This window comes from Corvus hawaiiensis, chromosome 17 (assembly GCF_020740725.1).
Source record: "Corvus hawaiiensis isolate bCorHaw1 chromosome 17, bCorHaw1.pri.cur, whole genome shotgun sequence".
NCBI classification, from domain to species: domain Eukaryota; kingdom Metazoa; phylum Chordata; class Aves; order Passeriformes; family Corvidae; genus Corvus; species Corvus hawaiiensis.
Window position 1 is genome coordinate 11,755,560 of NC_063229.1, and position 113,446 is coordinate 11,869,005.

General features: G+C 43.7%; 5 protein-coding genes and 1 long non-coding RNA gene across 11 annotated transcripts; 3 read left to right on the forward strand and 3 right to left on the reverse strand.

The window, feature by feature from the left end:
• Positions 1-496: 496 nt before the first annotated feature.
• Positions 497-5,142, reverse strand: MTG2 (mitochondrial ribosome associated GTPase 2). Its single transcript, XM_048322246.1, has 6 exons — positions 4,913-5,142; positions 3,689-3,836; positions 2,986-3,101; positions 2,490-2,708; positions 1,690-1,828; positions 497-1,293 (listed from the first exon to the last, which is right to left on the reverse strand). Exons 1-6 carry the CDS (start codon positions 5,123-5,125, stop codon positions 911-913), a joined length of 1,218 nt encoding a protein of 405 aa, XP_048178203.1. The 5' UTR covers positions 5,126-5,142; the 3' UTR covers positions 497-910.
• A 745-nt stretch (positions 5,143-5,887) lies between these two features.
• SS18L1 (SS18L1 subunit of BAF chromatin remodeling complex) lies at positions 5,888-19,982 on the reverse strand. The gene is made up of 11 exons (XM_048322122.1): positions 19,775-19,982; positions 17,057-17,133; positions 16,325-16,409; positions 15,322-15,466; positions 12,606-12,803; positions 11,463-11,627; positions 10,464-10,565; positions 9,971-10,063; positions 9,229-9,348; positions 8,352-8,479; positions 5,888-8,138 (listed from the first exon to the last, which is right to left on the reverse strand). Exons 1-11 carry the CDS (start codon positions 19,841-19,843, stop codon positions 8,112-8,114), a joined length of 1,209 nt encoding a protein of 402 aa, XP_048178079.1. The 5' UTR covers positions 19,844-19,982; the 3' UTR covers positions 5,888-8,111.
• A 931-nt stretch (positions 19,983-20,913) lies between these two features.
• Positions 20,914-26,469, forward strand: PSMA7 (proteasome 20S subunit alpha 7). The gene is made up of 7 exons (XM_048322144.1): positions 20,914-21,063; positions 22,344-22,470; positions 23,296-23,420; positions 24,772-24,894; positions 25,240-25,359; positions 25,909-25,971; positions 26,244-26,469. The coding sequence occupies exons 1-7, from the start codon at positions 20,968-20,970 to the stop codon at positions 26,334-26,336; spliced, it is 747 nt and encodes a 248-aa protein (XP_048178101.1). The 5' UTR covers positions 20,914-20,967; the 3' UTR covers positions 26,337-26,469.
• A 2,006-nt stretch (positions 26,470-28,475) lies between these two features.
• Positions 28,476-40,122, reverse strand: LSM14B (LSM family member 14B). Of its 4 annotated transcripts, none has more exons than XM_048321811.1 (10): positions 39,894-40,122; positions 35,686-35,849; positions 35,200-35,335; positions 34,628-34,744; positions 32,676-32,846; positions 32,487-32,564; positions 31,319-31,480; positions 30,994-31,147; positions 30,138-30,317; positions 28,476-29,772 (listed from the first exon to the last, which is right to left on the reverse strand). In XM_048321811.1, exons 1-9 carry the CDS (start codon positions 40,012-40,014, stop codon positions 30,146-30,148), a joined length of 1,275 nt encoding a protein of 424 aa, XP_048177768.1. In that variant the 5' UTR covers positions 40,015-40,122; the 3' UTR covers positions 28,476-29,772; positions 30,138-30,145. The 4 variants fall into 4 exon arrangements, with proteins under 4 accessions (XP_048177768.1, XP_048177767.1, XP_048177770.1 ...); XM_048321810.1 differs by having other exon boundaries at positions 32,487-32,567; positions 39,894-40,121; XM_048321813.1 differs by lacking the exon at positions 34,628-34,744.
• A 289-nt stretch (positions 40,123-40,411) lies between these two features.
• On the forward strand, positions 40,412-53,368 carry LOC125335045. Of its 3 annotated transcripts, none has more exons than XR_007207310.1 (4): positions 40,412-40,869; positions 42,041-42,153; positions 47,083-50,938; positions 52,895-53,368. It is a non-coding gene; the product is annotated as an uncharacterized LOC125335045 (long non-coding RNA). The 3 variants fall into 3 exon arrangements; XR_007207311.1 differs by having other exon boundaries at positions 47,083-47,225; positions 49,943-53,368; XR_007207309.1 differs by having other exon boundaries at positions 47,083-53,368.
• A 1,044-nt stretch (positions 53,369-54,412) lies between these two features.
• TAF4 (TATA-box binding protein associated factor 4) lies at positions 54,413-90,781 on the forward strand. Its single transcript, XM_048322015.1, has 16 exons — positions 54,413-54,764; positions 56,714-57,802; positions 75,193-75,359; positions 76,119-76,238; positions 77,865-77,984; positions 78,739-78,861; positions 79,548-79,637; positions 80,674-80,928; positions 81,131-81,275; positions 81,785-81,899; positions 82,509-82,678; positions 83,288-83,418; positions 84,063-84,188; positions 85,593-85,649; positions 85,731-85,850; positions 89,247-90,781. The coding sequence occupies exons 1-16, from the start codon at positions 54,449-54,451 to the stop codon at positions 89,412-89,414; spliced, it is 3,312 nt and encodes a 1,103-aa protein (XP_048177972.1). The 5' UTR covers positions 54,413-54,448; the 3' UTR covers positions 89,415-90,781.
• Positions 90,782-113,446: the final 22,665 nt, after the last annotated feature.

Sequence of the window (113,446 nt, forward strand, 5' to 3'; positions counted from 1 at the left end):
GTAACCAGAGAATACAGAAGCAGCTCTTCTTTCAGTATGAGGAGAGGGCAAAGACCACTGTTCTAAATTAAGATTCCTGAATTCTTAAAGAATAAAGTTTAAGGACACAGTTCTTTAAATTATGTAGTTAAAAGCTGGGGTGGGGGGGGAGGGACGACAAAGAACTGTATTTTTCTTTTATTTGAAGTATCTAAGCCTAGGACTTCTCAGAACATTGCCTGAGATTCCTAAATGGGAGAGCTCAGATGTGACTCTCACATGGCTGGTTCCTGGCCAGTTTATTCAGCTACTTAACTGCTGCCAGCATTTAAAGAGAGTTAAATATTTATATTAACGAGGAAATCATTTCAGTCATGAATTGCAGTTCTTTCATGCTCCTCCTCCCTAAAATTACTGAGGAGCTGTGCCTCCTCCTCCTCCACACCAAACCATGACAGAGCAGGGGAAAAGTTTAAGACATGACTGAAATTGGTCATCATATAGAAACAGATAAACATGGGACCACCTTTTTTTTTTATTTTAGAATTTTTAATTTGTGAAAATTGAGAAAGTCACTTCACTACAATTCATAAAACAAGACAGCATCTCCTGCAGATCCTGAATTTCAGTCATTTCTACTAGACAGCATTCTCTTCATTCCATAGTATGCCAAACAAGAGCCAGGTTTCCAGTTCAACACCCACCATGACTACAATTTTCAAGCTTGGTTGTAAAACTTCAGAGACGCCTCAAAAGTGAACAGACAGAACAATCTTTCCAAGGCAGCAGTCCAGAACAAATCCCCATGCTCTGCCCTTCCATTTTAACAATGAAAACAACCCACAAGAAGCCCAAACCAGAGATGCAGTTGAATCAAACTGCTATTTTAATTTTGTTCTGCTTCCAGCACAGTTCACAGCAGTTGTGGCTCCTACCACTTGACTGGGCTTTGTCCAGTCTTCACATAAATGTCATATAGTTCTCTCAGATGCAACAGCAGCTCCTCCAAGTTGTCTCCTGTCAGCGCAGACAACGCGATGACCCTCTCAGCGACCTGCTCCCTAAGGAGTGGCAGATTGATCCTGGACTGAGCAAGGTCAATCTTATTCCCAATCACAACACAGGGCCTCTCAGACAAGCCTTTTTCATATGCTTCCAGTTCGTATTTCAAGTCTTGCAGCTGAATCCACGGCTGAGGCACAGAGAGATCCACCACGTACAAGAGGAAGCGGCAGCGCTCGATGTGCTTTAGGAAGGCCATCCCCAGCCCACGGTTCTGATGAGCACCTTTGATGAGGCCAGGAATGTCAGCAACTGAAAGAGAAATTTCACAGTGAATCCAACAAATCCAACTAAAAAAAACCCCAAACAAATGCCCCCAGTCTTTTACTGGCCAGTGTGCGTACTTTTGGAATTTTGTGTCAGTGCATCAATAGTAAAGCACAGCCCATGCTAAGTTTGCTGCAATTATCTTTTAAAACACCTGAATTTAGATTACTCCAGTGCAGACAGAATACAGATTACCAGTTTGGCTCTAAAGGTGCCTATAACTGAACATGAAATGGGCTTTCAGTAGAGTTTTGTTTGAAGGTCTTTAGAACTAGCAAGAAGTCTACAGGACTCCTGAACCTGTATCTGTAGCATTTTAGAACGTTACCCAGTTGACACAAACTGCTATCAAGGTAGACACAACAAACTCCAAATTCTTACCTGCCACTTGTTCAAAGTCTTGATAGTGGACAATGCCAACATGGGGGTTTAGGGTTGTGAATGGGTAGGCAGCCACAGCTGGCTTTGCACGGGAGATGGCTCTCAAAAGTGAGGATTTGCCAGCATTGGGAAAGCCCACCTGGAATACAAACACCCAAATGTCTCAATTTTTAAACCAATCTGCAAAATTCTGCTAGGCCAGACAGTTATTCTGCAGTTGTTGGACTGCATCACGAACATTTTGCAGCAAAGCATAACTTTCACAGCTTTACCAGCTGGTGTTAGAATATTTCCATACCCAAATACAAAAATAGCCTAAGATCAAAGTTGACTCAGCATTTTTCATTTCAGAGGATGATAAACCTGGCTCTAACAAAGTCAAATGTTTAACATCTGTAAAAAGAGAAATACAGCGATGAAATAGATGACTTGAACTTCATCATTTAGAAAAAAAACCCCAAAAAACAAGAAAACAAACCAGTTTAGAATAATCCTCTATGCTGTACTGTTCATCTGCAGAACCAGCAGACAAAGCTGCTGTACATCATCAGCAATCACTGATGAATCTTATTTTGTTATGCATAGTGTAGATTTTAGCAGAAGTAGGACAACACCAAGCAGCAAGAGAGTGACAGCTCTGTGAATCACTTTGGACACCCTTCTACCAAGTGACAGCAAGAAAGCATCAAGCTGCATCTCTTAACAAGCAAGCCGGAGGCTAAGAAAATGTTATCACACATTATTCCTTCAGTCAAGCATCATCCTCCAACGATATGGAAGCTGAACCAACAGAAACTCACCAATCCTGCATGAGCTGTTGTCTTGAGCTCCAGCTGAAGGACCCTCTCCTGACCTGGCTCTCCTGGAGTAAAAAACTTTGGAGCACGGTTTTCATTGGAAAGAAAGAAGCGATTCCCTTTCCCTCCAGCTCCTCCATAAGCTGCAATGTACTCTTCTCCATGCTGAGTGAGGTCAGCCACAACTTTGCCATCCTCCTTCACCAAAGTACCTACAGGGACCTCAAAGTGAAGAGATGCAAGCATTACACTGATGCTCAAAGCCTGCAGATCCTCCACCAACCAATTTCAGATTTGCTGAAAATCACTCCTACATATTTTTAAGATGAGGAACCCAAAAAGAGAATTGTATTTCATGAAGCTCAGTTTTTGAACTCAAACAGCACTGTCAGACATTCACCCTTCACTACACATGAGATTTGCTCACAATAAGGCTCTCCAGCTTGAAAATCAGTCATGTACCAAGCTACCACACAGCAGGCAACATCCACTGACTTACTTTAACATACATGTGTGCACCATTAGCTCCATAACAGTTTTTGCTTCCTCCTCTCTCTCCGTGAAAACCGTGATAGAAAGGGAACACTGAAGAAAGTGATTTCATTTGCTGGTCAGCTGTAGAGCAAAATACACACATTTTGAACACATTGCTTTAGTAAAACAGGCACAGAAGAGCAACATCCTGACTGTTCTTTCCCTTTTTGAATATTGCTTGAGTGCACATCCTATTTACTGTCTCAACAATAACATATCAGGGAAGACTAATATTAATCTATTTAACTGCCTTTACTTAACTGCTTGGGTTTATTAACCATGCAGTTTATAATAAAGTGGTCATTCAAATCAAAATTAATTTGCTAGATTAGATTTTGCAGCAGGGTGGTGGTAGAAGCAGCTTTAATCATTGTAAGAGGAAAATTTAATCAGATCCCAACCTTAACATAACACAGTCAGGCACCAGGCACTAAAATATCTGCAAAATACCTTGATTTTCAAAATTCTTTCTAGGCCTTTCAGTGTCATTTATGTCCCCCTTACCAGCTCAGGTAAAGCTTAAAAAGCAAAGACATCTCATACAGAAATAACCATTTTAACCTTTTTGACATTTACCATTTCTTACAATCCATGTGAGGCTGTTTTTACTGGGGCGGGGTGTTAAGCAATAACACAACACGAAACAAAACAGATTTAGTGAGGTTTACCTTTCAAAATTACATGACCCCCATCACCTCCATTTCCACCATCAGGACCTCCAAATACTTTTCTGGGCTCACTGTAGAAGGAATGGCCTCCTCCTCCTCCTTGTCCTCCAACTACGCGCACCTTCCGCTGATCCACAAAATAACGTGTCTGCAACAAGGGTGGGAGTTGTAGCCTTTAAGTACAATTTATCAGATTCATCTTCCAAGAAGTTTTAGTTAATAGGCAGACCTGCTATTTTTAGCCATGATAAATTCAACTGTAAAAAAAAGAAAAGAAGTCAGAACTCTACTGCTATTCACAGATCAACTAAATGCAGTGTACTGAGTGTAATAATAAAGAAAAACAGATCTCATCTTTCAATTATTTTTAAGAACTTCTTCAAAAGCATATGCCTAAGGCTATGGTGATATAACTTCATCTGTCTCCAGAAAAGGGGCTGAAATTCCCAAGGGAAAATATTACAGAAGTACATTCATTGACAGGTGGAACTGTTTACACAGACGGATGAAAATAGAAAGCATGACTGTGACCACGGTAACTTTCAGATTCGGTCAGTTACTAAGGGACCTCATAATGAGAATGGGCTTTAAGGGTCACTTTAAGTAAACTGCACAAATAGTACGTGAGGGAGAAAAAGTCTTATTAGAGTTACGATACCAAGGATAAGCACCTGAAAAAAAAACCCCCTTGCAACTGAACTTTTGATAACCAAATTTATACTACTTTTAAAAAGCCTCTTTTAGAAAGTATTTGGCACCACCACATGGCGAGACAGTAAACGATGGCTTTTAATGGGAAGTGGTTTATGGATCATTAGAAAATAAGATTTTTCGGAGATGTGTAAATATAAAAATAAGATGAAGAATAAATTCCCTGCAGTTTCTCGGACAAATAGTGATCTTTGTTTGGCAGTTGACTACACCGCAAGACTAAAAAACCAGTGAGAAACAAAACAGTATTTTAGATTTAAAGCTAAAATACCGTTTTACAGCTTTAGCTTTAAAAAGACTTTTTGCCTTCTCGACTTATGGATGCTTCCCGCCCAAAGAGGCCACAGGGAACGTGAGCGCTACTGCGATCACTGCGAACACCGAGAACATCGCGCGGCAGACTCATTTCCTCGCTATTCTGAAAGTTAACTATATCTTAATCAGTATTTCCTCACTCCAGAAGCGCCAGCCGTGTCTGAGGCCCCCCGACCTTGCACAGAGCCCAGCACTTACCAGCTGCCGCTCCGAAATGGCTCTTTTTTGCCTCAGCCGCCTGTCCTTGCCGCACCTGGCGCAGGTCGTGGAGAAAGCGGGCGGGCTGAGCAGGAGCAGGACCGGCTTCCAGGGGCTGCGGCCGCTCCCCGCGGCCCCGCAGCGCCTCAGCGCGGCCCCGGCAGCGCCCGGGAGCACCGAGCCGCCCAGCCCGGCCCCACACAGCCCCGCCATGCCGGGGACAGCCACAGACCCGCCCCGGCCTCCCGGGCGCAGCCGCCGCGGCGAAGCCGCGCCCCCGGCAGCCCTGGCCCGCCTCCCCTCAGCCCCGCCTCAGCACGGCACCAGCCCGTGCGTCCGAGAACGGCGCCCGTGAGCGCTGCGGCATGCTGCGAATCACAGAATCCAGAATGGTTTGGGTTGGAAGGGACCTTAAAGATCATCTCGTTCCACCCCTTGCCCGTTCCACTGTCCCAGGTTGCTCCAAGCCCCGTCCAGCCTGGCCTTGAGCACCTCCAGGCGTGGGGCAGCTACAGTTTCTCTGGGCATCCTGTGCCAGGGCCTCACCGCCCTCACAGTACGGAGCATCCTCCTAATACCCCATCTAACCCTGCCCTCCGCCAGTTTGAAGCCATTCCCCTTTTCCAGACACTCCAGGCCCGTGTAAATAGTCTCTAACTTGCTTGTAGCTCCCTTCAGGCACTGGAAGGCCACAGTTAATGCACCCCAAAGCCTTCTCCAGGCTGAACAATCCCAACTCTCTCAGCCTTTTCTCATAGCAGAGCTGCTCCATCCCTCTCATCGACTTGGTGGCCTCCTCTGGACTGTCTCCAACAGGTCCATGCCCTGAGGGGCAAAATTCCTCCTCCCCTGCTGCCCACGCCGGGGGATCAGCCCAGCACACGTGGGATTTCTGGGCTGGGGCATGTCCAGCTCTCATCCACCAGCACTCCCAAGTAAAAGGTAACCTGTGGTATCCGAATGCCACAAGAAAAGTACCATCAACTCCACTTTCAGATAATATTTAAACTAAACGATTTTCAAGCATTCTGTATTACAAAACAGAAAATGATACAATTCATGAAAGAAGTCAAAATGCTGGCATCACTTTGTTTCCACATTAATACATAAAAATGGACGACACATTAAATAAACATTTTGTTATTAACAATTAGAAATATTAACACCAAAAATCATGTATAAATTAGGAAATAAATGTACAAACTATTTCCAAAGTGCTCTTTCAAATACATTATATACACAACATTCACGAAGTTCTTAATGTAAGACATTTCAGATTGATGTAATGTAGTTGTTTCGGTTTAAGTGTTGTTCATATTCTCTCAAAAGCATTTCAGCACTTTCAAAAACCACATAAAAGGCATATTTCCAAACTGGCAAAGAGCAATATTGCATTCTTCTGGCTACCTGTAATATTAATTATTCTAAAGAAAACAATCTTACTTCCTTTCTGTTCCTTGATATTTGAGAGTACTTATTTGTATGAAAACACCAGCAGGAAAGATGAGAGAAATTAGGTCTGACTAAAAAAAAGTCTTGTATTTCACCAGTAGTTTAAATTATTAACATAGGAAGGGCAGTGCTTGGACAACATTTAATAGTAAACTCTCTAGTTGTCCAGTTAAAGATTTTCTTCTAAAGGAAAAAAAAGTCATGATTGAGAGATGTTGTGTTTTCCTTGTGGTCTTGGTTTTTCAAAATATAAAGTACTTGAAATCCCATAAATAACACCAGTTCAGAGAAAGAAAAGGAGAAAATCCTACAGAGTGTATTTTCTTTAGATTGTAAATTTGCAGTTAATCTCATATTAAAAAATGTTTATGGGCTACAGTCACCCCAGCTTTTTGCTTCAGAGAAACGTGGACACAGTATTTTGTTCAACACTTATATAAGCACTTTAAAAGTGCTCTTTTTTTTACCTCCCAAGACTTCATAAGAACATATAAAACTGAATAGAAGTGACTTACATTGTTCATACTGATTTTTACATACCACTAGTTTTTCTCTCTAAATTCTCCCTCTCTAGGTACTCTCTCACTGGTTGACCCCATTAATACCTCCCCTCTCTATATGCATAATAGTGTCTCACAATTAAAGCTGAATTTAGTTGCTTGTCTGCAATAAAGATGTATTTTTTTTTCTTTTACCTCTGAACTATTTCTGTCGAGCTACAAGAGGAAAATAAAAGTGATGATGAGCTGTAAGAACAACAGACCAACAGACTTGACAATATTTATGGTTATAATGCTTGCTGGGAAATCTAAGCAAGGGCAGCGCAAGAATCAGAATAAAGAAGGATGCCAGCCACTTGCTTGCAAAATTTGGCATGAAAATGTATATGCAAGTTATAAAATTTGGAGTAGGATATTCAAGACGGGACTTCTGCCAGATGTTTTTCTCAGCTAAGCACGATATGAAGCAATATTGACGTCGATCAGGCTGACACTGCAGATCTCAGAGCTCCCTTCTGTTTTATCTTCCACTACAGAAATACCTTTGTTTACATGGACATATAAAAGGTGCCTCTAGTTATTAACATTTCTATGATCATATGTTTGGATCCTCTTTCTGTACCTTTCACAACAGAAATGTGGACTTATGCAGATTATTGAATTACAAGATTTGGGTAGGTAGGTATTACAGAAGTTGCAGTTATTTCTTGTCATATAGCATAGAACTGTCTTTTTATAAGGAATGTATCCATCCCCTTGTTCTGTAGAAGTAAAGAGCCATGGATTTTGGAGGCTGGCAGGTAATCTTCAATGCATTCACTTAAAAAAAGATCAATAACTTACCACAGGGAACTTCCCTGGACTGGTGATGTGACTGGTGGGCTTTGCATTGAGCCAGACTCCAGAACACCCTGGCTGTTTTCCAGAACGGGGCACAACTGTGATCTAATGATCCTAAAGCTATTCAGAAACATCAAGAATGGGACAAAAGGGGGTAAATGGAAAACTTCTGCGTTGTATCAACATACAGTACTATACACAGCACCAAATATCAAACCATTAAAGCATTGTCTTGTTACCAGTAGTGCACTGCTTCATATCCAGCATGAAATGAACACTGTTCACATACAGACGCTGCTTTGTGCTAAGGGGTAACCAACATATTACAATTAATCAAAACTGCCTGTACATCCAGTTCAAAAGATGGAGATACTATTGAAAGGAATCTGACACAGCACTGTTTTCTTTTATTGCTGGTAATTTCCATATTGTCCCTGTAAAGAAAAAAAAAAAAAAAAAAAAGAAATAGCAATGTTGAAGGATAATATATTGGAGGCTTACAGTGAGTTGGGCAATTTCTTTTGGTCTGTGAATTTTACAAGATCCACTGAAGTATCACCCATGTACCTGCACCAAATTATCAGACAGATTTGTACAGAGCTAACAGCCAGATCTGCCCCTTCAGAGCAGAGATTTAGGCAATTTACCTGCTCATAGCCATAAGGCCTCTGTTGCTGAGCGGATGGGCCTGTCTGGGAAGCTCTGTAACTTCCATATTGCTGCCCCTGTCCCTGTTGGTAGCTGGAATACTGTGAAGAGGCTCCTTGTGCAGGACCTGAAAAGACAGTAAAATCCACTACAGGCAGTAAAATCCATTACAGGCTTGATTTGCTGGGGGAGTTCTTGAGGTTAACGCAATCTAAAACATGATGCTAACAAAGTAAACTCTCTGAGTAAGAACTGTGAGTAAATTCTGCTCAGACCTCCCCTCTAGGTTTACACTAGGAGGTGTTAATGCTAACAATGATGTAGTTGCAGCAGTGTAAACTTCAGTTAAGGTTTTAAACTTTGCTCAGAAAATGTCATAATGCTTCTAAGTGAAGGCTCTCTGAAATCTGTATTGGCACAGCTGTTATGACCTCTATGTAAACTACCTGGCCTTTATTTTAGTAACAACTGCACGTTTAAATTCCTATCTAACCTGGCTGTGCCACCATAAGCGACAGAGGAGGGATTCTCTGGACTGTTGTTGTTCTTTTTCACGTCCGTTCAGAAGGACTAGGTGTGTAGGAGGCCTGGGAACCCAAGCAGTGACCTCCTGATGACATTTAACACAAAGTCAACATGAAGCAAATGTGTATTTTCTAACTTCTATCAGAAGAGAGAGGGATTTAGGATGGAATGCAGTGCTATACTAATGTATGTTACTGCCCAGAATCCCTTTACTAGATCTTTGGCTAATTTGGGTACATTTGTTAATCCAAGGTTAATCAAGGAAATAATTACAGCCTATTTTAGTTTAGGAATGGAGGCAACAGGATGAAACACTGCAAACACTTGACCAGCCACTGGGAGTTTTCTTACCATATCCTTGCTGTTGTCCTGGGTAACTCTGTTGATTTGGGTATTGCTGCTGGGAATATGTTTGCTGTTGTGCAGCTCCCTGTTGGTATCCTGCCTGCTGCTGGCTGTACTGAGAATTTCCTGGAGGGGGAAACATTGGAATTGTTTGGTTATAGGTGAGGCAGGTATTTCACTGTACATGTGGATCATAAGGAAAACAAAGGTGTAAGGAGCCTTGGTATGAAACTCATACACAAATACTTTTCTTACAAAGAGACGATTGGATTTTGCCAAGCAAGATGTTCATTTCTCCAGTGATTTTTAGTTCCTTTGAATAGGAGAGTTACTTATTTATACAAATCGCTAAACAAACAAACAAAAAACCTGCTCCCCAAAGGATTTTTTTTTTACTCCAGAAGTGCTTCAGAACAAAAAGTCACAAAGATAAGGGTGCCTGGGTAAATAGTGCTTTCTCAAGAAGCCCTCTGATTGTATTTTCTTCTAGATAATTATGTTTATTCATATAACTCAGAAAGATCACTTATCTAGTTGTTACTGGGTTTTTTTTTCAAATACCTATGTGCAAATTCCATTTTCTGTATCCTGAAACAACAAAATGAACAGAGGCTCTGTAGGTGACATCGCTTCTCCTAAATGCCACCTTGCTGTATCATAATGAAGTTAATATTTCCAGTTAATTTAGAGTTCAGATATCTTAATAATATATTGAATTTACTGGTAATATTTTGCTGTATTTTCCTACCTCCTTCATAGTAGTGTTGTGTAGAGTCGTCAAACGACCGGTCATAGCTCTGTTCAGTGTAGGATGACTGCTGATAGGCATAATCACCATGTCCTGCAAGGAGTCACAAAGATTTGTCAGTTACATTCTTAATGGAACCACAGACATAGTGTTGAATATTATTATGAAGCTGTTTATGCACCAAGATGAGGCTAAGAGCAAATACAGACCCCTCAGGGAAAACATCAAACACATGGCAAGGAAAATCACACCAATGGATAAACCTCTTGCATTTACTAATCCAAACTGGGCTTTGGGCTCTTTTTGGAGCAGTTTGGATAGCAGGGTGCACTGATGTACATGTTTTGTACCAGGCACCCATCCCCTGGGATTAGAATTCTCCAGCATTTAAATTGGAAATGAAGCATAATAGGTTTGCCATGTCCTTGGATGTGGCAGTTGTGGTGCTCTGCACTTTATCAGTATCACAGTGAGCCCAGCTCAGGGGAATTACCATCTGGATAGTATTGCTGATTCATAGGTTCTGATGAGCCTTGGCCATGGCTGTACTGCTCACTGTAATATTCTTCCTGACCCATGTACTGCTGCGAGGAACCTGCAAGGCACAGACCAGAGAGAGCAAACTGAGCCCGTGGACTCTTAAGGGACGGGGTTTTCTTATCTAATTTATTTTTTAAAGAAAACAAAGTTTACGTCTGGATAAGCAAACAACTGAGAGCAGTTACATAGATGTTTTACTCACTAGAAAAAGGAAATAAATTTGTATTCTCAGAAAAAGAGGGATGAAATTGAAATCACACAACAGTCAGTAACACATCCTAGAATCACTCACTTCTGCGGCAACACCGGAAAAAGGGTTACATTTCATCTACTAATCTGAGTTATTAGAAAGCACAGTAATGGATTCCATGCTCAAGAGCACAGTCAGAATTAAATATACTTTAATTAATACATTAATTTGTTTCTTAGCAAAATTCAGTTTATGTGAGAATCAGTCTAGCAGCTTTATTACCTCTTAGAACTTTATCCAGAGAGGTCTTAGAGCATGGTAGTTATCCTCTGGTGTTTTCCTTTCCTTGGCCTAATTTTTCATTCTAATTGCTGGCAAACTGTATCTTCTTTCCAGAAATGTGTTCCTTGCTAACTGTGCCATGTTAGGGCTGATCCAACACCATGTGAAAGAATTGAAAAGATTCCCAGTGGCTTGAATGAGCTGTATATCAAATTGTTCATCTTTTCTTTAGAGATACATGCTCCCTTTTAGACAGAATTATTTTTCTAAACACCTGAAATAATTAAATAGATAAATCTTGAAAATAGATTCAGGTTCATCTCATTGTCACACTTCCACCATTCAGGATTTCCTGTGCTCCTGGGTGGGATTCTCTGTAAATGTGAGTTGGAAATTTTATTGACTTATGTACTCCACAGGACAGACTGAGTATCATCAATCTAATGAGAGTTCTATCAATAATCTGAGAGCAGATTTTACCTTGCTGTGAAGCTCTGTAAGGGCCCATGGGTCGCTGCCCCATCATGCTGTTGCCTTGGTTGCTCTGGCTCATCATGGCAATGGAGGATTGTCCCTGGTAGTGCTGGCTCCCTCCTTGTGCCGAGTTGTAATGTGACGTTGCTGCTTGCTGGTGCATCATGGAGACTACAATGGACATGGAAAAGACTGTTTTCTACAAGGATGGGACAGTTCTCTTCCAAGGCTCTTTGGAGGCAAGTTAAAACCTTAAAACATCCTGATAATTATGCGAGTTTTTCACAGGGGGAGATGTTTTCCTACTGGATTTATTTAACTCTTCTGCACTGGAATCCAGAAAGGATCTTACTACATGGTCAGTTCTTGTCATTTGCTTCAGCAGATATTTAAAAATACATCTAGCCTTGATTATTACTAGCTTACTTAAAAGAACATAAACCTCATTGCAGTAGGGTTAAAGAAAGAAACAAGAACTGATGCTTGTTCCTCTCTACCTTCTGACTATTTCATTGCTGCATTTCTTTTCTAATATACTCTTTCTTCTGTCCATCTTCTCATGTACCTAATGATTATAGAGTTTAAGTAAACTGATATTCTAGGATTTATTTGATCCCTAAATTTCATGCTGTTGTAAAGAATTCTAAAGCATCAGACATCCCATTCAATACTCACTAGCAAACTTTTTTTGAAATTAAGAGATTAATTGAGTTGTCTGCTAATCTCTTTATGCCCTGCAAACAACATGAAGTACCAATGAAATAACAAATTGGGGTAGTAATGTACAAACAGTAAATGTGTTATACCCTGGCAGGCTCTTTGTGCTTGGATAAAGGTGCTCAGATCCCTCCCATGGCTCTGGGATTTGCTTCCAGGGCTATCAGACAGTGCTGCTGCACCTCTACCTAACCCTCTCTTCCGCAGCTCAGCCCTAACCATGGCGAGTCAGCCTAAGTTAAAGCAAGTCTGAAACTGATCTGACACTGGTGCCTGACACCTGGAAATTCAGAGATGTCTTAAAGCTGTCTTTTCCTCTTGTACGTTTGTCACTGTCTAGAGAAAATATTTACAGAACAAAGTCATGTGTGGTAAAACCTCTGAGGTCACTGGAAAGTCAAGGTGGCCCAGGAGGAGGAAGAGGGAGTTTACCTGGGTTAGACTGCATGTTGATGTTTGTTCGAGAGACGTAATTGCCTATTGACCCCTGGCCTTGCATTGGCACATTCTGAGACGCCGGCACCGTGTGGCTGTAACCAGGGCCAGTCCCGTGGCTGCTGACAGTCATACTCAGAGAGGTCGTGGGCATGGTGTTCTGGCCTGACTGCTGCATAGACACGTGGTTAGGACCTACAAAAATTAGAAAGAACAAGAAAATCTGGGCTATTACTGGCAATGCACAGTGAGCATGAGGCCTCACGGCCTTTCTGAAATACCTTATGATAAGGCAAAACAAAACAAAACAATCCTCATTATTAAAACTCCCTGTTATCTACAGACACATTAAAACTGCCTACTGCACAGTCAGAGCGATCCTCCTCTTCCTGGCCACCAAATCCAGGCTGTACAGGATTGCAGATGGGAAGAACAAAACCAGGAGCAATGCCCTACAACCACTTCCTCGCAGGCAGCAGAATTTAACAAATGCCAGTAATTTTGGGTACTTCAGAAAATACACGGACTCTGGAAACATCCCAGCCTTCTGAAATTTGTCCTTTCCTTCTTCTTGTCCTGCAGTTGATTTCTTCTCTCTCTTCACACAGGTGGTGACAATGGGAAGACCCAGCAGTGGCTGAGAGACAGTTTACACACTGCTGCATCCACTGGGCTCCTCTATAACCAGCTCACCTTTAGCTGGGGCTGCTGAAGTACCAAGGGAGCCTCTACTCAGAGAACAAGCCTGTCTCTCCCTTTCCTGAAGTTTGACTAGAAGTACCTCAGAGGAAGGTAAGTTTTCCAAGTCCCCATAACAACCTCAGTTGTTACGCCCTTTCAGAATGTCATCATCAGACTGCTCCAGATACATCCTGGGTTTGTATCATCCTGCTTACCTGGCAGTGTGCTTATTTTTTAAAAATTCTGTTGCTGTTGGGTAGCTAATATTGGGGAGAATCCAGTTCTTATTTGTTGTTTATTGCTGTAAATAGTTTTATGAATGAGTTTTGGAAAGTTGTTTTCACTGTATGCTGTTAGTATCCAAATTGTGATGGTGCATATTGTTGTCTACCTAAAGTCAGCCATATTGTTGTCAATCTCAGTTAATTTAGTAGAATGCAGAATCCTTAGAAGAGACAGAATTATGTTGCAATGTTTAAATAACGATATTTTAATTCAGGGTTATTAAGTGTATCTGCAGCCTCTGAAAAACATGCCTAACTCATTTAGTACAAACCTCATTAATTACTCTTAATGGTTTTCATAGACAACAAAATGAGAACATTTGCTGTAAATTATGATATTTTCTCTGATGAAGAAACACAAGCAGCATTTTCAACAAGAGACAAAGAGAGCCAGCTCTCCTAAAATCAGTGGAGCTGGGTCAAAATGCTCCTACAGAGAATTTTCTCTGTGTTTTGCTCTAGTTTGTTTAAGTTGTAAAGCCGATCCTTGTGCAACACAAGGTCACACAGTGTGTGAATGGAGATAGCAGTTGCCTTGAGTGAGAGATGGAGTGAAGCAAGTGTTGGTAAACCTGGCCCTGTTTGCATGAGAAAAATTAGAGATTCTTGGCCTTCTTTAAGAAAAAAAAATTGGCTAATTTGTGATTGTAAGGGAAAATATGTGGATGAGTCCACTCCTCAGGACTTCCAGTCAGGTTCTTCCAGTCAGCACTAAATTACTACAAAGACCTTGAGGGTGGGGGACAAATCAGAAAAACCAGCAACAGTAGCACTGAAAATGTCTATTCTTAATAACACAAAACAATGTTTTGAGTGACTTAATATATTACTCATACTCAGTATTAAATCTTTCAGAAAGAAGGCCCTGAAAAATTTAGTAAGTTCACTTTACAAGTTGTAGCTGTTTAAAACAGGTCCCTCATCCATTCATTTAAAAGGTACTATAGGCTTGACCACAAAGGGATTTTTAAAAACTCAGAAGTAATTTCATGGCTTGTGTCTGCTCTTGAGTCCCCTTGCCAAGGTCTGTGATTTTACAATCAGATATTTCTATTTATAGAAACTGGTTTTGCTCTCTGTCACTCTGGGAGACACCCACAGAAACAAGAACTGACTGAATAACTGTGATCTACAAAATAAACAGATTATTCATAATATAAAATGCACATACTAAAAAAAATTATTTTTCAATTAGTTTAGTTGCATGAACAAAACCAAACAGACAGATTATATTATTTTATTAATATGAAATGTCTGTGCAAATTTTTTGACTGTGTAGTACAATCTCTGTCAGCTTTTGTAGAGGACAAAGGCTGGTGCAACACCAAATGATTTGTAAGGAGAAATGTATCCTGGAAGGTCTTTGCAATCTGAAGGCTTGGTTGTGTGTTTAGTCATGCAAGCAATTCCATTTTACCCTGGCCAACCCTGCCACTTTCATGAGAAAAATACTACAACATAAAATTTTTCTTACTAAAAACTTGGATGCATCTTTATTTGGTGATTTTCATCATGCATTTTTTAAAAAAATGTCTTTAATTTCCTCTGTAGAAACACAAAGCACTCTGCAGAAGCCAACATCATTCCTGCCTGTAGCCATTTTGTGGTGATTTCAGCATGTGCCTGAAATCCCCATATGCCTGAAAGGTGAGTTAGGAGAGGTCTTTTCCAGCTCTCTGAGTATATTCTGCATTAATGATTTTGTTGCCAGGCAACAGCAAAGCAGCACAAAGGGGACCAAAGCTCACCATTGCTAATCTGACTCTGCATGAGGGAGGAAGGAGGAAGGCCGGTCCCGATGGCATCGCTGAGATTGCTCTGGGAGTGGAGGGATTGGTTGGATGCACTCTGACTCATCCCTCCCGGGCCCAAGTTTATATTTTGCGTTGGTGGCTGTGAAACAACAAGGAGGAAAAGCAAATTTTTGGTTAGGTTGTTAATTAGAAAAGTAGCAGCCCCCAAATTAGCCTGACTATGACTAAAAACTGCTTCGGCTAAATACGTGTTTCCTTTGCTTTTTGGGTAAACCTGTCTTGGTTTGACTCCTCTGTGTTAATGACATTGAGCATGACAGAGCAGCTGACAGGCAGCAGCACAGTGAAGGGCTTAAAATTGTGTTTGTCACAGAGTGTGGCTTCTGTGCTCGTTCCTCTGCACTCACATGGATTTCCAAACACAACCACTGCGGGGAATGCATTAGCAAAGACAACACAGGAGTGTGGTGACAGATTGACCTTTGCCAAGCGATGCTGTAGCTTGTGTTATGTGTGGTACTTCCCAAATCAATCCACTGAGCAGGAATAACACCATGTGTAAAGACAAACCAATGCCCAAGTGCTGAATTTGATTTTTGATGTAGAACAGCAGCATTTCCCCCCCCCCCCCCCCCAGTAAAGAATACAGTGAGAATAGGTAAAGAATACTGAATCTGGAACAAATGGAGCTGTTCAGATCTGTACGACTGCATCCTTTATAGGATATAAACCTTGAGCTATGGGGACAGAGAGTAACACAACTGTCCCAAAGAACATGATTTAAACACAGTGAAACTTTTTATTTCTTTGGTAGTCTACTTGGCCACTTCAAAACTTTTAGCTGGAAAAATACTAAAAACTGATTCATTGATAGTGATTAGTGAGAGAATCAAAGAACATTTCCCACTGGCATAGCTAATGTATCTGAGGGAAATAACTATGGTATTAGTTATGCTAATAACTAATTATTAGTTACAGTAATTGTACTGGTACTTACAGCAGGAAGCAAGGACTGCATATTCTGGTTAGAGTCTGCTATTGTTGCCAAGTAAACCAGATTTCTGTGCAAGATTTGTTGGTATCTACAGAACAAAGAGTAAAGCTTATTTGGAAGGGGTTAACCATACACAAAATTCCAAACCTTTCTCTTTGTTTTTTCCCTATTTACAAATGGTTAGTTAAATTGCCTTAACCCATTTTTGATCTGTCCTAATAAATAGCAGTAGCAATGACCTGTGTATGTGCTGTCATATTTTCCATCAAGGATCAGTGTGCTCAACCCCTCTTTCACAAAAGAATAAATCTGGGGGAAGGGAGAGGTAAAATATACTCTCCTTTGAAAGCACTTTGAACTGTGCAGCTGGGACCTCAACCTTTGAGGACTGACAGCCAGTCAGCTACTCCAACAATCAGACACTTTTCCTTTTTCTCTCTAACAAGGACCCTGATAGGAATGAAATTCCAGCCTTCCAAAACCCAAACCCTGTTTTCCCCGCCAGCAAGCTGAGAAGAACACGATTTTTTTCAAGAGTGCTCTAACTGGAGTGTTTACTCAAGTAAGCACCACCAGAACCATTTATGCTTCTTCAGAGTTCTCCATGAACTGGAAAAGCTCCTAAAGGGAACAAGAGCGTTTCCAAGAGCAAACCAACAGCTGTGCCACTGAGCAAAGGGAAGAGTCACACTTCAGGAAACATTTCTAACAAACTCCCAAATTCACAATACTCACTGAGTACATTCTGCAGTTTTCCCCTTGCTCTGATAATCCATAATACATTGTATTAGGTGGTGATTTTCATCTAGCATCTGCATAAAAGAAATAGGACCAAAACACATTACTATGGGAATCATATAGAAGTCCTGTATTTTTGTGCTTCTCCACCCTCCTTGGCACTGGATGCTGTTTTGTGCAGTTTTGTTGCCCTGGCTATTACCTACACCTGACTTTATTGAGCCACAAGATTGATTCACTTATAAACAGTTATCTTTAATGTAGTTCCTTGAAATACCCATACAGAAGAATTAATGGACTTACCTTGTTCCTTAAATGGCAGATAAATTCTGATGTTGAAGAAGGAAAACACTTTCACTATGAAATATCTCTGCCTCATCCCAAAATATCACCCATCCCAAATATCACCCAACCCTTTCCAAAACATCAGGTATTACTTTTAAGTAAGGAACAAACTTTCAAACAATTAAACCTACTCATTTTCCTGCCCAGGACTAGAGCATGCTGACAGCTGAACTTCAGATGAAGTATAAAATTTGTATCACCGGAGCTACTGAAACCACGTTTAAGAGAATTACATCCCAACATGTCCTTACCTTTATTTAATGATCTCATAATACAATTAAAAGCTTAAAATATCCTTTGATTTGCTTTGAAATTTTAGATACAATAGTTTGTCTCTCCCTCCAGATTCCTTGTGAATGCAGCACACTTTCTGCAGGTGAATGAATAAAAATAAATAACACCAGCATTTAAAAATTTAGATTTGTCTCTGGCATAACAGAGCTTGTAGGTACCACTGCTATGAAGTGCTTGCAAGATTGGGCCCTTGAACCATGGTGTCATCAGGACAGGAGAGTTCTTGAGGAAAGAACCACTACACAGGAGATGCTGAACTGTACTGCCCTGAAAATGCTATTCGATGAACTGTTTTAGAGCAGCACCACCACTCCTCTATTGCCAAAAGCTCTAACTTCATCCATGCGAAATCTATTTTAGGAATATTTGATACTGGGATAAGAACAGCTTGGAAAGACTATTAAAATTGAGTTAATAAATAAAAACAAGCTGCTTACATAATATGAGTGCAAATAAGAACAACCTTTTTCATTGAAATTTGTATGTGTTCTCAAAAGCTCATTTTAATGAGGATTTTTGGAGGTTTGGTTTTTTTGCTCTGGCTCTCTCTGCTCCATTTCCCTCCTTGACTATAAATCCCAACCAGTTCCTGTGCCTGCAAGTCTCTTCCTCAGCATTGCTGTTTGTCAAAGAAAAAATCACTGCCAACAGCCCAACACTGATGAACCGTCCTGAAGTAACCTGCCAGCAAATGCACCTGAGATGGGAAGTGGTTTCACTCATTGCTTTTAAAGAAAGAATATTTTGAAGTTTCCATAAAGTTTATGAATATGCAAAAAGGAAAGGGCTTGAAAATCAAACTGAAGATACTTTATCTGCCCTTTGTCCATGGGCACAGTCACGGGTTTAATTACAAACTATCTGAATTATGAAATAATTCCAACTGATTTGAAGGTTAGAGGAAAACTTATTCAGTGAGTCCGAAATATTTCAGTATTTAAAATGAATTGGTTCACAATGCCACGTGCTGCAAGAGCTCCACAAAATGGGATGTTTCCAAACAGTCTCCTGAGATGCAAGTCATCTCTCTAGCCTCTCTCGTGGCAGTTTGTTCTGCCTTAATCTCTGCTCTGTCACAGGCTGCCACCGAGGATATTTTTTTTCCCTAGAAGTCATAAATTGGCACCAGCTCATGGCTTGGCTGCACAACCCCTGGTGACGGGTTAATTGCTGCATTGGCAGTGGCACTTCTGCGCTGGTCACTCTCAGCGAAGGGACCACACAGAACTCACACCTGGCTGCCACCACAGCACGGGAACAACACCTGAGCGGTGGGGAACGGCCAAAAGGACAGCAAAAGTACCAACAACAGCAGTGACAGCAAAAACATGCACGTTCTTTACTGACATTTCCAGCCTCGTTGTTCCTGACCGTCACCTTCTGCAGCAGGAAGGGTGTCAGGGTCTGCTCGAGTGTGCAGTCCCTGCTGCCAATCCTGGGAAATAGGAAACAATAACTTCCCAACTCGGCACCCTCTGCTTTGGCCTCCACATGAGCCCCATGTGGGCATCTCCTCTCCAGAGAAGATCTTTCAAAACCTTTGTTTGTCATTAAACATCAATAAACACATCACAAAAATAATAATAGTTTATGAAAAATACCAATGGCTGGTGCTCCCTCTATCTTCTGAGAAATTAAAATTCTGCATCCAAATACAAAAGAAAACCCTTGCAAATTCAGTATTTTATTTCAATTCATTTTTCTAGGTTGGATTCTTTAGGGGCCAGAGCTGACATACCATCACAAATTAATCGCATATTTGCAAATTTTATTGCCGTTTCCCAATGTATGCTTGGCAGCGTTTCCCCTTGGCGAGCAGCAGGGATAACGTGCCATCCCAATTTTATTCCCTACGTCCTTCTCTCGCTCTCTTTGCAGCGATCTGAACACCTTTGCTTTGTTCCACCTCCTCCTCCTCCTCCTCCTCCTTCCCCCACCTCTCTCTCCAGCTGTCCATCTCTGCAGCCCTCGCAAATTCACGAGTTTTCCTGATCGCCCTAGAAATCAGCCTCCAGCTGCAGGAGCATGGACGGAATAAATGTCTAAAATTGTCTGTATAAAAGCATGCTCTTTTACCTTCTGGATAGTTTGCTGGGTGACCTCCCCTTTGCCTCTTGGGCGAGCAGAAGCAAAGGCAACCGACATGGTGGGGGTTTTTTATGTGTCTATAATATATCGGTTCCAGGCTCTAATAATATTGTTATTATCTGGCTGCTATTGCCGTGCGAGGATTCTCCGCAGTGCACGGGGAGGGGGGCGGCCGCAGATGGTACGATCTGCGCCCCGCGAACACCCGCGGGCGCCGCGCCCCGCGCCGCCGGGCACCGCCCCCGCCGCGCCCCCCGAGCCCCCGGGGCGGCGGGGCGGGGGCGGCGGCGAAAATTCGGGGAGGGGGCGGGAGCGGCCCCGCCGCCGCCTCCCCGCCGCCCGCACATGGTGCGGTCCCGGCCGCCGGGCTCCCGCGGCCTCGGCCGCGCCGCCCGCTGCGCCAACTGCGTACGCCAGCTGCGTACGCCAAGTGCGCCAGCGCGGGGAGCGGCGCGGGGCCGCCTACGCCAAGTGCGTAGCGCGCGGGGCACGCGCGGGGCTGCCCGTCGCGGGTGGGAGCCGCCCGCGGGGCCGCGAACGGTGAGGGGACAGCGGCACCGCGGGGCCAGGGGACACTCCACGGCTGCTGGAGAGAGGCTAGGGGAGCCCTCCGGGATGGCCACAGGGAGGGAGCGCCTCTGCTGCGAGGAGGAAAGGCTGAGAGAATCGGGGTTGTTCAACCTGGCATCGGGGTGACCTAGTTGTGGCTTTGCAGTACCTCAAGGGGACTCACAGCAAGGACGGGGCAGGGCTATCTACAAGAGAGTGGAGGGAGAGGACAAGGAGGAATTTAAATTGAAAAAGAGTAGGTTTAGGTTAGGTATTAAGAAAATCTTCCCTGTGAGGGTGGCGAGGCCCTGGCACAGGGTGCCCAGAGAAGCTGTGGCTGCCCCATCCCTGACAGTGTCCAAGGCCGGGTTGAACGGGGCTGGGAGCAGCCTAGGCCAGTGGAAGGTGTCCCTGCCCATGGCACGGGATGATTTTCGAGGTCCCTTGCACCCCAAACCCTTCAGGACTCCCTGCGCCAGCGGGGCCGGGGCCGTGGCGGCCGCCTGCGCTGAGTGCGCACGGCGGGAGCGCTGCGCAAGGTGCGCCGAGTGCGTACGCCAAGTGCGCAGCGCAGGAGCGCAGCGGCCCCGCCCCCGGCCCGCCCGGATGACGGTGCGGGTTCTGCCGGAGCCATGAGCTACGACCGCGCCATCACCGTCTTCTCCCCGGACGGGCACCTCTTCCAGGTGGAGTACGCGCAGGAGGCGGTGAAGAAGGGCTCCACCGCGGTGAGTCAGCGGCCGCGGCGTTCGCGGGGCGGCGGCCGAGGGGGGCCCGCGGTGGGGCCTGCGCCGCGCTGCGCGCCCGGCCTGGCGGGCCCGGGAGGCCGCGGGAGCAGCGGGATCCACTCCCAGGGACGTTTCTTGGGGTCCGTCTACCGCCGGTGGAGCTGCCCAAAGCCCATCGCTTCCTGTGGGGCTCAGGCGTTGTGTTAGGCCTGGAGGGATCCTCTCCTCCCTCGGTCTGTATGTGCTGCAGATGGTGATATTTTATGTTTGTGCACGAGGCAGATTCCCAGTGGATTGGGAAACACGTCGGTAAAAGTACATTGCTGGCTCCCAGCTTCCAGTTGTCCCAAGGTTTTGCTCAATTAAAGTTTTATTTCATTTAGGGGAGGAGAAAAAAAATATTAATTTCCAAATAACATTGTATCAGTGATTGTAATAAGTTACAGTAATAATAAGAAGTTGTAATTGTAATAAGTCATAATTGTGTTAATAGTTGCAGTAAGTTTTAATTACTAATAGCAGAAAGAAAACATATCACCTCTGGGATGGGAATGAATGTTAACAAGATTTAGTGCCAAATAGGTTCTTTTTTTTCAGAAATTAAAAATACTGTAAAAGTGGAGACAGCATCCAATACAACCACCCCTGTCTTGTCTCTTGTTGAGTTTAATGTTTTTGGAAACATTTGGAATATGCTGACAGCAGGGCCACCCCATTAGAAAAAAGCATTCCCATCCCCCTATGAGAAACAGTGGGAATGAAGGGGAAGGGTCAAGGGCTTTTCCCTCTATGACGTGTGAAAAGGGGGATTTAAGGTAGGAATTAGGATATTAAGGCAGCTACTGACAGAACATTTTGGCAGCTGTAGGTCTTACTTGGCCTGATCTTCAATGCTTTGGGCTCTTGAGTTGAGCAGTACCACTGGACTAGTGGGATTTTCCTTGTTCATCCTGATTCTGTGGCTGTGGAAACACTGATGGTGCTGTTGGAAAAAAGACAGTTTGTAAGAGGAGCTGGAATATGTCTCCTGGGAGCCACAGGGATTTAGGTTGGTATGAACTGATGATGAAACTGCACCCTGAAATGCAGTGCAGTTTTTGTTACATCAGTCCTGCCTCCGGGTTGAGTGGGAAATAAAATCCTGACTTCAAGCTGAGGTAGTGGTTACAGTGTGGGGGTTTGTGCTTGGTTTGTTACTGCTCATTTGACTAAAGTCTGCAACTACAAGGATTTTTGGACCTAGGTTAACTTTTTTTATTTCTTCTTTTCATGCATGGAAGGTTGGAGTAAGAGGGAAGGATATTGTTGTCCTTGGTGTGGAGAAGAAGTCAGTGGCAAAACTCCAGGATGAGAGAACCGTCCGGAAGATCTGTGCTCTGGATGACAATGTCTGCATGGCTTTTGCAGGTACATGGTCCCTTCAGGGGTATTGGCAGTTACTGGGGCACCTTTGGGCATGTTTGTGGATTCAGAGAATACAAAATACAGGGTGTAACTGGCTGAGAACTGTGGGAAGCAGGGTATTTCCACAGTAGCTTATTGGTTTTTTTTAAATATGGGAAAATAGTGTGTCAGTGTCAATAATATTTTTAAGGGGAGATCTGATTTAACTGACTAAAACAACAGGGTTTAGGTTCAGTGTGCAGGAATGAGGGGCTCAGCTCCTTCCCCTGCCTTGCTCTCTTAGCCATGGTGTGGGATATGTGCAGGGGTGCTCACAAACTTGAGGAAAAATTCTCTAATAAAAAGGCTGTAAATGAAAAATGTCAGCATTAGCTAAAAAGTAAAGTAAGAACTAAATTTCTTTAAAATCTTTTTTTATAAAGGGTGACAATTATTTTTGTCAGCTAACATCATGCTGCTGTAGCCTCATTAACTAGATGAGACTTGCTGGGCAAATGAAACTGGACTGCATGAGGAATAATGTGTGTGAGAATAAGCATTGCTAATTTGCTGGAATATGGAATGCTGTCAGTAATATTCTCATTACCTGCTTCAGAATTAAGTGTGTCATCCAACTCACAAAGATGGAAGCTATAAACTAAATCTTTTAGTTATTTTGGTGCATTAGCCACTTTCTGCTACCTTACAAATGCTCTTGCTCAGCAAACCTGAGAGTTTGAGCTCTGCTTTGCTTTTTCATTGCTGTTGACACTGACCCCGTGGGCTTTTTAGGGCCAGATTGGTGTTGTGAGGTTGTTTCATGGCTCTGAGGCCACTCTGTCATTTCAGGGCTGACAGCTGATGCCAGGATAGTTATAAACAGAGCTCGGGTGGAGTGTCAGAGCCACAGGCTCACCGTGGAGGATCCTGTCACCGTGGAGTACATCACACGCTACATTGCCAGCCTGAAACAGGTACTTGGGGCTGCACAGAGCTGCTGAAAATGTGTCCTGACCCGCTACAGATGTTACATGTGCTGTTATGTTAGTGTATGTTACACGTAATGTATGCCTTGGGTGTGTAACGCAGGTGGAACACGTGTGTAACACGTGTGTACCATGTGTGACTGGAGTGTAACACATGTAGCATTAAACACGTGTGTAATATCTGACACTTCTTCAAACTGTGTAAATGTCTGTGCTCTGGCCTCACTCTGCTTACCTGGTAAAAAACACATTGTGGGTGTTCATTGGGAATGGGGATGTGGCAATTGAAAAGAAGAGTGTTTGGTTTGGTTTTTTTTTTTCCCCCAAGATAATTAGAGCTTGTAAGGACTGCACAGCTCTGTGTGTTATGTCATCAAGAACACTTTGCTCACCTCACTGCCAGAACAGTGGGCCTGGGTTACTGTCAAACCTCTTCATGGCTCCTGGTAGTTTTTCCTCCTGCAAAGCCATTGCAGGGATGGGTAAGAGGGGAGCAAATTGGTGCAGTAGTTAATATATTTTATGTTTGATATTCATAAATTTAGAATGAATTGCAGCATCAAAATACGCCCAGCTGCGTTCTGTGAGAAAATTACTCATTTGCCAGTGTATTAAACTGATTTTCGGCCACTAGTGGGAATTAGAAAAGATCGAATTTACTTATGCACAGATGTGTTGGAACAGTGGTGATGGTAACAATGTGATTCTTGTAATAATCACCAGTCTGTCAGAGCAAGGCACCACTTCCCAAAGTTTCACTGTTTTCCTTTATCCTAATCTCACATTTGTGTCTGTCTTTCTGGGACACTCAGCATTTCTCTCAAACGGTTGCAAACACACCTGGCTCAGTTCCTGCTGCCGTGGTGCTGCGGTGTCAGCCCTCCTGCTCCTGGTGTGTGACATGGCAGTGACTTTGCTAACAGTGTCCCAGGAGTGCTGTGACGGCTCCAATGTAACCCGCTTACAGCCACAGAGCTGCCATGATTTCCTGTGGAAATCATTGGTGAAAACTGTGTTCAGGTGTCCTCATGGTATTTTTTGGCACATTTGTGCCACACTGGGGCTTGCAGACGTGGCTCTCACTGCCTCAGCACTACCCAGCAGCCAGGGAGGTGCTTCTGGAAGCTGTAACCAGATGTAGGAACAGGGGTTGGACAGGAACCACCTCTCACTTGCCTGCCTTAGGGGCTCTGTGAAATGTGGAGTCCTGGCTAACACAGAGAGAGCCAGCTAAAAGCATTTCTGGTGGCTCTTCTGGTTGTAACTTCTCCAGAGTCTGCTTTGCACCCTAGAAATGTTTTCAGAGGTGCATCTGAGTGTGTGTGTCCTTTGTGCTCAGAGGTACACGCAGAGCAATGGCCGCAGACCCTTTGGGATCTCCGCCCTCATTGTGGGCTTTGACTTCGATGGGACCCCGCGGCTGTACCAGACCGACCCCTCGGGCACGTACCATGCTTGGAAGGTGAGTGCATTCAGTCTCTGGTGGAGATGCAATATTTGTAAGTTAATGTCTCCTTTGAAGTGGGATTGGGGTAGAGGAGATCTCGCTGGCCAGATGGTGCTAGCTCATAGCTGCAAAAATCCTTAATGATCAAATGTACTGAGAGTGACTGTCTGCAGTTCAGCTTTCCTTGGGAAATCTTGTCCTGCTTTCAGAAAAAAGCCCAAAACCAACCCACCTGTGCCAGACAACTGTCTTTGTGTGTGACAGATTATGCAACTGTACAACTTGTATTTCTTTCTTATTCTGCAAATGAAATCTTTTCTAAACTCCCATTCATTTTCCGTTTCCCCTCAATGTTTCCAGGCTAATGCCATTGGCAGAGGAGCCAAGTCTGTGCGTGAGTTCCTGGAGAAAAACTACACTGATGAGGCCATTGAAACGGATGATCTGACTATTAAACTTGTCATCAAGGCTCTTCTCGAGGTGAGGCTGTTTGACATCTCTTCTGTGGCTTTTCAATGTGTCCAGATTCACTTCTTGGATGTGAATATGGGAAAATCTTCATGGATGTCCCAAGGAAGTACTGCAAAGGATCTGTGAGAGCTGTTTACCATAGACTGTGGGTATTGGATTAAATTCAAGGTTCAGAATATTTGGGGCATCAATTTCCATAGTTTACACAGAACTTACCAGCAGCTCTGGGGAGCAAAACAGACTTCAGTTCTGGGTGTTAACACAGTGCACCAAAGATGTGCTAAAGCACATGCTGAATATTGTATTTTTTAATTGAAGTTTGAGATACAGAAAATACCACCAGTCAGATGGTGGGGCTGAGGTGTTCTGCGTCTGCTCAGGGCACTGGCACCAGTGTGAAGACCCTTTTGAGAGTTAGTGCTGCTGGTATTGAGAGCTTAGAGCTAAGGAGTGAAATACTCCCCATCCACATCTCTTCTCCTTCTAAGGAGACCTGAGAGGGATTTGTTGAAATGAATTCCTGGCCAGGCTCATAATGCTTCCCTCTGCCTCACCCAGGTGGTGCAGTCCGGTGGGAAAAACATCGAGCTGGCAGTCATGAGACGGGAGCAGCCGCTGAAGGTGAGGCTGTTGTTTGCTTCTCTCCCCTTGAGCCCATCTCTGATACTGTCCTTGTTGATCTGCCTTAACTTCCAGCCCTTAATCTCACATTTTGTACTGACAAATACTTCAGTTTATTCTTAATGGCCAAGGAATGTTGTTGTGTCTGCAGCAGGTACCTGCTTCCAGATAAAGAGCAGTTAACGTTTTTCCCGTGGCAGAACTAGAATCACTTCCATAAATGTCTCTTAAGTTCATTGGTATCCTGAGGGTCACCCATGTTTCTGTTTCAGATCCTAAACCCTGAAGAAATTGAGAAGTATGTGGCTGAAATTGAAAAGGAAAAGGAAGAAAATGAAAAGAAAAAACAGAAGAAAACATCATGATGAATGAAATGTACCTGCTTAGCTGCTTCTTTTTAATTCGAGTGATGGGTTATTCTGTATAGATGTAGGCATTCCAGTTACTCATACTGTGCTCTCTTGAGACCTACAATAAACCTACTGATTTTTTTTTAAAGCTGTTATTTAAAAAAAAACCTGTCTGCTCCTTGGATTTTAATTACCCAGGATGATCTGGTTGGCTACAGAATAGCAGCAGTGACCCATTAAAGGACAGAGACCTTGCTTGCTTTTTTTCCCCTGGACACTTCACTTTGTTTAATGGTTCTTTTGTGTGCTGTCTGAGTTCTCAGCATATCCCTTTTTTTTACCTTAAGCAGCTGGCTTGAGGGTTGTGTTACAGCCTCAAGATAACTAGTATGGAGGTGGGAGTTTTTATTCCCTAACAGGCATCTTTCAAGGTGAAAGGGCTGGGTCTCACCACAGGCCTTGCAGCAGCCTGTGACAGCAGGTGTGTGTTTTACTGCTGAAGGACAGGACAGAGATGAGGGTTGGGTTTTGGGGGGCAGCATGTGAACTTGCTGCCACAGGCACATGGCTCAGAGCAGAGGTGCATGGCCTGGTGCTTCCAAGTTTGGTTCAGAGTAAGGTGTTGCTGTTGTGAGTGTGCAGGGGGGAGTTATTTATACACCAGGAGCTAAACAGTAACTATAGCACGTGTTACATACAAGAGTTGAAGCTCTTACCCAGTTTCTCCGTTTGTATTTGGCCTCACACACTTCCTTTCTACCCCTTACCCCAGGAGTTTTTAGCTGTTTCCTCATTTCAGAGTAGCCTCAGGGCTCTCTCATATTCCCAATTCCCAGTAGTTGGAGCAGTAGGAACAGGTACCCCTTTATTGTAAAATTTTCCCCATTTGTATCCACCAAGTGGGCGGAATGAAATCTGCCCTTGCAAGCAGCTCTTCAGTCTGCTCTTGCACAGTCAGAGAGGGTGTGACAGGGTCAGAGCAGGACCAGGGTGGCAGCAGGCACAGCAAGGACTGAATGTGGCCCAGGAGCCCCTGCCTAGGACACCTCAGCCCCGAGGGCCCCAGGGTGAGGATGCTCCAGGCATGCAGCAGAGACAAAGTTGCAGCAGAGCTCACACAGTCCGGGCTTTCACACAGCCCAGAGCTGTTTACATGGAAATGGTGCCCAGCAAGGTGTGGGCAGAGGATCCCATGGGTGTCAAGGACAGGGAAGCAGCAGCACTGCTGCTGCTCAGGGACACATTAGACCACATGAGTCAGAGGAAGCATGATCCTGGAATACTGGGTTGTTTAATTTATGAGCCCTTGGACTGGAATGTTGAAAGCAAAAAAGTTGCACTTGGTTCCCTGCTCAAGTCACTACAACTGTTCCCACACACTGGGAATTTTCCATGGGGAAGCTGACACAGCTGCAGCTGAGAGCCCCCCAGTGCTCCTGGGGAAGAAGAGCTCATAGGTAACAAGCCCTAGGGCTGAGCCACAGCCACCAGTCCCCCCCTCCTCTGCTCCCAGACAGCAGGAGCCAGGCTCAGCACTCAGCTCAGCACGTGGGACACAGCCCTGGGACACAAACGTCAGCAGTATTAAGGAACAGGGGTGTTCTTATTTACTTGGGATCTGAAGCTTTACTGTGGAAACAAGGGCATTGCTCCCACTCAACTAGAAAGGCACAGTTACACCTGAGTAATGGTGATTACACAGGAGCAGTGAGGATTTCTTACCCATGCTCTGCCAGGGCAGTTCAATTCCATCTCCACACTTAGAGCCACAGCACCAGGAGGGAAAGTAGAGGCACAGCAGCTCTGAGTGAGCCCTTTCAGCACACCCCAGCTCACAGGTGTGAGCCAGGTCCTGCAGCAGCAGCACTGGCCCCTGACAGGCTCCTGGGGAGCCCCACCAGCCCAGGGTGTCCCTCTGCGAGGCTGGGGTACATAACCCGCATTAGGCTGAGTCCCAGCACAGGAACCAGGGCAACAATGGATTTGGGTGTTTCAGCCGTTTTCCAATACTGTGTGTAACACTTCCAGGTTTGCCAGAGCTCTGCAGCCAGGTTTTCTCTGGCTTGGATGGGAGCCCTGCAAGGACAGGTGCCGGAGGAGTTGTAGGGAGTGATGTTATGGAGCTGTGTACAGAACAGAGGTGGAGGGAAACACTAAACATTTACATGTTTATTATAATTACAATTTACATTACTCCAAAGAGCAGCCCCACTGCTATGTTCTAATTCTCAGCAATAAAGTCCTACAAAAATAAATCCAAGCTTTTACAGTAACCTAGGTCAATGCATAACTAAAAAAAACTTGAGCTATGTAAGGGGTTCAGTCATCAAGGTGCTTTTTCAACAAAATTCCCTACCAACCAAAAACAGGACACATGCCTATAGCAATTTAACCCACTTATTTCATGCAAACAAAGGTAACCCCTCCCTCCCAGCCCTCTCCCCACATACAGATTTTTAAAAACAAAAGAAAAACAACTAAACTATTTACAGTATGGGGGTATAGAGGAAAGAAATTAAACATGCCCAGCTGTTAAGCTTCATTATATGGTCTCCCATCCCTAGTTGAATGAAAACATTCCAAAGTTCCACCACAGTCTACTAGAGTACAGAGAACTGTTTGCATTTGGTGCCGCCTCTGGCGAGGTACAAACCGAGGACAAACAAGTCAGAGCTTCAGGTCTCCTTCCCAGACAGTCACTACTGCCCAAAACTCTGCACCTGAGTGGGGACATTCACTGCTTCCATCCCACACGGTGTCCCCACACTCCAGCCAGGAGCCCCAAGCCTGAGGCACTCCCAGCACCCTGCAGCTCGAGGCAGAGCCACAGTCCTGTGGTACCTCCAGCCCAGCACCAGCCCACAAACAGCTGTACAGTCAGAAACACTACTACATGATCAACACTCCAGTATTCCCAAGTGACAATATACACAACTCCTCAGCACCAGGAATCCATTTCTCCAGATACCAAGTGCTACTTCACACCTGCTGCCAAGATCCATGAGACCAGCAGCACCAAAGGATCCATTTGGTTACTCAGAACAAACAAATTATAGCTGGTTTATTTCAAGTGAGCTTTGGTTCCATGTTAAAACAGCATGATTTCTCTTCTCCAGGGTTCAGAAAAGGAGTCTGACTTTGAGCTTAGACTATAGCAGCCTTGAGAGACCCAGAAAGAAGAACCATGTAAGTTAGTCTGCACTTGAAAAACACAAACAAAAAAGAAAAGACACCCTGAAGAAGGTACCCCTGAACACATTCCCTCTTCCAAAAAATATTCCAGCAGACAGTGGCTGGTCCAAAGTAAGTCCAAAATATAAGCAGTAGTACATGAAATTCTGTCACTTGAGCTGAGACAGTAAACAATATGAACCATTTTCCCACATTAGTGCAGCAGTTGGTTGTTTTCTTTCTATATACAGTTTCATCCTCTCAGGAGAGATGTTTGAACCTATGCAGAAAAAAGGTAGAATTAGATTTGATATTATGGGGTTCCTCTCCCAAGAAGAAGAAAAATAGCAAAGCTCACACCTCTGTATCAGCTAAAATACTTAGCTAGAAACCAAGAGCTGTTTGCTTGAGCTAAGCCTTTTCTCAGACAGGTGAGCCCAAGAAATCAACCGAACAATCAGCATGTTAAACACCATGTTAAACCACTCCTATCTCCTTCTACCTTAGAAATATCAGATCCAATAAGGAACAATTCTTGATAATCCATGAGACTGGAGAGCAAAACAGGCTGCACAGACAGTTCAGGCAAGGAGTAAGAGACAAGCCTGGCTCAGAGAGAGTATTTACTCTTGCTAGAGCACTTGCCTCTGAAGTTACACTCTGCCAGTACCAGCTCTGTGAGTGGTTTGGTTTCTCCTCGCTGCTCCACTCCCCCTTCCACCTCGAAATCCACCTCGAAAGCTGCGGCCACGAAGGAACCGTCCAGACACTCCAAATGTCTCTGTATTGAGCTTCCTTTCCTCAGCCCACGTGGTGCGCCTGGAACTGAACAAGGCTGAGGTCAGGTGGAACACAAACACTAAAGAGCCACTAGCTCACTTAGACAGAAATCCTCAACCCCCTGATTTTGTTGTGCTGCACTGCAACAGGAACCAGCTGCAGTGTTATGTGCTCTAACCCAACCCCTCTGCAGCCAGAGCCAAGGGAATCCCCATGCTGACACTAAAGGGATGTCTCATTTCTCCAGGCACTTGATAACATCAGTGCTGGCAGTGAAAGATGAAGCTTTCCCTTCATATTCCCAACATTTAACCTAATGCATTTCCACAGCCAGAGCTGACCTCTCTGCCCCAACTCCAGGCTTAGCTCACTCCTGTCTGCCAGCTGCACCTTCAGCACAGCATGACCCTGATGCCTCCTCTCCCACAAGCAGATAAGGAATTTGTTTAAAATCAATGGGTTCAAAGTCAATACTGGGAAACAGAAATGGAAACTCCTCTATCATAGTTTAGGCAAGTGTATCATATCAGCTGAAATGCTTTTTGTTTGATCCCACTGCATGAAGCTTGGTTCACATCACTTGTGAGCCATCAAATGCATGGCAATAGTCCCCATCTGAAGTCTATTCTAAAATTTTTAAATAATTAAACCGTGTAACATTATGTCTGAAATTTTATGCCTAAAACTCCATTTTAAAACCAAGCTTTTAGAAAACACTTACCTAGATTTCAGTTCTGAAGAAATGTTGTCAAAGAAAGACTTGGATTTATCATAATAGCAGTTGGGCCCCAGCAGGTCCTCCTCTGCATTACCATCATTGTTTTGGGTTGCCACTCCAGGGTCCCCTTTTTCTTCCCCCGTCTCTGCTTTGTCATCTGAAGATAATGAAATGTATTACACCTCCTTGAGGCACACACTGCAGAGCCATCTGTTTTCTTGCTTCCTCAAACAAGATTTGAGATGAAATCATGCAGTTTCTCAGAACAAGTTTGTCTATGCAGTGTTTACTACTAGCTCAGCAATTCATATTTAATGAAGGCACAAACCTTTAAAGTTTAGTTTCTTCTTGAATTCTTTATCAAGTTCCTCTCTGTTGAATTGTGCATTTGCACTTTCAAAGTCAAAGTCACCTTCAAACTTTATTGTATTTTCCTTCACAGTAGTTGGTCTGTTTTGTCCTCTAGAACGGTTTCTGGTTCTCCTGTTTCCTGAAAGCAGGAGAGTTTAAACACTTGGTAACGCACAGGGAGGTTACATGACTTGCTCAAGACCAGAGGAAACCAGGGATAGAACTCAGGAGTTTCTGGCTTCCAGTCCTGTGGTTAGGCCACACCTCTTTGAAAGCAACTTCTGATTTTGGCTGTAGAAGACACATTACAGCAACACTTTAACTTTCTGAGCAGCATTCCTGGATGTCAGTCTTACCACTAAGACAGAGGGCACCCAACTTTCCTTCCAGTGTGCAGAGGGGAAGTCAGAACAAGCACTACAGCAAGAAAAGCTGAGGGAGGTGGGGAATATTATCTTTCCTGTCTGCTCTTCACCTGCAAACACAGCACTGTAATTAGCCTAAAACCTGTCATGATGGCAAAGAGGAGTCTCAGAAAATCCAGCAAAAGACTCATCTACCCACAAAGGGAGACTTTTGAAACTAGACTACTTTGTCTAGTTTCTGGTTTCCAACTGAGATGCTATCCACTCCTTTTTGAAAAAGCTATAACCCCTTGCTACACACTAATTAATTTTAAGACCTGAGAGTCTGAAGTGTTGTTTTCTGTCTTTTCTCATTTTACTTGTGCAGAAACCTCTTTGAATTTCACTTTCTTCTGACCCATGCTTATACTGCCACTTTGAAATAAGAATTCTGCTCTACGGAGATGAGTGTTCCATAGTTCCCCTCTTATAAAATCCCTGGAAAGTCTTAAACAGGCTGCCTCTCCCAGTAAAAATACTTGAGGTTTCAGAGAAATCCAGTTGCTGCTGCCAAGTCACAGCATTGATTTTTATGACATACCTTCAAGTTTCTAGAAAAGGCGCTAGAACTCTGTCCCTGGAATGTTCTGAACTTCTGCGACTCCAGAAGCTGTTTTGTTTGGGAAGCATCTCTGGATGCCCAAAGCTTTCTCTCAATCTTCTGTCAGATAATCCTTCACTGAAGTTAACACCACTTGCCTTCACAGGCTGATGCGACTGTTTAGCGTCAGCTTAACCTACCCGATCTTCTCCTTTGAGGTCTTCTGTTTTCATCATTCACCTGTCCTTGGGTTTGCACAGGTGCTGCCTGAACTGTATCTACTGAACAAGAAGGATAAACTTTAAAGGAGCACAAGAACAACCCCCAGCCAGCTGTCTTGCTGGAAGGATGCTCAGGCCAGCACTAGGGCTGAAGTGGTGTGTACGTACCGCTCGCCTTGCTGTTGGCCTGCGGGACCTGCCGGGCACTGCGTGGAATCCCCGGTGTCATCTTCACTGGGGGCAGCTTTTGGGAATTCATGCTGTCAACTGGGCCAGTCTGAACAGCCTGCTCTACCATGGGGCTTTTGCGGACTGGGTGAACAGAAGGAAAGCCAGCACCTGGAAAAAATCCCAATGACTAAGTACCTCTCGGAAAATGAGCCAATGCCATTCAAACCCTGCCCACTTCTAGGGAGAAACCATTTGGTCAAGAATGATTCAAATCCTTGAGTGTGCATCATTACAGGCTAAGTTTAAGTGGCACCAGGTAAGGCACCACTGCCATACAAGTCACAGCTCTCACATCCAGAGCCTCAGTATCAGCAAATATACCCATTTGTTTCTTAAATCAAGTTAGACAAACATTAAACAACCAATCCAGGTCAGTCTCTCAGACAGTTTATACCAAAATCTAATTTCTATGTTATGCAGTATTTTACTTTACACAATAACTTTAAATCTGAAACAAAAATTCACCATTTTGAAACTGTTCAAGAAAGTTTCCCCACTTTGTCAAAAAGGTTTTGCAGTAAAAGCTTAAGCACCTCAGCTATATCCCCTTTTGTAAGCTGCTTTTAGAAGTCCTTCAACTTCATTGCTTATTGTTAGAGCTTTCAGACAAAGAAAACCTGAAACCAGACCAGGATCTCAAAGTTACCCTTTTAAATTCCTTCTTGGTCAAGGCCAAAGTGTTACCAAGACTTCTGTTGCTCTTCCATCCAGGCTTATTTATTCACACTACAAAACATGTAAATACTTTTCATGGTTTGGTATACCTTACACCAATTATATTAAAAAGTGACAGTCTTCAGTACTCAGAAGAAACACTGCATTCTAGATTTAATTAGAAGGTTTGGAGTACTACAGGTTTATGTAGTTATGCATAAGAACTGCTTGGAAGCGAACTTTAACCGAATATATTAAAAGAGCAAGAAAAGTGAAAAGCTGAAGAGTTCACACAAACCAAGCCACTGACACTTCTGGGTCACCCAAGTCCACATGAGATATACCCAGTAGGTTACATCATGCAGGTTCCCAGTTAATGTACACCTGGAAAACTTGCAAGGAAGACAGACATATCCTAAGGATTATTGAGTAGGACAAAGCTGATGTGCAAGTTTAACATGAGAAAGTTTCAAAGTTTAGCCAGAATATGGAGAAACTATGTACAGATAGATGGCCAAAAGCAGAAAGTAAGTAAAAAGCTTCATGCCAACACAAGCATACATGCTTAAGCTAAAACCAGATGAAACTAATTATCATGTTTAAATGCAGGCTGCAACCGGTCTCCCTGATCTGAGGATGGTCAGCCTGGTATCTCAACCTCCTTTAAAGGTTTTACACATAGAAGCAAGCACCCAGAACTGTGTTATTTCTGCTACCCAGGACTCAGGAATTGCTTACTGTTAGTCATGCTTTACTAACTGGGAGTCTGGACAAGGTACAATGCGCCATCATGCATGAAGAAATCTACCCTGATGTTTCCTTGATTACAGAAATTACTCCCAAATTTTTGATCAGCCTACAAGGCCACCCACAATTTAAGCAGTGTGTTTTTCTTTCCAAGAAAGGCTGACTAATTCCTCACCCATACCCTATGGTGACACATGTTCCTGGACACGATGCAGCACACTAGCATCTCTAAACTTTATCCTTCTCCTGATACTTACACAAGAGGATCCACTGTTCTGGACTTTTCTCCTGTCTCTCTAATTGATACTTCTAGGACAGGAGGAATCGTACTTCATGTAATGAAAGGCAAAAAACCAGCTGAGAACAACCTAGTTCTACTGGCATTACCCATATGAACACTATCATTCTAGGAGGGATTAACAAGAACAGAGTGTTTGCAAGTGCCATGCAGTTCTTCCAAATATTTGGAGTCCTCAAACTGCTGTTACCCTTGGAAGAGAGCTGATGGGGCTCTGAAGACATGTCAGGCTCTGAAACAGGTTGTGGAGACGGAGAAGAACTAGGGCTGGAAGCAGCTGCTGATGCTGGAGGGCTTACCAATTTCTCTAAAGAGATAGAGGGAAGAAGAGAGAGCAGAGATACATGGATAAGATACAAGGTAGTGAAACATCTGAAGGACTTGGAAAGAGGTACAAGATTCTCTAGAAAAGCATTAGAGCAGTTTATTTATACTCCTCTCTGGGAATACAAGTTTTTTTACATGTGATGTAAGGTGTGCTAGGTTAAAAATGAACTGGCCTCAACTGTCAGGTATTCCCATTAATTTCAGAAAGAAACTTCAGCTATTTAGTTTGTTTCTTTCATGTGCGTGTGTGCACGTGCAAACGAAACACAGGCCTCCTTGTAGTAAAATCATTGCACAGAGTTGTTAGCTACTTATTCACTGCTCCTTGCAGCCTCACACTTGGCAAGGAGTTTGGTATTAGTTACTGTTATTTGGTTTCACAGCAGCTGCATACAAGACCATACCTTTATTCTAGCAAGTAAAGTTCATACTTACCTAAACCTAAGGAAGCTGCATACTGCTGGCTAAGCAAAGAGCTGGCAGCAAGCTGGCTGTAAGGTGGCATACCTCTAAATGGGCTGTAAGGCACATGTGGCTGAAAGGATGATGTAGAGGCAGAGCCCAGTGAAGACTGTAACAAGACAAAGTACATTTCCATTTACAGTGTCCAGAAGTCAACTTGTTTTGGCAGTGATTCTTTACTTCACGTACAGCATTACTAAAGCTTAAGTAAATTCTGTGAGGGGTTAGTTTACCTCTTTATGTTTCCTGCATTCTCAGCTAGCTCTGGCTTTTGTTGACTGAATTCTTTAATGCTGCTGCTACTTTAAGCATTACAACAAAATTCAGGATGCTTCAAATAATCTGAAGATTCCCAGAGACACTGACTTGCCTTCATTTTTACAAGTTTTTTATCAAAATGCAGTCCGTCAACGCCAGTGTTTTATCTCAGCTTTTTATCAACACTTCAGGCTAACTTACTTGGACAATGGCAGGATCTTGTGGCAGAGTATGCTGAGCTTTTGGAGGTTCACAAACAGTGATGTCTTTGATGTCACTTCCTCGAAAAATAATGTACTCATAGATTTCTTCTCTGGGAGGAGCCGGTCTGTCTGTGGGCCGGTCCTCGGTCCCGAAGGATCGCACTGGAGCATGGAAACGGTGACATTAGTGCAGTATTGCCATTGCAGCATCGTGCAAGTGCAGATTTATGCAATTAAAAAGTATTCCTTCAACACTTGCCATTTGTAACAACAACAACGGCTACTTCCAGAACCCTCAATCTCCTTCTCACACACATCTGTTCCCTCAAATGCCAACTTTTTCAGCAGCCTGTATAAACAGTTTTGTTTACATCAAGCTGTGAAGGTAAAGACCATAGACCAGCTGGAGTGAAGAATCCTACTCCAAACCCAAGGACTTCCCCACAGTGCTGTACTCTCCTTCCCTCCCCAGCAGCTGTCCCATGCAGGCATTCAGCTCCAGACAACTGCACCAGACCACAGGAGAGGCCCCTGAAGCAGCAGGGGGAAATCTTAGAGGGCTTTAGAGCTCAAATCTGCACCTTTGGTTTCATATGTTTATTATGCAGATAGAGGTAGTTTTATCAATGATGAAAACTTCCTATTAAAATTCCCTCTCTACTCCAATGTCACTGGTTTTATGATTAATGTGAATACAAAGCAAGCCATTAGTGATAAATCTAAGATCTCAGTGCTTAGGAGGCTTTACTGAGTGCCAGCTCCCAGGACACTGGAACAGGCACTAACCAGCAATGTAACACATTAGAGTGGGAACAAAAGACTTCAGCTGACTGTGGCAGCTACCAGGTAGAAGCATAAATTAATTTGAGCCATTAAGGAAGAAGAGGTCAGACTGGATTGTTGGCACAGGAAAACAGCACAGTTACATCACACACTGACAGGTGAAAGCTTGAAATTTCAGCTACAAGTTACAGAAGCTCCAAGTTCACTACTCTGGCTGCTTTCTGTCTTTGAGAGACACTCCCAGTTCAGATGAGCACCAGCATATATTGGCTTGATGCACATTTTCTGCCAATGGAAAAATTCTGTACTGGAGTTCCCTCAATTGTTTCTAACAGGCTATCGTAGAAATACTGAAACACCTCCACCAGAACATGCCACTCTTCCTGTCACACAGATGAAGGGGGCACCACAGCTTCTCAGGAAAAAGAGCACCAAAAGTGGATGCACTGAACCCCCGTGCTGAGCATCCCTGGCACATCATGCTGCTTCTAACTTACAAGGAGTGTTGGTAGTTGTAGCCAGGGATACTCAAGGGTCCTGTTCCAGGATGAACAGCTGTATGCAGGTAGCACTTAGTGCTGCAAATGGTCTTCATCCCTGCTAATACACAGGTGAGCTCCCAAGGAGCAGGTGAATGCCAGAATGTCCCTATCACACTGCTCAGCACCTCAGCTTGCACCTAACGGGAAGGGGATCTTTACTGGTACAAGAACAAGCTGTCAGTCACTTCCTTTCAATGGCCATCTTCCATGAGTTCCTAGGGTAAATAACCTCTCCAAGTTATTTTAGATCTCCAGCTGCTGTTTGATCATATTACAGCTGTAACCCAGTCAACCAGAAGCAGATTATAAACTGAAAGCAATGCTTGTGGCCTTTTGGACATGAACTGTACCACTGATCTCTCTGCTCAAAATGAGATTATTACAGCTCACGGTAAGATGTACTAAAGGTATCCAGGGACTACTGCAGGATCCCACAGCTAACTTGGAAAGCACCATAATCAGCCCATCAACTTCCACATGGACAAACACATGACCTGCAAAGCCCAAAGCTGCCCAGGCAGCCTCTCAGTTGGCTGGTCCCAAGGCTTCTAACAAAAACAGGAAAGGCATGTCCTTGTGTAGACAAAACAGGGCTGTAGGAGTTGAGCTTGCCTGTCCCTGCACCTGAGGTGTTTAACTGTTTCTGGCACAGCACAAGGTACAGCTTTAAGTTCCTGTGGAGGTGGGAAGGGCTGACTCCCATGGAGTTAGTGACTATTGCTCACAGATGAACAGGAAATCAATCCCACACCACTGCAGCTCCTGGTTTACAACACAGTTCCTACTCATGTAAGGCTGTCGAGCTTAAGCTCTGCATGGGCAGGAAGCACAGCAAGAGTGACTGCGTGACTGGAAAGCAGAGCTTACATGGATATTTCTTGTTGAAAAACTCCAATTTCTTCAGACTTCAACAGAAGAGGAGTAAGTTTCTGGCCTTCACTGCTGACAGGACACTAGTGGGCTTAAACTTCCTTTGTTTGCAATTTAAGTTTAGCCTCTAACAAGAGAGACAACGTTCTTCTAGTGATTAATTAAGCCCATGGAATCTCCAGCATTTAAGATACTGTGCACATATTGAGGTTTAACAAATATAAATCAGTTGAAGTTAGCCTGGCTTCAAGTGAGAGGCTGAACCAGATTTCTTCCTGAGGTCTCTCTCAAATTTTTTCTTTATGAATGATAGAAGTAAAGAGAATGGCACCTGCATTGCACCTGGAAGTGTTTAAACAGTGGCATCCAGGCTTTAACAACAATTTACCTGAAGTCTGGACAACTTCAACAGCATGTCAGTAATTCATAGCCCTTCAAATGCCTCAGAGATAAAGTGTTTCAAACCACTGACACCACACACAGGGTTGATACTGCTGTGACTGACTTCAACATTGCTGCTACATTTGTAATTCTGACACTAATTTTGCTATAAAGTCTCTAAATTTAAAAACCCCTCTGAGCTACAATGAAAAGCAGGGTTTGTCCTGCAAAGTTAATAGAGGAGCTATTGGTAGGGAAAAATGTATTCTCCATCTACTGTAACAACTACTTCTTAGGCATTCCAGTTCATCAAAACTGAACACTGAGAGACCAATAAATACAAGAACTGCCAGAAATCTTATCCAGAGCATATACTTACATCATAAAGCACTTCAATCACACGTGCCTTTGAAACACACCACTTCAGCTTTTAAGTGGCAAGTGCTATGAGTAAGGCAGAGCTATGCAAGGAACCTTTCCTGCTTGCTGCTGGGTCAAGGTGAAGACCTTCCTGCACCTACAGGAAAGGAACTGCATCCTTCCAGCAACCTCTCAAGTACTTTGAGCCAAGTACTAACACAAACAGCTTCATTCGTACATTTAAATAAACGGCTACATTCCTAGAGAAAAAGTGAATTTGAGAAAACTCGCGTTTTTAACTTCAGAAAACACTCTAATATGTGTCAAATAATGTCCAGCATCATATAAACATCATTATACTGGGTAAACACCGTGGCACAAGCTGCCTTGAGGGTAGTTGTGCATCTGGCAAGTCAGTGCCTCCTGCCAGCAAACAGTCTTTCAAAACAAAAGGTGTTTGTTTTGTGGACAACCCCGATAGCTGGCTGCAGGCAATGAAGAACGTGTGAACTTCCCAGAACAAGGAAGGACAAAACTCAGGGAAAGAAAACACCGATGAGTATTAGCTGAAGTAGCCAAGCTAGACTTGAAAAGCAGAACAGACATAAGATCATGTTTGAGGGACTAAACGAGACAGGACAGGTTTTACTGAGGTGAAATACAGGAGTTCCCAGCACAGGTGACAACTAAACCCAAATGACACGGTTTCAAACATAACGATCAGTATTTCCACAAGGAAACAAAACGCAAAGCCTCGCTGAGGAGCCAGCAAGGTCGGCGAGCCAGACCTGCGTGCAGGTGCCCCACCAGCGCTCTGTGCAGCAGCTCCCACCCTCCTCACCTGAGGAGAGCCCAGTTATCGATCACGGAAGAAACAAAGACACAGCAACAGCACTGTTTTCCTCAGCGCCGGCCTGGGGCCCTACTCGAGCCGACACACAGCCGGGCAAAGGGAACCGAACCACGCACAGCGATGCCGAGGCGTCACCTCCCCGCTTCTGACAATGGCAAGAGGAGCCAGCGCTGCCGGCAGCACTTCTCCCCAGGAACTCTCCGGGAGAGCCGAGGGCTGCTCAGCATCCCGGGCCCTGCCCGCCCCTGTCAATGCTGACTCACGGAGAGCAGCAGCGCTCGGGACCCGGGGCTCCAGCCCCGCGGGTCGGGCGGGCCCCGGGCGCGCTCATTGTTCACGGCAAGGCGGCCCCCGCCGCGTCCCCTCAGCCGGCGCCGGCCTAGGCCCGCCCGCGCCCCCCACAGGGCCCCGCCTCACCCTTGGCCAGCGCCACGGTGGAGTTCTCGGTGTCGATGGTATAGAGAATGCCCTCATAGCGGATCTGCGCCTTGGAAATCAAGCTGATCTTGCTGCCGATGTAGGGGGTCCCCGAACTCATGGCGGTGGCGGAGCCGGGGGAGGGAGGCGGGGGAGGCGTCCCAGAGCCGCGCGGAGCCGCCGCACCGCCCACGCGCACTGCGGAGCCGGGACCCCGCCGCGCGCGCCTTATATAGGGCGGAGGGAGACGGGCCGCGGGGGGGGCGGAGGGGGCGTGATGCGATAACCGCGCATGCGCCGCGCGCTATTGACCAGACGGGAGAGACGGGGTCAGACTGGGAGGGGCGGAGGGGGAACACCCGGGGCCCGCGTCACGTGACCAACGCGAGCGAGGGTGCCACGTGCGCCGCGGGGCGGGGCGGAGCCGGGCGGGGCGGGGCGGGAGCGCGCGCGCTTCGCTTCCCGCGCTGCCGCGGCTGAGGGGAGCGCGCGGGGGGGGGGGGGGGGGGCGCGCTGAGGGCAGCTCTGCGATGCCGAGCCTGTGCCGCTGCCCCTTGTGTGGCACTGCTCCTCGCCCGGGTGGCACTGCCCGTGTGTCACTGCTCCTCACTCGTGTGTCATTGCCCCTGGCGCCTGTGGCAGAGCTGCTGTCACACAGCGCGGCGAGAAAGAGATCATCGCCTTCCCGTCACAGAACAGCCATGGCTGCCTCTGCCGGAGCCCCTTCACCCTGCGGTGCCGCGGTTGGTGCTGGCAGAACCGCGGGTGCCCGGTGGGCCGTGCCGTGTGCGGGTCCCCCCGCGCCTTTGTTCGGCTAGCCCGGCGCGGGTCAGCCCGGCGCGGTCACCCCGTGCTAGGCCGCAGCTGGAGGATGGGACCGCTCCGTGCGGCGTCTCCCGGGAGCTCCCCCGCTCCCCAGCCATCTGCGGGTCAATGAGAGACAACCGGCAGCATCTGGCAGATACGGTCACAGGAGGTGAAATCACTCACCAGCGAGAGGGTGGACGGGGATCAGGCAGGGCAGTTGCATTCGGGGCAGCGGGTCAGAGTGCACAGATCTCACTAATTTGTGTGACGCAAATGAATAAGATTCAAGCCCAGCAGCCGGGGACAATACAGCGGGAGCCATTGTCTGAGTGCAGGGAGGTTCGCTGGAGCTGCAGGCGCCCATGCCTTGGTTGCATGTCTTCCATCTGCGATACAACAGCGACACGGGAGAACGCAGTCCACAGGTTTATCCCCGTGTCAGGACGCCCTGCGTCCTTGCACACCATGGCTCGGAGAGCTGTTCTCCCAATGCCCCAAGCTGTCTGCCCTGTGACCTTATGTATTTTATGGTGTTACTCTTCATGCTGTTTATACAGCCTGAGGAGCAGCTCTCCCTGCCTGAACAGGGCAGATGCTTCCTTTCCACTCGTACAGGCACATGTACGTGGTCTTTTCCTTGTTAAATTGTTCTAGCATAGAGTTCCTAAAAAAATATAAAGAAAATAAAAATATTAATTGGAAAAGCAGTAATTTTGAATAAGAAAGTCAGCCCTTAAAGTCAACCCTTTTATATTTTTAGTTCAGCCTTAAGTATAACTTACAGAAGGAAAGCAGAGATTCCTTTTTTACTGCAGTAAACAGTGCCCTTTAGCGGGCAAATTGCTGGTTAGAAACTTCCCTGATGAAAAAAGTCCTCTAGTTCCTCTGTACGAGGAGTGTCTAGTTTAGCTATGTGAAAAAGTTCAAATGGAGAAAAAATAGGGAAAGAAATAATAGAAAAGATAGAAAAAATGTGGCTGCTCAGTTTGGGGCAGCTACAAAAAATTATTTATAATGAAAAAAATTATGTCAGTAGTGCAACCAAGGTAGAGAAACAGTACTCCCTCTTTTGGTTTAGATCCTCCAACTCCACCGTATGTTTAACTTGGTATTTCTTATTTCCACTCTTAAAATATTCTTTAGAAACAGTAAATGGGTCTTCAGGTTTTGCAGTTCAATTCATTTTTCTCTTTAGGCAAACCAAAATGTCACCAGTTCATAAGCACCTGTAGTTCCAGTACTTTGTTGTTTATTCAACACAAGGTAATACTACGATTTTTTTTTTTACTTTTTTTTTTTTTTTTTTTTTTTTTTTTTTTTTTTTTTTTTTTGAATACCAGGAAAGAAAGAGACAGTTACAGGTACCAATACACTGATGTGGAACCTGCAGGAAGGCTAATTAAAGCAGTGTGGAAAAAGAAAACTACACCAAGATGGCATGACCTATACACTGGTAAGGAGAGCTATGCAAACATAGAGAATTTTAGTTATAATCACCATGGCCATAAATCAGCCAGTTTCTGGAAGATACTCTTATTGTAATGAATTTCCTCAATGTCTTGTGTTTGACAACAGTCAGAGATAACAAGTGATCAGCAAGAAGAAATATGATACCTGACATTTTAAGTGGCCTGTTAGTATTATTTATTCTGCTAAAAAATACAGTACTTCATCCACTAAGTGTTGAAAGGGGGAAGGAAAGAGCACCTTTCACTGTGTAAATTCATGACAAGTGTGCTATCCCGGGCATCCCTCATATGAATTTGGCTTCATATGAAGAAGCTGACTGCAGTTCATCACAGCACTAGGAAGAAACTTGGCAGAGAGGGCCTCGTGAGCACAGCAGACACAGGATTCACGTAACAGTCATTTGGACTACAGGTGACTGTGCTCTATGGAGAGTGGAGGTAGGACACAGTCAGACCATGTAACTGCATAGCTAATTCATTTACAGGAAAACCTGTGTTGCCAGAACTCAGGAGACACCCGTGGCAGCTGGAAGGCAACTAGAGGCATTTGGGAGGGTCACCACCCATATATGTAAGCATGTTTCATAGCAGGTAAAAGAGAAATCAGTGACTTACAGCAGTGATGACAATTTATGGGGTGTGTGATGGTGAGAGAGAACTTGTGTAGTGGATGATGGCCACATCCACAGAAAGGTAAGCTGAACTGACTCAGGTGAGTTCTGGCAGAGTTAATGACAGACCAGCAGTTGGCAGAACACCTGTAACAAGCTCCAGCTGCTGGAAGAAGGGAGTCAGGCATTGGCTGCTGAAGCATCACCTCTTGCACGTGGGGACAGTGGGATGCGTTGGCAGTTGGTGGCAAAAAAAGAGGAAAGAAAAGAAACAATCATGGAAAAATGGAGGAAGTGAAAATGGAACAGAGGTTTGAATTTGGGTGTGGCAAACAAAATAAATGATACAAAGGAAGGCAGAAATGTTTGAGCCCTAGAGGAAGATATGTTAGAGCAGTAGTTTCAAAATAAGATTATGGTAGCTGCAGGGAAGGAGGGGAAAGTTACCAAGTACAGAACACAGTTCTGTAGAGGTGTGGGAAATGGGCAGTAGAAAAGAGACCAGGAATGAAGGAGGAACTAGAACAGGATGGGGAAACAGAAAAGATTCTGGAAAGATGAGAAGGAAAAAAAATGATCCATCCTTGTAAGGGCTTTTATTCTACACAAAGAAAAGCTGATGAAGTAGAATAAAGCATGTAAATTCAATGAATGAAACTAAAATATAGGGAAGAGAGAGGGATGGAGAATGGAATAAGGATAATGAAAAATGGAAATATTAATAAGTAGAAAAAATGGGAGACTTAGTAACCTGTATTTAGATAATGGGGGCTTTGTACAATTACTTTCTCAATTTCCCACAGTCTAAGAAAAGGAGATACAATGATGTATGGAGGAAATAGTGTTTCCTTACATTAGTTTGTCTTACATCTCAGGAAAAGGGGTTTCTCTTCCGAAAAAAAAATCCATCAAAACAATAAGTGTTTTCTTTTTTATTTCAGAAATAAGTACAGAGACTGTAATACCTGTAATGCTGTTCTGTCTGCTCTCCCCTTTCTCTCTTTCTCTTTTTCTCAGTTTTGAGTCTGTGCCTCAGGCATTTTAATTTTGACATCTTTCATTCCGCCCCCATATATCAAATTTAAAGTCAGTTTAACTCCTGGTTTTAAATGAAATATTTTATAAAATGTCATAGTTTTAGGCTTATGGGGGTTTGGCTCTCTTAATTAGTGCCTCAACTGTGTACTCAGTGGCACTGGCATAAATCTGCATTTTTCCATTGCACTTCTCAGCAATCCATTACACAGTCAAGACAAAAATGTATTTTACCAGTGAGGAGGAGATCACAGAGAGATTAAACTTCTTATCCAGACCCACAGAGTTTGTGAGCATGAAAGTAAACCACACTTTGGGCACTGTTTATTTGAATGCTCCAACTGTATGAAATACAAACATAAGAGGAAGAAATGCTCACGTGAGTTTGGCTGAAAACAAACTTATTTTGTACAGATACACAGTGTTTATAATGTATGGTGTCAGTATCTGAGATAAGGAATTACCTATAAAGATTAAAAAAGCAGCATTTTTTATTACTTACTAGAATTTACAGGCTCTTAATCTACACTTTAACCAGCTTTATTGTAAATACACTCATGTTAGAATGATGCATTTTTATTTTCTTGTTCCATGAATACATTCAATCCCACTTTTCATGCTGTAGTCTGTTATTCTTTTCCCTGAAAAATCGACCACTTTCTAAAGGGAAATGCAGTTCCTTGCTATAATGCAAAATGATAATTTCTTTTGTACTTGTGAAAATCCAGTGGTAAAATTACAAAAACATGCTGGAGAATTTTTCTGTTTGTGTAGCACTTCCATGTGGAAGATTCAAATTACCAGTCTGACTTCTAAATTCTTCAGTTTTTTAAGGTATATCAATATATCCGCTTTAATGGGGGGATAAACCAACAGTGCTGTTCTGACCTGTCCAGTCTTTGCTGTTTATACACCATGAATCTACTTAAAAGTTGTGTTTGATTGCCTGAATCCATCGAGGATAGAAGTCACTTTTGATGCAACAGAGTAAGGAGGGAACATACATTTCTTGTTTTTATAAAACTGAATCTTGGACATGGATAACATCTTTTTTTAGAAGGAACACAAACTTCTATTCCAGCCTTTCCACATGCACACCACCGGTGTCTACCTTATGGAAATGAGACTAAAACCCACACTCAGTACTAGACATAGGACTGAGAACACAACCCAGAATCCTGCCTGCTCTTGCAGTTCGCTTCATCACTGAAGTATTGGGGAATGGAGCAGTTAAGGAAGTGCAGGTTCCTTTTATACTGAGGCTTTCTGGATCATGAATGGCAAGATGAAGTTATCCTGGCTAAGTAGGTAGTGATTTATTCACAGATGTGGAAGCTGGATATAATTTTAAGAGATCCTTTCATGAAGACAGTTAAATGGATAGTGTTATGTGATACAAAAAAGGTCGACAAAGCTGAAGTTTGCAGTTTGGTGAAAAAAGTTGAAGGATGAAGACTTTAAGTCAGACACATTCTAAAAAAGGCATTTATGCATCTATCTCCCATTGAAAAGAGTAAGAGGATTCAGACTTAAGTTTAGAAGTAATTAGGGCATAAAGCGATATAGTTGTCTATCTAGGAGAGTGGGGAGCACTGAACAGTGCCTAAGATATCAAGTTCCATTAGGAGAAATTTCTGACTGGGTTTTTTGCTGCATAGGCTGTTTTTCCTTGGAAAATGTTGCACTGAAGTGTGGCAAACCTCAGTGTATCCTCACAGATGCACTGATGTGAAGGCATGGGATGAAGGTGGGATTTCATAAAGTTCTTCCAGGCATGAAGTGAGCAAAAAGTGGATTGAAGACACACTGCAATGAAAAAAAAAAAAGGAAGTAATAAATGGAGAAAGGAAGCAAAAAAATGTCTTATAGGGATGAAATGCTGCAGGGGATTAGTCTGCAGGGAAAGATTTTGTAGAGGTTTACATTTATGCTTTAACTGGGAGAATAAGAATCTGTGTATTGAGCCTCCTGCCCAGCTTTCTGAGAGGTTCAAGAGCTGCAGTGGTCACCAATGATCTAAATTCACTTCTGGGCTGAAGAGAGCCCAAGTTACAACCAGACTGCCACAACTGACCTACTTGGTACACTTGACAGTGTCTCAGTGGAGAGACCACGGAGTAGATGGGAGTACAGCCTGATATATCACTCTGTCACCAGTCTTTTCTGAACAAAATCAAATGTTTTGAACAGTACAAAACATACTGCAGACCCTTGGATGCTGCAGACCAGCAAATGTCACTATTCCCTGGACAGAAATCTACCTTCACCAGCTGGGTTTGGCTAAAATTCCAGAAAGCTTGACAGCAATGTTTCTTTAAGGGCTCCTTTCCTCTCTGAATTTTTCTTCCCCTCCAAATGATTGAACACATTCCAGCTATCAGTACTGAGTACTGTTTCCTTGGCACTGAGGCTTCAGTGGGGTTGAACCAAGACCCTGCTGCACAGCTCCTGCTGTGAAAATCAAACCATAGGGCAACAACGTACATCAGTGGGCTGAGGACATAGAGGAAAGAGTCCTTTATGAGATGTTTTAGTTCAGAGACCTCATTTGTATTAATTCTTTACAGTGGACTCTTCTTCAGCCAAACAGTCTCCCTCTCCTTACCTGTTTTACAAATGAGTTGTAGATTCAGCTTCTTTCTGTTCAGTGAGGTAAGGGATCATTTTACCAGCCTTGGCAGTGTGCTGTTCTTTCCCTGCACAACATCTGCTGCAGTTTTCATGGCTTGAATTGTTCCTGGACTTGTTTTAAAAGCCATGTTTCAGAAATGTCTTTGAGGATATGAATTATTAGTCATTGTTTTATCTTCTAGTGTGTTCTTCATTTATCTTCCTTATTTTCCTTTTAAAAATAAGACTAAAGAGGCTTTGGATTTTAAAGTTTATAGGTTTTAATTCAGGTTTAGGCTAAAGAGATCAAGAATGATAAAGTAATTCATAGCAATAGGATTTTAGTGCAGTTTCAGAAAGTAATTTATTTTTGTATGACAATAAACTGGGATTTAATCTCCTTCCAACTCATGCTTCTCCTTGCCATTGTAGTATTTGTGTACACACTTTTCATACACACATGAAAATTCTGACCTTTACTGTTCCAAAGCCTTTGCATTATTTGTGCTTCTTACCTCATTTTTCTATCACTGCATGTATGACAAGGTGTTTGATATTTAAACCACATTTTTTTCTGTAAAATAACTAAAAAATCTGAGACTTGCTTTTTCAATTTTCTCACTTGATTCTGATTAATATGTTTAATTTTTTTTCCAGAACACCTCACATCTTCATCTTGGACTCTGCATTTTACTCAGCAGCATCCTCAACATTTACTCTGCCTATGACATCACCTGTGCCAAACTTCCAAAGGCTGTTTGGGACACACAGTTGCTAGTAGGACATTTTGAAGACAAAAGGTTTGTGCAAGTTTAACTTGGAGCATGAACTGGTCCGAAGAATAGTGACAGCAATTCTGTTACACTTCTGTGGCATTGAAGGAGTACTGCAAGGTACCCCATACAAACAAAACTGACAGAAAGGAAAAACTTAACATAACTCCCTTGGCTCTCCATCTGGGTGTGTCATTTCCTTTGAGTTGGAAGTTTTGCCCATCTTGTCTTTTAAGAGATAAAATCTTTGTCTGACTTGCTTCAAAACATGCCCTAGTTTCTTCAGGCAACTTATGGGAACCTGTCCATATTTAACTGAGTTAGTTACTTCATTTGTTTGCAGTTTCCAAAATGGGCAAAAGCTTATTAAAGGAATAGGGGCAATTCCAGAACTCTGTCTCTGATAGTGAGAATATATTTTAGGTAGTATAAGAAAGTAATCTATAGTCTAGAATCATATCTCTAACTATTTAGACTGCTGGAGAATCCAGAAAAAAAACAAACCCAAACTTGTCTAATAACCTTTCTAGCTGTGTTTTCATTAAGTCTGAGGCAGCTCATAAGGAAGCTATGGCATGATTTATTTTAATCAGTTATTACGGAGGAGTCATTAAAAAAACAAAACAAAAACTCGGCAAAATCTTCCTTACATACTTTTTGCATTCCAAATCCACAAAAAGTTTAGATAAAATCTCATTTCATTACAACCAAAACAAACCTCCTGTACTAGACTGCTTTCATTTTTTTTCTGTAAGTGATGATGATTCCATACCTCTTCTGTCTACACTGGCTTTCCAGTTCAGTGTCTTTTGTGTCTGTTTCTTTATAATGTCACTAGGGTTAGTCAGGAATTTTATTGTCTCCTAAGGCTTGGTAAGAGCATTTGACAGACTGTGAACTAGAGATGGAGTAGGGAAAATGATTTAGCCATTTTTGTCATCTGAAGATGACTTTCAGGACTGCTTGCACATGTGATTATTCTTCCAGTTCAAACGTAAAAGAATCTGGATTTTGCCCTATGTATTGAACATATGCTGAAAGTTTTACCAACTTTATGGCCTGTTAGTTTCATTTGATATTATTGTTGAGGTAAAAAGTGTGTATTCAGGCACACACGGAATCTTCTTTAGAAATAACTCTTCTATCTTAAAAGAGAGGAACCATGGGGCTACTGAATGATTTAGATAAAGAGTGTGTCCAGCTCTGCTCCTGTAAGTTACTGTCTCTAGGCATTGTGATATCAAATAAACAAATGTTTTCATCTACGGCAACTGCTGTTTAACAACTGAAATGTGGCATTGGCTGTACCTGTTCTTGGCACTGACCAAGAACAAACAAGATGAAGGTTCATCTTCGGTTCTTTCACTTATTTTTATTTACATATTTTTGAAGGCAGTGAGTGGAGGGAAGCATATAAAGGAGGAGGATAACACCAATTGCCATAACTGGTCAATTGTTAAATGTGTCCAACTCTGAATCAAGGGAGGACAGGAATCCATTACTGGAATATCCATGGTATGATGTATCATTTAGGTTGTCTGAGGATATATTGTTGATAAAACATCCCTGGCAGGATCATACTTTGCTCACAAAGACTCACAGAAAAATTGAAGCAAAACCTGCCAAAGTCACCTCTCGCTAAAAAGAAATATTTCAAACATATTCTAACAAATCCTGACTGTAAAATGTGCAAATTGGATTTCCAGTAATGAGACCCATCAGTAGGCACATTTTCTTGACATATTCTGTCTTGGAAATAGTGATTCAATTTTCCAAAAGTCCTTTAATTTGCTTAGAGAGGAAAGCATTTTCATTTTGCCCAGTCAGTTCTAATAATTTGCTAAATTCAAAATATGTGAAATTACTGAAGCTGGTTGTAGTGACCAGAAGGACCTCTAATCTTCTAATAATATTTTTCTTTTCCCCATGAATCATGTAGGCTTGTACAAGAAATTTTTCAGAACAGATAAAACACAAATCTTTGTTGACGTGCCAGTTGATTGTTTCTTCCACAGACAGAATTCTGGACATTTGCTAGAAATCCCCTTCAGAAAATTTGCTTTAGGAATCTCTGTTAGCTGCTGGGATGTGTGGTTAGAAACTTGCATTTTCTCCTACAAGTAAAGTTCCTTAGGAATTCCCATACAGATGGGTATTGATCCTTCCTATCTTGGCAGTAACAAGCATGACGAGCTATATGAAGAGCAGTTGGGAAGGAAAACCAGTTTTCTACAGCTCTTGTATACTTTAAAGCCTTGAAGGGTTTCAAACAATAATCCTTTATCCCACAGTATATTCCCCGGGCGTTTTCTTTTGGGCACCAGATGTTGAGTTGCGTGGACTTTGGAATGCCTCAGGAGAGCCACACATAAATAACTCCTGTGTGCATTGCATGTAGCATGTTCTAGTGGCACAGTCTTCTGTCCCATAAACACTTAGGAGATTGTCAAGGCAGTTGTGTGCTCAGCTAACTTTTCGGTTTGAAAACCAAGCTCATAAGTAGTGTGCCTCTAACAGGTATTTTCTATGTCTTTCCTAATTAATAACCTAGGTATTGTTAAATACCTTGGTTTTAAAAGAGGCTATCCCTTAAGTTGTCACATAATGTATTTATTCAATCAAATTTATTTTATGAAAAGAAGAGCTGTTTGTTTTTCTGCTCTACTTCTGGAGTTCCAGTAACTGTTATGCAGATACAAACACGTCTTTAAGTGGGTGCTTTTGCCATTTCTCTTCCCTGGCAGCGTCACGCAAGGTTTCTGTCCAGAACACTGAATTGCAGCCACAGGGTGGCTGGCAGAAGCAGTCCAGTACCCATGAGGACAGATACTGTCCTTCAGTGGAAATATGGGTGTAGGTAGGTATGATTATCATAAAATAAAAAGGGACTGCACAGTTGCTCTCCAAATGTACTGTTTATCTCTTTATTTTACAGTGCAAGGGTTAAGACATTTTCTTGCAGCATACCACACTTAATTATGAATATTAATCCCTATTAGGAGCATTAGACTTCTTCAGGGATTCACCTAAGGACAACTGAAGTACATGGGATGAGTTGAAGACCAAGACTTTAAGAGTATTTTGAGATTCCAGGGAGAAGACAGTCAAGAGTGTAGTCAACAAAGGGCACTAAAGTTTCTTTATTTACTTATTTGTGTGTGTCTGTAGTAAAACTGCATTTGCCCCTAAACTCAAAGTAAAATACTTAAACAGGAAGTTTTTCCTATAGATTGTCGAACATTTGTATTCTGGATGCAGATGAAGTCTCACTGCTTTTGCTGAACTCTTGCTCGTGGAAACTGACACCCATTTGCAGAAGAATCAGCACACAGACTTTCAAGGTTACCAATGGGGAACTTCTGCACAGAACTGCATCATCTTCAACCAGGACTTCATTCCTTTGCTCCTAACACTCTTTACTTACCAAATTCTCCATTGAACTCCTGTGCTCCTCCAAAAAGAAAAAAAAAGGAAATGGGGTACAAGGCAGAAAGGTAGGGAGGGATACTGGCTACAAGGATAGGATAGTGCAGCTTTATGAATGATCTCAAAATTTTGGGTTTTGCTGAACACTTTCCAGTGGAGACTGACACAAGTGTGAATTTTGTCATCTTGTTTGACTGAACTTTTGAAATCAAGGTATTACTGGTTAAATTCCAACTTTCAGCATTTCAAATGATCCTGAGTAAGGAGCAGAGAGAGGGGCAGGAAAGAAGAGCCAGAAATCACCAGTCAAAATGGTACATGTTTCATCTGTTTATTGATGGGCCTCCAGTCTTCTGATGGGTCAGTTAAGACTAAAGCCATCTGTAGGCTTCTCTGTTCTGTCCCTTCTCACCCCAATCTCTACCTCTGTCAGATATTTCTGTAATGAGCTCTAGGCTAATTTCATTTTTAGAAAACAAACAGAAGGAGAATGGCACTACCTTGACCTGAGACAGTCTCTGTGTCATGATCTACACTGTAGATCTAGGGGGGAAAATAACTATTTTAAATAATAATATACTAAAGGAAGGAGGTTAAAGAAACTGACGCTTCTCCATTTTTCCTGGATATCTCCTGCTAGTTTCTGCTCTTTGACACACAGAGAACCCATATGTGCCTGTAATGTTCAAGATCTTTTGATGTAATTGATAGGTGCTGATGGGTGAAGTCCACAGCAAGCACTGTATATTGAGTCTGACTATTTCTACGCCAACATCAATAATTACCTGTGATCCATTACTAGCATTCTTATGCAAGTTGCTCTTGTTGTATCATTTAAAACAGAGCAGTACAGCACAGAGGAGCTGGACTCCCTGTCCTGAAGAATTCAGTCTAGAAACTTAATCCCAATGTCAAACAAGAGACAGAGTGTATGAAAAGATAAATTATTCAGTAATGAATCCTACACACTTATAATGCACAAGTTGTAATGAATCTCAGTTGCTCTTGTAATTTTGTAAAGTTGTTTACCTAATATGGTAGATGTGCCATATGGTACACTAAAGAGAGTGTTAGAATGAGGACGTGAAGATTTCGAGGTTTTTATTTCTAGTTTTGTAGGCATCTGTAAACTACATTCAAGCTGTCCTAGAATGTGAGCAGAGGAAGAATGCAGGCTGCTTTGCCCCTTTATGCTGACTGCTGCTGCCACTTGATAACATCCTCCATCTCTTCCTCCCTTGTTCCTCAGGCACTGTGGCCCAGCACAGAAGTGTATGCTGGCTAAATGCCATCAAAGAAAGTCTTTCAGCCACTCTGCACCTTTAGGCTGGTTTAGCTTAAGTCAAGCTTTTTCACCCTTAATAAATCATTTGAGCAGCTGATTAACTCTTCCGCTGGGTAGGGAATGTGACCAGGCTTCTATTCCAGAGAGTTCTTTGGTATGTTGCTTATAGAATTTCACCATAGCTAAAACTAGCAATGTGCTCAATGTGGCAGCAGCAAAGAGGTTGGGACTGCCCAGCTCGAAGCAGCATTCCTGTCTTGTAAGAAACTGGCAACACGACCTACAGTGATGTCTGTAAAATCACAGCTACTTTGCAGCACTGTAATTTGTCAAAAATTGATAAAATGGGAGTTAAAATTCATACAGATGAAAAAGGCAGCTTCTTACTCACTCTTGAGTTTCAAGTGATGGCTGAGAAAAGCATTTGAGTACAACAATAAAATATTAATATAAAACTTCTCAGAGGATGGAGGCAGTCCCTCAGAGTGATGCCATGGGGGTAAGCGAGCAGAGCCCTGGGAAAGGCTTAACACTGTAATTTTTAGTTATTGGCCAAAGTCTACTGCAGGTGAGAGGAGGACATAGAAACTAAACCAGTAATATCCCTCACCATGAACTGAATTTCTAGGATTTTTGATTTAAAGGTACACACACTATTATTTGGTGCCTGTGTGTTAAGAGCAAATACCTATCAGTTTTTATGTTTTCCCTGTGAATTTTAGGCAAACAGCTTCTCCCTTGTAGGTATGTTTGCATATTTGGGGGCAGGGTAAGATATGGACAGTACATCAGCACTGTTCCCATTGCTCCTGGGGTTGACTGTCAAGCAGATCAATTTAATTTATGTTAGAGTACTACAAGTTAAATGATCACCACAAATATGTGATGGGGGAAATGTTGACACCCACATCTGGGCAACCCCAAGTGGAAAAAAACTTGGACGCATTTGAAGTGATCCCCTAACTCATGGCTCTTGTTCTTCCAGGTCTCCACCAGCCTCTAGACAGCAGCTTTCAGGCCAGTCAAGTTCCCAGAATCATAAACCAGCAGGTGCTGAGCCCATCCCACTACAACAGAGTTCCAGCCTCTAATGCCGCCCATTCCCAAAACATAAGAGCAAAGCTTATTTTAAAATACTGATATAAGAGGTGCTATTTTAAGCTTCCTACCCGTTAAAACTTGAAAGTTAAGTTAAATCAGGCATTGGAATAGGCTGCCCAGAGAGGTGGTGGAGTCACCAGCCCGGAGGTGTCTGAGAGGCGTCTGGATCTGGGTGATGTAATTTAGTGGTTTAGGGGTTACAGTGGTAGTGCAATTGGACTTGATCTTAAAGGTCTCTTCCAGCCTTGATGATTCTATGATTCTATTCTGTGAAAGATAAATCGTACCATCTGATAATATTGTTCCTATTACATTTGGTAATATTGTTTCAATAATTCAGTTTTCTGGGGAAACAGCGCCTGGCAGAAGAGCGCATTTATTAAAAGGCAGGTTGTATTTTTACGTTATTTACTTCCTTTATGATGGTTGCACAACAAGGTCAAAGTGCAGCTGCCTCCTGTAAATGATCATGTCCACCTGCAACCAGCGCCCGGCCAAGCCCCGCGGGCCGGGCCCGGGCCCCGGGGGCTCCGGTCCCCGCCGAGCGCCGCTGCGGAGCGCGGCTCTCCCCCAAGGGTTAAGCGGCGGCGGGGGTGTAACGCGGGCTGACACACGGGCGGGGATCGCCCCGCCGTTCCGGCTCGCAGCTGCGACTGGACCGTTCAAAATTGCCGTCTCCCTCTCTTTTCCCCCCGCCTCTCCTCTCTCTCCTCTTCCTTTTCCCTTCCCGGCGCTGGGCTCGTGGCCGGGCGCGCTTTCCCGGGACCGGCCCCGGCCGTGCTGAGTCAGACCGCGCCCGCCCCCCGCCCCCGCGGCCCGGCCGCACCGAGGGGCTACAGCCCCCGGCTCGCCCCGCCAGCGGCGGAGGGAGGGAGGCAGGCAGGCGCGGGGGCTCCTCCTCGCCCGCTGCCCCCGCCCGGGGCTGGGCGTGTGCCCCGCCCGCCCCGCCGGTGGATCAGTTACACGCAGCTGGCACAGGTGCGGGGCGCCCTTCAGACTCGCGCCGGCGGGGGAGACCCGGACGCAGGGAGCAGCAGGGAAAACATGCAGCCATTTTGGGCCGAGGCAGACAAAGAGCCGCCGGCGGCCGCGGCCGCACCCGCCGCCCCGCGCGGCCCCCGAGCCCCCCGCACCCGCGGCGCGGCCACACCGGAGGGCCGCAGCCCCCGCCCGCCCGCCCGTCCGCCCGCAGCCGCCGCCGCCGCCGCCCGACTCCCAACTAAACGTTTACAGCCATTTGCACGGCCTTTTATAGCGCGGGCGCCGGCCAATCAGCGGCGGGCGGAATCCCTGCCCGGCCGGTGATGTGCGGGCCGGGCGCTCGCGCGTGCGCGGTTGGGCGGGGGGGCCGAGTGTGAGCGGGGCGGGGGGAGGAGGGAGCTGTGAGAGGGGAGGGGGGGGAGGAGGGAGCCGCTCACAGGAACCCTCCGAAAAAAAGATGGCGGCGGGCTCGGATCTGCTGGATGAGGTTTTCCTGAACACGGAGGTGGATGAGAAGGTGGTGAGCGACCTGGTGGGCTCCCTGGAGTCCCAGCTGGCGGCCTCCGGCCACCACCACCAGCACCACAAGGCGCAGGAGCCCCTGAGGGCCGCTGGGGGGCTGCTGGGGAACCATGTTGTGAGCAGCAGCAGTAGCAGCAGCAGCCCTAGCCCCAGCCCTGGAGGAGTAGTAGTAGGAGGCAATGCTAATGCCCAAACAGAGAGCAGCAGCGGCAGCAAGATGGGACTGAGTGCCCCAGAGATCACAAAAGCAGGTAACGTGGGCAGGGGTGGGGGGCTCTGAGGGAGAGGGGCCCTCCCCTCCCCCCACTCCCCAGCTCCCGCTGCCTCCTTCCCTCACTGCTTTCCCCCCTTTTCCCTCTCTCCTCCTTCTCGTTGTGGCAGGAGCGGGAGTGCAAAGGGTGGTATCGATCATACGGGGGAGAGCCTCCCCTCATCATGCCCCCTCGGTGTGTATCCGCGCCTCTGCTCCCTCCCCTTTATTTTCCCTCCTCGCCTGTGCTTACTCGAGGGTGTTGGATCATGTGTGGGGGCAGCCGCCCCGCAGAAGGAGCCGGCAGTGCCCGTCCGTGACTCTGCCGGTCCCCTCTGCTTTTCCTGCCCTTGTTGCTGGAGTGTAAAAGGGCTCTGTTAATCTCGGGGACTGAAGGAGGCAGAGCCCACCCCCTTGGTCATGGCTGTGCCTCCCATGCCGCCTGTGACTGCTCCCTTTCCCTTTCCAGGGGTGGAGGTTATGGGGGGGATTCCCTCTTGATAATGCCGCCTTAGCTGTCTGTGTAAATGCTCCTTCCCCTCCCCCTTCGCTGTTGCTGAAGTGGAAGGGGGTGTTATTAATCATGACACCTATTTCCTGTAGAGGAGGAAGCGAGGGGGGATTTCAAGGGGAGGAAGTCCCTCAAAATGCTTCCCCCCCATATCTGCCTGCCTTGATATCCCCCCGCACCCCCTCCCTTGTTCCAGGGGCTTGGAGGGGGCATCCAACACCTCCCATTCCTCCTCTGCCCTCAAGGGGGGGTTGTCACAACGCCGGGTCCCGGGAAGGGGGGGAATTCAGGCCACAGTACCCCACCTTGCACAGCGCTTTCTCCCACCCGCCCACCCCCGGAGCTGCCTGGGAATATTGCCCCCTTCGTGTTGTGAGGGTTGTAGGGGGGCATTGTGAAGGCTGGGACTGAGGGCTCACTACGTGGGAACGGAGGGAAGCTGTTTTTCAGGGGGATTGAAAGAAATGTCTCCCCAGAATCTCTCTGCAATTCCTCCCCTCCCCCCTTTTTTATTTTTTATTTCGTCTTGCTGAATTGTAAGAAGATACTACAGACCCTCTGTTATGATTGATGAAACTCTTCTAGGAGGATCTCCTTGACCCTTATAATGTGCATCTCAGTGTCTGCCTGTCACTATTCTTTTCCCATTTCTGTCTCCTTAGGGCCAGAACCTGGACTGTGTGTGATTGTACTTGTGCTAACATCAGGCCTTATCAAGGGGCATGAGGATTATTCAGGACAAGAAGCTACATCATCTTGTCCCTTCTGAAAACCAGCTTTGCTTTTTATTTATTTATTTTTAACTCTCTCTGGCAGTGGGAACTTCAGATCCATCGGAACAAATTCTGTAATAAAGAAGAGGGGTCTTCTCAAAACAGACTCCAGGCTTTGCAGTACTTCTTATCTTGCCAGGCCAATGTTTTTCTTTCCTTTCCTTTCACTTTTCATATTTTGCTGTTGTTGAGCCTCCTGATCTGACTGACTTACTGTGTAGGAGATGACAGGATTAGAGAGTAATGTGTGCTGGGTATAGGGAACATGTCTTAATAATGTGTCTTCCATGGCCATTTTCCCCCCCTGCCATTGCAGTCCTGTTGCTGAATGGGACGTCAGGCTCTAGAATAGGGAAGAGGTCTTAGATGATCTTCCTCCCTTCCCTTGGTTCATATTAAATCTGTTTTCCCTGTTCTGTCTTACTGTAATGTCAAAAGCAGGGGTGTTACAATTAATACTGAATCTGCCACTCTTTGGTGGGAAATTGGAGGCTTTAAGATAACATCTTCAAAGCCATGTTCAGTTTGTATTCTGTCCTGTTTTCTTGGCTCCAGGCAGGCAGCTTGGGAGATGGAGAAGACCTGGTGATGAGGGAGAACATTCTATCTTTTCTGGACTTCTCTTCTTGCTCATTTGCTCTTTTTAACCTTGCTGTTGTTTTGCAGGGGCAGGAGGAGTGCAGGGGGGTGTTATTAATCATAACACCAGGTCCCAGACTTCAGCTCTGGATGGAGCCACCACAACAAGCACCAGCACCACCACTGCAGCAGCAGGAGCATCTGAAGTCACTGCTGCTCCAGGGACCCTCAGTCAGGGCAAATCGGTGGTTATCAGCACCATGGCAACTGCCTTGTCCACCAGGAATGGCAAGATTGGGACCACGACAGTGCAGACTTTGAATGGGAGTAACGTGGTGATGAACTCTCACCACACAGGAAGTGCTGCTTTCTCTGGGACTCCTGTGACTGCCAACCCTGCTCCTGCACCTGCTGTTGCCCCTCTCGTTAACAATGGACCTGGATCTGTGGGGAAAGGAAACGCTGTTAATGCTGTTTTGCCCTCAGCTTCTAACACTGTCATCCAGACTTCTTTCCTTAATACTGCTGTGTCCTCTGCATCCTCCTCCTCGCCCACAGTGATCTCCTCGCAGCCACCACCAAGTGTTGGCACCGGGGCGCCCACGGTAACGCTCGTGAGGCCCCCAATCCACACAGCAGGACCCACGGTGGCTGCAGCTGGTGCAGCCACTCAGAATGGGAGCAATACTGTGATCAATTCAACCATCAGTGTGGGGAGTTTTCCTGCTGTTGCCACAGCCACTGTGGGATCTGGAGTTTCTCTCCAGACGTCACTTGTGAACAGCCAGTCTGGTTCCTCTGTGCCAGCAGCTCCTGCCACACAGGTCATCAAATCTGAGTCTCCTAAAACTATAGTCCAGGCAGTATCCCAACAGCAGACACTGGCTACTGGTGGCCAGCCCAGTACTACAGGGGGTAACATGATTATTGGGCAAACTATGCAAGCTGGGCTCTCTAATGTTGCTCCCAATCCTGGTGGGATACCTCCTGCAGCTCCTGGCACCCCCACAGGAATGGCTAAAGGCACTGCCAATACAGTGGCACAAAGTCTGCCAAGGACTCCAACACCAACCACGAGTGGAATCAGAGCAACTTTGACTCCTACAGTTTTAGCACCTCGTTTGCCTCAGCCACCTCAGAATCCAACTAACATTCAGAATTTTCAGTTACCACCAGGTAAGTCAGAGGATTGAGGGGTTTTATTTTGGAAGTGTATTTCTTGCAGGGAGGAAGGAATCCAAGTAAGATTCTGTGCCATTTAATTCTGAATTGTGGAAAAGGCATTACATGTAACAATGAGAGTGGTCTGGTGTTGAGTAGTAGTAGCATAGTAGCATCCCACTACTTAGTGTCTGATTTTGGGTGACCAGAAAGTCTTTTCAGCAGTAATTGAAAATAATTCTGCCTGGTATCTTTGTTCCAATGTGAGTGTAGATGAAGCTGCAAACTGCCAAAGTGTGACAATGGAATATTATCCAATAAAATGTTGTTATTTCATTAGCACAAAAGACATTTTGACTTTTCAGGCGGTTTTGTCAGGAGTTTGTAACCTTTATGTGCTGCTCGGTTCCCTCCTGTCCCTGCGTGCCCCCAGTACCACAGAGCTCTCGTGAACAGAGAAGCAGCAGATACAACACAAGAAAACTACCTACTTTTGCTTTAAATACCTTCAAAGTGTGACTTAAAAACTCACAGATTTGAAGCTTATGATCATCTTTTTAGTCACTGGCATTCTGATACAAAAGGCAGACTTCCTATGTCCTTACTTCACCCTGTTGTGTCTAGGGCTGCAGCTTTTGTAGTAGCTTGTCTCATGCTTAGTGCTGAGCATCTCTGGACAAGGAATCTAGTCCTGAACTCAGTAGGTGAGTGAAAAGCAGGATGAGAAGTGTTTCTTTGCTCAAAATTGTTCTGCCCTCCTTAAATATCCTAGATTTAGGGATTTAATGTTATATATTTGCTATTATTTTGAATCAGGCTTGTTGCTTGTATCCACTTTGACTTTTAGCTGCAAATACTTGTGTGAACCTACACATTACTTCCTGTCCTCCTAATAGTACATACAATAGCTGGATTCTTACTGGTTACTGTTTTCAGGGCAGTATGCAAAGAACAGCTAATTAAATTTTGCTAGTAACGCTGAAATCGGTGGTGGTTTTAGTGGGTGGTCTTAGTAAAATACAAGCGGTCTTAGTAATAACCCATCTCTTGGAACTCCTGCCCAACCTCAGAGCAATGCACCTGTCACATAAAGTAGATCAGGAATTACGTATTGTGTTACTAAACACTGTGTTTTTGTGTAATGTGCTATCTGTGGTCTGTGATGCCATGTAGTTTGATGAAGTCTATCAAACATTCTGTGTATCCAAGTACTAACTGGTATAAATATTCCTCTTTCTTTCTTTTTTTTTTTTTTGCTGTTGAAGATTGTTCCATATATGAGTAATTTGAATGACATGTTGCTAATTTAAAAAATAGCAGTAAAACTCAGATCTTGAAATCCCAGTGCTTGATATTGAAGCCTGTAAATTGATAGGTTGGAAAAGCCTTCTTTTATTTATTGCCATAATGTATCAAAGGATTGATCCAGTTTAGTCTATTGCCATTTATACCTACATTTTTTGTTAATACTGCATTATAAACCTGATTATGGGGGAAAATACTACTGTGGAGTCCAGTGGGACCTTTTTTCAGGTAGCTGATGTTTTCAGACTGCCACAGCATACTGAAATGTGTTACTCTTAGAAGCAGCATTGCCAGTCCTTAAGCAAAATTGGACCATAAATTGTTCCTTTGGAGTTCTTGATAGATCAAAGTAAAACAATACAGGTTCTAAGCACTTGGATTTTTATTAAGCGCTTTTTTGTCTGTCCTACACTTAAAGAAATATTTATAACTTCAAAAGAATAAGCATGACTTAAGCAAGTATATGTGACTGGATATATAGAATTTGGAAACTGAGTTCTTGCATGATAAGACAGACTTAATATTGAAAAGGGGTTTTTTTTTAGTAGAACTGATTATTTTTATTTTACATTGCTTTAGTTTGGTTTTTTTATACTTTGTAAAAGTACCCAGCTTTGAAAATGCTTTGCATAAACCATTTCTTTCAAAACACTTAAGAACTGATGGATGCTGGGCTCTTACAAACATCTCTCAGGCGCAAGGTTCAAGCACCTCTGCAAGTTTGGCCACGTGCAACTGCTGTGATCTTCAGCAGAGTGCAGGCACATTCATAGTGAAAGGAGTGTATGTGGCTGTGCTTTTGAAATTGTATTTTAAATGACAGCATCAGAGGCCAGAGTTTTGGAGGCAGTTTGGTAGTGTGAAGCTGCAGTGCCTGTGTGCTGTGCACCTACTGCATGCATCGAATTTGCATTCACGGGTTTGTTTTTAAAAGTCAGTAGTGTGTGCTAGTAAGAGTTTCTAAGATAGCGCTTGAAATAGTTTGAAATCATACACTGCGCACACAGCTTTTTACAACAAGAATTATAAACACTTAGAAAGAAAATTCTGATGGAAGGTTTGACCATGACAGCACAGGTTTTACAGTTATTTTCTTATCCAGAATTACTGTTTCTAGCTCTCCAAAATACAGTTACAGTGTCACATGCATGGAAAGCAGAGTATAAAATGTCAGCAGGAGTTACTAAGCTGTGACTTGAAAATTAGGAACCTTTCAAGGTTTCAAATGTTTTCTTCAAAAGAGCGCATGGAAAATAAACTCCATCAATGGTCTTTAAAACAGATTACTTTTAGAATAATACTTTGTATCTTATTAAGGCAATTGTGCAACAAACCTTGACTGACCAAATTGGAATGTTTGAAGAGCCAGTGGGCCATAATTGTTGTGACCTTACTGGATTTTGGTATATTTCTTCTCCAAGGAACTGGACTATTGAGAATACCTGTGTATTAATGATGGTCTTTCACTTCTGACATCTTTGAGGAGAAGACTGTTGTGCTTAGTCTTTTCTTCAGGAGCCTGTGTTTGGATCTTTGTGCTCCAGTTGGACAGATTTGGGTAATGAAGGTCTCAAAATAACCCTATTTATATCTTCCTAGAAAAGACATGGAAATATTGTGAGATGATTCTGTAAGGGGGTGGGAACACAAGTTTATACAATACCTCCTTAAGGATGTGACACTAGTGAAACTGACTGGAAATAAATTGAATGAAGTTTGTTGTTTCTGAGCACTTCAGTAACGAGAAATGTATTACGTACAATTATATGGTAAGAGCTAGAAAATCAGTTGGTTTATTAAAGCAGTGAGTCAGTCTTCCACTGTTAGAGGTGCTCAGTAAAGTATAACTGGAGTTATGCCCTAAAATTTATCTTTTGCATTCTAAGAGTGTAAAGTGTTTAGAAGTCATTGCTGACACAGGGTAGAACTATCTTGTTAAATGGCAAAACTTGGGTACTTTGAAACAATTTTTGAAAATCCCGTCTTGTCCAGCAGTGCTGTAGTACAAACGCAGCATCTGTGAGTTTATGCATACTTAGCAGTACTGTCAACTTGGGGTTCAAAGATGTGGTTTCTCTTTTTGCAAGTTTGTGTTGCTACTCTCTTCTGCTTTAGCTTTATGCACAAACATCTCATAATAAGTTTTTAAGCTGAGTGCTTAGACGAAGAAGCAGATTGATGAGTGCTGAAGGTATCCGGTAAGAATAGTATAGAGCAGGTAGGTCTGGACAGTTTTCTCTACTAGCTTAGGTGAAATTGAAATCTAGAAACTTTCACTTCCCTCTGTCCCTTTCTTTTCTTTTACCTTCTGAGTGACTGTTAGTACTTATGAAAATTTGGTGGCTTGGCCATAAAGACTGGTATTTTCCTGATTAAATACACTTTGGTGACATGTTGTCCTGTTGAAGATAGCAGATAGGATGGCTTGTCTTCATGGGTTCTTTTTTAACTTCTACAGTCATGACCAGTTTTCCCACTAGCAGTAGAGCAGTTCTGCAGCTGTTGTAGAACAGAATTGTTTTGCCTTGTATCTAAAAATAAAACCTTTTTGATTACTTTCACAAAACTCAGTTGGATCTGCCAGTAGCTGATGATAGGGGATGAGACTATGAATTTCTTCATTGCTTGCTTTCTGGAGGGCATCTCATGTGCCTCTTCTGTGGTGAGGACAGGATGGGCCTTTTATAGACTGAGAAACTGCTGGGGCCCCTGTAACAGTGGAACATTCCAGCGTTCTGAAGTCTACCAGTGGTTAAAATTTACTGCTGGTGCTTTCCAGAAGCAAAGAATACCTGAAAGAGCATCAGTGCTGTACATCTGCACATCCTGGAAGATGTTCTACATGAATATGCATGCTCAAGGTTTTCTTCGTGGCCTTAGAGGCTCAAAACTTCATTTGGTGTTAAATGGGAGCTTTTTTGTAGAATCCGATTGTTCTTTAGCTTGTGTTCACTATCTAAGAAGGATTTGAACTTAGGCCATGGTTATGGTGGCTTTAGAATGGGAAAACTACCTGAACATATGGTTTGAAGCATGGTTTTCGGTCCTTTTGACTTGAGCAGTCATACTTTTTGAAGCTGGAGTAACTGAAAAATAACTTCTGCAATAGTTTTATTTCCTTCAGTTGGGAGTTGGGGTGGTAGGTGGTTGGGCAAAGGAGAGTGTATAAAAATGGAGAAGGGTGGCAACTGAGAAGAATCAAATCAAACAATTTGTGTTACTTTTTTGTACTGATTGCCTCATTCTTTGGGTTGCCTTGTACTTGAAACATGTACCCCAGAAGTCCCCAAAGTAACTAGGATGTAGATAGATGAGGAAGTCATCAGAATTCCATTATATAAGGAATACAGAAAGGAACAGAAGAAATACTATGAAGTAGTGGAATGTGGTTGTTTCTATTTCTCACTGACTAGTAAGCGAGTTCAAACATATCCTCATTATAGTTTCCCTGTATGTTCCATGTGCTGCCAATATTATGCCTGTTAACTGTGTTGGCATGGCTCGATTTTGTTAAAAATAATGTCTGCAATGCACCGTGACAATGGGGGCTTCTTAGAGTACTTACAGTATGTTTTACTTTCAAAGCATTTTACAGACTTAATCCTTGAAACATGCCTGTGTGGTTGGTAAATAAAGTAGTATGAACTCTGCTTTAGAGCTGGGGAAAAGAGCAAGTTAGAGAAGTTCTGACATGCCCAAGGCCATGCAGGAATCAATATTTTGCCAGGATTAGAGCTTGGGAGTCCTATACTTGGCATGTAAAGCAGTATCTGTCTTTGTGGAAGATAACTGTGGATCTCTTCTGCAGAACTCTTCTGGGTGAGGGGTGGATTTTATGTTCAAATCATGCATCAGCAAAAGGAACATTCTGCTTTATTTGGAATCTGCTACATCAGATCTGCCATATGTCACCAGACTGAAAGTTGTGTTTGTTCGCATTGCAACTTCCATAACTGAGGACTCCTGCATGCTTGGCTTTGTACCCCAAAGAACCTGAGGCTCAGAGAGCTGTGCAATAGGGTTTTTTTGTTCTGTTAAAGAGTATCTTGATGTTGTGCACATCTGATAAGACTATGTCGTTAAGTGATGGGATCTAATGGGAATATAATTGTGATTCTGTTAAGCTATGAAAGCTATTAACTCTGATTACATATTGTTCAGTTCTGTTATGAAAAATACTGTTCCCAACAGCCTTTGGAAGTGCGTGTATGGATATGTCTGTGTGATCTTCAAATGGTGATCTTTCAAATGGGGGTTTTGGGTATCCCTAAGCTTGTGATAAAGATTTGGTCAATAACCAGAAGTGATTTATTTCTTTTGAGCTGTTTTGCACTCCGCAAGAAGTTACATGTTTTCCATTCCTGAAAATCTAGCAGGTTGCATGTGAAACCTTCTTGGTTTGAGGACCACAAATTTGAATGTTGTCCAGAACTTGAATCCCTTAACTAACACAGGATGCTGCAGCCAAGTTAGCAAACTGAGGTGAAAATGCATCAGTTTCGTGCACTGATAAGACACAAATTATATCACAAACTCTTCAAATGAAGTGTTTTGGTGTACGAGAACTCTTACTGTTGTTTGTCTTCCCTGTTTTGGAAAATGATATGTAAATATAATTCTAAAAAGAATTATGAAGTAGTTCTGGAACACAGTTGAAATACGGCTATTAAAACTATCTGGGTTCAAGGAAAGAGAACATACTGGTGTGTGGAAAGGTTGCTTTATGTAAAAACTCTGTGATCAAATACAGAGTCTGCTCAGAAGGAACTGGACATAGAAGTCACTTAACACATTAAACATCTTTTGTTAGTATATGCATTTTTTTGTCAGAAATATTAAAAATCAGCATTTTTACCTGAAAATAGCTACTCTTGCCAAGATTATTGTTTGTGTTGAAACTTTATCAATGTTTATAACTCTGTTTGTCTGCCTAAATCTTCCTGAATTTGTTGTCATTGCTTCATGTAAAATAACAGGGCTTTTGCTAGTTGGAAGACTCTTAGCAAGTTTAGCTTTATGTTAGGCACATAATCTCTTGTGAAAAAAAGATTTGAAGAGGTAGTGGCATGAAGAAAAGAATTTTGAAAGTACTGTTTCTTGCAACTGAAGGCAATGATAGAGAGGAGATTTTAGTCATGGTTAATAGACAGTTATTTCAGGTGTATTTTGAACCCTAAAGCTCTGTGTGAAGGAAGGCCAAACTCTAGGGAGAGTTGCTCATAGGTGACAAAGGGCTTTTTCTTTACACAGCTACAGGTCTGTTCCTGTGTGCATATAGTTGTATCAGCCCTCTTGCATCTGCTTCCTCCTAAGAGAAGCAAAATTGCTGATACAACCTGTACACAGACCAGGCTGTAATTAAACAAGTATAAAGATTATCTGATCATCCATATTTCAGATTAGATGAGGCCTTCTTTTTTTTTTTCATTCAGGCCATGGACATGTGAATAGAGCTTTTTGGTTGTTTTAAACCTTCTAGGACAGTTTTACCTCAGCTTACCCTGGAAATTTTTATCCCAGTTCTAATCTGTGGGAATTTCCTCCCAGAAATGCTGGTTGTCTTCTGGAGGTGCAGGTGTCTCAAGGAACTGAGAGCCAGTATTTTACCACAAAGCCTCCTGTCTTGGAGTAATTTTCTTCAGCTGTCTTTAGCATAATATTTAATGTAAAATACAATAGTTGTCCTTGAGGTCTTATTTATGCCTTTAAGGTTTTTTTTAAAGTACAGGATATTTTTTCGTGAGAACAAAACGTTGATTATTGTCGCTGTATAATGGTATAGATTATCAGTAATCAAGAAAGAGCTGATAATTATAAGGAATTGGTACACCTGCTGAGCACCTCAGTAGAGCGGTCTTTAAGGCGTTGTACAAATGTAGCTGATCTTTGGGTCTGTAGCTGTTGTCAGACTCAAAATAACTTTTTAAAAAGATGAGTTTCTCTACTTAGATTACCAGTAATCAGAAAGTTGCACTTTGAACATCAAAGGTTGATTCTCAGCAAAATGCGTGAATGTGTTATAAAATAGGTTAAATAGGGATGGTGCTTTTATTGTGTATTTGTACAGAATTTAGTGCAAGGTCCAACTCAGATACCAAACTCTTTTTGTGGGATTTGGAAAAGTATATTGATGAAAGTAAGTAACTTTTTGCCATGGTAGATCTCTGTTTATAAATTTGAATTGTAACTTATGAGTGCTGCATTTCTTAATTTTGATGCTTTTTCCCTTAAAATGCATTACTAAAATGTATTTTTTCGTAACACATAACCAGTACCAAGACAAGGAATAGCATAAAACTCACAGCAGTGTGTAATATTATTTTACATGACTGACATGACTGTCCTAAGATTTGTATTGAATTGAGGAACCCTCTCTTGTAAAAATGGTCTAACTTATGATTGTAACTTGATTAATACATGCTTCCAGAGTAGCTGAACTGTTAAAAGCTATCACAGTGCTTTTGTGCAGAATAAAGCACGTGCTGGATAGACTGTGCTGACAGCCAGTGCAGTTGAAAAATGGGTGCTCTAGATAGCAGAGTATAAACAAAACCCAAGCAATGAGGTGTGGTGCCATGCTCGAGTCTTTCTGAGATGGTTTGGGGGGCGGCAAGGCTGTATTAAGTTGTCTGCACACCTTCCTTCAGTTTATTAATCAAATATTTCTGTAAGGGAGGGTTAGATTTAGAGCCTCTCTCCGAACGTAATAACATCAGGTGCTTTCAGCCTAAGTGGTGGTGTGGCGAGTGGGACCAGTTGTGCTCACATGAGTCAGAAGTGCCAGCTCCAAGGAGTAGCACTGAGGAGTTGCAGCACCTGTGGCAAAAGAGTCGATGGAGGGGACTGGAAGAGTGTTTGTGGAGGGATCAGTGTGGGAGAAGAGATCTGGAGTAGGGAGGCTGACAGTGACTAAACTCTGTAGAAGTTAAAAGACAAGCATGAGGTGTTATTAGTTTTTAACAGACATATGTGCAGTCATGTTTGCAGTAGTATTAAGGGTGGATTGGAAGAAGATAGAAGTGTTCATGCACTGAGCTTCAACCTGTTAGTTCCTTTCTTTCTTCCTTTTTACCAGTGTATTTGATTTTCTTTCTTTCCTTGTCCTCCATGGGGGAGGGGGAGAAAAGGCACTAATTATTTATAAGTGTTAGTCATACCCAGTCATTAAGCTTAGTCATTACTCAGGACTGTGCATTTGATGGTTAGTAAAAATCAAAACGAAACCTGATTTTGTTGAAAAGCTTTCTAAATTCAAGCTTACAGGTGTGAAAATAATTCTGATTCTGTGTTCAGACTAACTGCAAAAGCAGAGCTATTTAGTAAATGTTGCTATCAGCCAAATGGCATGTAATATCATGTCCCCGTTGATGGTTTGTATTGAACTTGCAGGCGTAGTGTTTGGCATATTCTCAAAGCAGAGTAATTCTGTATGGGCAGTGAGAGAGGCATGAACTCACAGCGGAGGATGTGGAGGGAATGTTTCTGCTGAGGCTGCCTGGGGGAGCTGTCAGTCGGTGGAATTGTCCATTTCTGGTCTCCACAGCCCCGGGTGAAAAGGTGGCATCAGCAAAGGGTTTTCTCACTGCTAAAATTACAAAGAGTGTACACCTAGAGTAGGGTATTCACAGTGGGGAGAAAGTAAAGAAAAGTGTTCTTTATGGCTTCTCATGTGCTTAGTTGTTTTAGGCTGTTGTGTTCTGAAGGAAGAAAACATTGATTTAGAGCATTACTCCTCATTAAGTATTTCTGTACAGCCTGTGGTAATAAATGCAAAGTAACTCGGCCATTCCCATTTCTTCAAGTGCTTGAACAGCACTAATGTTGAACATGAACATGAACACCTTGGTACAGACAAACTGTCACAAATGAAGACAGGTTGAGTTTTAAAACTTCCTATTCAAAATAACTGATGTAAAGAATTAGTGACACTTTATTTTGTGTCTTCCTTTCTCAAACCCAAATCTGATTTTGGTATAACCACTTTGTTGTTTGATCTAAGTATATTGAAATTAATGGCAGAGCTAAATCTGAATTGCTTGGAGATCAATAATTAAAGCAATTGGTTTAGCTCTTGATAGTGTTTTTCTTAGCTGTTTTGACATCAGACAGATTTGTGTGATGATTGGGTTCCAATTTGACAGAGCACTCCGGTGTTTTGGCTTTGTATGCTTGACTAGAAAGGAATGTTAACACACTTTCAAGGAATATAGCTTTCCAGAGAAGTCAAAATAGTTTCAAATCACATTGTTGTTGAAGCATTTGTCAATCGTTGCTATATAAAATGATGTATTTCCCAGAACAATTCTTACACACCTTTTCAAATGAACAGGTAAGATTTTTTTCCATATGGGATCACTGTTAAATGCAGTGACGTTTTGGCTTTCCAACATTCCAACGTTATTCCTTTAACTATATTCTTAAGAGGTTTGTGAACTAATATTTTACAAATGATTACTTCTTCACCATTTAGACAGTACAGTTGAGTTGGGTTGTTTGAAACTGAACTCTTGCATAGTAAGAGTAAGGAAAAGCTTTTAAAATGAAACAGAGTTTTTTGTCTGCTGGCTCTTGTAAGAAAAACCAAGCAGTTTTTCATAATGTGAACTTTCATACTTGGTCTGTACAAAATGCACTTTCTGTGCACTGCAGTGAGGATTCTTGAGGATATTTGCAAACATATCTTTCACCTGTGTTGGCAACAATGATAAATCAGCTGTTGAAGAATTAATTTTCCTGAGACCATAATGGCTGGTTGGAGTCTGAATGTGCAGGTTGGGGAGAGTAGTGATAGCCAACACTGGAGTGCTGCAGTAAACTAATGCTGTACCAAAACTTGTAGGCACTGTGTCTGGGTAGAATTCTACTTTGCTTCAGAGTGACATGAGTTGAAAAGGAAATGGAATTTGCTTTTGTAGTTCTTGTCTAAAACTCTGTGCCATGCCAGTCTTCACTGTGTGTAGTATTTAGTGCTTGTCAGGAGAGACTCCAAGTACTTTGTGTTAGAGATGCTCTGAAACAACACCTGACAGTCGTGCCATGTTTTTTCATGGTAAATTGTAGCTCACCTTCAGTGCAGCAGGTGCTGAGCATTTAACAGGTCCCTTTCATTGGGCACAGTGTGTCCTATGTGCTCAGCACAGCTCTGTGCAGAACCTCAGCCTCATGGCTTTGGGGTGCCCATTACTCTGGAACAAGGCATGAGGGAGTTGGTGCAGACTCTCAGGTTGCTCCAGTGTGCTGGACAGCTCTGTCACTGCCTGGCAGGGAATGTATCTACTACTACCACCTTGCGTTTGTACAGCCTGACCTCATCGTGCCAGTGCAAGGCAGCCACTTGTGGAGCAGCTGAAGTCTCACATAATCATGGGGTTGTTCTGAGCTGGGGCATTTGCTGATACCTCCTGATTCCTGCACTATGGAGACTTCTCCTTAGGCACTGTGCTTTATCCTTGTGGGGCTAAGGTGTCTTCATACAAATAATGAAACAGCAACGTTTGTTGATGAAACTTGAGAGTTTGGATTGCTGATGAGGTCAAAGGCTTTGGCAAGAAAGTTCAAGTAAATTTTTTCTGGACTTGTGCAGCACAGGTCTCCGGAGATTCTAAGCACCTAAACTTAAGTATATCTGCAGTGGTGCATGTTTTTCCTCAGGTACAAAGTAGTGTGTCTTCAATAACATCTAATCCATGTTCTGTCCTACTCATCTTGATTTGTAATCCCTGTTTCTCATGAGTTGATGTGTAGATGGTCCTTCATGAGCTGCTACACATCTGGTTTGTTACAGATGCTAGTCTTTAATGTGTGTAAATAATTTAAATCTGCTAGAAATTGTCTGGTGTTAGGGAAGATTTCCTTAATTACCCAGATTTTCGTGGAGCTGCAGTGGTCTAGTAGACTTCAATAGGTTCTTTCTGCTTTTCTTGGGCTTTCATTCCTGTAGAGTAGGAGTTTGTCCTGGTGGATCAGTTACTGTAAGAGGAGGAATGGTGGATTGTTGGACAGAGTCGGTGTCGGTACCAGGTTATCTTTTCCTTTTCTGCAGTAAGGGACCCTGTCACACAAATCACTTATTCTGAAAGCTCTTCCTGTAGTTTGTATAGGCAGCTGTATTTTTCTCCAGCTCTCTCTCTGGTATTCTGGCATTTTTGTATTGGAAAAATATTAGAAACTTTGTCCTTTTATAAGGGTTTTGTCATTCTGAGGTCCCTGTGTAACATGATCCAATCACTTACAGAGAATGGACTCATCCCCTTTGCTTTAGATGGTTTTTGTGGTGTGTGTGATAACTTGCATAACCTTACACACACGTTTACTTTCTGTTTTGTTGCAAGAGAATCTCTTCTGACAATACCAAAAGGATACTTTCATAAAGCTTTCTCTTGCTAGTATGGCACAGCCCATTTAGGATTACTGTCAAATTTTTCTGCCATGTCAAATGTTTGCAGCATCTTGCCACAAATGAGTGTGTGCTCAAGAGCTTAAGGCCCAAAGGGCTTTGACGTGAAGATAACCTCTTAGTGAGCTTCCCTGGCAAATCTAGTTAGGATTTGAAGATTTGTCAGACGTCAGTGGACTGTATGATCAATAACCTTCTTTTCTAGAGGTGTTTGTAAGGACTTTGATTTTCTGCACCAGAAGCATCAGTTCTCTGGTTATTCTTTCAGGCTTGGACATTCTTTCTGAACACCAGCATGTGTGTCTATTGATTCCTTGCTGCCTAACAGTTCTCCCTGACCCCAGTTGTTTTTTCTTGGGAAGTTTTTCAGTTACTTTTTTATATTAAGAAGAGAACTTCTTCAGGAGACTAGAAGAGGATATTCTCCGTGCACTTTCAAGATATTATATCCATTAATTCTTCTGTCATGTCTCAGAAAAAAAACCAACTTACTAGAAGTCTAGGTTCTTAGTTCTGACTTGATCTGGATTAACCATGAGCTATATTGTGAGTAACAAGCAAAATCTGCAAGCTTGAACCTTCTGTTCTTCTGTTCAGTGTCTGCATCAGAAAGAGAGATGATGTCACTTGGGATTGGATAGGATCCTGTGCAGGGTTTGTGTTTCACAGGCAAGAGTTTTGTCCTTGCACACTGGTAAGCCAGTGACAAGCGTGGGCACACCTTGCTGTGTCCTCTCATTTAGGTGCTTGCTGACTGGAGATGGAGTCCTTCAGTGTGTCCCCTATGGTATGGATGGAGTCCCTGAGACATGGAGCAGCATCCTGAGAGGTGGCACCGGGATATGCTGCTGTTGGAGTGGCCTCCTGTTGGGTGTGGCTGTCAGAGGGGACACTGCTGGACTGTGCACTTCCTAAGAACACTGATCTGAAGGTGCCTGCTGTATCTGCAGATAGTTTTATCTCCCTCATTGGGAAGTCCAGCTCCTGTAAATGTTATTAATCAAGATTTACCAGTGAAAACTGATAATAAAACAGGAAACCGTTTTGGTTTGGTTTATTTTTTGGATGTAGGGGTACTCTAGCAACAAAGTTATATGTCTTTGGAATTACACAGATAATCAGAGTGGTCTGCAAAAGCTACAAAATATATTATTAATCTTCCTTATCGTTCTGTTAAATTTTTTCTCTAGTCTTTGTTAAGCCATGTTTCAAAGAAAAAGGGAAGAGGGAAGCATTAGGAAAAAAGTCTGGTTTGTGTTTTTCTGATATGTCCTATGGCCAGAGCTCTTCACTTTTTATTCCAGTGCATGATTTTACACATTTTATTAATTGAAAAAACACCAACAAAGAAAAAAAACCCCAAAGCACAACACTTTATAAATGGAAATGTCATTAGCAAATGGGAATACAAATAAGCAAGAGGCAAAGACAACACTGTAGAATCATGCAGCTACATCATATAATGATGGCATTTTCCATCCCAAACAGTCTTGTAAACAGGAGTGGTCTGGGAAGGTCTCCACAGCAAGCAAACACGAGGTGACCATTGTGTGCTGGTCAGGAACACAAGTCTTTTTGGCATCAGGAACAGCCAACTGAGTTTTGTTAATCCTTCATTTGGATTGAATTGTTTAATTCAAACTGAAATATGAGCGTCTTTCAGGATTCTCTTAAGCCTCTAACTTCTAACAAAAATGGTAATTAATTTTAATTTTAATTAGTTTTTTAATGAGAGACTTGGAAAGAATTCTTGAATGTTTGCATTTTTAATAGTGAATATGATTTTAGAGTACACGTGATCAGACTTTCTAGGGAAAAGAAGGCAGAGAGATACTTAAAATGGCCAAGTTTTATTGTCACCTTTTTCTAATTGAATGTTTCCAGTGATCTTTATTAGCTGTTTGGTCTCAAATAGTAATTAATCCATTAATCCAGGAACAAAAACCTGGTGGATAAAACAGAAAGATGTTTTTCATCTTTATATATGTTGCTGAATTTAATTGAAACAGTGAGATAAGTTACACAATTCTAGCTGTCTTCTAGTGCCTGTAGTCACTTCTGACCTGGTTCATTCAGCATTTGCAGCCTTATGCATTGGGGTTTGAGGTTATGATAATTACCTGTATTTCAATATTTAAAATATAAGTTCTGGAAAGAAATTTCTTTTTCTACACATGTGGCTGTCAGCCCTTCCTCTTCTCCATTGTCACAAATTGTTAACTGACGTTCATGTGTGGATGGAGAGAGGGGATGTTACAGTGCAACAGTGACTTTGTTTAGAAGTAGGAGATAAATGGGACTTTGTTTTTAATTCTTAATCGAGTTATCTCCAATGACCCTTCTGAACTTCACTGAAAATCCACTTAATGCTAACTTGGGTATAGTTTTGGGTTAGTGAGTTCGTTTTTTAGCTAATTGGGTTGGAAAAGAGTCTGTAATTGGGCTGGGGGGAGAGAAGCTCAGAGAGCAGCTCCATCTCCCTTTTTAAAGAATTCCCATCAAGGCGAGGCTGGAGGGGTGTTTTGTGTTCAGTCAAAACTTCCTTGCCTGTAGTACTGGAGAACTTCTGCACAGAATTTTCAAGTTCATCACATTCTGAATTTTTATGCCTTTTCCAAAATCACCCATACACCAACAAGCTAACGTTCCAAGCAGGTAAAATTTCTCGTATCATCATACTGCGATTAAAGTTTATGCAAGACTAGTCAGATGGTAGTAATTGTCTTTATGTTTGTATGTAGCCCGTGTGTACAGGAATTTATCAGTGGTAGAGCCTGATTTAATGACATGTTAGAAACTATATAATTGAAAATAACTATGTATCAAATTTGAGTGGGAATGAAAGAACTATTTAAATAGGGACAGATATAAATGTGGCTTTGTATGAGTTACTTTTTTATTATGCCTTCAATACTTGAAAGCAAGTACTTCAGACTTCCCATAGTTAGAAATCTAACAGGGTAGTGCTTAGAGTCAGGGTTTGAATTACAAATGACTGTTTTGTCTGTCTGCTGCCAAAAATTGAACTTTCTTGATATGTTTTCCAAAGCTCACATTAATATGCTTTTCAACTGTCTGTTTGAGCAGTTGTGCTATGTTAATGTGTAGGCATGTTCTAATTTTGCATGTAGCTCAGGGAGAATATTTCGTTGTTCAGATGTTGTGCTTGCACTTCAGGGGTATTGAACCTTCACATTGTGGTTATTTCCCCTCTTTTCTCTCTCCTCATTCATATTTTGGGGAGCAAAGCAGTAAGTTGACAGTACTGCTGTGCAAGGGGTGTTTTGGTGTGTGGTGCAGACACATTGCTGAACCTGATGTGTGTGTTGAGCTGGAGACAGGAACAGGTACCACAGAGCTCTGGGCTGTATCTATATTTACAGCATCTGCCTGATGCTGTAAAAGTTCTCATGTGCAGGTGAGGTGCCTTGGCTTGGTGCTTTCAAATAACTTCAGTCACTTTTGAGACTGAGAAAGATGTTTAAACTCACCCCCCATCCAAAACTAGGCTTAGTATTTCTAATGTTGCTTCTGTAAGGAAAAAATATGTAACTCTTTAAAGAATTTGGGTGGTACGTTAACTTTAGGATATCCTAGGAAACCCTCAAACTGGTGAATTTTAGGAAGAAGAGTTTGTTATGGGCTGTCAGTATAATTCTGTGGTATTTAAGGACTTCTGAGAGCGTGGGCATTGGTAATTGCATGGGGCCTTTTCAATTCCTAGAAACTAAATAGTACTCAACAAGCCTTAATATTTGATGTTGACTTGAAAATAGCTCCTCTAATCAGATTTCCACTGTACCAATGATTTCAGTTATACTAATATTGAAGATTTCCCCTGATTCAGCGTTTAGCTGCTTCAGCTGATGACAAAAATGGGCAATGTGAGTTAATTTCCCAAGATTTTATGTTTGCACTTTGAAGAGGATGCCAGGGTCTGTTTGTGCAGGAATGAGGTTGATGTAGTAGCAGGTCATTCTCTAGTCTTTAAAATGTTCAATTTCTCTGCCTTTTGTCAGTAGCCCCCTACCCACAGTGTGAGGCTGACGGTGAGAAAATAATGATGTTTCTAATGAGCAGCCCACAGGATCAAGCTCTGTGTTCACTCTTCAGGTCTTTAAGTTCTCATAAGATGTGGTGGTGGTGGTGTGTACCTTTAAAGGAAATACTTCTCTGTCCATAAGTTACAGAAGCAGACACCTTACTTTTTGGAATGGCTTGGAAAATAGTTTTTTGGACCTGACAGCTAAACAAAGAGTATTTATTTCTACAGTCTGAAAGATAATAAATAAGTTTCTCCCCCTCCTCCTTTCCTACAGAGGAACACTTTGAGGGTATTTGTTTCCAGATATAACACTTGTCCATAGCACTTTGTGGGTCTCACCTTAACACTTTTAAATAAGTTGTGATGGAAAGTCACCTTTTGGATGTAAACTAGTTTAACATCTCTGTGTGACTCTGCTTCATTAAAAGAGAGTTAATGTAGAGAACATAAGGAAAAAATTAGGGGCAAATCAACTAAGGCTTTTCTTTTGAACTCATTTTTATAGAAACCCGTATATGAATTTTTGCAGTTTACTTGTAAAACTGTCCAAGAAAACTGTTTAAGGCATTGTCTGTAAACATTTCAGCACTTCTCTAGGATAAAAAAGCAAATAAAAGCTTGATTCTTTTGAAGTAGTCATGCTCTGAGATGCAATAGACCACATCTCCAGATATTGTTGGGGAGTATGTATGGGCTTTTGATTCACTGAACAACACTTTAGAAATAACTTTCTGATTTCACTAGTGCCTCTTGATTTTCATGGTGAAGGTTCTTCCTGTAGTTGCTCAGAAAAGCCAACTAATTTTGAGTGCCCAGTCTCCTTAGGTGGCTTTTTCAGAACTGATGAGGTCCTGAGGCTCTCAGGGACTGAGTGAGGCGTGCTGAGTGAAGGAGCTCTTGGCAAACAGTTCACGTTGTCCAGATCCTGTTTGTGCCTTCAAGGAAGAGAGAGTCTCATCTGAAAATCTGCCTGTTAAAATCTGGTTCCCTATAGCTACCCAGTGGGGTTAAGTGTATTGATCTGAGTGACTGAGCAGGGAATGGCTTCCTCATTTCCCTCTCTGTTTTATTTTTCATTTGGGGTGTAACATGGCACAGTGCAGTCTGTTGCTGATGCACATGAGAGAGATTATGATTTTATAGCCACTTTCATTACTAAATTGGTTATGGGAAATTAATTTAGAACTTAGACAATTGTGTTGCTGTTGATGGTGAAGCCTAGGTTTAATTATTTTTCTTCCCTTCTTAAAGACAAACTATTAGGAATTTTGCCTAACGGCAGGATTTTCTTGTATTTGTAGTGTCTCACAAAACAAATTTCTTAGTAAAGAGCAGGTAGGATTTTCACAGGATTGCTCATTTTAACTTTTAGTCACATGGAATATTTGTGGTTGGGGCAGATAACTCATTGTGTTCTGATGCACACCATACTGAGCATTTAGATAGAGTATTTCTGAAATTAAGCTATTCTATACAAAATGCTGTAATGCAGCTGAGTATTTTGCTTTTATTCTAAACCCCTTTTGTTAGCTGCCTAGTCCTTCAGCGGTACATTAATTGCATATGTACCCAACTTGGATTAAAAAAAAACAAACAGAAAAATATGTTCTTTGATATTTGCAAAGGATGTGTGTTCCGTGACCACTCTCTGTTTTGCAGGCATGGTCCTCGTGCGCAGTGAGAACGGGCAGCTGCTGATGATCCCCCAGCAAGCCTTGGCGCAGATGCAGGCACAGGCACATGCCCAGTCTCAGCCTCAGAACACTCTGACTCCTCGTCCTGCTACACCTACCAGTGCACCCCCAGTGCAGATATCCACAGTGCAGGTCAGTCCAGGAAGTTGTGATGCGAAAAACTGTAGGATTTATTTTTGTTCCCTGTGAAGAATACACGAGAAAGTGAGGTGTGATGTTAGTGATTTGAAGAAACTGTAGATCTAACTGGGGATATACAGACTTTTTATAAATTCATAGAATCACAGAATTGTTTGTGTTGGAGAGGTGTTGGAAGGGATCTTAAAGCTCATCCAGTTCCTGCCATGGGCAGGGCCACCTTCCGCTAGACCAGGTTGCTCCAAGCCCTGTCCAGCGTGGCCTGGAAGACTTCCAGGAATAGGGAGTCCACACCTCTCTGGGCAACCTGTGCTGGGGCCTCATCACCCTCACAGCCAAGAATTTCTTCCAAATATCTAATCTAAATCTACTTTCCACATGGCATAGGCATTGCATTTTGTTCCTAATTCTGTTACAGCTTGGCCGTTACTCATCAAAAATATTTTTACATATCTGAATCTCATTAAGCTTAAGACTTTGATATAAAGAAGACCATATATGGTTAATGTGTACAACTCTTCTCCCCAAAATAAATATAAGGAAAAAAATGGATATGGATATAAGTACACTGAGATTTTGACAGTTGCATCAGGTTCAAGAATGAAAATCCTTCTCAGAGTTTTCTAGTGGTTCAGATGCATTCTTTGATATCTGTGATAATGGTAACTCTGCAGAATCAGAACACTAGATAAAGTAGATGGTATTCAACTATGGGCACTGATGTGTTTGTGGTTTTTTTTTCCTCTTCTCCAGGCTCCAGGAACGCCCATTATTGCACGACAGGTGACACCAACTACTATCATCAAGCAAGTGTCTCAGGCTCAAACAACAGTGCAACCCACGACAACGCTACAGCGTCCCCCGGTTGTGCAAGTAAGTGTGTAGGGAAGTAATGTGTGTGTGAGACTGCCAGGCACACAGGAAATGCAATTGCTCAGTGCAGGGAAGAAATACTTTCTGGATTAGCCTTTCTAAAACATCTGCAGGTCTCAGTGTATATTTTGGATGTACAGGTATAATTTTTTATAAGTATATTGTTATTATTTCATATTATACCTATACATATCTCTATTTAAAGGTATCCTGTTAGTAGTTTATATAATCACATAGCTGGCTGAAATAAAATACTTTATCCTTTTTGCCTTAAGAAAGTGACAAGAATTCCCTTTGGATTTGGGGCTGTGGTGTTATTCCTGTGATGAATCTGCAGCCCTCTGAATTCTGCAGCAAAATTTACAATTGCAAAGATGACTGCACTGGCAGCTTTCTCTTCCCCAAGCCTTCTCCCTTTCACATGAGTCTCTGCTTTGGTCTGTGTCCTTCTGGAGTCTGATAACTCAAGGATAGACTGATGTCAGTCTGGGCTTGCTTGGAAATTTTTTTTTGAGATGCTGAGAGTTTAAAAAACAGGGCAAGAATGTGAAATTCTCCACATGGCTTCCAGGCAGCAGTGATACAATATGATTGCTGTCGCCTAATCTGTCTGATTGTGCTTTCTTCATCCTTTGAGTAGACAGGATTAGAGAGTTTTAATTTAAAACATGCAGGTTTTGCTATGCATCCAGTTAACCTTTTTCCCCGCAGAGAGCCTTTCCCTGTCCCAGTGATCTTTCTAGATCTGAGAGTTAATTTACCTGAGTCTCCTGAATTTGCACTGCTGTTATACAGGACAGAAAAAAAATAAAAAATCATTCCATCTGCATATTTTGTGCTGTAATGAGCACACCATGGACTTCATTTATCCTGATTTCAAAAAAATGAGACAAATGAAATCCTTGTCTCCCTTAGTTTCTCTGAAAATACCGATAAAATTAGCCTTGGCAGCAGGGGAGCCTCCTTCTTGTGTATCTTTATATAAAGAGCAAGTTTACAAATGATCTGTGAACATTCTGAGTGTCAGTTGTAGCTTGGTAGGAATTTGTTTCTCAGACTGGGTTGTTAATAATTAGACTGTTGGAAGCCCATGAATGAGCTGTGTATGTGAGAAGATCTTGCTCACAATGGTGATTCTTTGGGGTTGATATTCTTCCTTCAAATTACCAATTTGTCTACAAAACTAGAAAAATGTTTTGTCCCATTGTTCATGACAAAGACCTTGGTAAGACCGGGGCTTTTGTGTCAGTTGTGCCTTTTTTAGAAATTCCTCCCTTTGGAAGTGACATGTAATGAAACAGGCAAAAAGATAAATTGAATTCACAGGCATTCAGCACTTGTTTTGGTTGTGTTTTGAAACCCCATTGGCTGAGATTATGGGATTTTATTCAGTGACCAAAAATCGCGCAATTTTTAATCAACTTTTGCGATTTCCGTTTCGAATGTTTTTAGTGCCATCTGGTGGCCGTTTCCTTCTACTGCACCAGACCGCACATGAGCGACTTATTTATAGCAGCTGTGAAAGGTGTTCTACTGCCCTGTGGCTCCTTTTCTGTTTGATGGCTCAGGAAAACAGGCTGCTAGTACGTTCCAAGGAGAATAATCCTGTGTTTGTATTCTCTGCAGCCTCAGATTGTTCTGGGTGGTTCTGCACAAACAACCGCGTTGGGGACAGCAACAGCTGTACAAACTGGAACTCCTCAGAGAACAGTGCAAGGGACAACGGCCACCTCCACTGCTGCCACAGTAAGATACTGATAAATGGAACATCTCTTTTTGTCCACTCACATGTGCATGTGTGCATGGATGTGCATATATACACATACAGGTAAACACAGACGGGAGTGGAGGTTAGTAAAGATGCAGGAATTCTGTGTGCTGTTGACCTTGAAAAGGTAAACTTTAATAGAACCATATAATTTACAAGGTGTGGATACAGGTCACTTGAATTTTGATAAGTGTCAAAGTGTTTTTATTTCTGTAACAGTATTAAAGCACTTATTTTAAAAAAATATATTAGATGTATTTTGTAGAACAGTGACTTGTTCAGCACTGTAGAGTAGAATAAATATGAGAAGGGATAAGCAGGTGGCACTGATTCATTCAAGCTACATGTTTCTGGGATTATAAAACAGGGAGAATCTATGTACTATGCACTGTGACACAAGAGCTTTACTATTTTTTGTCCTGCTAAAACACATTTTCCCATACACAGTGTGCCATTCTTGAAATACTTTGTGTTTCCTAACTTCATGAAGAATCATAATTTCTTAAATTTTAAAATAGAAATGTACAATACATATGTGTATGTAAAGTAAAATAATAATTCCTGTTAATAAGTCTGTTTATGTTTTAAGTGGTGAGGGGCATGCATCTCTAAGTCTTACTCTGAAGTGATGAGCTAAAGGACTTTATCTCACAGAGTATATGGTCAGATCATGTGTTAAGAAGAGTTCGTCTGCCTTTCTCTGACTGTTTTCCTTTTACCCTTCCATCTAAGGAAACGATGGAAAATGTGAAGAAATGCAAAAACTTTCTGTCCACATTAATAAAACTGGCATCATCTGGAAAGCAGTCCTCAGAGACTGCGGCTAACGTGAAAGAATTAGTACAGAACCTGCTGGTAAGAAAAGTTCATCAAAAGTTGTAAAACACAGCATCCGGACAAATTCAGACTCAAAAACTGGGGTTTTGTGGTTTTTTTTTTCTTCAGAGGATGGAGTTTATAAAATCTGAGCTAAATCAAATTAACTGTGCCTCTTCTGAATTAAAATAGGTGCATAAATTTCCATTAAGTTTATAACTGAGATATTACTGCTCATATTCATGCATGAGAACATGAGTTCAGTTGAAGTGTGAGTAATGCAAGTAGTAGCTCTTTAAATTCTACATTTTGATAAAACAATGAATAAAAAGATGTATTATGTACTTTAGGGAAGACCCTATGGCTGGTGCATTAACTGAGTGTAGGAAATCACAAGTTTTTCCAAAAAACTGTTGCCTGGTGCTAATATAAAAGCTTGACATTTAATATTCATAGAATGAGTACTACTATTGCTTAGAGTAGTTGTTAGCAACCTGTAAGTTAGGGTAGAGCTGTGTATTCCAGATGTTATCACATAATAACCAGAGGTCTGTAGGTCTTGCTACTTGAAATTTGTGGTAAAATTAGTTACTACCATAAAGCAGTTGTTAACTAAAAATAGTGAGGGATGATAAAACCACTTACTTCCAATAAGTCTTACTTTTTTTTTGGTGTTGAAAAGTTAATTTCTACAAGTTTGTTCATTTGGATTTTCTGTTTTAAAGGATGGAAAAATTGAACCAGAAGACTTTACCAGTAGGCTGTACAGAGAACTTAATTCTTCACCTCAACCTTACCTTGTGCCTTTCCTGAAGGTAATTTATCTTCACTACCCTTTCTTAATCTCTGTGCTTATATATCAGCAGCAATGAACACAGGCACTCCTTTGCCATTATAGGTGGAATTCCAAAATGATGTTAAAGGAAGTTTTAAATGGTGCTTGGTTAGGCTTTTGCTCCATTAAAAACCACTTTTTGTGTCTTAGTTCCTAGAGTTTGTTATTGTGATTTTTTGGCACAGTCAGTAACGTAACTTCTACCGTGGTGACACATCATAGCTCTTTTGTGAGATCTGAAAAGTTTTCTTTCTGTGATTTTAAAGCACAAACGTATGAATTGATTTATTGCTCTCTTTTTAGTCTTACAAAGAAAACAAGGGATTCAGTGATACAGAAAACTGTACCTTTTGGCAAGTCTTTTGCCTGTGTTGTTAACTGGTTTGGATAAGCAGGAAATTTGTCACCTCTCAATAATAAATGACATTTGTTATAAATTTTATAGTAGTTGGACATCTCAAAATAGTAAAACATTTACCATCTAAAAATCAGTGAAAGTACTACAGCATTAAATGGTAAGAATATAACTGCTTGGCTAAAGTATGATTAAGGGATGTAGTTGTAGGTGTGTGTTGACATTTCTGGGTTCTTAAATGCTTGTTCAACCTTGAGCTGTTCCTGAGGACAAAAATTGTTGCCATAAGAAAACAGCTAATTTAAGAAGCCACTAAAACACTGTGCTCTCTGTTGAGCTATTCTGAAATCCTCCCTGGTGTTCCAGTGCGACTTTTAAGCCATAGGACGACGGTCAAGGAAGGCAGCATGGGCTTGGGTTGTTAAATACATACCAGGGGTTCCAGGTAGGCTGCATAGCCTAGATGCCCATGATATCCAAAAGGTATTGTCCCTCTGTCCTGCTTATTAAACAGGAGCAGGTTGGTATTGCTCACCTGTCACCTTTCCTCAGGTGCACACAGACCGATCCAATGGACTGAAACGTGTCGCTTCTTTACAGTTAACACTGTGTGAGTCAGGATTAAACAACTCAACAAAACTCTTTCCTTTCCCCTTTTCAGAGGAGTTTACCTGCCTTGAGACAGTTAACACCAGACTCTGCAGCTTTCATTCAGCAGAGCCAGCAGCAGCAGCCGACGACGCAGGCGACGATAGCCACGATCCCGTCGGCGGCGGCCGTGCTGCTGAGCTCCTCGGTGCAGCGCACGGCGGGCAAGGCCACTGCCACTGTCACCAGTACCCTCCAGCAACCCGTCATCAGCCTCACTCAGCCCACACAAGTTGGTGTCAGTAAACAAGGGCAGTCCACGCCACTGGTATGTGAGCTGAAGTGCAGCGTTTGTTACTGCACAGGAGGTTTTTTGATAGTACTTCTTATATTGCTGGTTTAGCTCAATCAAAGATCTGAGAAAAAAAGTAAAACTTAAATTGCATCTTGATTAAAGTGCTATTAGGGTTTGTTCTTCCCACCTGATTCTCGGATTATTTACAGTTCTTTTTTTTCCTTATTATTTGCAGGTTATCCAGCAGTCTCAAAAAGCAGGGGCATTGATAAGGCCTCCACAAGTAACGTTGACACAGACACCCATGGTGGCATTGCGGCAACCACACAGTCGTATTATGCTCACTACTCCTCAAATCCAACTGAATCAGCTTCAGACAGGTAAGAGGTCAAGATACTTGTCATATGCCATATTTGACAGCATTAGCTGAAGTGTGGTTTAGGGGTTGCTTGCCCAGAGAACTTGTTGATAACCCATTCCTGGAAGTGTTCAAGGCCAGTCTGGATGGGGCTTGGAGCAGCCTGGGATAGTGAAAGGTGTCAGAGGGGTTGGAACGAGATGATCTTTAAGATCCCTTCCAACCCAGACCATTCTGTGGTTCTGTGAATGTCAGTTCATAAGTGCCCTGTTTGTACTACTGCTAAACTCTTCCAGTGTCTAGTGCTGTAGTCGCTCGGGGTACAGATCTATCAGGGCAGCATTGACAGTCAGAGAAATGGTTTGGGTGCTGGAATTGTGTGGGAGGGTCCTGTTTTTAGCTGGGTGAAATGCTGACAGAAGCTATTGAGGTCAAGTTTTTGTACCAGACCTGTTGCCATAACTACCTGTGACTGGCTTGCACATGTGAACTCCTATTGATGGAGTACAAATCCTGTCTGTCTTCTTGCAGTACCTGTGGTAAAACCAGCAGTATTACCTGGAAACAAAGCTATTGCCACTGTTTCGACACAAGTAGCTGCTGCTCAGAAGAATAAACTGAAAGAACCTGGGGGAGGCTCTTTTAGGTGAGGAACTGTATGTTTGTGCTTGTGCTGCTTGGGCAGCTGAACTCAGACCTTTCTGGTGCTGAATCTGTCTGGGGAAACTCACAATAACCTAGAGGTGGATTTTCTGGGGGCAGGTTTACTTCTTCATTAAAGACTTAAACAAACAGCACTGGACATACTCACGCCAGACTGGTTTTAGCATTTAGCTGGCACTAAACCTCATAAACAATTCCTGCCCAGACAAGCAAATGGAATTCATTCCTTCACTTCTCCCAGCTGTGCTTGAGTTACTCGCATGTACAGCCTGTCTTAGTGGTGAGGGCAGATTATTTTTGTTTTGTGGTAGTGATTTGTCTGGTCTCTTGTTCCTCAAGCTGTTTAAATATTACATAAGAAAGGATCTTGAAAAAACAGGAAGTACAAAATTAGTGCTCTTTGAAGTCAAAGCAGTAATGTCTCATTTACAAACAAATGAGTTGTATTTTACCATATCACAAAAGCAAATAAAATGTAAAATTAAGTATTCAGGTTTATGGTGGAATTCATTATATGCAGCTGTGGTATCGTAGCAATGTGTGCAGATAAGCCCTAAATCATATGATTATAATAAATTTTCCTTCCTTTAAGGGATGATGATGACATTAATGATGTTGCATCAATGGCTGGAGTCAACCTGTCAGAAGAAAGTGCTCGGATATTGGCAACAAACTCTGAGCTCGTGGGCACATTAACAAGGTCCTGTAAAGATGAAACCTTCCTTTTCCCAGCACCTTTACAAAGAAGGATATTAGAAATAGGTATGTTCTTTTATCTTGAACATCAGTAAAAACAAATTTCACTACTCTTAGGTTTACACTGGAGGCATTTTCCATGGAAACTGGTTTGAATAATTAAAAGTTGCTGGAGTCATTACCTTCTGATATTTTCTGGGATATTCAGATGCTTGTGGGCAATCATTTGTCTTGTGAAAGTAGAATAGTGTCAAGGAATAGCAAACATAGATTTGCCTTCTAAAGTGATGGCAATTCAACATCAAAACTACTCAACCTGGCTGAAAGTCTGACTGTATAAACTGATAAGGTGTAACAAGCGTGACACAAACAATGAAGTAAGTCCAGAAGCACTTTTATCAGCTTTACTTAGTAATTTAGAATTGAGGATGGAACAAAAAGCAATCTTGAATTCTTTGTTAGGCTGTAGTACACAGCATTTATTAATAGATCGTCAGTTTTGTTAAACTAATAGGAATTTTAGTATGTATGTAATTTCCTGTTTAATCCTAGTCTGAGAAAAACCTGAAAGTCATAATTAGCAAAAGGCATTTAAATTTCTACGACTGAGGTTATACTCACATTTAGCTGTATTGTAAAATGTTCTTGTACGACCCACTTATGTCCTGATTATAGGTAAAAAGCACGGAATAACAGAAATCCATCCTGATGTAGTTAGCTACGTATCACATGCTACACAACAAAGAATACAAAACCTAGTGGAAAAACTATCAGAGACTGCTCAACAAAGGAATATTTCCTACAAGGTAACTGCATTTAATTGCTCAAATCAAATGGCAAAATTGCACAAATTCAGCAGGCTGTGGTGTTGACTGTAATGCAGGAGTTCAGGTGTTCTTTGTTCTGTGAAATCAGGTTGTTTATTCTCTTTGACTGATTCACCTTCCATTAAGACATTAATACACATGGGTGACTAGAACTTTTCAGCTTGCATATACAAAATGGTTTTAAAACAAATGCAGAGAAGCTGTGCCCTCCCCTTTATTTATTATGTCAAATGTTTAGTGTGTGAGTGACTGTAGAGTCAGACAGATAAAAGCACTGTGTTGAATTCCCAAGAGACTGCTATCTGACAGATGTGTGTTCCTAATAGATGCAAATGCCTGAGCAGCATTTAAAAAAAACCATGCAGCTCTGTGAAATATGTTTGAGAGGTTAAAGCTGTGATGATATTAGTTTAGAAGTCAAAATCTGATGATTCACGGAATAGAACAAAATGCTTTTAAGAGTTCTAGCTGGTTTGACTGGTGTAAATATACTCCTGCTATTTGTCTGTAAAGGACAAAGTTAACATTGGAGCTTTGAATGTATGTGTTCTTCCCCAGTACAGTACAAGTTAACAGCTTTGTTTTTAAGGGAGTAATGAGAAACATATTTGCTGTATTTTCAGGATGATGAAAGATATGAACAAGCAAGTGACGTTCGGGCACAGCTCAAGTTCTTTGAACAACTTGATCAAATAGAAAAGCAGCGTAAAGATGAACAAGAAAGGGAAATTTTAATGCGCGCAGCAAAGGCAAGTGCTTGGCTTTCACACGTGTTTGCAAAGTGTCATTTTTGACATCAAAACTGCAGAGTTTCTTTTCATTCTAAAACACTTGCAGTGAAGGGAAAGACTAATCTTCAAAGATGGAACTTGATGAATGTGTTCTTAACTAGAGCTCAGTTTTGCTTTTCATTGTAAAGCATGGGAAACAGCTTCTTTGCCACTCTGATTGCATGTTCCCAATTAAAGGGAGTCTTGAAATTTAGTTTTTGCATTTTGCATTGGCAAAAAAAGATGAATTTTGTAGCTTGGTGGTACTCTTAAATGTAATAGAGAGGTTACAGGTATTTTGGAGACTAGAAATAAAATTCAGAAAGATTTTTGCAAATTGGATGAATACAATAAATAAGAAGCAGTTGATATAAACATGAATGTGAATATTAAACTGTGGTTTTACTCAGTGAATATCAAATGAATATGATTAGATAAGGGTACCCTAGAAATAATTCACAAAACAACCTATGTTTTCTGTTAGTTTTGTGATCCAGCATGAGTTGACAATGTCAAAACCCAAATTTATTTTGTTGTTGGCCTAAAGAACGTGAGGGATTAACAGCACTCAGGATTTGATAGGACAAGAGGAAATGGCCTCAAGTTACATCGGGGAGGTTTAGATTGAATATTGAGAGCAATTTCATCACTGAAAGGGTTGTCAAGCCCTGGAACAGGCTGCCCTGCACAGTGGTTGAGTCACCGTCCTTGGAAGTATTGTGTAGATATGGCACTTGGGGACATGGTTTAGTGGTGGTCTTGGCAGTGCTGGGGAAACAGCTGGACTTGATGTTCTTAAAGGTCTTTTCTAGTCAAAACAATTTAGTGATTCTGAAAGTATGACACGCCCAAGGAATTGCAGGTGCCCGGTGAAACGGGCAGTTGCTGATGTAAATGGTCTTTGGTCACTCAGGTGCACTTTGTTCAGACTGCAGCCTGACCTGTGTGTGTAGGTGTAGCAGAAAGATCTGCTCTGAGTAGGTGCCTGGTTACCCAGCAAGGGGAGGAATTGTTCCGAGAAGTACAGGTCTGATTCCTTTGTTCATATGCAAAGTGTGTAATTCAGTTCACAGGTCTGTGTAATTTGTGTCTTGTAATGGTTGCATTAAAGGCATAATTGCCTGGCTACTCTTTGCTGTCTTTAACAAAGCAGAAAAATGGGATGCCTTTTCAAAAATAGATACATTAAACTAAGAGAAGGAAAACTTTTAATTTCTAAAAGTTGTTTAACACTGTTGCCCTCTCTGGGAGTGATAGGTATTCCCCACTTGCTGCTGAAGTTGAAGAAAAGCTTTCATATATAATCTTTAACTGCTTTTGTAACTGAATTAATTTTTCTTTCTTTTCCTCCAACCACCTCATGTTCATCCTTAATCAACACAGTCTCGATCTCGACAAGAAGATCCAGAACAGCTTAGGTTGAAACAGAAGGCCAAGGAGGTGAGTGCTGACATTAACATGAACTTTTACTTTGGAAATTGAAATAGAAATAATGAGCCATCCTTGTTCTGGCATACGCAGATGCAGCAGCAAGAGCTAGCACAGATGAGACAGAGGGACGCCAACCTGACTGCGTTAGCTGCCATCGGTCCCAGAAAGAAAAGGAAAGTAGATTCACCAGGATCTGGATCAGGGACAGAGGTACAGTATAATTGTCACCTTTGGTTTTGCTGCCTCAGCCTCTGTGCAAACCTTCCTGTTCAGAGCTTTTTACCCAGTTTGTGGGAGCTCCCTGAGCAGCCAGAAGTGTTTTGTGTTCGTATTTGCTCGCTCCAAGGCCAGGATCAATTTTTAGCACCTGCGTAGTGGCATAGGGAATAGAATCTGAGTTGTCATTCCCTGATTTGCGGAACTGGAGAGATGTTAGAAAAACCATCTCTGATCTCACAAGCCTCAGCTTTTTGGACCTCCATAGTTTTGGAAGGAGATTTTTGTGGATGTAACCAATCTAACTTGGAGTGCAGAGTAAGGCTGCTGAGGTAGGTGGGGTGGTAGAATTGAATCACTGCTAAATTTGACAGCAGGAGCTTCAAGTTACAGGAGCTTGCCTAATTTCTTTCTTCAGCAGTTGATTGGCCTTAGTTTTCATGTCTCCGCAGCAGATCAGTTTGACCAGTTCCATTTGATCAGGATGTTCTTGCACATCCTTGTATATTCTACTGTTGACTCTGTCTTTTAAGAACTTCCCTGCAGACTAAGTGTCAGAATGCTCAGTGTCTCATTCATTTAATATTAATTTACATTCTGGCAGATGACTATCTGCTGTATTTTTAAACAAGTGAATAAACAAGAAATGGTATAAAATTGCTTTCTGCATGAGACATTCAATGTAGGATTTCTCTAATGTTTAAAAAGAACAAAATATTCTTGAATATTGTCATTTATTGGACCAAAAGCTCTCTTCATAATTTGAGGATTTTTCCCTGTGGGGTTTTATGCCTGATAGCAAGTGACAGCATAGTAATAGTTTAATAATTCTGTTTATTACTCCTTGAGCATTCTGAATTTTCAGTGCTAAAGCATTTATACTGTAGAAAAGCCTCAAAGAGTTCACCTTGTTTTATACTGAATTGCTAGAAGCAATAATTTACATGTGCTTGATATAAAATGAGAGAGAAAAATCTGAATATTAGTAAATGTTATTTTTGTTTATAAAAAAAATCAAGCCTCTTGAGATCTTTTAAAGTAATTTTAAGTTTTGAAATTTACTAAAATGTCTGCTACTGAGAATAAGAGCTGTTTTTATATAAGCTGACAAATTACTCTATTAAAGGTTTATAGATGTGGTTTAAAATTATGAAAATTGCAGAATGGGGCACTTTGCAAAGATAGATGTGTACACAAATGAAGTCGTCTCAGAGGAATATGCTGAAGTACCTCATGCAGAGTTAATGTTGGCATTGCTTACTCCTGCATGCTCAGCTGTGCCACCTTAATGGTCTGTTAATGTCACTTAGGTTATGGGATGTATTGTGCATCTCCTGTGAACACTTGTTTGTATTTCATCTAAATCTGACTAATTTAGTTATCCTGGATTAATCACTGGTTAACCAATTAACTACAGGTTCCCTGGAAATCTAATCTTTTTGTCTGTTTAATTAAGAACCAGCTGCCTTTGATCTGATACTCACAGCTGTGCTTTTGCTGCTGTGTCACTTGACATTTTTAAATTGGGCTCCACTTGTCACCATTTGTATGCAGTTTGTGGTTAAGGCATATTACAAGAAGTGTGGAAAATAAGGTTTGTCATTACTTAGACACAGATTTGTAAATGGAGGCTTTTGATGTCTATAAATGCTGATTCTTAATTACATGTGAAGTCACTTCTAAGTAGTAATTGCACTGTTTTGTTTCCAAATTCATCAAAACAGGTTGCTGTCAGTTTGAGAGTTTTATGTCCATGTGATTTTACTGAAAGTTCCCAAAAGCTTCTTAACTTACTCCATACGTAATTCTGTGTCTTTGAGGACTCCTGATATTTTACCTTTGCATTTAAAGTATTATGGGCTACATAATAAAGCTCAGGCTTCAGCTTTCACTAAAGAATATTTTAAAACCAAGAATAAACCCCCGGTTCCAACCATTCTTTCTGTTCTCTAGCATTCATGTATATGATAAAATTTAGTTAGCATCCAATATTCTCCTGTACTTCTAATTTCCACTGAAGTTGATTAAAATTAGATGGCTACATTGTGCAAGTGCCTTAAAATATCCTTTTGAAAATCCAGCCTTTTAAGCAGCCCCTAACTACAGGATTTTGGTGATTTGGTGTTTGCTGGGTCAACAGAATGCTTGAGAATCAAAAATCTGACTTCACTGGTAGCACTGTGGTGAAGCAAGTTCATCTGCACTGAACAAAGCTCTGCTAAAGCAGAGTGATCATTTCCAGCGCAGGTTTAGGTTGGTTTGATCATCAGTAATGTTCACTGGTGAAATACATTATTTTCACGCGTGTTAGTGGGAGCCTCAGCAGCTTATTCACATGGCTCATACACCACTCTAAATTTTGGCTTTTTTCAAGTCCTGCAGTGTTTTTATTAAGAAAAATATTTGAAAATTCTCCAAACTCACAGGCAGGTAAGTCTTTAGTCACTACTGGAGCGTGTTTGGTGTCATGAAGTATCAAAGCTCCATCTAAAGAAGAAAGGAGAACATTATTCTAGCAAATTAAATTGGAGGGGAGAGTGAATCCGTAGCTGAGCCACAGAAAGATGACCCGTTCCCAAAAGAATTCATTATTAGGTAAATAACCTGTCAGCAGCAGAGGGCTGCCCGAAAGATTCCCGGCTGAAAACGGAGGGAGCAGCCTGGATTCCGGTCTGCGCGCGCCATCTGCCGGGCACTGCGCGGAGCTGCAGCTGCTCCCTGGCCTCGTCCCGCTGCTTCCCCGCCCGCGCTTCCGTGCCGCTCATTTGTTTCCTTCTGGTTTTGGCGTTTTTCTTCTTTTTTTAAGTGACATATATAGTAATATGCTGCTTCTTTGTCGTGCCACTTCGGGAAACTCCCATTGAGTGATGCTGAGAGATGGAGAAGTATTCAGAGGTCATTAGAGAATGCGTAACTGAGTCTAAGAAAGCTTCTCCTAAATATAGTGCTGAGCTTGCTTACAGCTGTTGTCACCACAAGGAGAGCACCCTGCCATGGAAATCAGGGGGATCTAGGACATGATTTAAGGCCTCACAGTCCCGGGAACAGGACTGCTCCCCAGGTCATCCACCACTCCAGGGCTGCCCTCGGCATCCCTGCCATTGTGAAGAATCCTGGCCCTTCTGTTTGGTTTGGTTGTTGGGATTGCCTGTCCTTAGTGCCTTCCTAAAAATACAAGCAGTGCTTTGGGGCTTTTTTGTCTATATTGAATGTCACTGAAAACGTCTGATTGTTCAACTGTTGTTAATAAATAAGAATTGAAAAGGAAATCTCTAATCTGGTAGCATACAGCTTCCTGACTATGTACAGGTTTTAGGTCACATGTTTTCTCTGAAAAGTTTTGAAATGCTTTTGGGCTTGGACTGATTGACCTGTTCTTCTGCTTTCCAGGGATCTGGTTCGAGTGCAGCAGTCCCAGGCAGCTCTGGAGTTGGAACAACCAGACAGTTTACGCGACAAAGGATAACGCGGGTGAACCTCAGGGACCTCATATTTTGTTTAGAAAATGAGCGAGAGACAAGCCATTCACTATTGCTATACAAAGCATTCCTTAAGTAAAATGGAAAAGATCAAGGTATTTTTGACGGAGAGACGCCTGAGGACATTTTTTAATATATTTGCAAATTACGCCTTTTTGTAACAAGCGAATGGGATATTGTTTGAAAAACAACCACCTCTTTACATGGAACAGTTTTATATTCCTGTTTATAAATAAACTCTTCAGTATAAGAGAAATGCATTTCTGTAACAGTGAGGATACTTAAAAGGCCTGTGGATACTATAAAAGGACAATTAAATTTTAACTCATCTCTTGATTGAGTGGCCTTCTTGCCAAACAAGCCATATATAAAGACTGATGGAATCGTTTAGCAAATAACTAGCTACCCTTTGTCAGCCCTGTAGCAGTTTCGACATTAATTGTTCATTTTAGTTCAGTTTTATTCAACTAAATCCATTATATAGGCATATGTCTACAGCAGATGACCTCATTTCATTTAGCTTTTTTTTGTTAAACAGTCAGTTAGCAAAGCAAACTGATTTTTAAAGAATATTTATCTTTCCCCCAAATGCTCAAAATCTAGAGGGATATACAGTTAATTTTAAACATAACCTCAATTTTAATCACATTATTGCTTATTAGAGGCCCTGAAATCCCATAAAGGAGGGTTACTTCTGAATGTTTTAGCAGCATCTGTAAAAATGCATTTTATTTGCTATAGTTTGTAAAGCTGTAAAGTTAAAAAAGGAAAAAAAGGAAAAAAAGAGAAACCTTTTCAGCATAAATATATTTTACTTGCACTGTGTTTTTTAGCTAAAGTGAAAGCTTAGATTAAATAAAATCAAAAGTTGAGAGGAATCATCAAAAGACTGTTTCTCAGTGTGAATCAAGTGTTGAAAAATGGTTGGTGTATTTTGTCGGTAATTGTACATAATTTTTGGCACATAACATAAAAATGGCTATGTAAACTATAATTATTTTGCTAAAAGACTGTATGCAAGCTGTGGGCCTACTTTAAAGATGTCCAGAGCAAAGTCCCTTCTTTGTACCTATTTTTTTATTACAAATATACTAATTGGTTCTTTATATTTTCAGAGGTTATTGTATTAAATTGTCTATTGATAGTACTTTTATGACTGTAAATACTTTGGCTTTCTTTGTGTGAACTCTCATGGTAGAATTTAACTCTCTTGCGTGTAAACTGAATGCTGATCAGTATTTTTATCAACACCTGACAACTGTTACACCCCTTTTATTTTGTCTTTTAGGAAATCCTGTCTTTCCTTTTTTTTTTTCATGTAAATTTTGCACAGTTACTTGTTCATATGTAAATATTTTACTTTCAAAAATGAAGTTTTTAATTGCTATTGTTTTATATAGGATTGAAAGAAAATTAACTCCTTTATTAAAAACAAATTTATCTGTATTTGCTAATGTATTTTTCTCTCTAAATCTTTTCTCCACTTGGATTTATTTTTCTTGGTACAGTAAAAGTTGAGTCTACCTGAGGGGATGCTGTTTGCTAAAGATGCACTTTGGGATGTTTTTATATTTTGTTTTGTTTTGTCAGTATTTCGGAGGTATGTGACTTCATGTATCTTGACATTTGATTGTTGTCTTAGGGGTCTTGGAGTGACATCAGTGGACAGTGGGTTTGGTTGGTTTTTAAGCAAGGAAAGGTGTCTGAAACACCGGAAATATTTTGTGTTTGTCTAGTGAAGGTTTAATAAAACACTCTTTCCTTGAGGGCAGCCTGATCCCTCAAATACAACTACAATGGTTTGCAGAAGAAGGTAGGACATAAACCACAATTTGGAGCACAATTATAAAAGAAAATAATCAGGAACACTTGATTATCAGTGTGAAAATCTGAGAAACATTTCTGATGTTCTGTACTGAATATTTAGCTTTTGGGTTGCATTTCTTTTAATTCCTCCTCTCATGGGCCACTTAAACTAATAATTTTGAGGGCCTAATCCTGCTAATACATTAATTTGATGATGATTCCTTGCATACAGACAAATCTGTCCCCAGGCTGCTGCCCCAAGCCCCTGCTGTGGAACAGGCACTGGCAGCAGGCCCGTGGGAGATCAGTGTCTCTGGAAAAAGAGGATTAGCTCCTAAAGGGATGCACTCACCTGACACCCTGTGTGACACTGACCCGAGACTTTCATTGTCTGTAAACTCCAAAGAGTCTTTAAATTGTGTCATGTTATTAAGTGGCAAGAAACATCTTGGTCTTTTGGCCAAAACACTGTCAGAGCATGCCTTTAATTGTAGCGAGAGCTGGTTGTAATTGTTAATCACCGTGGGCAGTGACTGGGCACAGTGTCTGCAAAGCTGTGGCAGGTAAGTGGGGAAGAAACTGTGTGAAAAATTAAAGTTACTATATTGTGTGCTGTACTTTGCTCTCTGTGCTCAGTAGTGGCTTAGAAATATTCTAGAGAGGCCAAGGGAGGAGGGAGAGATCTCCTGTAAGAGGAGAGCTCTTGGTTTTGTTTTAAGTAACGTTGGTTTTAAGCGCACAGGCAGCCCTTCACTCCATATAATTTGTCTCAGCTTTTAAATGTTCTGGTTCTGTTAGTCAGAAAAGCTGGTAGCACCCATCTCCCTCCAGTAGTTCAAATTCATGGAGTTTTGGACTGGGAAATGGGCACATTATTGTCAGTACACTGGCACTTGTGAGGAGTTCTCATGGTGAAGCAGTTGCAGACTTTTGTTCATTTGTTGTTGGTTTGGGGTTTTTTTTATGATAAAACCAGTAACTGTTTTTGATGCTGCTCAGAAATTTGACATTGCAAAATCACAGCTGAAGAGGGGTGGCATTTACACGGCAATACACTCGTACACCACCACTCCTCTTGTGTGTTAGTGACCTGTAGAGGGAGAAATTATGATTCTTTCCTGGCCCCAAGGCTTGTGCAGCTCAACCAGAGTGAGGGTGAGCATGGAAGAGAATTTACTGCCTGTTTCCTTGGGTCTCTGTACCAAGACTGATGCACCTTTGTTGTAAGCACCCCAAAATTGAAGTTTGCTGCAGCTGGGACGTTCTATGTGTGAGTCGGTGAGGGGTTAGTGCACTTTTATTTTGTCACACTTTTTCAGCTCCATGTCAGGGACAGGTTCCTTCTCTCTTGTGTTTAAGTCTGTGACATGTAGTGAGCTCTCTACCCTGCTTTACAGAAGTCTTGATGTCTCTCTGTTTTTTTTAACACCTCTGATTGGGTAGTGCATAGCTGTAATGTTCGTGAAGTGTTGATGCCATTCTTTTTCCAGCAGAAAAATTGAACAGAACAAGTAGGATGTAGTAAGGCACTCTGAATTCAGCTTGGTTTTCTTATTTCACAGGTTTATAATTAAGTAGATGTGTTTTCAGGAAACCTTTTAATACATAGTGAGAGAGGCATGCGTGATAAATACCACCAATTTCACAGTAATTAAGATTTTATTGGAGGCTTCCCTGTGATCCAAGAAGTTTCCCCACATTTCTGAGATTGTCTAAATTACAAATAATGATACAACAACTCCAGTGATAATTTTAACCATTTTCTTAGGTTTACAGCTGTTTGTCCGTCTGCAGAGAGGAGTCTTGACCTTTGGGGTAAGTGAGGGGGGGTATCATCTGGGCTGGGGCGGTGGCACTTCCAGCAGTGACATTTCCCTGCAGTGTGGGACTGTGGATCCACCTATGCAGGTGAGTGCAGAGCCCTGTGCTTGGGTGTGCTTGTGCCAGGATTTTTGCACAGCAGGGCTTTAGGCAAGGACAGGCCAATGTGATGTCTTAAAATGTGGTGTAAAGTGCCAGGAGGAAAAGGTTTAGGCAGTGTGGGTTGATCCTAATCTTTAGGGTTTTGGGTATGTCATGCAAAAGTGCCATGTGTAAGGCTTGCTCCTCAGTATTTGGGGAGGCTTTTTAGCAAGTGATGTTTCCCTGTCTGTGGAAGTTGCCAGGCTGATGAATTTGGGAGATGTTTGTTGGAGGGATGAATAGGGAGGGCAGCATGTTAAGGGCTGCTCTGCCATGCTGACCTGCCTTTTATTTGCCCAACACAAAAGCTCCCCGAGTTAGGATATCCCACAGGATGACAACTGGGGGGATTAAAACTGCATTTTAATAGCTCAGATCTGTCCTCCCCCTGCAAATCTGTGGCCAAACCTCTCCCACAGGAGTCCTGGGAGTGGTTGTACCAGAGACCGGCAGGGACAAGCCAGAGCTCCTTCATTTTGTGTGGTGGTGGTACTAGATGCCATAGAGCTGTGACAGAAAGGGAATACATTCCTTAAAACTTGCTTTTAGGAATTCAGTCGTGTTTTCTTGTGTCAGCTGAGAGAAACTTGCCCAATGCTGCTGCAGAGGTGGGCAGGCGAGCAGGAGATCTGGGCACATTGCAGGGAGGCCTTGTTAGCCACTGCCTGATTTTACTTTGTTCAGCCCCTTCAGAAATAACTTTCCTGTGAAACAGTTAATTTTCCCTTTGTTTTCCTGCTCAGCTTATTTACTGTTATTCTCTGGAAGCAGCTGGATTGCACCCTGTTTGGTTTCCTCCTGGGAGTTTCCCTGTTCCGAAGTCAACAGAGGACTTGTACAAACAACACGAGCAGCGTTTGGGCTGTGATATGTAACCACACTGCTGTGAAAGTGCTGAATAAATGCATAACAAATCTGGCTTTTACTGCTCTGTGAAAGTACTGCATGGTTTAACTTGAGCACTTAGGTACTTTTTCAATCCAATAACAAAATCAAGTTGCCAAAAAAAAAAAGTTGCAAGTGCTTTCTAGTTTGCTGTGATGCATTTGGTGCTCTGATTTTGAGCAAACACGTTGGAGTGTTGCCCATCTATGGCAAACTGGAATATGAAGAACAATATATCTAACTTCCCAGGAGAGCAACGTGCTGATGTTTAGGCACAGCCTCTTTCAGTGAAAATGAAAATCCTCATGTCATGTTGAGTGTGCCACTGTTCAGCTCCTTTGCTCCACTTTGAGAGGGACAAGAGTAAAATCTGGGTAAGTTATAGGTAAGGCCCTTCACCTTGAGGTGGAATTGATGGGATTGATCATTTATATTTGAGAAATAAGAGTTAAGTTCCTTAAAAAAAATATATATATTCTCACTTTCCATGCTGATCCGCAGCAGTGGTGTGTGATTTGAAGTTCGGGGGTGGGGGGGGTTCCTTCATATAGTAGCTTTTGTTTGTCCTTTTTATTCTACTTGTGTGGTGCAAATTCCTACTTTTCCTACTTACTCCTACTCAAGTGGTGGGAATATATTTTGTGTGTATTTGCTTATTCTTGATACAGATATTTCAAGGTCTCCATTTAGAGCACAGCCTTAAATGAGCTGTGCTGGTGGAGCTGAGTGTGCCAGTGGAGATGGGCACCATTCCCATCCAGCTCTCTCCTCCCCAAACTCAGGGGGGGGCCTGTCCCTCTTGTCCCTGCAGCTTGATCCCTGAAAAACTCCCCAAAACTAAGTTCCCTGATGGAAAAATGCCCAGGAGCTCACGTGGGCAGCGTGAGGGCAGGAGCTGATGGCTGGGAAGGAGGGAATGAGAGACCTGGACAGCAGAGGTGTGAAGCAGTGCAGGGTGGGTGAGCTGGAAGCTCTGAGCACACTCATCCTGTGGGAATGTGCCTGGGGCTGCCCATAAATTAAAAAAAAAAAACAACAAACCTTAAAAATAGCTAAACCTGGTACCTACACAACACAAAGCAGGTCTGTGTGAGCATCCCCCATCTCCTTGGCAACGGAAGCAGGCAGGGAGCAGGGAAGGTCGGGTGTGGTGGGTGAGTGTGGTCAGCAGTGGCCCTGGAGGAGGCGAGGGCTCATCCTCCCAGTGCCAACATCACACTCCTGAGATGGGAACTGCTGTCTTGGAGGGTTTGTAGGCTTGGATGGATTCTTCTGTGAGTTTATGAAGTTGCTTTGCAAGTGTAGTGGAAGGTCAGGAGGTGTGGGATCCCCTGGGCTCCTCCTGGCACGGGCTGCCCTTGCTCCCAGCCCACCTAACTTATGGGCAGATATACATATATATATATATATATATATATATATATATATACACACACAGGTAATATGTGTCTGTATATATATTTTATATGTATTTGTGTATAACTATGTGCACACATAGCTATTTATAGAAGTCTGCTTTATATGTAGAAAAGATGCACGTTTTTGATGTACACAGTGGGGCTGACTCTGTGACCCACCAGCTCTCCTGTATCCCTGATCCTGACAAAAGCTGATTTTGCAGAACTGGGGAGTATGGGTGTCACTCAAAGCTGCTTAGTGTAAAAGGGAGTCATTTTGCAGTAGTCCAGCAAGGAGCCTCTTGGATGTTTCATCCTGTACATGGAAACTGCAGGGGGATGCTCCCTCTGAGGATGGGGATGCTAAGGAAAAATTTCAAGGAAATCTCCTGGGTCTTTTCCCCCTTATATTCAGTGAACACTCTGGTTGTATTTTGTGTCTGGATTTGGAAAGGGAGTGGGGTGAGAAAGTGTGAGAAGCTGAGAGAAAGAAAGGAATCAAAGTGTTGACAAAGTAGTTCAACACTCGGCAGGAGTTTAATGGCAGAGAGCCGGGGCAGTGTGGAGCCGGGTGGGGGGAGGAAAGAGGTCAGCGCTGGGCTCTGCGTGCCCTGGAGGTGAGGGAGAAGGCAATAATGACTCCTGGGAAAAATAATATAAAGAGGTGAGAATCGTGGAGGCAGCTGGTCCTTGTTTTCCCGTGCCTTCACCTGTCAGAGGGGATTAACACCGACTGCATCCCATCCCTGCCTCAGCTGAATTCCCGCTGAGGGAGGGCATGGAAACCCTCAGCTGGGAAACGCTCTGTAATTGCTGTTATTTGATTAGGAAGGAGCCGTATCCGTTTCTCCCGGCGCAGGGAAAGGCTGGGAGCCCGCACGGGCGGCCGGCTCGCCTCGCCAGGCGGCAGAGGGTGCTCTGAGCCCGGCTACGCCGCTCCCGAGAGTTCCATCCCCGCTCCGTCCCCGTTCCGCCCCCGCTCCGTCCCCGCTCCATCCCCGCTCCGTCCCCCTTCCATCCCCGCTCCGTCCCCGCTCCGTCCCCGTTCCATCCCCGCTCCGTCCCCCTTCCATCCCCGCTCCGTCCCCCTTCCATCCCCGCTCCGTCCCCGCTCCGTCCCCGTTCCATCCCCGCTCCGTCCCCGTTCCATCCCCGCTCCATCCCCGCTCCATTCCCCCTTCCATCCCCGCTCCGTCCCGCTCTGTCCCCTCTCAGGGAAACACAGCCCTGCCCAAACCACGGCCCATGGTGGGGGCAATTCTCTTCTGCTTAATGCGAAGTATGAATTATTCATTTGCTGACTGCTAAATAATAGAAAGTGGGAGGGGGAGAAATGGGGATGTAGCTTAGATGATGTGGCAGGAAAAAAACCCCAAAACTCCAATTAAATAAATTAATTTAAAGGAAAGGAATGAGGAGAGAGCACGGTGTGCTTCAGTAGGCTTTGATCAGATTGGCTGCCCCACACTATTTATTTATGTATTTAAGTCTTTTTTTGAGGGCACAGTCACTGAGTGAAACAAATGTCTGTGAGCTACAAGAGCAAAGACAGGTACAAGCTGAGGGAAAAAGTGCAGAAGAAAATGAAACTATCGATTAGAAAGATTTACAGACAGGACAGAAATGTTCAAAGGGAACTTCTGGTGATGGCAAAATGTAAGAAAATCAGTGTCAAGAAGCACAGTTCACACAGAATCATCCTTTTAACTACGGCCTCTTTATTTCCCCCCTTCTTTCAACTGTTGCAATTCCTGCAAGTTGCAAATGAATGAGGCTCCACGTGAGATGTTTTTGGAGAGGGTGGAGGCAAGCTGAGCCAGGAGCTGTGGATGCTGGAGGTAAAAAATCCCAACTATCCAAGGAATGTGCTTTGGGAGTTCGGGTCTGTGGGAGCAGGGCTGCAGAGCAGGGTCTGTCCGGGTTCTTGTCCCAGTCAACTTCACTGCTGCTTCCTGCCCTTACCCTAACGCTAACTCCTGCACATGGAGGAGCAGGCTGGTGAGGGCTTCCCAGCTGCCTGAATCCAGCCAGGATCCCCGTGGCTCTTGGCCCTAAATCCCAGTTAATCTGTGTTGAGCTGTGCATCAGTGCGATTTCCCTCCCCTCATCCATCAGCGAGGGATGCAGCGATGGAGAGAGATGGGTGCAGGGCCAGGCTGTGGGGACAGCAGTGGGGTGACCCTGCTTCCATCCCATTCACCCATCCAGCCATCCATCCATCCATCCATCTACCCACCCATCCACGCCGCTGGCAGCAATTAGAGGGTTGAATCTGCCCCTTTTCCCATCTCCCTGTGTGCCCAAGCCGCTGTAAACCTCCAAGATGCTCCCAAAGCCACACTCTAATGTCACCCTGTGGCTCAAGGGCTGGCTTGGCTCTGGCTGCCAGCCCTGTCACATCCCAGCCCTGTCACATCCCAGCCCTGGCTGCTGCATGGATTCCAGGTCAAACCACCCCACGGGCAGCGCGGTGTCAGGGAATCGCTGTTTTCTAGGTTGTTAAGTCCTTTGCTCTTTAATTCTTAGCCTCCTGAACACCCCCAAGGTATGTTATAATCACCCCAAAATGCAGCCACTAATTGTTTGGTGTCCCCGTGGGGGAGGAAGAGCAGAGTCACATTAAATCACAACAATCAAGAGCTTCTGCAACAAATGAACTCGAACCCGGTTGACAGGAGGAAGCCGCGGTGCTGCCTCGCGCTCCGTAAGGGCCGTGTTTAGTTGTAATCTTATTTGTAATCTAATCAATATGTTTACTGAAGGAAAGAATATCATCAAGTATTACTTTAAGACACTTAGGGGATGTGACACCGTTCACAACTCAAATGTAAACAGGTTTGTTGGCTGTGTTTGCTCACAGGAGGAACACGCTGTGTCCTAGCGGGGCTGGCAGAGGGGGTTGTGTGGGGAGCAGGGGGACCCCCTCTGCTCGGGGTGCCAGGGATGGGCTGTGCCTGAGCCCCTCCTCAGCTCCCCATCCCACCATCTCCATGTGAGTGCCGAGGCCCTTTCCCAGGCTTGTGGGCAGGCAGTTCCCTCCAATCTTCTGTGGCTGATGGTGAACCCTGCCACATACCAAGCCCATGTGTCCTGTCTCATGAGCCATTTTTTTAGTGTTTGTGCCTTCAGGAAAGTTTGGAGGTTTTATTAAAAACTTATCACATAACATCCATAACAAAGAATTAGGGTCTAATGCACCCAGTGGAGGAGTTTCCCCGTTGCCCCAGGCAGTTAGAAGGTGCCTTTAACCTGAAACATGAGGGTTATATGTATAAAAGTGTATATAATATTTTCCTTATAAAATTTTTATCCTGTCTAATGTATCCCAAAGCTCTTTAAAAGCTGAAAGCAGAAACTCTGGGGGTTTGGCTGCAGGTCAGGGGAGGGAGAAGGCTGCTTAGGTGAAAGCAGCCCCTGCAGACTGACAGTGAGTGGGGACACTGTGTCCCACCAGGGCAGAAACATCATCCAAGACAGGCAGGATGGGACCATTCCCATGGGCCTTGGACAGATGTGCCAAGATTCTGAAACATCTTTAGGGGTCCAGAGCCCATGGCATCACACAGACATGCCCCCAGCCCACCAATGAAAAAACATATTACCTGTGAGTTAAACTGACAAGGAAGCTGGAAGGAAAATAAAAACAACAGGAAAAATAAATGCTGCCTGTTCAGTTACTTAAATTAAGACTTATTTGAAAGCTGTGTTTGCAGCAAACACCCACCCTCCCCTTTAGTTTTTTAAGAGTTGGGGTTAAGGTAAGGCTTAGGGTTAGGCTTGAGAGAGCCAAAGAGCCTGGAGCTCCAGGAACACTGGGGCTGGAAAAGGTCTGCCAAGATGATTGTGGCAAGGCCCCAGAGTCACTGCTCCTTCACATTTCTGATCTGGAAACCCATGGTGGTGAGTTTACAGTTAGTCTTAGTTTCAGGCTCTAGTGAATTGAGGTGGGGGGGGGGGGGGTAAGTCCAATAAACTCCCCATTGCTGTTTGGGAACATGTTTAATTAATCAGGTAGGAAAAGCCCCTTCATGCACTGCTTCCAGACCAGAAAGCATCAGCATATCCCCTGCCTGTGGGACAAGGCTCCTCAGGATGTCCAGTGGGGCTGGGGAGGGGTTTGGGGTGTAGAGCAGAAGGCTCCAAGAGCTTCTCCCTGTGGAGTGCAAGGGTCACTGCCAACCTTGCTCATGTGTTTTTCCTGCTTGCCTGACACTGATACTGCAGAGAAATGGACTCACCCCTTGTGTAGACCAAAGGAAAAAATTCACCACATCTCTCCCTGTATGCACCTCATGGGACCAAACCTAGTCCTGGGAGAGGTCCTGCTGGGGGGCCGGAGCTGGCCATGCCTTGGTGGAATTCCAGCAGCTCTTGTGGTGGATGGACTGGGCTGACATTTGCTGGCAAAGCTCAGTGGCTCTCTGGCATTGCTGTGACTGCAGGGGCTTGGCTCTGGCTTTTCCACCTATGCAGCCAGTGAAAAACAACCCAGGAAAGGGGGAAAGACTGAATGAACTGGTCAAAACATCCTTAAAATGTCATTTTCCATGGTGGGAGGGAGGCTGCGTGTGAACGCCTGGGAACTGAGGCCATGCACACCCTGGGCATCATCTGTGTGTCCTGTGTATCGCCCAGGGTGCATCGGGTTAAACTTTGGAACAGGGAAATGGTGGAGTCGCCAGCCCTGGAAATGTTCACAAAATGAGTAAATGTGGCACTTCGCACCATGGTTTAGTGGGCAAGGTGGTGTTTGGTTGGACTTAATGATCTTGGGGGTATTTTCCAGGTTTAATGATTCTGTGATTCTATGAATGCATCTGCTGCTGCTCCGTGTGGAGCTGGCACAGGGCTCCTGAGGTGGCTTTTTGTGGGATTTTCGTGATGTTTTTCTTGGAAGTGGCATGTTTTTTTTGAATAACATAAAAAGTGATTTAAAATAGAGCCCACTCATCACAGATGACAGGGTAGTTACAAAACCCAGTGTTTCAGGAGAGAAATGCCAACACAACAGCCCGGAGGCACTTGGAAAAGCCAATGGATAAAGGGTGGGTGGCTGTGCTGGGGCTGGTGCCTGGCACCAACCAGGGCTGGGAAGCTGCTTCCCCCTGCCAGGGAATAGGGGCAGCAGGGTGGGGGATGGCATTTCTGGCACAGGGAAGTGAGTCCAGGTGCCTTTGGCTGCACAGGGCGGGTGTGTGGGATGTGGACTGGGAGCAGAGGAGAAGCATGAGGGGCGGGTGGGTGTCCACCAAAGCCTTGTAGGGATGCTCCAGGGCTGATGCCCCAGCCAGGACACCCCCTGCCAGCTGCCATCTCTCCACAAAAGTAGAGTGAATGCTTTGGCAGCTCATCCCCCTGCACATTTGGCTGCTGATGCTGCCTGAGCCATTGGGTGCAAGCCTGAGGGTGCTGGTCCCTTAATTTAAGGGATACTGGAGGGGAAAACACAGGAGAGGTGTGTTGTTTGTTTCAGGGATGTTTTTCCAGTAGAATTGCCAGAGGCAGGTGGCTCATATTCCCCTTTGCTGGCTCAGACATGCTCCACTTCCTTCAAGCTAAGTCTGCTGCTGGAACGGGGCCCTACAACCGTGAGGAATCCGTGAGGAGCCGCTGGCATCCCATTCGAGGCAGAGCTCGGAGCTTGTCTTCCTGCTGCCTGCAAGCAGGGAGCAGTGTCCCCACGCTCGTTTCTCTGCAAACCTTTGGCTGGTGTGTGGTGACACGTCCCCGTCAGAAATGCTGTTCCTGGGTGCTCTGACCACTGTCCCTCTGTCCCTCTGTCCCTGCCCATCCTCATAGCATGGATGCTTTGCTGCTCCCACACCCACGGACTGGGAGGAATCGCCCGGAGTCCGGCGAGTTCTCCTGTGCAGGGAGAGGGCTTTGCTTTCATTCTGTTATTATCAGATAGACTGAGTCACACTGAGATAAATCCTGCAGATATTACAGTCTGTGTGTGCCTGAAAAAAGATGTGTGTGGATGTTAACACTGCCAGGTGTCACCATGCTATGAGGGATGTTGTGGAAATAGAAATGGAGAAAATATAATAGATACTTCAGATTTCCAGCCTTAATAGCCTTACGGCACATCTAATTATTATATATCTATCACATCAATATACTGCAGCACTCGTGGTATTTTTATTTAGCTCCATCTGGTGTATGATAACACGCTTCTGGTACCAAAACAAGCATGAATTGGAAAGGAATTTAATACATAGCTCTGCAGAGAAGTCCCTTAAAACATCCTAAACCAAGCACGTGTCATGCAAAACCAATACTGCAGTTTGGACAGAGAAAGCACTTCTGAGTGAAAAGGAGGGTTGTGAGCAATTAGAAGTACACCCAGGCAGACACTGCTCCAGGTTTCTTGCCTGTAGCCTGCAAATCCAACGTTGATGCTGTGTTTGCTGATCTCCCAGCATTTAGTGTGTATTCCTGGGAACAGAGGTGTGGGATGATTTCAGGTTTTCTTTAGCTTTGAGAGAGATATAGGGGTGAAAAGGGCAGGCACAGAAGCACTGGAGACTGATGGTTGAGAGGGGAAGGGGCCACCAAAACACCCTGTGGATGTGGGAATGGTGGGAAGGAGAAATACTGAGCCCTGCTCACTGAGGGCTCCTTCGCCAAGACATTCTGAATTCCTCACCTGTGTGGAAATCCCTTGATGGGAAAACCAACAAAATAAATTCCCTGCTTGCTTTCCCCTCTGTTCCCCAGGCGAGCGGCAGCGGTGAGTGGATGTGCCAGACATTGCGGCCCCATTAACTGCCATGGAATAACACTGGGGAACACATTTTAAGAGGGAGAAAAGGGGCTTTGTGAGGGGAAAAATCCATTCCCCAGCTGTGTGATGTGAAGGAAATGATGCATATGCTGCCAGCATCCCTTGCTGGGGAAACCACCTGCAAAGGCCTGGGATACACCAGTGCCGAAATCCTCCTTCCTCTGGCTCTTGCAGAGATTCACCTTCGCTCTCCCAGATGAGCCCTAGAAAAGGTAATTGCATTGAAAAACTCCAGTAATGAACTCCTGGTCTGCAGAGAATCAGTTTATAGCCAGGCTGGCCATGAGCAGGTGTTAAAAACCTGGCTCCACCTGGCCCCAGGTGCCCTTGGGGTGTGTTGGCACCGTGCACTGACCCTCTAGGCTTTGGGGCTGCTGGAATGGAAGCACTGAGGAAATAGGGGCTGTGGCTGTGCCATGGAGGAACCACGTGAGGCTTCCAGGGGCTGCTGGTGACACAAGGTGAAAGATGGAGGTGATACAGGCAGGTGAGTGAAGACCTTCCCACTTTGGCATCTGTGAGTTCAAGTGGAGTTTTCCAAGGAAATCTCCCTCTGCCTCAGTAGCAGCACATCAGTGACCTCACAGACCCCAGCTTTGAGGCTGGGAAGGACAATCACAAGCTCCTACATAGAACTGACCTGCAGCTCCGTGCAGCTGGTCCCGCACCAGAGGCAGGGATGTGCCTGACTAACCTGTCCCACAGCAGAGGGCAGGGGAGCTGTGCTATATTTACTGCTGGATTACTTTTAATCATATGTTTTCCTCCAAACAAAGAATTGCCAGCTCGGTACTTAGAGATCAATGCATTTTATTTATCATCTCCAGGCAGGCACTGTTTCCTATTAACGTTTTCCACACTTTACAGTCTAATTAAGGTCATCCGCCCAGCAGAATGCTGCTGTGTGTGTTTTAAACTACTGCATCCAATTATTTCTTTTAAACCTTGCATGGAGTAGCCTGTGTCTGACCAGCAGGTCCCTGCTGCAGGCTGGAGGCTCAGCATTGGCTCCCTCCTGCTCCTGGGCAGGAGTCAGCACATGTGGGGACATTGCACATGGTCTCTGATGCTTATTTTTTTGTTTTGTTTGTTTGTTTTAAGATTTGGGAGCTCAAAAAAAGCCCTGAAAACTGCTTGACACCGATCCAGACTTTTAGCATGAGCAGCACCAGGGCCTCTTGCTGTGGTGTGACCTCTGAGCAGTGGGAAAGTCCCCCCTGAGCCCAGTCCAGACACACCTGAACTGTGGTTCATCTCCTGCAGTTTTCTTTGATATCGTCCCCACGCTCCCAGCACTGGTTTCATGGAGCTTGGCTCCGTGTCACATCTAATTTCACTGCAAATAGCCTCAAAATTCTTTGAAAGGCACAGCTTCCCCTAAACAGATTGTGGGACCTGCACCTACCTCCCTGCTACCTTTAAATCAAACTTCTCTGAATATATTACACCGCAGAGCCATATGTTCAGTGCCACTTCCCTCGGCGTGTCATGTAATTCATCAGCTATAGGCTCCCCAAGATATATGGACATTGCCAAAAAAAGGGAATGCTGGACCAGACCTCCTCCCTCTTCAGCAAAAATGTGCTTTCAGCTGGCTGGGGGAGAGGGAGGGTGGGAGTGGGCTTGAGGTGTGGCTACACACAGGAAAATCCCTTAAATTTTGTTCTGCAGACCCCATCCTGTGAGTGCTGTGAGGAAAATCCTTCAGCCCTGTCCCACCCAGGATTTTTCATGGCTTTCAGTCTGCATTTCCATGTAACACTCTGCTGGATAAAGAAATTGGAGTGTGTTGAGCAAAAGGCATCAAGAGCATCAATAAATTTTTGCTGCCATGGGGGGACAAATACACTCCATTCCCACCTGAGGAGAATGGGATCTGCTAAAGCACTGGCAGGTTTCATCTTCATCAATAGGAACAGACTCAGAGGGACCATCAGTTCCCTGTCCCCATGGTGCATCCTGCTCTTCTCCTGGTGTCCCCATCCTGGGATGGGCATAGAACAGCTTGGGTTGGAAGGAGCTTTAGGGGTGAGGCTCTCCCGAGTTCTATTTTGCAGCCTCCTTTATCCCACCTTGGGTTTTGCACCTTTGGCTGGGGCTGCCAGTGCATTTGGGGATGCTCGGTGTCTGCGGAGGTGCCAGACCCCAGAATGGCCCCGGGAGCTGCCTGGCTCCGTGCTCAGCCCCGTGCCCAGCCCCGGCTCCAGCGCTGGGGGCACTGCCAGGCCCCTCCGAACGGGCACCGCCGAGTGCAATTACGGCTCTGGAATGCACTTTCCTGTGAATCCCTTCCAGGCCCAGCTAATATATGCTCTGATATTGGCATTGCTCTCACTAATATTCCTGCCAGCGAATTCTCTGCTCTGCTTGAATATTCATGGGAAGCGAATGTGAGGAGAGGAACAGCCTAAATGAGGTGAGTTCGTTTAAAAATTCAGCTTCCAAATTCAGTGGCTATTTCTTGCAGCACTCACCCAAGCATTAGCTCCTATACTATTAATTTCAGCCTGTGTTTCAGACTTCTGAGCAAATTTTCTGTGTTTTTCCCTCACTGTATCTGCAAACTCTTTCCTCCCTCGAGATCTGTAGCTTTGTATAAAAACAGCAACTCTCCTTGATGAACTTTGCAGTCAAAGGATTTGTTTTCCCTGACTTTTATTTAAATTATTCTGCCTTCACCTCCCCATGCATAGTTCAGAGCCTGTGGTGGCTCTGTGCTGGGACTGAAACGATTCTTGCTTAGGCAAAATCTCATTTGGACTTGTCAAAGGAGTTCGGTGTGTTTGTAATTAAGTGCCTCTCACACCTTCTTTAACCTCGCTTACAAGGAGTCGAAGCATTAGAAAAGCCTGCAAGAGGCAGGAAAGACTCATTTGCACCTTGAAATGCCAATGTTTTGGGAGATCAATGCTGTCTGTATGGAACAAAACTATAAGCAACTTTCAAGTACTTTTTTACATGTAGTGTCTCCTTTGCATATTGGATTAATGTCTGATTATATGGTGACTAAGGTGTGAGATAATAGGAAAGCAGCCTCCAAAGCATTAACTCCTTCACACGTGCCGTGGCTCGAGCCCAGCTCGGCTCTGCTTTCTTGTGCTTCCTCTCTCCTAAATATAATCACACCCGACCGGATGACGGGAAAGAAACGCTACTGTTACAAAGCCGAGCGTAGGAAGTTTAGACTGTATCAGAATTAGGGTAATTAGTGTTTGCATTAGGCTGTTTCGCAGCCCTACAACCGGTTCCACGGCAGGGAGGCAGGAAGCGCTGCTCTTCTCTTTCCCCCAGGAGGTGACACCAAGGCAGGATGACCACCTGACCTTGTCCTTGTGCTCTGGCTCCACGGTGGCCTGAGCCATCCTACATCCCTGTCCACAGTGAGCTGGAACGGAGCAATCCCACACTTTGCCCAGCTGCCACTCTGCTCACAGCACTGCTGGGGTCGGCAGAACCAGGTACCTTGGTAATCATCCGTGGGCCACTCGTGAAAAGCTGTGAAATTTCCAATTAGCCTGGAAAAAAATGTAGATAAGCGTGTAATTCTCAACCCAAATTAAATCAAGCGTCCAAGCATGCTCTTCCCTCACTGCTGTGCTTCATCCACCACCACCACCTCCCCTCTGCATCCTTTAGCACAGCACATTTTTCCTTATAATTGGTGGCAGACTTTATCCTTGGAGTTTAAACTTTGCTAGCGGATGGGAGGAAGGGGATGTCTTCTTTATTTGATTTAGAGAAAGGCTTTGCTGCTGCGAGGATCTAATGCATAAATTTTTTGGGGGTTCCATATCCACTGCCAGGGCTGTGTCAGATTGGCTTTGGTCTGATGCAGCAGAGGAAAGCAGGAAGCTTAGTTTGAGATACTGGGAGGGAGCCCTGGGCCTGGCTCGTTTGGGAAGCTCTGCCATAGGGTTTACATTAGAAATATGTTGACACTGCTGAACATGGAAAACCAAGGGAATACTAATGGTCCATTCATTAAATACCTCAAAGTCCATTTAGGATCCCATAGAGACCCTGAGTAATTAGAGTTCAGGAGGCAAACTCGTGCTGTTGAATATGCAACAGTGAATTTGTTTGTCCAGCCTGCTCCGGTGAGGGACATCCCCCCTGACAGATGCCACCAGGAGGAACAGATCCCAGGGTTCCTGTGCTACCAACAGCTCCCAGACAAAGCCCAGGAGATGCTGGGCACGACAAATTGGAAAACCTGTTACAAAAATAAAGAAGTGATGCATCAGGCCTTGGCTTGCCCCACCAGAGCAGTGTTTTGGGCACTTGGTGGCATTTATAGAGGTAGACACAGAAATTGTCCTCACTCAGCACGGACCATCCTGTCCTTCCCACCTAGAGTGTCTTTTCCCAAGGCTTTCTGATGATTCCACCTTTCAACATTTAGCAAACAAAATTCAACAGACCCTTTTTTGTTTGCTTCTATCCCCATATAAAACTGTGAAAAACGTCCAAATCACAGGGATGGCCAGGGAGCCTGTTCCACCCCTGTTCAGTCGCTTTCCCAGTTGCTTTTCCAAAGAAATACCGATCAATTATTTTTCTGTTTGTGCAGCAATTGCTCCTAATTGCTGCCTCCATTGTGTGCCTTCTGGTTTGGAGCATTTTTAATGGGAGATTTGTGCTCATCTTGAAAGGATGCTGGCTTTAATGATCAGGGAGAGCATCAGTGAGCTGGAAGTTCACAAAGCAGTGCCCTTATTTCTGATTTCCAGTGTGATTTTCTCCCGTCTGCGGCTCCTGCAATTTAATACTGAGGGGAGCCCAGAGCTGGGCAGAGAGGTTTCAGGGTGGGAGGTGGTTCATGTGTACCAGGGCAGGTGGGAGAGTCAGGCAGACATGGAAATTATAGACCCATAGAACTATTATGGTTGGAAAAGACCCCCAAGCCCAACCTTTGAATGGGCACCACCATGCCCACTAAACCATATCATGAAGTGAATGCTGATGTCTACAGCAAGGACTGGACAGGAGCTGGACTCGATTCCTGTGGGTCCCTTCCAACTCAGGATGTTCTACGAGCCCTTTGCTCCACCACAAGCACAATGCCTCCGGCAGCTCCTCCACTTGCTGCAGAGGCTTGGTTTTGCTTCAGCTTTTATGTAACAGCAGGAGAAACCCAAATCCTCTGAGAATGGGTCCTGTGCCCAAAAAAGTTTGTTTTGAGCCAGGTGGGAGCAAGGTCACCATGTCCCAAGCTGGTCTTTGGCAATGAGAACAAGAGTCCTGTTGGGATTGCCCAGTGAGACAGCCAGCAGGGATGGCTGTGGGCCATGGCTGGGACAGGATTCTGATGGATGTCTCTGTGGGCTCCACAGGGATCAGCCAGGCACTCTGGATGGAGGCACAGGGCTCCTCAGCTCAGGGATGAGCTTTCTGCTGGAGAGGGCTGGAGGAGACCTCGCCCTCATGACCCACTGCTTTCTGCAGCTGTGGGTCTCATTTGGTGGGGTGGATTTGGACATGGAGCTCTGGTGATCGTGTGACAGTGAGAGGCTGAGGAGGGCTGCAGGAAGGGACTGGTGCTCTTACCCGTGTGCCAAAGGGCCACTCCTGCAGCCTCACACCCTGATTTTCTGGTGTAACTCCACAGAAATGAGAATGATTTTGATTAGATGGGTTTGGGTTTAGCTTTGATCCTGTCAGCAGAGACAGGAGAATGACGGAAAGAGAAATGAGTGCAAAGAAAGGAGAGGGGAGGAGGGAAACACCGTCAAGATGGTCTTGACAGACGGGGAGGAGGTGAGGGATGTGGCAGGAGGTTTCCCACTGCTGCTCAAATAGGCAGAGGGAGGAGAGGAGCTCAGGCTCCTTTTCGGGGAGAGCTTTCTCGTAAACCTAAGCTGCGATTTCCATTGGTACTGTCAGATCAGCCCCAAAACATTGGCAGGAAGGGCAGTTTGACATCAATTACTGCAGTCCTGTCTCTCCCTGGCCTGGCAGCAGCCCGGGGAGTGCACTTTGGAGACGGATGTGTTTGACTCACAGACGTGATGCAGAGCAGAGTATTAGGCAGTGCACTGAGTTTGGTGCTGCTGCTATTTTAGTGGAAACCAAGAGCCTGGACAAGCTGAATGGCTTCAGTGAGCAATGCACTGCCCAAATCCCTGTTTGTGGGGCAGAGATCCACACGGCTGTGGGGAGCTCTGGAAGTCACAACTGCAGCACTCAGGATGTGGGGACAGAACCGGCAGGGGCTGGCAGTGGGCAGTCTCCATCTCAGAGCCACTGCCTTGTGCTTTATCAAATCATCCAAAAAGGCAGTGTCAAGTAGCTCTAGGTGTGCAATTCCTCTGGGAACTGGAGGATAAACAAGCCCAGTGCAAGGCAATATCAGCCCTCCCTCCTGACCTTGCTCTCTTTGCTGGGGAGTGCTGTGTGTGGGGTCTCACCAGCACCTTCCTCCAGCACGAAGCCCAGGGTTATCCTGCAGCTGCCACTATCCCACCTCCCAGTTGCCCTCCCCGTCCATGGTGGATCCCAGGGGATGAAGCAAAGCTTGTCTGGATCAGATCTTTTTGTGAACACAGCCCTGATACCCCCACACTTTAATACAGCACTTCCTGCTCTCTGCTGGAGGTTCTGTAGTGGAGGCTTCTAAAAAAAGCAGAATTTTTGGCATTATTTACAGTTAAAGAGATTGGGTTTGACACATTTATGGCTGAGATGGTAAATATGACTTATGGCAAATCAATTTACTGCATTTGACTGCGACATGGGCACTGCCAGGGATTTGATTGGGAATTGATGGGGTTATTTGCCAGAGGGCTGGGAGATGCCATCGGCGTCACGGCTGTCCAGGGCCTAGGCTGGAAAATCGTGGTTCTTGCAGCATGCTGAGAGCTCAGCCCATCCTGGCCCACCCTGCCATGCCCTTCCTGCTCTTCCCAAACCCTGGGAATCACCATGGGACACTGTGATGAGGCTGATGCTATCCTTCTGTGCTGAGCTAGCATTTTCATAGCTTCGCCAAACTTTTGGGTTTGTTTTCCATCCCTCCTCCTTTTCCTTGGAGTCCATTTGGATGTCTGAAAACAGAGATGTAGAAAACTGAATTTATGCTACAAGGAGGAGCAGTAGAGATAAGGGGAGGGGGGTGAGGGAGGAGCTCGAAAGGCAGCTTTTTTTAATTTTTTTTAGAACTTTTTGCTGATGGCAAGTGGCAAGCATGTTTTATTTATGTATTCCAAGATCCGCCAGCATTGTGTTTTTCTCCTGACTGATGCCTTGGCTGCAATGACAGCTTACACCAAGCCGGCTGTGCACGAGCCTTATTTACCCTCCACAGATGCCTCCCCGAGCCTGACAGTGAATTATTCTGCACCTTGAACTGCTCCTCAGTTAATGCAATGCAAATTTGGCTCCTTTGTTAAAAAGTTTTAGGGGTTTTTTTTCCAAATGTGCGGATTATTTTTTCAAAGCAATGGGGCTGGAGGCTTTTCTGAGATGGTAAACATAAGGCATCTTACAAAATTTTAGTGAACTCTACCTTCCACCTGCCTTGCTGTTCCCTGACTATGGTGGGGTGGTGCCTGTGTTAGGTGAGAGCTAAAAGATGGTGAATCCTTTCTCCCTCCTCTTGCTGCTGGAGAAGAGATGGGTTTTGCCTGTGAGAGCCTCGCTGTGCATTCCCAGTGCCTGCTCTTCTTTCCTATGACATTTGTGAAAACTCATTTGTCTGCTTGTCTCCAAAACACTTCTTGGGGTGGCCAAAACCAGACCTGAGCAAAGACCAAGGTATGAAATCAGAGAGGAATTAGAGGGTGCTCACTGCAAGCTGCCAGGCTCTGTAGGAGATGCTCATTCTGTGTGTCCATGAACACACGTGTGTGTTCAGGAGAAACTTTCACCACCAGGAAAGTTCATGCCAAGGCTGCTTTGCTGGTTCCAGGCAGCTCTTCCTGACAGAGCATGGCTTCAGCCCTGCTTCAATCCCAGCTGGGGAACTACTTTGGCAAAATCATAGCTAAACAATGTTTTTAGCAGCGTGTGGTATGGAAGGCATCCAGGATTGTGGTTTTCCAAGGTAACAACTGAAGGAAAGAAAAAAAATGAAAAAAGAAAAAGAAAAAAAGTAAGTCTGAGTTTTTGTTAAGTAATTAAAGAATTCTGGGTTGCTGGAAAGCCCCAGGGCTGTGCTTCTGTGGCTGATCGGAGTCTTTGTTTGCACAAGGATGGTAAACAATTTGCAGTTCTTGGCAATAACCTGAATTATATCCCACAAAAAAAAAAAAAAAAGGAAGTTGAAAATGCTGGGTTTATATCATTATTTCAGGGCAGGGAGAGGAATGAGGGAGGGACTTCTGATGGGCTGGCTTTCACTGAGGTCTGTGCGGAGGTGCCCTCACTTCTCTAGCTCCATCTATGGGATGCTTTTGGGTAAATAAATAAAGTTCAGCAAGAGCAGAGAGCCCAGGATTCCGCAGGACAGGAGTTCCTTCCCTCAGACTGGGTTTAGCCACTGATTTAAGCAGGGGGGCTGGCTGCAAAAAGCATTAATATGCTCCCTATGTACCCTGGCTGTGCTCACAGCCGGGAGATTTGCATGTGAAATCTCTGCTCCTGGAGCCTCTACACCCACATCCTTAATTAAGCAATGCCACATGTTTCTGCTCTATAGGATAAGTGAATATATGCAATTCCAATGCACAGAAGAGAATTTTGTAATGATTTTGCTGTTTGTTTAAGCGAGGAGGAAGTTTGCTCAGTGGGTTTGCCTGACCGCCAGCTACACTTGGTTGGAAAAATACATAAATAAAAGCAGGATGCAATTTCCCATCTGGGGTGAGCTGCCAAGACAGCGCCTTCACTGGCACGTGGGGAGAGCTGGACATCAGGGAGGCCATAGCCCTGCTCCCATCTCCTGCTGGCAGGGCCAGGGTTAGCCCACATCCAGTGGTCAGCATGGCTTTGGGTTGGGGCACGCTCAGGGGAAGGGGAAATGGGAAAATTGGAATAAAACCAAGCAGAACATGTAAAATGCCCCCTGTCTTGCCCAGCCCTCTGAGGGTGAGGTTTGCAGGGGAGGATAGGGGGGCACATGCCCCTGAGCTGGGGATGGCTGTAGGTGTTCCAGCCCTGCTGCCCCATGTCCCTGTATCCCATCACGCTGTCACCACGGGGTCCCCACCAGTGCCTGGCCTGCCTGCCATGGGGATCCTGCCTCAGGGATGGGATGGCAGGCAGGAGGACGCTCACTGCATCTCCTTCAGTCCTGAAAATGCATTGGGAAACCTCCATGGACCCCTCCTAGGAGGAGATGCTATTAGGAGGGCCTAATTTTTAAATCCTGTTGACTCTGCCCAACGTTGGGTCAAGTGGAGCTTGCTAGCGTGGTAAAGACCACGCTCTCCATGGCCTTTGTGAAGTCACAGGAGATATTTTTTTATTAGCCACAGCCACTGAGACAGGAAAAGAAGCTTCAGAAGAGGCACCCTTCCTTGTCGTGCTGCGGGAAAGATTATCTGAATTAACATGAGCTCCTTGGCTATTAAACGGAAATGGGAAGAAAATTCTGCAGTGACTGCTAAATTGCGTGTCAGCAGAAAGGGGAAAAAGCAACGTGTGTCATTCCTATTATCATCTCGAAATCCATCTTCCCTCTACATGCCATGACGGTGGATAATCCCCCATACAACGCCTGCATTGCTAATATTTGCAGGGGCAGAATTCCTACTTTGGGAGAATTTTGCTCTGCATATCTTATCCCCCACCTTGAAGATGTGGTCTGAGATGATTGGAAACGCTGAACACGCTGTTCCTGGGGGTTGAGTTTTGCCACTGGCGGCAGCAAACTGGCCTCTGAAGTCCAAGGAATCAAGAGATTATTGGAATGCCAAGTCACTGCCTGTGTGTCCCTGGGTGCTGTGTGCCTGGTGTGGGTTAGACCTGCTGACAAGGACAAGGGGTCTTTTCAAACGGGAAAATGGTGCCAAGTCCAGCCAGGGTGAGGGGAAAATGGCAAATGTTTGTACCCAGGGCTGCAGGAGCACATCTTCAAAATGAAAAAGAGAATCTGCGCTGCTTCTTTATCACCTGTGGAAAAGCACAGAGATCAGACAGGAATGCCAGGGCATGATAAATTTTGCAGCATCTGCACTTTTTTAACCCCTTGGTTGCATGGGATGTGATCAGGTGTTTTGCTGTGGTGGGTTTAGATGTGAAATGAAGGTGGTGAAGGGGTCCCTGCTGCCGAGATGGGGCTGCATCTCCCGCAGCTCCTCCTCAGGGATGGGGACTTGGGGCTGTTGGTGACACAGCCCAGCTCCAGCTTCCTGCCCTGTAGGTTTGTCATGGTCATTACCAAAGTGGCATGGGGTGGATAGGCTCATGCTGGTGGGAATTTAAAGCAGGGCATCACAAATGAGTGATAATGTGCAGTTTGTCAGCCTTGGCAATGAGCCATGGCCTGCCACAAGTCTGCTTTCCAGCAGATGTCCCAGTGGGTTGAGGGAAGTGGTGGCTGTGATCTTGGTCACAGCTTTGGTTTTCCAGGCCAGGCTTTGGTGCTCTTATGGTGAAAGTGGGCTGTGTGTGCCAGGTATCACTAAATGGGCAGGTTTTGGATACTGCTGTGTGTGCCTTGGCTTTGCATTACCACCCTCACAACAACTCATTGGCTGTGGGAGAGGAGCTGGGATGGGTTTGTTTGCAGCTGAGGAGTCAAGACATGGGAATGAAGTGAGTGATGGAGAGCCAGACCTTGTGTGTGCATGCCTTTGTGTATGGCATGGAAAAAATCTGGACTAACTCCCTCCTTGAGAAAAACAACCTCAGCACTAATAAATCTCCCCCTCCATGGCCCCATCCCACTTTGCCTGACAGGGACAGGAGCATGGGGATGCCCAGGAGGAGAAAAGCACAGAGGGGATGTGATCAAGGGTGAAAAAACCCAAGCTAATGATGTAGACATTTGCGCAGAGGTTAAAAATGAAGCAATAAAACCTTTACACAAACTTCCAAATGCTTCAGCAGCCACACGCCGCAGCTCAGAGCAGGGAATAAATAAGGGAAGGTGCAGGCAGGCAGAGGGAGGCTGATAGAGCCATCACTCCTCAGTGGTAGCCTGAGAAATATGTCCCCATGGTGTCCCCATAGGCACTGAGGGGAAGGAGTGGAGAAGTGGAGGCTTGGCGTGTCCTAATGCCTCCTGATGGGTTTGGGCCATCCTATGGGGAGCAGGAGGGATGAAGCTTGAGCTGAATTTGCCAGGTCTCTTTGGCATGCAGCTTGCAGGGTGGGTTTATATTCCCTGGCAGC

Excerpts from the sequence above, each read along its gene's own strand:
- MTG2 (XM_048322246.1), bottom strand. The coding sequence starts at position 5,125 with ATGGCGGGGCTGTGTGGGGCCGGGCTGGGCGGCTCGGTGCTCCCGGGC. Across the intron at positions 3,102-3,688 it reads GGGTCATGTAATTTTGAAAG|CTGACCAGCAAATGAAATCA; the intron begins GTAAACCTCACT and ends TTTGCTCTACAG. Across the intron at positions 1,829-2,489 it reads CAACAGCTCATGCAGGATTG|GTGGGCTTTCCCAATGCTGG; the intron begins GTGAGTTTCTGT and ends TTTGTATTCCAG.
- SS18L1 (XM_048322122.1), bottom strand. The coding sequence starts at position 19,843 with ATGTCGGTTGCCTTTGCTTCTGCTCGCCCAAGAGGCAAAGGGGAGGTC. Across the intron at positions 10,064-10,463 it reads TCAGCAATACTATCCAGATG|GACATGGTGATTATGCCTAT; the intron begins GTAATTCCCCTG and ends GACTCCTTGCAG. Across the intron at positions 9,349-9,970 it reads ACAACACTACTATGAAGGAG|GAAATTCTCAGTACAGCCAG; the intron begins GTAGGAAAATAC and ends TTCCCCCTCCAG.
- PSMA7 (XM_048322144.1), top strand. The coding sequence starts at position 20,968 with ATGAGCTACGACCGCGCCATCACCGTCTTCTCCCCGGACGGGCACCTC. Across the intron at positions 22,471-23,295 it reads TGTCTGCATGGCTTTTGCAG|GGCTGACAGCTGATGCCAGG; the intron begins GTACATGGTCCC and ends CTGTCATTTCAG. Across the intron at positions 23,421-24,771 it reads ACATTGCCAGCCTGAAACAG|AGGTACACGCAGAGCAATGG; the intron begins GTACTTGGGGCT and ends CTTTGTGCTCAG.
- LSM14B (XM_048321810.1), bottom strand. The coding sequence starts at position 40,014 with ATGAGTTCGGGGACCCCCTACATCGGCAGCAAGATCAGCTTGATTTCC. Across the intron at positions 32,568-32,675 it reads GGCCAACAGCAAGGCGAGCG|TAGATACAGTTCAGGCAGCA; the intron begins GTACGTACACAC and ends CTTCTTGTTCAG. Across the intron at positions 31,481-32,486 it reads ACCTCAAAGGAGAAGATCGG|GAAACAGGAGAACCAGAAAC; the intron begins GTAGGTTAAGCT and ends TCCTGCTTTCAG.
- TAF4 (XM_048322015.1), top strand. The coding sequence starts at position 54,449 with ATGGCGGCGGGCTCGGATCTGCTGGATGAGGTTTTCCTGAACACGGAG. Across the intron at positions 78,862-79,547 it reads AATTAGTACAGAACCTGCTG|GATGGAAAAATTGAACCAGA; the intron begins GTAAGAAAAGTT and ends TCTGTTTTAAAG. Across the intron at positions 81,900-82,508 it reads CCTGGGGGAGGCTCTTTTAG|GGATGATGATGACATTAATG; the intron begins GTGAGGAACTGT and ends CCTTCCTTTAAG.